Here is a 144,179-nt window from a genome sequence, read left to right as displayed (position 1 = left end):
CATTCTTTATCTGCGCAATCTCTCCCTCCCGGCACTACAACGCCCAGCGCAACCTCCATCTTCCTACACTGCCCTGGAGCTAGCTCTACCTGTGGAGAGCCACACCATCCCTGCTGCCGTAACACCTGTTCCAGAGGACTGCTCCGCAGCAGCGGCACCCCTCAGCCGCATTCCACAGGTAGTGTCACGAATAATCCCAAAAACCCCATATAAAAGTATCCCCCTTTGCACTGACCGCCCTGGGTCATGGACCGGGCCAGCCACCGTGATACTCCCCCCTACTGGCATGCGCAGGGGCCCGGCTGCCGAGTACCCCATGGCCCTGGGGGCGCGTCACTATTCTACCTTCTATATTATATAGGTTTTCTCTTTAAAGGAAACCTGTCAGGTCCCCCATTTCCCCAGAACCACCAGTAGTTGTGTCTACCTACCTAACAGTCCCTTTATTACATTGGACACATAAACATATCTTTAGAAAAAGTATTTCTAAAGTCTGTTTATGATATGTAAATTAACCCTTTGACTTGTCAATAGTGCGTTAGTTTCTGCAGACTAGTCGGCCCACTTAGCATGCTATCACACCTCTGTGTGCACCTGTGTGAAAAGGTGCAAGCTAAGAGAGCCACCTCCATATGTAGCTAACAAATTAAAGCTGCACTCTGTATGCTTTGGTATGTAAATATGGAATATATGAAATTGGAATTTCATTGTGACCCTAGAAAAAAAGTTTAAATGAAGATACTTAGCGCATAAATTGGCCAATTCATTCGGGCCTGACAGCCATCAACAAGGGGACCTTCTTTGCTGGAAACCTAACCTAATATGACACCTCTCCTGGGCTGATAGCCTACAATTATATGAGTAGATAGGATCGAGCCGAGATTAAAACAGCCATAGATTGTTGGGTGTAGTGCTTGTAAGGTGCCAGAGGGCAGTAGCCATGGTTGAGCTGCTGTTCCATAACGCCTTGACACTTTACAGGAAAATCGTGTCCGAGTCCTAATATGCTGTCTAATGCAGGGTGCATTATACTCACTTCCAATCCACATCTTCAGGAACAGCTGCACACACATCAAGAGATATCCAGTTTGTTTCAATATTCAAAAGTTTACTTCACTTTACTTACATCAGATTGTAACACACATTACTGAACAGTTCAAGTACATCAGATTGTAACACACATTACCTCCGGTTCCTGTATCATTAATACAGTACAATTTCTGCTTCACTTTTGGTTCCGCCTGGATCATCCCTACGCTTACTGGTTCCTTCAGGCCCAGGGATTTCCCATTTGGCCCCACAGTATTGTCGAGATCCACTGACTTTCCTACACAGGGTTCCACGCCCATCTTCCTCTGTACGGAGAAGATTAAGGTTCTCTCCATAGCACCTGTTTTGAGCCTTAGGCTCTGGACATTGCAGGAATGTCCACAGGGTGTTTTGCAAGGTCTCATACTCCAACTACAAATGTACTCCTCTAGCTGTCAGCCCACTGCTCCTTGAACTTGACCTTGTCACTCTCACCAACAAACTCTCTCACTAACCACCTAAAACAGGAAGTGGTTCCCTTTTTAGTTGCAATAAGCCCCTCCAAATTTGGGCTAGTCCAAAACATTAACTGTATCTTGCCCTAATGAACCTACAGTACATACACAGAAGCACCATTATTTAAACACTATGCATTAGTTCATATTACACTCCTAAAACCACATGACATAGTTTACCCTTCACATATCGCAATACACGTACAAAAACGCATGATACTGTTCACTTTATGCGATTGTTGTCTTCAGGGGCAGGAACATAACAGTACATTCCAGACCCTTACATGCTCAGTCAGAAAGCCTGTGTATGGTAGTTTCATGTTTGAAGCAGTAGTGGATGGTGAGATATGGAGGCTGAAAGTCAAAAGTTCAAAACATTGTACGCTTCTGCTTGTCAGTGTACATAGCACAAATGATCAGACAATCGCAGCTTAAAGTCCCCTAAGGGAACTATTAAATACAATAAAAAGTGTGAAAAGTTTTTAAATATTTGAAAAAAAAAAAAAATCACACGTTTAAATCACCCCCCTTTTGCCCCACTGAAAATCAAAAATAAAAAAAAATGTTAAATACACACATTTGGTAGCGTTCCGTTTAGATCAAAATATAAAATAAATTAATCTGATCGGTAAACAGCGTAACAAAAAAAAATTCAAAACACTAGAATTATGGGGTTTTTTGCAACCGCAACATTGCAAGAAAATTCAATAAGTGATGATAAAAACACTGTATCTACCCCAATATGGTATCACTAAAAATGTCAGCTTGAGGCAAAAAAATAAGTCCTCACACAGTCCCATATCCCAAAAAATGATAACGCAACGGGTATCGGAAATGGCGACAAAAGCAAAAAAAATGTTCATACACATTTCTGAATTTTTTTCACCACTTAGAGGGAACCTGTCACGTCCTAGCTACCCTCTAGACTGCCCCCATAGGGTTATTAGTGATGCAATGTGTTTTCATGAAAACTGGTGCAGCTATAATGATTTTGTAACATTTAATATACTTAGATCCTACCTGTGTTTTCAGTCATAGAGACGTGCTTGTCACATTCAGTCATGGGCGGGCACAGCATTCACTCACTTCTGGCACCGCCCATGTATTTGAATCCTGCTCCCGGCAAGCACTGATATTGTGGGGCACAGGCGCACTTGTATGTGTCCGGCCGCCTGCGCAGTGAGGCTGTGTGATTACCAGCTTCACAGTGCATGCTCAGGGAACATAGCACGTCAAAGCGCATGCGCAGTGCAGCTGCAAACTACACAGCTTTACTGCGCATGTGCTATGACGTGCTATGTTCCCTGTGCATGCACCGTGAAGCTAGTAATCACACATCCTTGCTGCTCAGGTGGCTGGACATATACAAGTGCGTCGGCGCCTGAGGTTGCTTTATTATTTTACTTTTATTGCAGGTGACAATGGCTTCAGGTTGAATGGGCATGATGGTAAGTAGGGTTTAATTTAGAACATTAACATCTTATAGACATCTTATAGACGCCTCTCCATTGCTAACCTGGGCTTGATGTCATCTGGCATTATAAGCTGACATCAATCCCAGCCCTATAACCCCACTCGTCACTACTACAGGGCAGTGGGCAGAGGGAGGCTAAGTGCTAGAATTGGTGCATCCTATGGATGCGCCATTTCTGGGGCGGCTGAGAGCTCCTGTTTCTAGCCTCGGAGGGGGCCAATATTCATGGCCCCTTTCCAGACAAGTAATATCAGCCCCCCAGCTGTCTAATAGCCTTTGCTAGCAGTTAAAATAGGGGGACCCCATGTCATTTTTTGGGGGGGTCTCCCATTTTAATAGCCAGTAAATGCTAAGCTGGGGGCTGATATTAGTAGCCTGGGAAGCTCCGTGGGTATTACCCCCTTTCCAGGCTTTAAACATCTGCCCAAGCTGTCTGCTTAACCTCTGCTAGAATATAAAATTACGGGGACCCCAAGCCAATTTTTTTTTTTATTTCTTTTATTTAACAATAAATTACATGCACAGAATATATATATATATATATATATATATATATATATATATATATCACTCACATACTTATATATATGTATCTATTAATCTGTGTATATATAAATATGCACATATATATATATATATATATATATATATATATATATACAGTGCCTACAAGTAGTATTCAACCCCCTGCAGATTTAGCTGGTTTGATAAGATGCAAATAAGTTAGAGCCTTCAAACTGCAAACGAGAGTAGGTTTTATGAACAGAAGCATAAATCTTACAAACCAAAAAGTTATGTTGCTCAGTTGAATTTTATTAAATTTTAAACATAAAAGTGTGGGTCAATTATTATACAACCCCTATGTTTAATATTTTGTGGAATAACCCTTGTTTGCAATTACAGCTAATAATCGTCTTTTATAAGACCTGATCAGGCCGGCACAGGTCTGTGGAGTTATCTTGGCCCACTCCTCCATGCAGATCTTCTCCAAGTTATCTAGGTTCTTTGGGTGTCTCATGTGGACTTTATTCTTGAGCTCCTTCCACAAGTTTTCAATTGGGTTAAGGTCAGGAGACTGACTAGGCCACTCCAACACCTTGACTTTTTCCCTATTGAACCAGGCCTTGGTTTTCTTGGCTGTGTGCTTTGGGTCGTTGTCTTGTTGGAAGATGAAATTACGACCCATCTTAAGATCCTTGATGGAGGAGCGGAGGTTCTTGGCCAAAATCTCCAGGTAGGCCGTGCTATCCATGTTCCCATGGATGCGGACCAGATGGCCAGGCCCCTTGGCAGAGAAACAGCCCCACACCATGATGCTTCCACCACCATGCTTGACTGTAGGGATGGTATTCTTGGGGTCGTATGCAGTGCCATCCAGTCTCCAAACGTCACGTGTGTGGTTGGCACCAAAGATCTCGATCTTGGTCTCATCAGACCATAGAACCTTGAACCAGTCTGTCTCAGAGTCCTCCAAGTGATCATGAGCAAACTGTAGACGAGCCTTGACATGACGCTTTGAAAGTAAAGGTACCTTACGGGCTCGTCTGGAACGGAGACCATTGCGGTGGAGTACGTTACTTATGGTATTGACTGAAACCAATGTCCCCACTGCCATGAGATCTTCCCGGAGCTCCTTCCTTGTTGTCCTTGGGTTAGCCTTGACTCTTCGGACAAGCCTGGCCTCGGCACGGCAGGACACTTTCAAAGGCTGTCCTGGCCGTGGAAGGCTAACAGTAGTTCCATAAGCCTTCCACTTACGGATGATGCTCCCAACAGTGGAGACAGGTAGGCCCAACGCCTTGGAAAGGGTTTTGTACCCCTTGCCAGCCTTGTGACCCTCCACGATCTTGTCTCTGATGGCCTTGGAATGCTCCTTTGTCTTTCCCATGTTGACCATGTCTGAGTGCTGTTCACAAGTTTGGGGAGGGTCTTAAATAGTCAGAAAAGGCTGGCAAAAGAGATCTTTAATCCACACATGTGAAGCTCATTATTCTTGGTGCCTGAACTACTTCTTAATACTTTTGGGGGACCAAACAGAATTCTTGTGGTTTGAGGGGTTGAATAATAAATGACACTCTGAATTAACTTTTAACGTTTAAAAAAAAAAAAAAAAGAAAAAACAAAAACAAAATTTGCTGCAGTGCATTTCCCACTTCCAGGCTGATCTACAGTACAAATGTCACAATGCCAAGTTAATTCCGCATGTGTCAACCAGCTAAATCTGCAGGGGGTTGAATACTACTTGTAGGCACTGTATATATATATATACACTGTGTGCCGAATTATTAGGCAAATGCATATTTTGATCACTTCGATACTTTTCATACATGTTGTCCTACTCCAAGCTGCATAGGCTTGAGAGCTAACTCCCAATTAAGTAAATCTGGTGATGTGCATCTCTGTAATGAGGAGGGGTGTTGACTAATGACTAGTGTTGAGCCACCCCCGTAGTGTTCGGGTTCGGTTCGGTTCGTCGAACACCGGGATGTTCGAGGAACTGTTCGTCGAACTGTTCGTCGAACACCTTAGAACACCATCGAACACCGTTAAAACCAATGGCAGGCAAACAAAAACACATAGAAACACATAGAAAACACCTGCAAAGGTGTCCAAAAGCTGACAAACTGCTCAGAAGACACTCTCTTTAAAAAAGCCGGCCGGCAAATTCAGCAGCGGCATACACCGGTACCCGACAATTTAGACAAGAAGGAATAGAGCATCACACATAGATTAGATAGATAGAAACATGTCAGTCACACATATAAGAAGCACAGTGACAGTGTTGGTTACTGCACTTGTCATTTAGTGTAAAGGATTTATTAAAAAAAATATTAGTGTTTTCATGCACCGTCTCTTTAAAAAAGCCGGCCGGCAATTCAGCATCTGTACCCGACAATTTAGAACAGAAAGAATAGAGCTTCACACATAGATTAGATAGATAGAAACATGTCAGTCACATATATAATAAGTACAGTGATAGTGTTGCTTACTGTACTTGTCATTTAGTGTAAAGGATTTATTTAAAAAAATAATAGTGTTTTCATGCACTGTCTCTTTAAAAAAGCCGGCCGGCAATTCAGCAGCGGTACCCGACAATTTAGAACAGAAAGATAGAGCATCACACATAGATTAGATAGATAGAAACATGTCAGTCACATATATATGAAGTACAGTGATAGTGTTGGTTACTGTACTTGTCATTTAGTATTAAAATAAAGGATTTATTATTAAAAAAAATTGGCGTGGGGTTCCCCTTAATTTTAGGCTCTAGCGGAGGTTAAGCAGACGGCTGGGGCAGATGTTTGAAGCCTGGGAAGGGGGTAATACCCACGGAGCTTCCCAGGCTACTAATATCAGCCCCCAGCTGAATACATAGCCTTTACTAGCTATTAAAATGGGGGACCCCCCAAAAAAAATGACGTGGGGTCCCCCCTAATTTAATAGCTAGCAAAGGCTAGGCAGACAGCTGGGGGCTGATATTAATAGCCCAGGAAGGGAGCCATGAATATTGGCCCCCTCCCAGGCTAGAAACACCAGCCGTCAGCCGCCCCAGAAATGGCGCATTCATAGGATGCGCCAATTCTGGCACTTAGCCTCGCTCTTCCACGCTGCCCTGGTGCGGTGGCATGGGGTAATAGGGTTGGGGTTGATGTCAGCTTATAATGCCAGCTGACATCAAGCCCAGGTTAGTAATGGAGAGGCGTCTATAAGACACCCCCATTACTAACCCCATAGTCAAAGTTAAAAAAAACACAAACACCCAGAATAAAGTCCTTTAATTGAAATAAAGACACAATCCTTTATTGTTCTAAATTAAACCATACTTACCATCACGCCCATTCCAGCTGAAGCCAACGATCTCCTGCAATAAAAGAAAAATAATAAAGCAACCTCATCCTTACCTTTCCATGGTTCCCACGACAGCTTCAGCTCTGCTACATCGAGATGACAGGCTGGACCGCAGCAGAACGCTGCCATCCAGCCTGTCATCCCGCAGACACTGAGAAGCACAGGCTTGCTTGCGCTGCTCAGCGTCTCTCTGTGACGACATCCAGATGAGCCGAGTTCATGTCCAATGAACTCGGCTCACCTCATGCACGTCACTGACAGCGTGGGAAAATTCTCACGCTGAAGCGCTGATTGCAGGAGAATTTTCCCACGCTGTCAGTGACGTGCAGGAGGTGAGCTGAGTTCATTGGACATGAGCTCACCTCATGCACATCACTGACAGCGTGGGAGAATTCTCCTGCACTCAGCACTTCAGCGTGAGAATTTTCCCACGCTGTCAGTGACGTGCATGAGGTGAGCCGAGTTCATTGGACATGACCTCGGCTCATCTGGATGCCGTCACAGCGAGACAGTGAGGAGCGCAAGCATGCCTGCGCTTCTCAGTGTCTGCGGGATGACAGACTGGATGGCAGCGTTCTGCTGCGGTCCAGCCAGTCATCTCGATGTAGCAGAGCTGAAGCTGTCGTGGGAACCATGGAAAGGTAAGGATGAGGTTGGTTTATTATTTTTCTTTTATTGCAGGAGATCGTTGGCTTTAGCTGGAATGGGTGTGATGGTAAGTATGGTTTAATTTAGAACAATAAAGAATTGTGTCTTTATTTCAATTAAAGGACTTTATTCTGGGTGTTGTGTTTTTTTTAAATACTTTACTAGAAATTCATGGCGGTCATGTCTAATACTGGCGTGACCCCATGAATTTTTTGCTTGGGGCCAGCTGATAATACCAAGCTGGCCCTAACCCCTTTATTACCCAGTGAGCCACCGCACCAGGGCCCTGGATGAGTTGGGTACAGCGCCAGAAGATGGCGCTTCTATGAACGCGCCATTTTCCGGGGTGGCTGCGGACTGCAATTTGTAGCGGGGGGGGGGGCCCAGAAAGCTTGGGCCTCCCTGCGCTGCAGATTCCAGCCCCCAGCTGCCTAGTTGTACCTGGCTGGACACAAAAATAGGGCGAAGCCCCACGTATTTTTTTTTTTAATTATTTCATGAAATTCATGAAATAATTAAGAAAAAAAGGCCTTCCCTATATTGTTGTGTCCGGCCAGGTACAAATAGGCAGCTGGTGGTTGGGGGCAGCCCGTTCCTGCCTGCTGTACCTGGCTGGACACAAATATAGTGCGAAGCCCCACTTCAATTTTTTTTAATTATTTCATGAAATTCATGAAATAATTAAGAAAAAAAGGGCTTCCCTATATTGTTGTGTCCGGCCAGGTACAAATAGGCAGCTGGTGGATGGGGGCAGCCCGTTCCTGCCTGCTGTACCTGGCTGGACACAAATATAGTGCGAAGCCCCACTTCAATTTTTTTAAATTATTTCAGGAAATTCATGAAATAATTTAAAAAAAATTGACGTGGGGCTTCGCACTATATTTGTGTCCAGCCAGGTACAGCAGGCAGGAACGGGCTGCCCCCAACCACCAGCTGCCTATTTGTACCTGGCCGGACACAACAATATAGGGAAGCCCTTTTTTTCTTAATTATTTCATGAAATAATTTAAAGAAAATTGACGTGGGGCTTCGCCCTGTTTTTGTGTCCAGCCAGGTACAACTAGGCAGCTGGGGGCTGGAATCCGCAGCGCAGGGAGGCCCAAGCTTTCTGGGCCACCCCCGCTGCAAATTGCAGTCCGCAGCCACCCCGGAAAATGGCGCGTTCATAGAAGCGCCATCTTCTGGCGCTGTACCCAACTCATCCAGGGCCCTGATGCGGTGGCTCACTGGGTAATAAAGGGGTTAGGGCCAGCTTGGCATTATCAGCTGGCCCTAAGCCTGAAATTCATGGGGTCACGCCAATATTAGACATGACCACCATTAATTTCTAGTAAAGTATTTAAAAAAAACACAACACCCAGAAAAAAGTCCTTTAATTGAAATAAACACACAATTGTTTACTGTTCTAAATTAAACCATACTTACCATCACGCCCATTCCAGCTGAAGCCAACGATCTCCTGAAATAAAAGAAAAATAATAAAGCAACATCATCCTTACCTTTCCATGGTTCCCATGACAGCTTCAGCTCTGCTGCATCGAGATGACAGGCTGGACCGCAGCAGAACGCTGCCATCCAGCCTGTCATCCCGCAGACACTGAGAAGCGCAGGCTTGCTTGCGCTCCACAGTGTCTCTCTGTGAGGGCATCCAGATGAGCCGAGTTAATGTCCAATGAACTCGGCTCACCTCATGCACGTCACTGACAGCGTGGGAAAATTCTCCTGCACTCAGCGCTTCAGCGTGGGAGAATTCTCACACTGAAGCGCTGAGTGCAGGAGAATTCTCCCACGCTGTCAGTGACGTGCAGGAGGTGAGCTGAGTTCATTGGACATGAGCTCACCTTATGCACGTCACTGACAGCGTGGGAAAATTCTCCTGCACTCAGCGCTTCAGCGTGGGAGAATTCTCACGCTGAAGCGCTGAGTGCAGGAGAATTCTCCCACGCTTTCAGTGACGTGCAGGAGGTGAGCTGAGTTCATTGGACATGAGCTCACCTTATGCACGTCACTGACAGCGTGGGAGAATTCTCCTGCACTCACCGCTTCAGCGTGAGAATTTTCCCCTAGGTGCTTCACAAATTGATTTGTAAAAATTAAAAAGTATTTTTTTTTCCACTTACTCATTTTTACGAATCAATTTGTGAAGCACCTGAGGGTTTCAAGTGCTCACTATGCATCTAGATAGGTGCCTTGGGGGGTCTAGTCTCCAAAATGGGGTCACTTGCGGGGTAGCTCCAATGTTTAGGCACACAGGGGCTCTCCAAACGCAACATGGTGTCCACTAACAATTTGAGCCGATTTTCCATTCAATTTGTTAGCGGACACCATGTCGCGTTTGGAGAGCCCCTGTGTGCCTAAACTGTGGAAACCCCCCACAAGTGACCCCATTTTGGAAACTAGACCCCTCAAGGATTTTATCGAGTCCCTGCCCCGCATGTTTCACGGTTATTAGACACCCAAAAAAAAACATGCGGGGATCGCTCGTGCATGGCAGGCAATCCCCGCAAAGTTTTTTTGGCCGCGATGCATATGGGGCGGAGACTCGAGCATGTCACTCAAATACCCACGATACTCAATGCATACCAGAGCACTCGATGCAAACTCAAGTAGCGAGCACTTGCGCTCAACACTAGTTGCCATATCGTCATCTTTTTTTCATACTTTTGAAAAAAATCCCAACCCCAGCCCTAACCTTAGCACAACCCTAACCCTAGCACAACCCTAACCCGAGAGTACATTTTTTACGCCGTTCCTCATGTGGTATAAGTGATTAGACGACTTTATTCTTCGGGTCGGTGCGATTACAGTGATACCAGAATCATATGGGGTTTTTATGATTGACAGCTGTCACACACTAAAAGACGCATTTTTTATAAAATCTAGTTTTTGCATCGCCATATTTTGAGAGCTATAATTTCTCCATATTTTGGCAAACAGAGTCATATGATGGCTTGTTTTTTGCGGGATGAGTTGGCGTTTTTATTGGTCTCATTTTCAGGCACGTGACATTTTTTGATCGCTTTCTATTCCGATTTTTGGGAGGCAGAATAAACAAAAAACAACAATTCAGGAATTGTTATTTTTTTTTTTTTTATATTCTGTTCCGCGTGTGGTAAAATTGATAAGGTAGCTTTATTCTTTGGGTCAGTACGTTTACATCGGTACCACATTTATATCGTTTTTCTATGTTTTGGCACTTTTACACACTAAAAGCTATTTTATAGAAAAAAATTTTTTTTGCATCACTTTATTCTGAGAGCTATAACTTTTTGATTTTTCAGATGATAGAGCGGTTTGGTGGCTTGTTTTTTGCGGGACAAGATGACATTTTCAGTGGTACCATTTTTATTTATATTCGTCTTTTTGATCGCGCGTTATTCCATTTTTTGTTGGCTGTATGATGATAAAGCATTGTTTTTTGCTTTGTTTTTTATGTATTTTTTTACCGTGTTCACTGAAGGGGTTAACTAGTGGGACAGTTTTATAGGTCAGGTCGTTCCGGATGCGGCGATACCAAATATGTGTACTTCTATTGTATGTTTGCTTTTTTTTCATAATAATATTTATTGATGGGTACATTATATTTTTATTTTTGGTGGATTATTATTTTTTTTTTTTTTAATATTTTTACAATGTTTTTTTTTCTTTTTTTTTCACTTTCTGAGAGTTTTTACACTTTTTTACTTTGTCCCACTCTGGGACTTTAACTTTTTTTATTCTGATCGCCTGCACAGCATAGGGATGGAGCACCATCCCTGTGCCATGCAGGCAGTCAGCGCTGCACAGTGAGAACATTGTTTAGTCATGCACTGCGCATGACCAAACAATGTTCCTGCTGCCTGGTGACCCGGATGTTGTCATGATGACATCGGGTCATCATGGCAACACCCGGGAAGCCGCGGCAGACAGCTCTGGAGGCCGGAAGAGGAGGTGAGTATACCGATCACCTCCCCATGCCACCGCAATGCTGCGATCGACTTCGATCGCAGAATTGCGGGGGTTAATGTGCCGGGAGCGGTGCGGGACCGCTCCCTGCACATAGTACCGGGTGTCAGCTGTGACAATCAGCTGACACCCGGAGGCGATCGTGCCCACACAGCCTGTGTGCGTGCGCGATCGCGATGACGTACTAATACGGGTCACGCTCTTAAAGCCCAGGGCACAGACACGTATTAATACGTCATGGGCTGTAAAGGGGTTAATCCAATGATGGTGTGCTCAGTGACTTTTTTCTATCCAGCGCCGATCGGATTGCGATCAGGCTGAAAAAAAGGCGCAAACTGCTGTGATTGCATGCTGCATTCGGATCGCACTCACCCTTATAAGCCTATGGGTGCGTGTGAAACATCGCACTGCACTCGGATAACACTCGAGTGCAGTGCGATTCCCGCCGATGCCAGCAACAGAGGAAATGGAGAAATTAATTTCTCCATCCCCTCCGCAGCTGTGCTGCGATCCTCTCTGTGCAAGAATATAGAAGCACGGAGCACTGACATTCGGCTCCCACTCTACTGCGAGCGGGAGCCGAATGTCATTAGCATATCTCATCCGATGCTCTCGCATCAGATGTGATTCGCTAGTGGGACCCCGGCCTTAATGTTGATGATTATGGCTTACAGCCAATAAAAACACAAAAATCATTATCTCAGTAAATTACAATAATTAACAAAAAACACTTGCAAAGGCTTCCTAAGCGTTTAAAAATGTCCCATAGTCTGTTTTAGTGGGTTCCACAATCATGCAGAAGACTGCTGACTTGACAGATGTCCAGAAGGCAGTCATTTACACACTCCACAAGGTCCCAGAGTTCCAATTTTCATTTGGAAATCAAGGTCCCAGAGTCTGGAGGAAGAGTGGAGAGGCACACAATCCAAATGTTACACCAGGTGTGAGTGCAACACAGAGAGTCACACCAGGCGTGAGTGCAACATAGAGGGGAAAAGGAAAAGGAGCCCAGACACTAGGGAAAGGGGGAAGCGGTGACCTCCTAATCTGGACTAGCGTCACCCTGTCTCCCCGTGATGTCCCTATACAGCCTCCGCAGCTGTCTCTGATCACGTGCCTTGCCTTATTATCCCTGACATAAGGCTATAGCTGGGGGTGTAAGGAGATGAGCACTAGTCAAACTCCACTAGCACTCTAAAAACAAAAGGGGAAGACAACACAGGGGGGTAACAACTTAGCTTTAGAAGAACACCAACAGGGCACACGGCATCAAGACTCCAGAGAGGACGTGATGCTGCTTCAGCCAAGTTCCAAGTAGAAATGAGTGGAACCAGTGACGCCCACCTAGACATACCAGGTATATATACACCCAGACTAAAGGGAGGTAGTCGCTGGATTCTAAACACAGCCTTTTATCTAGGCATCTGTCTGCATTGCCAAACGTGGAGATCTCCTGCAAACCACCGCAGGGCGAAAAGCCTCCGGACACTCAGGACCGGGTTTATCAGGAAAAGAGGTGTGAAAAGAGCAAACCAATCTGGGAGCGTTCACTTCTGATGCTGAAACCCACGGATTCTCCTCCGGACCATAGCCTTTCCAGTGCCCCAAGTATTGCAGAGAACGACGTTGGAGACGAGAATCTCCTATCCTCGAAATCTCGAACTCCAAATTACCATTAACCATTCCTGGGGGCGGTGGTAGAGGTGAGGGCTCAAGAGGCTCTATGTACCCTTTGAGTAAGGACCTGTGGAACACTTTGTGAACCTTAAGGCCCCAAGGAAGTTCAAGACGAAATGCTGCTGGGTTAATGACGACGGTTATTTTACGGGACCAATAAACATAGGTCCCAGCTTCCAAGAAGGAACTTTTAATCTTATATTCCTGGTAGACAACCACACAAAGTCATTCACATTTCAGGTCCGGACCTGGCAAGCGTTTTCTGTCAGCCATACGTTTATACCTGTCTCCCATGATCTTTAAATTCCTCAGGAACTCCTAAAGCTCCTCCCCCACTAAAGGTACCAAACTGTGGATGATAACCGTATGCACCGAAAAACGGTGACCTGCCAGTGGATTCTTGACGATGATTATTGATGGCAAATTCTGCCAGCGGTAAGTAGGAAGCCCAATCCTCCTGATTTTCGGAGACAAAACACCTGAGGTATGTCTCCAAGTTCTGATTGACCCGCTCGGTCTGACCATTCGACTGAGGGTGGAAGGCAGAGGAAAAGGACAGCTGCACCCCCAGTCGAGAACAGAATGCCTTCCAGAACTTGGAAACAAACTGGGTCCCCCGATCAAACACCATATCAGAGGGAACCCCGTGAAGCTTCACAATCTCATTTATGAACACATGAGCAAGTGTCTTAGCATTGGGAAGTGCAGGTAAAGTGACAAAGTGAACCATTTTACTGAACCTATCTACTACTACCAAAACCACCGGGTGTACGAAACCTTAGAACGCACGCAAACACTACAAGCAACTACGTGTTCAATTACATCCCGATGCAACCCCGGCCACCTAAAATAACGAGAGAGGAGGTCCGCCGTTGCCTTACCACCTGGATGCCAAGCAAGCACAGAGTTATGATGTTCATTGATTACTTTACAGCGCAGATCAGGTGGTACAAATAACTTTCCTGAAGGGCAGGAGGCAGGGGCGTCCCCCTGAGCCTCCAGTACCTCAACCTCCAGTTCAGAAAAAAGAGCCGAAATAACTACCCCTTTCTGTAATATCGGGCAGGTTGCTCATGGCCACCAACACCAGGAAAGCTCCGGGACAAAACATCAGCCTTGACGGTTTTGACCCTTGGATGAAAAGTGACAAAAAAATTGAACCTAGTAAAAAACAGGGACCATCTGGCTTGCGTAGGGTTGAGTCGTTTAGCTGACTGGAGATATGAGAGGTTCTTATGGTCAGTAATAATAGTAATAGGATGGACAGCCCCCTCCAGTCAGTGTCGCCATTCCTCGAATGCCAATTTGATCGCCAAAAGTTCCCTATTACCCACATCATAATTTCTCTCAGCCGAAGACAATTTTTTAGAAAAGAGGGCGCATGGACACCATTTACCAGGGGACGAACCCTGAGACAACATATCCCCAACCCCGACATCCGAAGCATTGACCTCCACAATAAAGGGTTGAGAAACATCAGGTTGACTGAGAATAGGTCCAGTGGCAAAATGATTCTTTAAGGAAGAAAAAGCCTGGAGGGAAGCCTCCGACCAGTTGGAAAAATCAGACACTTCTTAGTCATGTCAGTAAGGGGTTTCACTACCACCGAGTAATTTTCGATGAATTTCCTGCAAAAATTAGTCAAGGACTGCACGGATCTTCTGCAAATCCATTCGAAAACCTGAAGATGACAACAAGTACCCCAAAAACTGCACCTCCTGAACAGCAAAAACACACTTTTCTAGTTTTTCATAACGCTTGTTATCCCTTAATATCTGGAGCACTTGTTTAACATGCCCCTGATGGGTCTCAAAATAAGGTGAATAAACCAAAATATCATCCAGATAGACCACCATAAATCTCCCCACCAAATGAGGAAAAATGTAATTTATGAAATGCTGGAATACTGCAGGTGTATTGGTCAAACCAAAAGGCATAACCAGACTCTCAAAATGACCTTCCAGGGTATTGAACGCTGTCTTCCATTCGTCCCCCTCTCTAATTCTAACCAGATTGTAGGCTCCCCTTAAATCCAACTTGGAGAATACCTTAGCTCCCACAACCTGGCTGAACAAATCAGGAATCAGAGGAAGAGGGTATGGATCATGGATGGTAATTTGATTTAAAGGGGTATTCCCATCTCCAAGATCCTATCCCAAAATGTAGTAGGTACAATAATATTAGCAAATACCTCCAATTAGAAATGTAGTATAGTTTTTTGGATTCACTATGTCTCTTTCCTCTTGTGCAGGCATTGCAGGACCTTAGGTATCCATGGTTACGACCACTAGCTAACTAGCTGTCACTGTATCAGTGGTCATAACCATGGATACCTAAGGTCCTGCATTGCCCTGCACATGAGGAAAGAGACATTGCAAATCAGAGAAACTATACTACATTTCTAGTTGGAGGTATTTGTTAATATTATTATTATTACACCTACTGCATATTGGGATAGGATCTTGGAGATGGGAATACCCCTTTAGATCCCGGAAATCTAAACAGAGACATAGACCGCCATTTTTTTTCTTCACAAAGAAGAACCCTGCCGCCACGGGTGAAGATGAGGGTCTGATATGTCCCTTCTCCAGACCTTCCGCAATGAAAACCTTCATGGCTTGTCTCTCAGGGCCAGAAAGATTATATAGTCTGGACTTTGGTAGTTTAGTTTCGGGGTCAGGATAATAGGACAGTCATAAGCACGATGATGAGGCAAATCCTGACACCCCTTTTCAGAAAAAATGTCCACAAAACCAGACAGAAAAGTAGGCAGCATCCCCGTAGAGACAGCAGCAATAGAAACCTTCAGACAGTTCTCATGGCAGTAATCTCCCCATTCAGAAATCTCCCCATTCAGTAAACTTGCCGTCTTGCCAATCTACTAACGAATTATGTTTAACAAGCCAGGGGATACCTAAAACAATCGGAGTAGGGAGATTTTCCAAAACATAGCAATGGATGATTTCACAATGAACTGACCACACCCTCAGTTTTACATTATGTACAATCTGAGTAAATGCTTTCTGTGCAAGTGGCGCCGAGTCAATGGCAAAGATGGGAATAGGTTCAGCTAAAGCACAGCAAGCAAGACCATGAGTTTTCACAAACTCAGCATCAACCATGCTGACCCCGTCTCCACGGTCAACAAACAGAAATTTTTTCGGTTTTGCTCTCTAGCACCACCTCTGTTGTCAGGACAAAGTGGGAACTGCAGTTTGGCCACAAATGCACCCCTTGTTTATCCAACTCCAGACTACCGATAGTTAAACGAGTCTCCTTTTGTTTTGAAATTGAAGGACAGGTCCCAACAAAGTGTCCCTTTTTCCCACAGGAAAAACATATGCCTCTTTTCTTGTGAATCTCCAGGGAGATGTATGATGTAGAGACACCCCCTGACTGCATAGGTTCCTCCACCTCCCCCAGTACTGGTTCATCCCCATACCGCTCCCTTGGCAAAGGTACACAACCCCGACAAGAAGGCCACGGAGAAGAATGTTGCACTCGTCTATCCCGAAGGTGCCTATACAGATGTATGGCCAAAGACATGGCAGCCTCCAAGGGATATCATATACAGCCAAAGCATCTTTTAACCTCTCAGTAAGCCCCTCACAAAATTGACTTTTAAGGACTGAGTCATTCCATTTGGAATCCGTTGCCCATCTACGGAATTCCGAACTGTACGTTTCCACTGACCGAATCCCCTGCTGAAGGCGACATAGCTTAGACTTAGCCAAAGCGACTCAGTCAGGGTCATCATAGATGAGGGCAAGAGCTCCAAAAACCCTCCACAGACTGGAGACAAACTGAGTCCTGAGGTAACGAAAACGCCTATGACTGAGGATCGCCCTGCAGTAGAGAGATCACAATACCAACCCGTTGCTCCTCATTACCGGAGGAGTAGGGACGAAGTTTGAAGTACAATTTGCATGCTTCCTTAAACACAAAAAAATTGTCCCTACCTCCTGAAAACCTGTCCAGGAGGGCAACCTTGGGTTCAGACTGGACAGGTCTACCAGCAGAAACCCCTACATTGGTGGCCTGTAACCGGTGATACTGCTGCTGAACCCCACAGCAGAGGTTATTCACCTCCAGAGACAGACAGCGGATCTGCTGTCTGAGCTCTGCAACTGATCCCATGCTAAAGGGAGTAAGGAAAAAAAAAGGTGCACGCCCAACACACAAAGAAAAAAAAAAAAAACTGTCAATCTTGTGTTGTTTTTCTTTTTTTTCTTTCCAAAACGTGCTCGGCCGGTTATAATGTCACGCCAGGTGTGAGTGCAACACAGAGACTCAAACCAGGTGTGAGTGCAACACAGAGGGTAAAGAGAAAGAGAGCCCAGACACTTGGGAAAGGGGGAAGCGGTGACCTCCTAATCTGGATTAGCATCACCCTGTCTCCCCCTGACGTCCCTATACAGCCTCCGCAGCTGTCGCCGATCACGTGCCTCGCCTTACTATCCCTGACATAAGGCTATAGCTGGGGGTGGAAGGAGATGAGCACTAGTCAAACTCCGCTAGCACTCTAAAGACAAAAGGGGAAAACAACACAGGGGAATAACAACTTAGCTTTAGAAGAACACCAACAGGGCACATGGCATCAAGACACCAGAGAGGACGTGATGTTGCTCCAGCCAAGTTCCAAGTAGAAATAAGTATAACCAGCGACACCCACCTAGACACACCAGGTATATATACACCCAGACTAAAGGGAGGTAGTCCCTGGGTCCTAAACACAGCCTCCTATCTAGGCAGCTGTCTGCATTGCCAAACGTGGAGATCTCCTGCATACCACCACAGGGGGACTGTCTGTCACCTCTGACACACCCGTGACAACAAGCTGCTTGAGGTCTAGTGTGAAGTTTCCACAATCCATGACGGTTTGGGGAGCCATGTTTTATCCACACCAAAGTCAGCGCAGCCGTCTATCAGGAAATTTTAGAGCACTTCATGATTCAATCTGCCGACAAGCTTTTTGGAGATGGAAATTTAATTCTCCAGCAAGATCTTGCATTTGTCCACACTGCCAAAAGTACCAATGCCTGGTTTAAAAACAACAGTATCACTGTGCTTGATTGACCAGCAAACTCGCCTGACCTTAACCCCTTAGAGAATCTATGGGGTGTTGTCAAGAGGAAGATGGGAGACACCAGACCCAACAATGCAGAAAAGCTGAAGGCTGCTATCAAAGCAACCTGGCTTCAATAACACCTCAGCAGTGCCACAGGCTGATCGCCTCCATGCCACATTGCCACATTGATGCAGTAATTGATGCAAAAGGAGTCCTGACCAAGTATTGAGTGCATCTACTGAACATACATTTCAGTAGGCCAACATTTCAGATTTTAAAAACATTTTTCAAGCTGTTGTTATAAAGTATTCTAATTTACTGAGATAATGACTTTTGTGTTTTCATTGACTGTAAGCCATAATCATCAAGATAAACAGAAATAAACACTTGAAATAGATCACTCTATTTGTAATGACTCTATATAATATAAGAGTTTCACTTTTTGTATTGAAGAGCTGAAATAAATTAATGCCCCGTCTCATGCTGCACATAACACATCTGCATCTCTGGCTGAAATGGGCATAAAAGGGGACAAACTTATGGTGTGGCACCCATGCTCCCCTGACCTCAACCCCATTGAGAACCTCTGGAGCATCATCAAAAGGAGTGTCTATGATGGCGGGAGGCAGTTCACATCTAAGCAACAGCTCTGGGAGGGTATTCTGTCCTCATGCAAAACAATTAAAGCAGAAACCATCCAAAACCTGACAAATTCAATGGACGAGAGAGTTCAGAAGCTCCTTTCGAACAAGGGGTCCTATGTGCAAATGTAACATCACCTAGAATAAAGTTTTGAGTTGAAAACTGTTTGATTTCAGGTCGTAATAACCTGCTAATGCTTATAATTTTAAAAATGACCATTTTTTTTGTTCTTTATTAAAATTAAAAGGTTGAAAACTCTGCTGTGCATAATAATTTGGAACATGCATTTTGAGTGCAGTTTGAGTTTTTGATTTTTTTAAAAATATACTGTTATCATAGGCAGTTTGTACAAAAACCTTTCAATTGTACTCTAATAGTTATTTTACTGGAAAATTACAATGACTGCAATTCATATAGGTAATTTGGGAAAATCTGAGAAAATATTATTTGCATAATAATTTGGAACACAGTGTATACACGACCCATATATATATATATTTATATATGTAGTGAAGAATATTGCCATAGAAAAATGTGTAAAAGCCTTAGACAATTCCCCTATGCAAAAGCCCATGTTAAAATCACATTGCAATCTCATTGCAATGGGATTGCATATGGATGCTAGGTGAGAAAATCGCATAGCACTCGCATGAAAATTGCATGACACTCGCATGGCACTCGTCCGTTTTTTCGGTCCAGATATCAGAGCATTTTTTTCACACATATGGGTACAAGCCCTAAAACTGATTGCTATATAAAGTAAGAAGATTGTTTTTCTCTGAAACACCCCTTCATGGAATCCTGTACAATTGACTAATATGCCTATCCTTCTTCCTGCCACCTGCTAGTACTGTTATATTAATCATGGTTGGCATTTTCGGTTTTTTTTCATGAAACTTTTTTTTCGTTTAAATATTTGAGACACATGACAAACTGAAAAATTGAAACTAAATCCAATTGCAGTATATAGGATGGGGAACATCTTTTTAAAAATATAAAATAGTTCATAAAACTAGGAAGAATATTATAAAAGCAATATTTCAAATAACAAGGATGTCACAAAGCCACACACTGGTGGGAGGAAAATGATTGGAAATTAGGAAATGATCATTCTTTTGATTGTCTGTGTACCTAATAAAAGAAAAAAACATATGCAGAGATCAGAACTGTAACCATGACAAAGTTGTTAAATGGGATAAGATCAACCACCGCTATCTATGGCAGTATCCAGCTGGGAGAAATGGACAAATTATATAGCATCATTTCCTTAGTTAAAGAGCTGCTTTCTCATCCATAAAATGTATTTTATACCTCAGCAAACATATTTCATTCCTCATTAATTAAATTCTTCAATGGGATACAGTATCATAACAGACAGCTACTGAAACGCATATTAAAATTATCAGATTGTATTTCCACCAGCGAAAAGCACAAGTCATCAGTAGTGTTGTTCCACCATCGACAGCAGTCAATCCAGATTAATCAATCAAGTAAACATATTCTACAGGAGAAACATTAGAAAATGTCAGTGTTTTTTAAAATGAAATTATAAAAATCTGAGTGTCATTGCCCACTATGAATATTTTGTTGGAAAATCCACATGAAAGATTCCATTTTTAGTGACTTTTATAGCCCAAATAAAAGCAGAAGCAGAAAATGCAGGAGCCATCTTGTGATGAATCTGTGTAGTGATAATTAGTGATGAGCGAGCACTAAAATGCTCAGGTACTCGAGTCGATCAAATTGGAATGCTCGAGTGCTCGATCGAGAGCAACAAGCCCAATGTAAGTCTATGGGAAACTCGAGCATTTTTCAGGCGGCTCCCCCTGCGGTCTGCAGAGGGCCTAAAAATTGCCCAAATCGATGAAAACAGTGCTCAAATGACATGGGAACAGCATGGGGAAGACCCATGGAAGCATCTCTGACTCGCAGGTCACTGCTGTCAACAATGTTGTCAGAGTATTACACCACTTTTACGGACTCACAATAAAACATACAAAAACGAAACCAAAATGGATTTTCCTGGGAAAAATGTTAAGGAATATCCTTTACAAGGTAATGACTTGTATATAAGGCAAAATAAATATACAAAAACTAAAATGCTCCTCCATCCCTTAGGCTATGTTCACACGTAGCATTTTTGATGTGTTTTTGAACTTTTGCATTGCTTTCAACAGTGAAAAATACATTCATCGGTAAATGTCATTTTGACATTTTACTACATTTACTGGCCATGTGGTGTGTGAGACATTATCCTGTTTACTTTATGAAGGAGCGACTCTGAAAGTCACAAAGCCTTTTTTTATAGGGCCATCAGGCAGCCCTTACTATTCTTAAAGGGCCAGCAGTCGGCTATGGTTTGTTGTTCGCATTATTAACGAGTGGGTCTCCTATACTGTTATTGCGTATATACCAAAAATTTGGATGCACCTCAACACCCCTTTGAAGAGACATAGAGGAGGGCCACAGTAAAAAAAGAAGTTCCCATTATAAAGGAGTGGGTCTCTTTATAGTGGTAATGCCGATGCAGTGACTGCAAGGGCTGGCTGAATTTGTGAAATACACCAATACTAATTTAAAGACACATAGAGTTGGGCCTCAGTAACGACACGTTCCCAATAGAAAGGAGCGGTTCTGGTATACAGTTATAGGGTATGCAGTGAGTACAATGGCTGCCAAAATTTGGGAAAAACCCCAATACCAATTTAAAGACACATAGAGGTTGGCCTCAGTATTGACATATTCCCATTAAAAAGGAGCAGTTCTGCAATACAGTTATAAGGTATGCAGTGAGTACAACAGCTGCCAAAATTTAGGAAAAACTCCAATAACAATTTAAAGACACATAGAAGTGGGCCTCAGTAATGACATGTTCCCATTAGAAAGTAGCGCGTCTCCCATACTATTCTTGCCTTTCAGTGAATGCGACAGCTGCCAAAAATTTGGAGGCACTCCAATGCCCCTTGCAAGAGACGTAGAGGAGGGTGTCAAGAAAAAAATGTTTCCATTATTAGGAAGTGGGTCTCCCATACTGTTTGCCTATGCAGTGAATGCAATGGCTGCCCAAAATTTGTAGGCACTCCAATGCCCCTTGCAAGAGATGTAGATATGGTGATATGGTAGATGCGGTGGTGGAGTAGGAGAATGAGGAGAAGGAGGAGAACAAGAGCAAATAGACAAAATCAGGAAGCGTATACCCATGTCTGGGTGTGAAGAGGTGCATGGGAATATACCTCCCAAAAAAAAGACAGTGGATTTGAGTTTATGTTACGCTACTAATCATTCGGTGGTGTTGAGAAGTCTAGCCCAGTCCAGCCCTTGTTCATTTTAATAAGAGTCAGCCTGTCAGCATTTTCAGTTGACAGGCGGATGCGCCTATTGATTATAATTCCCCCTACAGCACTAAAAACCTGCTCTGACAAAACACTAGCAGAAGGGCAGGCCAGGACCTCCAAGGCATAGAGAGCCAGTTCATTGCATGTGTCCACCTTGGATACCCAATAATTATAAAGCACAGAGGAATCACGGAGGACGTTGGTACGGTCAGAAAAGTACTCATTCAGCATCTTTTCAAACTTTTCCCTCCTTGTGAGACTACCCCGCGCATCTACCCCAGAACTTGGACAGTGTTCCCCTGCCTCTGCTGGACTGAATTTGTGTCTCTCTCGTCTGTACTCCTTGGTTGTTCAACGAACTATGACCTCTGCCGCCAGTATTTTCAGATGGAATTTTTTTAATAATTCCGCAACAAGGGCAACAAGGGCCTTCTGATACTGCCCCATTTTAGCAGGAATAAGAGATAGAAAGTTCTCCTTGTGGCGTGGGTCTAAAAGTGTCACCAAACAGTAATGACTGGCACCCAAAATTTGGGGAACGCGAGGGTCACGGGAAAGGTACCGTAGCATAAACTCAGCCATGTGTGCCAGACTGCTAACAGGCAAGACTTCCGTGTCCCCACCAAGAAGACGACTGACTATGCTCTCCTCCTCATCCTCCTCCTTCTCCCTCTCCTCAGGCCATCCACACTGAACAGACGGTATGACAGTTTTGCGGGTAGTAACATCTATAGTGCAGGAAATTAGCTCCAGTTCTTCCTCCTCCTCTTCCTCATTCTCACCCAATCCACATTGGGATGAGATGAGGATGGGCGGAATCTAATCACCCTGTATGGGTGCTCCATCTCATCATGCTCCGTCTGCAATGCCTCCTTTTTAATTGTGAGCAGCAAGCATTTCAGAAGACAAAGAACCAGGATGGTGACGGTTAATTATGGCGTCATCGTTGCTCACCATCTTGGTGGAGTCCTCAAAGTTTTGGAGGATGGTACAGATGTCTGACATCCAAGCCAATTCCTGAGGTCTTATGTGTGGAGGTTGACCTGAATATCGATGGCGCTGTTGATGCTGGTAGTCAACAACTGCCCTCTGCTCCTCACAATTCCTTCCCAACATCTGCAACGTTGAGTTCCAAAGCATGGGGACATCGCACACCAGTCGGTGAGCTGGAAAATGCAAATGCTGCTGAAGCACGGCAAGCGTGGCGGAAGCTGTAGCTGACTTTCTAAAATGGGCACACACGCTGAGTACTTTGACAAGCAGATCAGGGTAGGTTTTGAGAAACAGCTGAACCACGAGACTAAGTACATGGGCCAGGCATGGTACGTGTGAGAGCTCAACTCGCTTCAGAGCCGCCACCAGGTTCCGGCCATTGTCACACATGACCATGCCCTTCTGTAGGTTCAGCGGTGTCAGCCACAGATCTGTCTGCTCTTTCAGAGCTGTCCACAAATCTTCAGCGGTGTGCGGTTTGTCACCTAAGCATATTATCTTCAGCACAGCCTGTTGCCGCTTGGCCGAGGCAGTGTTGCAGTTCTTCCAGCATTTGGCTGATGTGGTCATTTCGGTATATGGAGACTGAAGAGGAGGAGGAGGAGTAGGTAAAGGAGCTGTAGAATGTGGCGACAACCCTGATTGACCCAGGGCTTGCAATCCTCGGTGTTAGGAGGACGTGTTTCTTCTCAAGGTTTGACTGGGCCCCGGCTTCCACTATATTAACCCAGTGTGCCGTCAGCGAGATGTAACATCCCTGCCCACAAGCACTTGTCCACGAGTCCATGGTTAGGTGGACTTTCCCAGTAACTGCATTATTGAGAGCACGGCTAATGTTGTGGGACACGTGCTTGTGTAATGCAGGGACGGCACACCGGGAGAAATAATGGTGGCTGGGGACCAAGTACCAAGTGACGGCCACCGCTATTAGGTTGCGGAAAGCTTCCATCTCCACAAGCCTAAAAGGCAACATTTTGAGTGCAAGCATTTTCGAAATGTGTGAATTTAGTCGTGTGGCCTGTGGAGAGTTGGCTGCGTATTTGCACTTGCGTTCCAAGGACTGGGGTAGGGACAACTGAACGCTGTGCTGGGACAAGGACGTGAACGTGGTTGCTGATCGTGCTAGTTGAGAGTGTGCAATGACTGGTGCAGGGCGGGAGGCATGTTTGCCTGCGCCATGGACAGGGGATTGGTATCGCATAACAGCTGTAGAAGCAGTGGTGTGACCCGCAGATACTGTTTCTTGACCCTGGCGTTCAGCCCACCTAGTCGGGTGCTTTGCTGTCATGTGCCTGATCATGCTGGTGGTGGTCAGACTGGTAGTTTTGCTAACCCTGCTGATGCTGGCCTGGCAGATGGTGCAAATGGCCTCTCTGGGTTATCTACAGAGTCTTTAAAAAAGAACCAGACTCGGGAAGACCTAATAGTTGTTCCCGCCTTGTGTCTGCGGCCACCACACTGCTTCTTCCTGTCTGTTGTGGTGCTACACCTGTGTGCTGCTGTCCTCACTCTACATGTCCCCCTGCCAGGTTGACTCAGTGAGTATATCGTCCACCACCTCATCTTCCACTTCCGCACCCTGGTCCTCTTCCTGACTGTCTGGCAATTGTGTCTCATCTTCATCCACCTTTTGCAACAGTAACTGCACTTTCCCACCGTTGCCTTCGTGTGACCGTGGCTGCTCAAATATTTTTGCATCGCTACACGTGTTCTCCTCTTGCCCCGCTTGAAGCTTGCAGGGTGAGAGGCCTATATCGATAAATGAAAAAGTGAACTGCTCTTCGGAGTGTCCAAGTGTGGGGTCAGCGGTCTCCGGGCACTTGGCATGGTGGGAGGAAGGAGGATAATGGTGAGGAATATGCGGTCCAGACTCACGGCTACTGAGAGTTGACCGTGTGGAAGACAGAGTGGTGGTGGTGGCAGCAAAGTGACTGGAAGAATTATCTGCTATTCAACCAACAACCTTTTGACACTGCTCTGGGTTCAAGAGTGGTGTTCTGCAGTTCCCAAGATGCGGGTGTCAATTTCAGCTTGCCCACGGCCTCGGCCTCTGCATGCACCATCACGTCCATTTTCCCGTCCCTTGCCATGTGCCTTGCTTGTTTTAAATGGAGGACAATATTTTCCACGTTCACTACAAAAGGCTGAATTTGGACCGCAGTTATATGTGATACGTCTGACGGATAACCACGGTTTTAAATAGCGGGCTTGTAGTTTACTATTCTTCAAAGCGAGCATGTGTGAATAGCTTCACTGACACACTGCAACAAATTGTAAATGAAGGCCAATATTTTCCACGTTCACTCCAAATTTTTGGATTTTTATCGCTGTAATAAGGAAAAGATCTGGCTGTATTCTGCAGTGTTAACAATCAAATGGAGCAGAAAAATGGTGTACTCTGGATTCCTTTTTAAGCAAATAATCAGGATTAAGATAAAAAAAAATTAGCCCTGGACCCTGATATCCGGGGCTATGTCTACAGATATATGTAACAGCAGCAGCCAACAGAACGTGCAATGGACTCTCTTGTGCTGTATACACTGCCACAAACCCTGCCTGCCTAACTCCTGCTATTACCACTGAATATATGCAGCTGGATTAGTCCTCAGAAGGACTGTTAGCTCAGATGGATATATAGATATGTTGTGGAATACTTACACTAACTAATAAACAAGCAAATCTCTCCCTGACTCAGCAGCAGCTCTCCCTACTCTGCCTGTTTCCAGTGTTGACTGTGAATAGACCCGATGACGCTATGCGGCCAGCCAATCACTGTAATGCCCACAACCAACATGGCTACGGCATTACAGTGCGTGGCAAACAATCCCTGCATGTTCATTGGCTCTCTAAAGAGTGCGAAACATGCAGGGAGGGGACCCGAGCTCCCACCCGAGCAAGCCGGAAATACTCACTGAGCTTGTCGAGCACCGTGATACTCGGGCAAGTACCGAGCAGTGGCGAGCAAGTTCGCTCATCACTAGTGATAATACATTAAAAATCATAGCTTAAAGGATAAGGAGAGACAGCCATAAAACACTGAAGAAACTGTAAATATAGGGTGTGATTCATTAATACTGATGTTATGCATGCTAGCGTTCATTGCTAATCTTGTTGTAGTACGATGCACCTAATACATTAAGAGATGCAAACACTTAAGGAACTATTCACATCTCATAACTGGCATGCATCATGGGCTGAAGTAAATTTCTGTACTAAGTAATGATACTAAATTGTAGTAACTTTTCATAAATTTCATGCCTCGTCCCCCTCGTACTCTGTGTAGTGTTCTCAATAGCAGAACAGTATACAGGGTGGGCCATTTATATGGCTACGCCTAAATAAAATGGGAATGGTTGGTGATTAGTGTTGAGCGAGCACTAAAATGCTCGGGTGCTCAAAGCTCGGGCCGAGCTCACTGTGATACTCGGGTGCTCGACCCGAGCAACGAGCCCAATGTTAGTCTATGGGAGACCCGAACATTTTTGCGGCGGCTCCCCCGGCAGTCTGTAGACAGCCTAAAAAGTGCCCAAAACGATAGTGACAGTGCTCAAATGACATGGGGACAGCATGGGGATCGCCCCTGGAAGCATTTCTGACCCCCAGGTCACTGCTGTCAACAATGTGGTCAGAGGTATTAAGCCACTTTTACAGGCTCACAATAAAACGTTCAAAAACGAAAGTGAAAGTGCTTTCCTGTGAAATATGTTAACCCCTTAACGACCATGGGTCTTTCTGTTTTTGTGTTTTCCTTTTTTGCTCCCCTTCTTCCCAGAGCCAGAACTTTTTTAATTTTCGTTCAATATGGCCATGTGAGGGCTTATTTTTTGCGAGACGAGTTGTACTTTTAAACACCATCACTGGTTTTACCATATCGCGTGCTGGAAAATGGGAAAAAAATTCCAAGTGCAGTGAAACTGCAAAAAAAATGCAATTCCACAGTTGTTTTTTGGGTCCTTTTTTTACCACGTTCACAGATTGCTAAAACTGACCTGCCATCATTATTTTCCAGGTCGTTATGAGTTCATAGACACCAAACATGTATAGGTTCTTTTTTATTTAAGTGGTGAAAAAAAAATCCAAAGCTTGCTAAAAAAACAAACAAAAAAATGACGCCATTTTCCGAGACCCTTAGCTTCTCCATTTTTCTGGATCTGGGGCCACGTGAGGGCTTATTTTTTGCGTGCCGGGCTGACGTTTTTATTGATACCATTTTGGGGTAGATCCGATGTTTCGATCGCCCGTTATTGCATTTTATTGCAAAGTTGTAGCGACCCAAAAAACTTAATTCTGGCGTTTAAAATTTTTTTCTCGTTACGCCGTTTACTGATTGTATTAATTCTTCTTTTATATTGATAGATCGGGCGATTCTGAACGCGGTGATACCAAATATTTGTATGTGTTTTTTTTTTTATATATATATATTTTATTTTGAATGGGGCGAAAGGGGGTGACTTAAACTTTTATATATTTTTTATTTTTTTAAAAACTTTTTTTTACACTTTCTGCTTGCTTCTATAGTCTCCAGAGGAGACTAGAAGCAGCAGTTGTCTGATTGCTTCTACTGCATTCAAGCGATGAGCAGATCACTTGTATGCAGGAGAAATGCTCACTTGCTATGAGCGCTGACCACTAGGTGGCGCTCATAGCAATTGAGACATGACAACCACAGGCGTCTGCTGCAGACCCTGAGTTGTCATGCCCACCCATTGGTGACCCGCGATCACGTGACGGGGTCACTGATGGGCGGGGCTTAGGACTCCCGGAAGCGTGAGTTAAATGCCACTGTCAGAGATTTAACATATTAACAGCCGCGGGTGGATTGCGATTCCAATAATCAGCTGACATGTGCTCGCTTCAGTGCGGGCTCACCGCCGGAGCCCCCGCTGAACCGGCCTTCCCGACCTGGTGCGTACTATTACTGACCAGGTCGGAAAGGGGTTAAGGAACATCCTTTCCAGGGTAAAGACTTGTGTATAAGGTAAAATAAATAACCAAAAACAAAAATACTCCTCCACACCTTGGGCTATGTTCAGAAGTAGCATTTTTTATGCGTTTTTGCACGTTTGTATTGCTTTCAACCGTGACAAATGCATTCACCGGGAAATGTCATTTTAACATTTTACAACCTTATCTGGCCATGTGCTGTGTGACACATGCATACAGTGCTGAAAAGACAAGGGATCAGCATGGGGAAGACCCCTGGAAGCATCTCTGACCCCCAGGTCACTGTCTAAAAGTGTGCCCATCAGAAGTGATCCTTGCTGCATCAGAAGATGCAGACTTGCAACTATCCCCGTGCAAGTCCTTGTCCCAGGGCAGTGTTCAATTGTACCTCCCCCATTCCTTGCAATGCAAGTGAAAATATGCAGCCAACCACCCACCCACCCGCAGGCTGCAATACCATACTGCTAGCTTTCACTTGAAATGGGGCCTTTTAGTTTGGAGGAGGCCGAAGCTGGCCACTACCTCATGGACGCTTCGGCAGCGAGGTATCCATACTCTGTCCCCAGCCGCCCGGCGACCGGGTGTCCACGCTCGGTCCCCAGCCGCCAGGTGGCGGCCAGGTGTCCATACTCGGTCCCCAGCCGCCCTGATTTCTCCTGTCACCTTCCCCCACACTTTTCTTAGCCTGGCCTGCTTTAGGGCAGCATTGGACGAGCCCACCAGAGAACCAGACTCCTCCGGTGGGCCCTGGCTTCTCCATCAGGGGAGTTGAGAGTGCTTAGGTGAAGAGCATGATGATGATGATAGAAGTTAGCATCTGCTTTGTTTTCTTGGAATGCAAGCGCATGTATGTTGTAGCGGCTAGGCCAGAGGTGGTCCGCATTTTGGCGCATATCCTACCTCCTCCGAGGATTGCTGGATGTTTTCCTGCTACTATCCCAGTTCTATGACTCCCGTTAAAACAAAGCTTCAGGTGATAAATGATGGATGAGGTGGTGGCAAAGGAGAAAGAGCAGGAGGAACAGGGACCATTCACATCAATATCAGGCCAGTCAACCAGATATGTCTTGTAGGATATGTTTCTGTAACAAAAGGAGCAGTTCAGCTACACAGTTATAGGGCATACAGTGAGTGCAATGCATTCCAAAAATTTCGAGCCACTCCAATGCCCCTTGGAAATGACATGGAGGTCAGAGGGCGTTAAATAAACCTTTTTTTCGATTTATAGCAACTGGATCTCCCGTGCACTGTTGGCCTAAGCAGTGAATGGAAGGCTTTCCAAAAATTATGAGGAACTGCAATGCCCCTTACAAGTAGAGATGAGCGTTGTTCGACTCGAACTGTTCGCCAATCTCAAATTCGAGCTGTTTTGGGCGGTGTTCGAGCCGTTCAGCGAACACGAACGATTTGAGAAAAATTCGGCTGTTCGAGGTTATGTTCGATAACTGTTCGTGCACCAAAATCATAACTGGATTTTTTCTCAGTAATGATGAAAATTAATGTTAATACGCAGTTTGAGTGTACAGCGGGGTGGGGGAGGGGCAGGGGATGGATCTCTGCAGGAATAATGAAGATCTCCATTTTTTTTTCTCTTTCCCGCATTTACAGTGGGGAGGTGCAATCTGTCAGCCTATCAGCAGCGTACACACGGAGCGAAGTGCTTTTTTTCACACAAGCAAGAGCATGTGTCATTGGCAGTGTATGTCACATGTCCTTGCCCTATAAGACCAAGCCATTTTCCCCGTCGCCACCATTTTCTCACTGCTGCAGCTGCGTGTTAGACGGCACCGCTGTTGCTGTGTGCGCTATACCTTGTTAATTTCAAGCCAATTTTCGCACAAATCTACAGATAGCTTGGGAGTAGGGAATAGTTGTGATTGCAGTCCTTTTAAGGACTAGGTTACAGCATTTCCTACGACTTTTATCAGGCAGGTCTGTGCTCTTAAATAGATAGATTGTGGGAGTAAAGACTAATTGTAATTGCAGTCCTTTTCAGGACTAGGTTACATCAGTTCCTATCAGTTTTTGCCAGGCAGGTCTGTGCCAGTGCTGTGCAAGTTTTTTTCACAGCATTTGGCTGAATCTAGCAAAGCTAATCCTTTTTGGCCTATTGCAGAGTGTGTTAGTCAGTGGAGTAGCCTATCTGTGTTGCAAGATATACCACCTGTGTATAGGATACCAATTTTTTTACCGCACCTAGTGAAGTAAAATCTTTTGGGCATAGCATTATTCTATTAGTCCATCTATACTGAGTTCCATCAGGTTGCAAATTGAATATAATTTTCTTCTGCATCTAGCTCTGAAAAAATATTTGGCCTTCTAGCAGTGTGTGGAACTTTCTCTATTAGTCAATCTATACTGACCTCCATCAGGTTGCAAATTAAAAATATTTTTTTGTCTGCATCTAGCTCTGAAAAAATATTTGGCCTTCTAGCAGTGTGTGGGACTTTCTCTATTAGTCCATCTATACTGACCTCCATCAGGTTGCAAATTAAAAATAATTTATATCTGCATCTAGCTCTGAAAAATATTTGGCCTTCTAGCAGTGTGTGGGACATTCTCTATTAGTCCATCTATACTGACCTCCATCAGGTTGCAAATTAAAAATAATTTTTTGTCTGCATCTAGCTCTGAAAAAATATTTGGCCTTCTAGCAGTGTGTGGGACTCTCTCTATTAGTCCATCTATACTGACCTCCATCAGGTTGCAAACTGAATATATTTTTTTTCTGCATCTACCTCTGAAAAAATATTGGGCTTCTAGCTGTGTGTGGGACTTGTTCTATTAATCCATCTATACAGACCTCCATCAGGTTGCAACCTGAATATAATTTTTTTCTGCATCTACCTCTGAAAAAATATTTGGGCTTCTAGCTGTGTGTGGGACTTGTTCTATTAATCCATCTATACAGACCTCAATCAGGTTGCAAACTGAATATAATTTTTTTCTGCATCTAGCTCTGAAAAAATATTTGGCCTTCTAGCAGTGTGTGGGACTTTCTCTATTAGTCCATCTATACTGACCTCCATCAGGTTGCAAATTAAAAATAATTTTTATCTGCATCTAGCTCTGAAAAAATATTTGGCCTTCTAGCAGTGTGTGGGACTTTCTCTATTAGTCCATCTATACTGACCTCCATCAGGTTGCAAATTCAAAATATTTTTTTGTCTGCATCTAGCTCTGAAAAAATATTTTGCCTTCTAGCAGTGTGTGGGACTTTCTCTATTAGTCCATCTATACTGACCTCCATCTGGCTGCAAATTAAAAATAATTTTTATCTGCATCTAGCTCTGAAAAAATATTTGGCCTTCTAGCAGTGTGTGGGACTTTCTCTATTAGTCCATCTATACTGACCTCCATCAGGTTGCAAACTGAATATATTTTTTTTCTGCATCTACCTCTGAAAAAATATTGGGCTTCTAGCTGTGTGTGGGACTTGTTCTATTAGTCCATCTATACTGACCTCCATCAGGTTGCAAACTGAATATAATTTTTTTCGGCATTTACCTCTGAAAAAATATTTGGGCTTCTAGCTGTGTGTGGGACTTGTTCTATTAGTCCATCTATACTGACCTCCATCAGGTTGCAAACTGAATATAATTTTTTTCTGCATCTAGCTCTGAAAAAATATTTGGCCTTCTAGCAGTGTGTGGGACTTTCTCTATTAGTCCATCTATACTGACCTCCATCAGGCTGCAAATTAAAAGTAATTTTTATCTGCATCTACCTCTGAAAAAATATTTGGCCTTCTAGCTGTGTGTGGGACTTGTTCTATTAGTCCATCTATACTGACCTCCAACAGGTTGCAAACTGAATATAATTTTTTTCTGCATCTAGCTCTGAAAAAATATTTGGCCTTCTAGCAGTGTGTGGGACTTTCTCTATTAGTCCATCTATACTGACCTCCATCAGGTTGCAAATTAAAAATAATTTATATCTGCATCTAGCTCTGAAAAAATATTTGGCCTTCTAGCAGTGTGTGGGACTTTCTCTATTAGTCCATCTATACTGACCTCCATCAGGTTGCAAACTGAATATATTTTTTTTCTGCATCTACCTCTGAAAAAATATTTGGGCTTCTAGCTGTGTGTAGGACTTGTTCTATTAGTCCATCTATACTGACCTCCATCAGGTTGCAAACTGAATACAATTTTTTTCTGCATCTACCTCTGAAAAAATATTTGGGCTTCTAGCTGTGTGTGGGACTTGTTCTATTAGACCATCTATACTGACCTCCATCAGGTTGCAAATTGAATATAATTTTTTTCTGCATCTAACCCAGCCAATAGTTTTGGCCTAATACCACAGTTTGGCCACTCAGCTCTGCTCGGTTCCCATGCATTGTTTTTTTGTGCAAACAACTCCAGAGTTGTGAATTAGTTAACCACCAAAATGAGTGGAAAAAGGCCTGCTGCTGGTGGAAAGGGGAATAGGCGTGTTGGGAAGGGGAAAAAAGGTTGTGTCCGTGGGGTACGTGTTAAAGCAACAGTAACATCTGCAGAAGAAAGACCATCTTCCAGCCAAACTAAAATGTCTACTTCTTTTAGCGGACAATGTGATAAGATCCCTTTCTTACGGCCACGCCAATCGCTACAAATTCCAGATGAGGCACAAAAACAGCAGGTGCATGAACCGGCACATGGACATGAAGCATAAGTTGCAGTGGGAAGCGCAGTGTGCTACAATGCGGCCTAGCCGGCCGGGCCAACCACCGTCTGCCATATCTTGTGCATCCGCGGCCTCTTCATCCTCTGTGACTGGGGGGACAGCAGTCACACCTGTTTTGGGGCGCAGACCTGCCACCTCTTTACCCGCAACAGCCAGCGTGATTGGCAGGTCATCATTTTCTTTGGAGGTGGTAACACCAGCTGGTGTTGAGCGCTGTCCGACATCGATAGCACCACCTTTGGATCAAGGCAACCTAACATGTCCGCCTGCATCTTCCTCACAGACCGGCAGTTTGCCGGGGACACCCTTATCAACCCCGTCTAAGCACAATAGCCAACCCTCGGTCCCTCAGATGTGGACAAGTAAAAGACCATTTCCTCCTAGCCATGAGAAAGCTAAGAGGTTGAATTTCACCATCTGCAAGCTCTTGGCTACAGAAATGCTGCCTTTCCGCCTGGTGGACACAGAGGATTTTCGAGACCTTATGTCCGTCGCAGTGCCCCAGTACCAGATGCCCAGTCGGCACTACTTCTCAAAGAAAGGTGTGCCTGCGCTCCACCAGCATGTCGCACACAACATCACCGCTTCTTTGAGAAACTCTGTGTGTGACAGGGTGCATTTCACCACAGACACTTGGACGAGTCGGCATGGACAGGGGCGTTACATGTCGCTGACTGGGCACTGGGTAACTATGGTGACAGCAGGACAAGGGGCTGCTGTCCAAGTCTTGCCGTCCCCACGAGTTGTGCGTCAATCCTCTTTATGTCAAAGTTCCTCCACTGCTTCTGCCTCCTCAACCTCCTCTTGGTCTTCCACCTGCACCCAAAGCCTGTCTGGTCATGCCACAAGCTTTCTAACTGCGCAGAAGGGATCCTGCACACCTCCTTACTATGCTGGCAGTAGGGCTCAACGTCATCAGGCGGTTTTTACTTTGAAATGTCTGGGAAATGTGAGTCACACAGCTGAGGAGTTGTGGTCCGCTCTGGAGAACCAGTTTCATGAATGGTTGTCTCCACTGGACCTGAAACCAGGGAAGGCCGTGTGCGACAATGCTGCAAACCTGGGTGCGGCCCTTCGCCGGGGCAATGTCACACACGTGCCTTGTATGGCTCACGTGTTGAACCTGGTTGTCCAGCAATTTTTAGCCCACTATCCCAGACTAGATGGCCTTCTGCAGAGGGCACGGTCGCTGTGTGCTCACTTCCGCCGTTCGCATCCCGCAGCTCAGCGACTTACATCTCTACAGAAGTCGTTGGGCCTGCCACTTCACCGGCTAAAATGCGATGTGCCTACCCGGTGGAATTCAACTCTGCACATGTTGCAGCGACTGTGGCAGCACCGACAAGCCCTGGTGCAATACGTTCTGACGTATAGCCTGGGCCAACGAGATCCAGAGGTGGGGCAAATCACGCTGGAGGAGTCGTCTCAGATCAGGGACCTATGCACCCTTCTGCACAGTTTTGAAATGGCGACGAAGATGTTTAGTGCTGACGATGCCATTATCAGCATGACTATTCCGGTGATTTACATGCTGGAGCACATGTTAAACAGAATTCGGAGTCAGGTGGTGGCACAAGAGGAGTTGGAGTAAGTAGAGGAGGAGGAGTTGTATGCGGAAGGGCTAACATCTGCAAGGTCCAGACGGTCGGCAGCACCAAGGCGGCAGGCATGTGAGGGTGGGGGAGATGGTTTTACCAGGGCGCATGGTAGCAGCCAAACTAGTGAGGAAGGTGCAGGAGCCCAGGAAGAAGTGGACGACGAACTGATGGAAGACTCATCAGATGAGGGAGACCTTGATCACATTTCTGTTGTGCGAGGTTGGGGGGAGAGGACAGAGGAAGGAAGCATGATTGTTACCTCGCCACCAACACAACAGGGACTTGGTGCTCCTGGATGCGCAACACACATGAGTGCCTTCTTGCTGCACTACCTGCAACATGACCCTCGAATTGTGAGAATTATAAATAATCCTGACTACTGGGTTGCCACACTGTTAGATCCCCGGTACAAAAGTAAATTTGCAGAAATTATTCCTGCCATAGAAAGGGATGCACGCATGCAGGAGTATCAGCAGAGACTGTTGCAGAATCTTACATGTGCTTTTCCACAAAACACCAGTGGTGCACGTAGTGAATCTCACAGTTCCAACTTGCCAACCGTGGGACCGTCAAGTGTTCAGCACTCAAACCGTAACAGAACCACAGTGTCTGCTGGTAACATCAATTTTGCGGAATCATTTCACCACTTTTTTAGCCCATCCTTTGCAAGGCCACAGGAGACAAGAAGTCTGACACATAGTCAACGCCTAGAGACGATGGTACAGGAGTATCTCCAAGTAAACATTGAAGCCATGACTGTGTCACTGGACCCTTGCTCTTTTTGGGCTTCCAATCTGGATAAATGGCCGGAGCTAGCCATTACGCCTTGGAGATCTTGTCATGCCCCGCAGCCAGCGTTCTGTCTGAACGTGTGTTCAGGGCTGCTGGTGGTGTGCTGACAGATAAGCGCATGCGGCTCTCCTCTGATAATGTAGACAGACTCACGTTCATAAAGATGAACAAATCATGGATCCAAAACGACTTTTCTACCCCTGTGTCATCCTGGGGAGAGTAAAAGCTTGATGATTGGTTAAAATCACCCTACCAACCGTTTTAAGCTTTCAAATTACTAATCATGTTTATCTGTATCTTGGCTGGAAAATAATTTGGGCTTTGTAGCAGTGTGCAGCACTGATTCTATTAGGCCATCTATAATAAGCTCCACCAGATTTAAAATTACTAATCATGTTTATCTGTATCTTGGCTGGAAAATAATTTGGGCTTTGTAGCAGTGTGCAGCACTGATTCTATTAGGCCATCTATACTAAGCTCCACCAGATTTAAAATTAATAATAATTTTTAGCTGCATCTAGCCCGGAAAATAATTTTGGGGCTCCGAGATGCGCAAGACACATCAGTGCCTTCTTGCTGCACTACCTGCAACATGACCCTCATATTGTCAGAATTCGAAGTAATCATGACTACTGGGTTGCCACACTCTTAGATCCCCCAAACTTTTCGATCAACCTTTTCATTTTAATAAAGACCAAAAAAATGGTCATTTTTGAAATTATAAGCATTAGCAGGTTATTAGAAACTGAAATAAAACAGTTTTCAACTCAAAACTTTATTCTAGGTGTTGTTACATTTTCACATAGGACCCCTTGTTCGAAAGGAGCTTCTGAACTCTCTCGTCCATTGAATTTGTCAGGTTTTGGATGGTTTCTGCTTCAATTGTTTTGCATGAGGACAGAATACCCTCCCAGAGCTGTTGCTTAGATGTGAACTGCCTCCCGCCATCATAGACACTCCTTTTGATGATGCTCCAGAGGTTCTGAATGGGGTAGAGGTCAGGGGAGCATGGGGGTCACACCATAAGTTTGACCCCTTTTATGCTCATATCAGCCAGAGATGCAGATGTTTTATGTGCAGCATGAGATGGTGCATTATCATGCAAAAAAATGATCTTGCTGTGAAATACACGGTTCTTCTTCTTGAACCATGGCAGGAAGTGCTGTTTGAGAAAATCCACATACATTATGGAGTTCATCTTTAGCGCCTTCAGGGTTCCTAAAAGGGCCGACAATCTCTCTCCCCATGATTCCAGCCCAAAACATTACTCCACCTCCTCCTTGTTGGCGCTGTAGCCGTGTTTGCGTGGGGTGTCCAGCCATCCTCCACTCCATCCATCTGGACCATCGAGCGCTGCACGACACTCATCCGTGAACAAAACAGTTTTGAAATCAGTCTTCATGTAATGTTTGGCCCACTGGAGCCGTTTCTGCTTGTGTGAAGTGGATAGAGGAGGTCGACAGGATGGCGTATGCACAGCTGCAAACCTCTGAAGGACCCTGCATCTTGTTGTTCGGGGGACGTTGGAGGCACCAGCAGCTTCAAAAACTTGTCTGCTGCTATGACAAGGCTTTTTTGCCGCTGCTCTTTTAACCTCACGTAATTGCCTGTAGGAAAGAGTCCTCAATTTGCCCTTATCAGCACGCACACGTGTGTACTGTGAATCAGCTACATACTTCTTGATTGCCAAGACACTTCATCCTGATCATCGCACAATGTTGATTGTAGTCATGCCTTGACCTAAACACTCCACAAATTGTTGCTTCTCAGCAGCCGACACATCCTTTTTCTTTCCCATTTTGGCAGAAAATGTAGGCTGCTTAATAATGTGAGACAGCCTTCTTAAGTAGTCTTGCCTTTCATTGGACACACCTGCCAAACTAATTAGCACAGGTGTCTGCAATTGCTTACAGTGATATAAAGAGCCCTGACACACATCACCATCAATGAGTTTAACTGACAAACAAACAAATTCTTCCCTTATCACTCCTAAACACTTTTTGCATAATAATTTGGAACACAGTGTACATGTGCTTTTCCACAAAACACCAGTGGTTCACGTAGTGAATCTTACAGTTCTAACTTGCCAACCGTGGTCTGTATGGAGTTGTTCAATAAAGGGCCCAAAATTAAGATAACATAGATGGGAGAGGTCTCTATGAATAGGAATTCCTAAGTATTTGATACCCTGTGAGGGCCAGGCAAAGGGAAAGTTGGACTGGATGGAATCCTATATGGATTTGGGGAGGGAGACATCGAGGGCCTCAGACTTCGCTGCATTGATTTTAAAATTTGACCATGTAACAAAGTGATCTATTTCAGCCATAACAGCATGGATGGATATATGTGATTGAGTGATATATACTAGGACATCATCAGCAAATAGAGAGCACTTGTACTCGGTGCCTCCCACCTCAATCCACCTAATATTGGGGTTATGGCGAATTGATGAGAGCAGGTGCTCCATCACTAGGATGTATAAGAGAGGGGACAGAGGACATCCCTGCCTTGTCCCATTGGTGATTGTGAAAGGTGATGAAAATGTTCTGACGCACCCCCTGGGCCTTGGGACACCCGGAGCCGGACCCTTTTTGGTGGATGCTGGTGGTTGTAGTCTTCGTGGCGGCGACCCGGTTCCGTGGCTCAGGGTGGTCAAACCAGTGGCGGAACTATTTATGTGGTTTTGATGTTTAAATGTCCGACTACGCCACCCGTGGATTGCGGTCAGAGTGAACCGCCGCTGCAGGGCAGACCGCTGAGGCTGGTGTTGTGGGTGCAGCAGAGCGTAGCATAACTCCCCACGGGAGGAGAATAGCCTCAGGGCAGTGTATGCGGAGGATGGGGGTGATGGTGCAGGGCAGCAGCAGTAACGACACGGAGTCAGTGATGCAGTCCAGGGCCTTTACTCACAGTTCTTATTATCCAGACCACGTCTGCAGGTAACGGCTGCCCACGTCGTACTGTGCTCACCAGGTGAGGGGCTCAGACAACTCCCAGATAACTTTGTAGCGCTTCACAGGACCCCCTTTGTGTGTCCTTTGTCTGGCCTTTCTTACCAACGCTTCTGTCCGGCTGCCTCGGGCCTCCTCTTGGTAAACTTGGCACCAGTTTCCCTGACCCTATGTGGTGCCTTCCTAGCGGGTGTAGCGAAGGGCTGCGCCACATAAAATGTCACAGCCTCCGGTTTCTAGCTGAGGGTCGTTTCCCGCCTCCACTAGTTTCAGGGACCGGTCTCCCCCTTTGGCCTGACCCCTCTACGCAGGTGGATTCGGGTGTGCGGTGGCGACTCGCCCGTCCGCAACCCTGGGATCCCTTCGTTCCTCGTTCCTGGAGCCTTCTCCGCTCCTCTTCCTTCCTTCTCCCTCTTCCAGGCCTGGGCCTGTGTTAGTAGGCCCGCCTCCGGAGCAGAGCTCATGCAGAGCCCCTGCTCCCTGTCACTTCTGCTCAGACTTCTCTGCACTGAACTAATATGGTGCCCACCTTTTATACTCCCTTATCAATGCACCCAGGAACTGCTTCCTCCCTGCTCCTGCACTACAGGGTTCCCCTTCCTCAGTGTTCCCTCCCGCCACTCCAGCCAGTGTCAGTGACTGTCGTGCCCATCTCAGGGGCATATTTGTCGCCCTGCCCCACAGCAATGTGGTGTAATGCATGCAGGTGTCGGGGTCCTGATCCACACTCCATCCTTACCTGAGAGTGAGATATCACACCTCTGGGTGAGGTGCAATACCTCTGTAGCAACCGAGCACTCAGGGTGCTACAGTTCCATTTATCTTCAGCCTAGGTGACGTATTGTGATACAGGGCCGTGATTTTGGCAATAAAAGGGTCCCCTAGACCCCTACCCCAAGCTTTTTAAGAGAATCATATATGGCGTGCCAGGAGACTCTATGGAATGCTTTCTCAGCATCCAACGAGAGTATCTAATTACAAATTTTTAACTGCATCTAGCCCAGGAAATACTTTGTGCCTAGTAGCAGTGTCTGCTAGTCAGCGGATTATCCCGGCTGTTAAGCAAGCTACACCACCTGTAGTTTGGACACTTAATTTTTTCAAAGGAAATGCTTCGGGACCACGGGATACTCAGTGAAGAGCATCAGGAGGCACCCCAAGGCATAGGGGCTGGGACTGGCAGTAGGATGCCTTGCGGTGGACAGCCGAGCTCGATCCTTATAAAAGCTTTTTAACTGCAGCAGCTTTAGTGGACGCTACTGGAGCTGGAATTACGCGGCTGCTGGCATGAGACTTGCCCTCCAATAGATCCTTGTAAATGGATTTAAAGTGTATTCATTCAAATTAGAGAGACAATTTAAATTAAAAAGCTTAGAGCTGCCTCCACCACAAGGGGGCTCGCTCGACCCACCAGCGGACAGGCACCAGTATTGGGAGAGGGGGGCTGGCCGTCAGGGTTCACCGCGGCTCTGGCACAAACCAGGCGACACGGAGGTGGCACGGGCAGGAGCGGACTGAACGTGTCGGCTTCTCACTTTTTGGATTTTAGAAGGGCATGACATGCCTATATCTGTGTCTCCCCCTCCTTTTACTCCTCCACCTCTTTTCTTTTCGCATGACTATATGTACTTGTCACTTTTCCATGTGTTAGTTGTGTCTTCTGAGCAGTTTGTCAGCTTTTGGACACCTTTGAAGGTGTTTTCTATGTGTTTCTATGTGTTTTTGTTTGCCTGCCATTGGTTTTAACGGTGTTCGAAGGTGTTCGACGAACAGTTCGACGAACAGTTCGGCGAACACACGGGTGTTCGACGAACCGAACCGAACTCGAACACTACGGGGATGGCTCAACACTACTTACAAGAGCCATGTGTGGCACCCCAGGGGTCTGGTCACCACAGTAATAGAGATATTACGTCGGAGAGCAAGTGGGAGGTTTCCTGGTCAGGATCCCTTAAACATGCAACATCCTCCTGCCCCAGTCCTGGGAGGGGAGAAGTCTGTCCTTATAAACTGGATCTGGGGTGGGGTTGAGTGAGTCAGAGAACAGTCAGAGTCAGAGTGAGAGCAAGGGAAAGTAACAGCAAGGAGCTCTGTAGGAGCTAGAGCTAAAGACCAGGGGCTGGAAGCTGAGCAGAGCTCGCCCTGGCAGAAGACAATAGGAACCAGACACAGGAGTCCGAAGCTGTGAGTACTTATATATCCAGCAGCAGAAACCAGCCGGCAGGGGATTTCAGGTCCTCTGGCCATAGAAGCCCGGAGGCTCAGTCACAAGCAAGGGACCAGCACCACCGTCGTGGAGTGGAGGCTAACATAAGGCCCCAAGTCACCAGCCATACGGCTGAGCACTACACGGTACACTCAGGGACGTGGGCTACTTCTACCCGCTTACAGCAAGGTAGCCAGGAAGAGTGCAGACAGACGGGGAGGCCTACAACTCCACCAGGCCAGGGGAACTCCTGCTTGCTCACAGACTGACCAGGCTTCTTATGCTAGCCAGTACTCCCGGGAGGGTCTACCTTATAATCATCAGTAAAGACCCTGAACTGCACTGCAAAGACTCTGAGTCGTTCCTGCTGTGCTCGTGCACCATCACCCCCATCATCCACACTCACTGCCCTGAGGCTATACTCCTCCCGAGGGGAGCTATCCCATTCTATGCTGCGCACACAACAGCAGCCTCAGCGGTCTGCCTCGCAGCGGTGGTACTCCCTGACCGCAATCCACGGGTGGCGCAGTCGGACAATTAACCTCAAAACCTAAGAAAGACTGCCACTGGTTTGACCAGCCTGAGCCACGGGACTGGGTCACCGCTACGGAGACTACAGACTCCAGAGACCCGGCACCGGGTATCCCACACACGTGTACACATGGCCCAGGGGGCGCGTCACATGCAGTACAGCATATTACAAACATAAGTCCCATTATTGGGGAGTGGGTGTCCCATAGTATTTGCTTATGCCTTGCAAGCAAAAGCTGCCAAAAATTAGGACGGAGCAACTTGCAATGCCCCTTACAAGAGCCATGCAGTACAGCATATTACAAACATAAGTTCCATTATTGGGGAGTGGGTCTCCCATAGTATTTGCTTATTCTTTCCCAGCAAAAGCTGCCAATAATTAGGACGGAGCAACTTGCAATGACCCTTACAAGAGCCATGCAGTACAGCATATTACAAACATAAGTCCCATTATTGGGGAGTTGGTGTCCCATAGTATTTGCTTATGCCTTGCAAGCAAAAGCTGCCAAAAATTAGGACGGAGCAACTTGCAATGCCCCTTACAAGAGCCATGCAGTACAGCATATTACAAACATAAGTCCCATTATTGGGGAGTGGGTCTCCCATAGTATTTGCTTATGCTTTCCCAGCAAAAGCTGCCAAAAATTAGGACGGAGCAACTTCAATGACCCTTACAAGAGCCATGCAGTACAGCATATTACAAACATAAGTCCCATTATTGGGGAGTGTGTGTCCCATAGTATTTGCTTATGCCTTGCAAGCAAAAGCTGCCAAAAATCAGGACGGAGCAACTTGCAATGCCCCTTACAAGAGCCATGTAGTACAGCATATTACAAACATAAGTCCCATTATTGGGGAGTGGGTCTCCCATAGTATTTGCTTATGCTTTCCCAGCAAAAGCTGCCAAAAATTAGGACGGAGCAACTTGCAATGCCCCTTACAAGAGCCATGCAGTACAGCATATTACAAACATAAGTCCCATTATAGGGGAGTGGGTCTCCCATAGTATTTGCTTATGCTTTCCCAGCAAAAGCTGCCAAAAATTAGGACGGAGCAACTTGCAATGCCCCTTACAAGAGCCATGCAGTACAGCATATTACAAACATAAGTCCCATTATTGGGGAGTGGGTGTCCCATAGTATTTGCTTATGCCTTGCAAGCAAAAGCTGCCAGAAGTTAGGACGGAGCAACTTGCAATGCCCCTTACAAGAGCCATGCAGTACAGCATATTACAAACATAAGTCCCATTATTGGGGAGTGGGTCTCCCATAGTATTTGCTTATGCCTTGCAAGCAAAAGCTGCCAAAGATTAGGACGGAGCAACTTGCAATGCCCCTTACAAGAGCCATGCAGTACAGCATATTACAAACATAAGTCCCATTATTGGGGAGTGGGTCTCCCATAGTATTTGCTTATGCTTTCCCAGTAAAAGCTGCCAAAAATTAGGACAGAGCAACTTGCAATGCCCCTTACAAGAGCCATGCAGTACAGCATATTACAAACATAAGTCCCATTATTGGGGAGTGGGTGTCCCATGGTATTTGCTTATGCTTTCCCAGCAAAAGCTGCCAAAAATTAGGACGGAGCAACTTGCAATGCCCCTTACAAGAGCCATGCAGTACAGCATAGTACAAACATAAGTCCCATTATTGGGGAGCGGGTCTCCAATTGTATTTGTTTATGCTTTCCCTGCAAAAGCTGCCAAAAATTAGGACGGAGCAACTTGCAATGCCCCTTACAAGAGCCATGCAGTACAGCATATTACAAACATAAGTCCCATTATTGGGGAGTGGGTGTCCCATGGTATTTGCTTATGCTTTCCCAGCAAAAGCTGCCAAAAATTAGGACGGAGGAACTTGCAAAGCTGGCACCCTGGTGGTATAGTGGTCGTGGAGGCTGAGGATAAGGAGAAGAAGATTAAACAGCCGAAACGAGGAAGCGTATACCCATGTGTGGGTGTGAAGCGGTGCATGTGAATACACCTCCCGAAATAACACAATGGATTTGACTTTATGTTACTCTGCTGTCTTTTGGTGGTGATGAGAAGTCTGGCCCAATCCAGCCCTTGTTCATTTTGATAAGGGTCAGCTTGTCAGCATTGTCAGTTGACAGGCGAGTGCGCTTATCAGTTATAATTCCCCCAACGGCACTAAAAACATGCTCCGATAGCACGCTAGCAGCAGGGCAGGCCAGGACCTCCAAGGCGTACAGAGCGAGTTCATTCCAAGTGTCCAGCTTGGATACCCAATAATTAAAAGGCACAGAGGAATCACGGAGGACGCTGGTACGATCGGCAAGGTACTCCCTCACCATCTTTTGAAACTTTCCACTCCTTACATAGTTACATAGTTACATAGTTTATAAGGCCGAAAAAAGACAAGCGTCCATCCAGTTCAGCCTATTTCTTGTGCACTGCAGCTATTCCGCAGCGTTGATCCAGGGGAAGGCAAAAAAAAAAACATGCGGTATAGACCAATTAACATCATTGAAGAAAAAATTCACTTCCCGACACCAATCTGGATTAATTAACTATCACTAAGCATAAGATGTAATTTTATTGTTCTCAAGAAAGGCGTCCAGGCCTCTCTTGAACTCATTAAGTGAGTTGGACATCACCACTTCCTCTCCCAGAGAGTTCCAGAGTCTCATGGCTCTGACCGTAAAGAATCCCCTTCTATGCTGGTGCAGGAACCTCCTTTCCTCCAGACGCATAGTGTGCCCCCTCATCTTTGTCACCATCCTTGGTATAAACAGGTCATGGGAGAGATCTCTGTACTGCCCCCTGATGTATTTATACATGTTTATGAGGTCTCCCCTAAGCCTTCTCTTTTCCAACGTAAATAGGCCTAATTTTGACATCCTCTCTGGGTATTCTAGTCCCTCCATTCCCTTTATTACCTTAGTCGCCCTCCTTTGTACCCTCTCTAGCTCCAATATGTCTTTCCTGAGCACCGGAGCCCAGAACTGTGCACAATATTCTAAGTGCGACCTTACCAGCGCTTTATACAGAGGAAGAACAATGTTCTCATCATATGCCCCTATTCCTCTTCTGATGCATGCCATGACTCTATTTGCCTTCGCAGCTGCTGCCTGACACTGGGCACTCCAATTTAATTTGCTATTAACCAAGACGCCCAGGTCCTTCTCCATGTCAGATTTCCCCAACGTTTTCCCTTTTAATAAGTATGGGTGACTGCTGTTTTTCTTTCCCATGTGCATGACCTTACATTTATCAGCATTGAACCCCATTTGCCATTTTTTGGCCCAACTCCCCAATTTATCTAAATCCTCCTGTAGCTGTGCCCTATCCTCATCTGTATTAACTACTTTACAAAGTTTAGTATCATCTGCAAATATTGCTATTTTACTATGCAACCCTTCCACTAGATCATTAATAAATATATTAAATAATATAGGGCCCAAGACAGACCCTTGAGGCACCCCGCTAGTAACCCTGACACACCCTGAGCTTACTCCATTGATAACCACCCTCTGCTTTCTATCACTCAGCCAGCTATTTACCCACTTGCACACATTATCCCCCAGACCAAGCATTCTCATTTTATATACCAACCTTTTGTGTGGCACGGTATCAAACGCTTTGGAGAAGTCAAGGTATACAACATCCACTGACTCTCCCCGGTCCAGCTGTGAGCTCACCTCCTCGTAGAAGGCAATCAGGTTTGTTTGGCAGGAGCGATCTCTCATGAATCCATGTTGATATGGAGTTAGACAGTTATTATCATTAAGATATTCTACAATAGCATCTCTAAGAAATCCTTCAAACAATTTACTCACAACAGACGTTAAGCTGACTGGTCTATAGTTCCCAAGGTCACTTTTAGACCCCTTTTTGAATATTGGTACCACATTTGCTTGGCGCCAGTCTAGTGGGACAGTCCCTGTCCATAAAGAGTGCTTGAATATAAGATACAGCGTTCTGTCAATCACATTACTTAATTCTTTTAGTACCCGGGGGTGTATGCCATCTGGGCCTGGTGACTTGTCTATTTTGATATTATTTAGGCGTTTCTGAACTTCCTCCTGGGTTAGGTGGGTGATATTTAGCAGAGGGTTTACTTTATCACTTTGCATTTCCTCCGATAAATTGTTTTCTTTTGTGAAAACAGTGGAGAAGAAGCTATTGAGTAGGTTTGCTTTACCCTCATCGCCCTCTATGATTTTACCCAGGTTATTTTTCAATGGGCCAACGCCATCAGTTTTAATCCTTTTACTGTTTATATAGTTACAAGAACAGTTTGGGATTCGTTTTACTTTCCTTGGCAATTAGTCTCTCTGTCTCCTCTTTTGCTATTCTTATTTGTTTCTTACAGATTTAGTTTTTTTCCCTATAAGATATTAGCGCTTCCTCACTGCCTTCTTGTTTAAGTTTACCGAAAGCCCTTTTTTTGTTTTTCATTGCCCTCTTGACTTCCTTATTTAGCCACATTGGCTTCCTCCTATTCCTAGCCCTTTTATTCCCATAAGGTATGTACCTTCTACAGTGACTATGTAGGACTGTTTTGAAAATTTCCCATTTTCTATCCGTGCTCCTATTACTGAAGATACTATCCCAGTTTATAAGGTGAAGGGCATCTCTTAGCTGATCAAACTTTGCCCTCCTGAAGTTCAGTGTTTTTGTGACTCCCTTGCTGGGCACCCTACTGAAGCACATGTGGAATTGTATAATGTTGTGGTCACTATTTCCCAGGTGCCCCCCGACTCCTTGTGAGAGTACCCCGCGCATCAGGGCCTGTAAGCTGGGCGGGTGTCAGAAAACTGTCCCAGAACGTTGACAGTGTTCCCCTGCCTCTGCTGGATTGGAGTTGCATCTCTCTCGCCTGTACGCCTTGGTTGGGCAATGAACTGTGACCTCTGCCGCTAGCGTGTTCAGATGGGAATTTTTTTAAGAGTTCTGCAGCAAGGGCCTTCTGGTATTGCCCCATTTTTGTAGACCTCTCCACCTCAGGAATAAGAGAGTGAAAGTTCTCCTTGTAGCGGGGGTCTACAAGTGTCACCAACCAGTAATGACTGTCACCCAACATTTTCACAACGCGAGGGTCACGGTTAAGGCAGCGTAACATAAAGTCAGCCATGCGTGCCAGACTGGTAACGGGCAAGATGACGCCTGACCATGCTCTCTTCCTCCTCCTCCTCCTCTTCCTCCTCCCCCCTGTCCTCAGGCCACCCACGTTGAACCGACGGTATGACACTTGTACAGGTACTACCGTCTACAACGCATGATAGCAGCTCCTGTTCTTCCTCCTCCTCCTCCTCCTCCTCTCCCTCATTGTCCCCCAATGCACATTGGGATGAGATGAGGCTGGGCTGTGTGTAATCACCCGCTACGGCTTCTTGATCCATCTCATCATACTCTGGCTGCAATGCCTCCTCTTTAATTCTCTGCAGAGAGCGTTGCAAAAGACAGACAAGTGGGATGCTGACACTAATGATGGCGTCATCGCCACTCACCATCTTGGTGGCCTCCTCAAAGTTTGTCAGGATGGTACATATGTCAGACATCCAGGTCCACTCCTGAGGTCTTATGTGTGGAGTCTGACCTGAATATCGACGGCCTTGTTGCAGCTGGTACTCCACAACTGCTCTCTTCTGCTCACAAATCCTTTGCAACATGTGGAGGGTAGAGTTCCAACGTGTGGGGACATCACACACCAGTCGGTGTGCCGGAAGCTGCAAACGCTGCTGCAACACAGCAAGGGCGGCGGAAGCTGTAGCCGACTTGCGAAAATGAGCTGACAGGCGGCGTACTTTCACGAGCAGATCTGGCAACTCGGGGTACGATTTAAGAAACCGCTGAACCACGAGGTTAAGCACATGAGCCAGGCATGGTACGTGTGTAATCTCACCTTGCCTCTGAGCCGCCACCAGGTGACGGCCATTGTCACACACGACCATGCCGGGATGTAGGTTCAGCGGTCTCAGCCACAGATCTGCCTGCTCTTTCACAGCTGTCCACAACTCACAAGCAGTGTGAGGTTTATCACCTAAGCTTATGAGTTTCAGCACAGCCTGTTGCCGCTTGGCGGAGGCAGTACTGCAATGCTTCCAGCTTGTAACTGATGTGGTGATATCTGAGATGGAGGCTGAACATGAGGAGGAGGAGGAGAAGGAGGATGCGCAGGAGCTGTACACTGTGGGGGCAACTCTGACTGACATAGGGCCCGCAATCCTCGGTGTGGGGAGGATGTGTTCCTTCCCAAGGTCCGACTGGGTCCCGGCTTCCACTATGTTTACCCAGTGTGCCGTCAGAGAGATGTACCGTCCCTGGCCACAAGCACTTGTCCACGTGTCCGTTGTCAGGTGGACTCTCCCAGTAACTGCGTTGTTGAGGGCACGGCAGTTGCTTTGGGACACGTGCTTGTGTAGTGCGGGGATGGCACACTGGGCAAAATAGTGTCGGCTGGGGACCGAGTACCGAGGGACGGCCACCGCCATAAGATTGCGGAAGGATTCCGTCTCCACCAGCCTAAAAGGCAGCATTTCCAATGTAAGCAGTCGTGAAATGTGCGAATTTAGGACTGTGGCCTGTGGGGCGTTAGCTGCGAATTTCCGCTTTCGTTCAAAGGTCTGGGATATGGACAATTGAACGCTGCGGTGGGACGTGGACGTGGACGTTGATGCTGTTTCTTGAGAAACTGCCATAACAAGTGAAAACTGAGAGGAGGGGGCATCTTTACATGCAGTATGGACAGGGGATTGCCTTGCACACACAACAGGGGGTTCTATTGCACGCACAACAGTGGAAGAAGCAGTGGTGACACCCGCTGACACTGGTCGTGGACCCTGGGTTTCGCCCCACAAAGTCAGGTGCTTTGCTGCCATGTGCCTGATCATGCTGGTGGTGGTCAGGCTGGTAGTTTTGTCACCCCTGCTGATGCTGGCATGGCAGGTGGAACATATGGCCTTTTTGGGGTTATCAGCAGAGTCTTTAAAAAAATTCCAGACTCTGGAAGACCTACCGCTTGTACTGGCAATGTCCCTCGTGTTGGTGTTACGGGGAATGGTTGCTTGCCTTCTGTCTGTGGCCACCACACTGCTTCTTCCTGCCTGTTGGGGTACTCTGCCTCCCTCCCCCTGTGTGCTGCTGGCCTCACTCTGCATGTCCTCCTTCCACGTTGGGTCAGTTACTAGATCATCCACCACCTCCTCCTCTTCCACTTGCACACCACGATCCTCCTCCTCACTTCCTGGCAATTGTATCTCGTCATCGTCTTCCTCTTGTGACAGATTGCCAACGTCGACTTCCTGTGGCCGTGGCTGTTCAAATATTTGGGCATCGCAACATGGGATCTCCTCTTCCACCACTTCAAGCGTATCAGGCGAGGGGCCCAAATATGGAAATGGACCAGTGAACAGCTGTTCAGAGTGTCCAAGTGTGGGATCACTTGCTGTCTGACGACACTCGGCATGGTGGGAGGAAGGAGCATCAGGGTGAGGAGGAGTATGCAGTCGAGACTCACGGCTACTAAGAGTTGACCGTGTGGAAGACAGACCGGAGGTGGTGGTGCCCAGGTAACTGGAAGTATTGTCTGCTATCCAATTAATAACCTGTTCACACTGATCAGTTCTCAATACTGGTGTTGTTCTGTGCTTCCCTAGTAATTCAGTCAAGAAGTGGGAGCGAGAAGATGTGGCTGTTGGTTGTGGCACATTTTCACCTTGGCCACGGCCCCGTCCTCTGCACGAACCATCACCAGAACGTCCACTTCCACGTCCCTTGCCACGCGCCTTGCCCATTGTAAATGAAGTAAAATAGCTTACACTTGCACTATCAATGGAAAAAGGGTAATAAAGAGTAGATTAGAACCGTGGAAGAGGAAAACCACAGTTATTGTTTACTGGGGTATACCACACTTTTTTAAATAGAGATATTTGCGGCTGAACAGTGAGCGACACACTCAAACTGCTTTTTTTTTAGATACCAAAGGCCCAAAACTGGATAGTACAGCGATTTGACCCATGGAACTGCGAAACCACACTGGGATGTCGGGCCTACACAAGACTATTTTCAACAGATATATTTTTGTGTCACAACAGTCAGGAGACACTACTGTTTTTCTTTACGGAAAAAACTACCAAAACCTGAATAACAGAGATTTTTTACCGTGGAACATCAAAACCACAGTTATAATTTACTGGTGTATTCCAGGCTTTTTAAAATATATATATATTTGCGGCTGAACAGTGAGCGACACACTCAAACTGTTTTTTTTAGATACAAATGGCCCAAAAGTGGATAATACAGAGGTTTGTACCTTGGAACTGCAAAACCACACTTGTATTTCTCGGGCCTACACCAGACTATTTTCAACAGATATATTTGTGTCTGAAAAATCAGGGAGACACTATTTTTTTTTTTTTTACAGCAAAAAATGCAAAAAGCAGGATAATAGAGATTTTTTACCGTGGAACATCAAAAGCACACTTCTGTCTCTCTGGCCTACACCAGACATTTTTCAACAGATATATTTGTGTCTGAAAAATTAGGGAGACACTATTATTATTTTTATACAGCAAAAAATGCCAAAAACAGGATAATAGAGATGTTTTACCGTGGAACATCAAAACCACAGTAATAATTTACTGGTGTATACCAGGCTTTTTAAAATATATATATATTTGCGGCTGAACAGTGAGCGACACACTCAAACTGTTTTTTTTAGATACAAATGGCCCAAAAGTGGATAATACAGAGGTTTGTACCGTGGAACTGCAAAACCACACTTGTATTTCTCGGGCCTACACCAGACTATTTTCTACAGATATATTTGTGTCTGAAAAATCAGGGAGACACAATTTTTTTTTTTTTTACAGCAAAAAATGCAAAAAGCAGGATAATAGAGATTTTTTACCGTGGAACAGCAAAAGCACACTTCTGTCTCTCTGGCCTACACCAGACTAATTTCAACAGATATATTTGTGTCTGAAAAATCAGGGAGACACTATTTTTTTTTTTTTTTACAGCAAAAAATGCAAAAAGCAGGATAATAGAGATTTTTTTACCGTGGAACAGCAAAAGCACACTTCTGTCTCTCTGGCCTACACCAGACTATTTTCAACAGATATATTTGTGTCTGAAAAATCAGGGAGACACTATTTTTTTTTTTTTTTACAGCAAAAAATGCAAAAAGCAGGATAATAGAGATTTTTTACCGTGGAACAGCAAAAGCACACTTCTGTCTCTATGGCCTACACCAGACTATTTTCAACAGATATATTTGTGTCTGAAAAATCAGGGAGACACTATTATTATTTTTATACAGCAAAAAATGCCAAAAACAGGATAATAGAGATGTTTTACCGTGGAACATCAAAACCACAGTAATAATTTACTGGTGTATACCAGGCTTTTTAAAATATATATATATTTGCGGCTGAACAGTGAGCGACACACTCAAACTGTTTTTTTTAGATACAAATGGCCCAAAAGTGGATAATACAGAGGTTTGTACCGTGGAACTGCAAAACCACACTTGTATTTCTCGGGCCTACACCAGACTATTTTCTACAGATATATTTGTGTCTGAAAAATCAGGGAGACACATTTTTTTTTTTTTTTACAGCAAAAAATGCAAAAAGCAGGATAATAGAGATTTTTTACCGTGGAACAGCAAAAGCACACTTCTGTCTCTCTGGCCTACACCAGACTAATTTCAACAGATATATTTGTGTCTGAAAAATCAGGGAGACACTATTTTTTTTTTTTTTTACAGCAAAAAATGCAAAAAGCAGGATAATAGAGATTTTTTACCGTGGAACAGCAAAAGCACACTTCTGTCTCTCTGGCCTACACCAGACTATTTTCAACAGATATATTTGTGTCTGAAAAATCAGGGAGACACTATTTTTTTTTTTTTTTTACAGCAAAAAATGCAAAAAGCAGGATAATAGAGATTTTTTACCGTGGAACAGCAAAAGCACTCTTCTGTCTCTATGGCCTACACCAGACTATTTTCAACAGATATATTTGTGTCTGAAAAATCAGGGAGACACTATTATTATTTTTATACAGCAAAAAATGCCAAAAACAGGATAATAGAGATGTTTTACCGTGGAACATCAAAACCACAGTAATAATTTACTGGTGTATACCAGGCTTTTTAAAATATATATATATTTGCGGCTGAACAGTGAGCGACACACTCAAACTGTTTTTTTTAGATACAAATGGCCCAAAAGTGGATAATACAGAGGTTTGTACCGTGGAACTGCAAAACCACACTTGTATTTTGTCGGGCCTACACCAGACTATTTTCAACAGATATATTTGTGTCTGAAAAATCAGGGAGACACTATTTTTTTTTTTTTTACAGCAAAAAATGCAAAAAGCAGGATAATAGAGATTTTTTACCGTGGAACAGCAAAAGCACACTTCTGTCTCTCTGGCCTACACCAGACTATTTTCAACAGATATATTTGTGTCTGAAAAATCAGGGAGACACTATTATTATTTTTATACAGCAAAAAATGCCAAAAACAGGATAATAGAGATGTTTTACCGTGGAACATCAAAACCACAGTAATAATTTACTGGTGTACACCAGGCTTTTTAAAATATATATATATTTGCGGCTGAACAGTGAGCGACACACTCAAACTGTTTTTTTTAGATACAAATGACCCAAAAGTGGATAATACAGAGGTTTGTACCGTGGAACTGCAAAACCACACTTGTATTTCTGATACCTACACCAGACTATTTTCAACAGATATATTTGTGTCTGAAAAATCAGGGAGACACAATTTTTTTTTTTTACAGCAAAAAATGCAAAAAGCAGGATAATAGAGATTTTTTACCGTGGAACAGCAAAAGCACACTTCTGTCTCTCTGGCCTACACCAGACTATTTTCAACAGATATGTTTGTGTCTGAAAAATCAGGGAGACACTATTATTATTTTTATACAGCAAAAAATGCCAAAAACAGGATAATAGAGATGTTTTACCGTGGAACATCAAAACCACAGTAATAATTTACTGGTGTATACCAGGCTTTTTAAAATATATATATATTTGCGGCTGAATAGTGAGCGACACACTCAAACTGTTTTTTTTAGATACAAATGGCCCATAGAACTGCAAAACCACACTTCTATTTCTCTGGCCTACACCAGACTATTTTCAACAGATATATTTGTGTCTGAAAAATCAGAGGCACACTTTTTTTTTGGGGGGGGGGGGGGCACCAAAAGGTTAATAAGATGCGTATTTGTACATTGTGAAGGAGGAAAAAAAAGAGGATTTAGATTAAAAAAAAGGATTTTTCCTGGCCCCCGGGACCTGGAGCTAAGTCCAGCAATTTCAGCAACAGGAGCAGCACACAGGACTGTAATGCAGCGTTTGCTGGTATAACCACTGCGTCTCCTATACAGCCTGCCTGCCTGCCTGCCTGATATACCTGGGATGGATAATAGTCCTGAGAAGGACTGTTTGTTTGATCTGGCAGCCTTTACAGACCCTACACTAACTATTTTGCAGGATATATCTCTCCCTAAATCAGCAGCGCAGTCCCTACACTGTCTGATCCGGAGCGACTGTGTCCAAGATGGCGGCGCCCGGTTTTAAATACTCGAGGTGAAGCTGTGCGGCCAGCCAATCACTGTAATGCCCACAAACAACATGGCTGCGGCATTACAGTGACTGTCTGGCAATCCCTGCATGTTCATTGGCTCTGTAAAGAGCGCCAAACATGCAGGGCGGAGACCCGAGCTCCCGCCCGAGTAACCCGGAAATGCTCGGTGCTCACCGAATATCCCGAGTAGCGTGATGCTCGGGCGAGTACCGAGCAGTGTCGAGCATGTTCGCTCAACACTATTGGTGATATCAACTTCCTGTTTCTTGCACATTAGTATATGGGAAGGGGAAAACTTTTCCAGATGGGTGATCACCATGGCGGCCATTTTGTAGTTGGCCATTTTGTATGCAACTTTATTTTTTTCAATGGGAAGAGGGTCATATGACACATCAAACTTATTGAGAATTTCATAAGAAAAACAATGGTGTGCTTGGCTTTAACGTAACTTTATTCTTTCATGAGTTATTTACAAGTTTCTCTTTGTTTACAGCCATTGACATGTCGCACAGGTTAACACGTGAGGAGCTGATAGAAATTGTGTTGATGTCTGGTGAACGCAGTACCCGGGTCATTGCAGCAGATTTCAATGCAAGACACCCTACGAGACCACCCATCTCCCATGCTACAGTTAGCAAACTGCTTGCCAAATTTCGTGAAACAGGTTCAGTGTTGGATTTGCCAAAATGTGGACGCAACAAAACTGTCACTAATGAAGAAACATCAGTGGCTGTCCTAGCTTCATTCAGCAAGAGCCCACAGCGTAGCACTCACCGCATGTCACTGGAGAGTGGCATCAGTTGAACATCCCTTCGGCGGATATTAACTACTCACAAATGGCACCCTTACAAAATCCAGATGCTGCAGCATCTCAACGAGGATGACCCAGATCGGCGCACTGAATTAGCGAAACAAAAATTGGAACAGGACCCTCAGTTTACACAGAACATTATCTTCAGTGATGAGGCAAACTTTTTTGTGAATGGTGAAGTTAACAAACAAAACCACCGCTATTTGTCTGACATTAACCCACAGTGGATAGATCACTCCTAGACTGTTAGAACCCAAAAATTGATGGTATGGTTTATGGGGTACAAAGATAGTAGGGCCATTCTTCATCAATGGAAACCTCAATGCCACTGGATATCTGAAATTGCTACATGATGATGTGTTGCCCTCTTTATGCACTGAAGATGGCACGTTCCCTGAGATTTTCCAACAAGATGGTGCACCACCACATTATGGGTGTCAAGTCCGAGCATTCCTACATGAACAGTTTCCTGGAAAGTGTATTGGTCGTCGTGGGCCAGTTGAATGGCCACCAAGGTCTCCTGATCTGACCCCCTTAGGCTTTTATCTTTGGGGTCATCTGAAGGCAGTTGTCTATGCTGTGAAGATACAAGATGTTAAACATCTGAAACAACGGATACTGGAAGCCTGTGCTAGCATTTCTTCTGCGGTGTAGCTATCAGTTTGTCAAGAGTGGGAGAAGAGGGTTGCATAGACAATCCAACACAATGGGAAGCACTTTGAACACATTTTATAGGTGCTCATAAACTTGTAAATAACTCATGAAAGAATAAAGTTACATTAAAACCAAGCACGCCATTGTTTTTCTTTTGAAATTCTCAATAAGTTTGATGTATCACATGACCCTCTTACCATTGAAAAAAGTAAAGTTGGATCCAAAATGGCTGACTTCAAAATGGCCACCATGGTCACCCCCTATCTGGAAAAGTTTCCCCCCTCCTATATACTAATGTGCCACAAACAGGAAGTTGATATCACCAACCATTCCCATTTTATTTAGGTGTATCCATATAAATCGCCCACCCTGTAGATGTAGAATACATGGACAAGCTGCAATTGTGTGGCTGTCTATTGGCAGGAAGTAGAGTGCAGGAGCTTAGTGCTTAGCTGTTTTGAAAGGGAGGAAGCTGTGACTTTTAACACAAGAATTTTCCCTTTTTTGGCTATGTGCGCATGATCTGAATTTGAAGCAGAAATTTCCTGAGCGTTTCACCATCTCCTTGGCAGGAAAAACGCTGCAGAAAAACCGCCGTGATTTTGATGCATTTTTTATGCATTTTTGATGCGGTTTTTGTACATCAATGAATGATTTTTTGAGCTGAATAAAGTAAATAAAGATATTTGGTGGGACATTGCTTAAACCCTTGGATTAACTTCAGAACTGGGGTGTGTATATTGGTTAATTTAAATGATTAAAGATTGTGTCTGTTGTATTTCAAATAAAGTGTTTGCTCTGTGTCTGTGTTTATTTAACTCTTTACTTTAGTTTAATTAGGTTTGGTCATGAAAAGGTTTGATTGACACCTTGTCATAACCAAACAAAATAGCTAAGTGTCAGCTATTCCCATTCACCCAATCTTCATTAGCATTTCTATTCATGTAATTTATGTGGCGGTTGTGTGCTTTTAGCCTGGGAAGGTGCCATTTGTAAACATGGTCCCTGGCCATTATTAACAGCTCACAGCTGTCTCTTTAGCCGCTACAACCCCATGAACAGCAACAAGCAGCACTTTGGATGCAGCTTATTTTTTGCTGCATACAAATCGTGGTGTTCTAATGCCAAAGTTTTGTTATCGGTACATGTGAATCCAAAGTATATAATGACACTTCAATCAGTCAAAATCTGCAGCGGAGACTAACGTGTCTGCTACAGAAATTGACATGCTGCGGGTGAGTTTTGGCACTTGGTCACGGTCAGGAGCTGCTGCAGGTTTGAAGCTGCGTGTTTATACAGCATTAAACCCGCAGCGTCCAGATGGTATAGTATAGTGGATGGGATCTCTAGAAATCCCATGTCCACTATGCATGCATCAGAGGCTGTTGATCACTGACATGCGGCATGTCTTTTAGGACAAAATCATGTCAAATTCAAATGCATGTCAAATTCTCTTTCGGAGTCACTAGTCTCTGCAACAGAAATTGTCAACGATGACAAAGGCGGAAGAGAGGTCAAGAAGCATGAGCAGAGAGTGGTCACCATTACGTTTCGCTGTCAGAAGGTCATTGGTTACTTTGATGAGTGCAGTTTCTGTAGAATGTAGGGGGCGGAAGCAGGACTGTAGGGGGCGGAAGCCGGACTGTGATGGGTCTAGAAGAGAGTGAGTGGAGAGGTAACTGGTAAGGCAGGAGTAGACCAGGTGCTCCAAGAGTTTAGAGATGAAGGGAAAATTAGAGACTGGTCTGTAGTTGTTTGTGCAGGAAGGGTCAATAGAGGGCTTTTTAAATAATGGAGTAATTATGGAGTGTTTGAAGGAGGAGGGGAAGATACCAGAAGAGAGGGAGAGGTTGAAAATTTTAGTTAGGTGAGTAGTGACGACTGAAGAAAGAGACTGGAGTAGATGTGAGTAAATGGTCAAGGAACTGGGTGGGTGAGCCTGGGGGACGGTATACGACCGCTACTCTGAGGGAGAGGGGATGGAAGAGCCTGATAGTGTGGACCTCAAAAGAAGGGAATGAGAGTGATTGTACTGGGGGAATAACCTGGAAGGTGCAATGTGGGGACAGGAGTATGCCAACCCCACCACCAAGTCTGTTCGCAGGTCTCGAGAAATGGGAAAAATGCTGGCCGCCATGAGAAATAGCAGCAGAGGAGACAGTGTCAGAATCCTGGATCCAGGTTTCAGTGAGGGCCAGCAGGTTGAGAGAGTTGGTCAGAAAGTAATTGTGCAGGAAAGGAAGCTTGTTGCATACAGACCGTGGATTCCACAGTGCGCAATTGAAGGAGGGAGATGAAGGAGTACAGCTGATGTTAATAAGGTTAGCAGGGTTTCGATGTGAGGTAAGGGAGAGGTTGAGGTTGGTGGCAAGCGTTTTTGCAGCATTATCGAGGTGGAAAAATCGCAGCGAAAACGCATCAAAAATGCTTTGTGTGCACATAGCCTTTGGGAGTAGTTTATTTTTCTTCCAGTGCCAGGTAAGCTTTTCAATAGTAGCACAATACAGTGGACAATCAGGAGATGTGTGGCAGCAGCAGAACAATATGGGACATGATGGAATGGCAGGAGATGTCCAGGCCAGCATTGTAAGCACCAGCAGTAGCACAAGCAGAATATAGAATGTAATATAAAGCCATAAGGCCCTATCAGTGTAGGGGCAACAGCATTGGCAGCAGCAAAACAGTGTAGAACGAAATGGACAGACAGGCATATGATATGGCTAATCTAATTATTGGCATCAAACATTGATGAATGAAAATCTTTACTGATTCAGGCCTTTTTCATTTTCACAAAAGTAAGGTTTTCCACACTTGTGGAGAGCAATTTGATATGCTTGGGTGTGGCAGCCATGCTGAATAAAATCTCTGACTGTACACTGCAACTTGGAAAAAATAGTGCACCAAAAGTAAACAAGGCCACTACCACTGGTCCAATCTGCTGACTCAGAAGTCCATTGGGTTTGGGAATAGGTTATCTGCCGGAGAAAGGACACAGTCCAGGTATGAATAAGCCTTGTTATTCGGGAAGTGCGTCTGTTTCCTGATATGCTTTAGGTTGGCTCAGCGTCTGATAAAATATCTGGATCATCATGTCATATATAATGGTTGTCTTGGAACATGAAGGAGCATTAACTCTGCAGGGAGCAGAGATGGGTTGCTTGGTCAGACATGTGGTCAGCATGTATATCCTCCACATGAAGTGGATGCAACGTTCTGCCCTGTTCTTGGTTGATAGATGTCCATTGTAGAAGATGTGGCAGAGGTATAAGAGGTGGATGACCACCAGCGAAGGTGTCACCACCTGTCATTTTTGTGATCGTCCATCACCATCATTCAAGATATTGACACAGATGTGTGCTGTGACTGGCAGTGATTGTAAGTCAACAGTGTAGTGACTAGTGCAGTGAGCATTCTATTTTCTCCTGCACATGTGTGTACAGGGTGAGCACCTCTTCTTAGAATCATAATGGCAGCTATGGGCTAAGTGCACGCCAGCATTGCCCATAAAGCAATGGAATCCACTAAGTGGAACAGCAGGAACTGTACTTAGCCAGGTGGGGGCTTTGCTGGCACACAAGCAGAAGATTGGTCAAATATACAGTTAGGTCCATATATACTTGGACAGAGACAACATTTTTCTAATTTTCGTTCTAGACATACCACAATGAATTTTAAACAAAACAATTCAGCTGCAGTTGAAGTTCAGGCTTTCATCTTTTAATTGAGGGTATCCACATTAAAATTGGATGAAGGGTTTAGGAGTTTCAGCTCCTTAACATGTGCCATCCTGTTTTTAAAGGGACCAAAAGTAATTGGACAATTGACTCCAAGGCTATTTCATGGCCAGGTGTGGGCAATCCCTTCGTTATGTCATTCTCAATTAAGTAGATAAAAGGCCTGGAGTTGATTTGAAGTGTGGTGCTTGCATTTGGAAGGTTTTGCTGTGAAGTAAACATGCGGTCAAAGGAGCTCTCCATGCAGGTGAAACAAGCCATCCTTAAGCTGCAAAAACAGAAAAAACCCATCCGAGAAATAGCTACAATATTAGGAGTGGCAAAATCTACCGTTTGGTACATCCTGAGAAAGAAAGAAAGCACTGGTGAACTCATCAATGCAAGAAGACCTGGGCGCCCACGGAAGACAACAGTGGTGGATGATCGCAGAATAATCTCCATGGTGAAGAGAAACCCCTTTACGACAGCCAACCAAGTGAACACCACTCTCCAGGATGTATGCGTATCAATATCCAAATGTACCATAAAGAGAAGACTGCATGAAAGTAACTACAGAGGGTTCACTGCACGGTGCAAGCCACTCATAAACATCAAGAAGAAAAAGGCTAGACTGGACTTTGCTAAAAAACATCTAAAAAAGCCAGCACAGTTCTGGAAGAACATTCTATGGACAGATGAAACCAAGATCAGCCTCTACCAGAATGATGGAAAAAGAAAAGTGTGGCGAAGACGTGGTACAGCTCATGATCCAAAGCATAGCACATCATCTGTAAAACACGGCGGAGGCAGTGTGATGGCGTGGCTGCCAGTGGCACTGGGTCACTAGTGTTTATTGATGATGTGACCCAGGACAGAAGCAGCTGAATGAATTCTGATGTATTCAGAGCAATACTGTGTGCTCAGATCCATCCAAATGCAGCCAAATTGATTGCTCGTCGTTTCATACTACAGATGGACAATGACCCAAAACATAAAGCCAAAGCAACCAAGGAGTTTATTAAAGCAAAGAAGTGGAATATTCTTGAATGGCCAAGTCAGTCACTTGACTGGGGCTCGCGTGACGTCGGTATGTCACGTTGGTGCTGCAGCCAATCAGCAGCCTTTAATAAGCTGCTATACTCGCATTTCTTTCCGATGAAGTTGACATCCGGAAAATGTGAGAGCTCCTGTTCCTCTGTGACCACATCGAGATGTCAGTTACGAACGAGGGAAGTGAGAGTGAAGTGACCCATTACCTGGTGCCGATGTCCCTGTAATGGCACCAATACCACAGGTGAGTACAGGCTGTTTTTATTTTACATTGGGGAATATAGAAATTGAGAAGGGGTGGTTCAAGTAGTAGTCAGTCCCTTTGATTTATCTTATTAAGTACTTAACATTGCAAAGTGTTTGGAAAATAAGCAATTTAACAATTAATCTCTTATTAAAAATTCTCCGTGTCCTCAAGAACAGAGGAATTTTTAATTCTTTAGTGTACAACTCGTTGCCCACCTTACTAGCCAGTTCATAGACAAGAAGCATGTGCTTCCAAGCTGTATGTTTTACAGCTTGTAAACACTGCTCTAAAGGAAGGATCGCTGTATACAGCCAACCTCAGTGCCCTGCACTTCTTGTATACTGCAGAGGCAAAGCTGCATCTGCTAGCATTATGTAAAAGTTACAGTTTGGTTCAATGGCTGAGTCATGCCAAGGCCAGAATTTCAATCTTCAGGAGAGCACTGCACCCAGCAAACAGACTTGTGACTGCAGACTTGTGAATCCTCAAACCTGTAGTGCTTGCGCTGTCAGGATTCTCTGGAGCTGGGAGCAGACTATCACTGCAAATGCCAACTTGACATGTGCTGACTAGACACTGCCGGCTTTGCTCAATACAAGTGTATTGGGCGAGGCCAGACACGTCTAGTCAGAATGTGTCCAGAAGTATGCAAATCGCATACTTGTTGGCACATGGCTGCCCACTCCCGACCCCGGCGAATCCTGACAGCGTGCACTGTGCACACAGCGGACTCACAAGTCTATAGTCACATAGAATGATGGCAGACTTGTACCCCAAGCCTGGATGAACCCTTTAAAAATGTTCATATTTTTAGACATATATGGAGACATTAGATTGTTTTTATCATAATGACTGTAATGTGACATATAATTGTCTGCTTCTGTTAGTAGATATGAGATATATTTCAAAAATTCACATATTTAAATTAATTTGCATTGAGAGCACACAAATGAAGACTGAATATGTTTTATGCATACATAGTTTGCTTGCTAATTGAAATATTCCCCATTATCTGACAGCATTCTTTTTTATTTATTTATTTTTATTCTAATAAAGGAATTTATCCAAGGTCATACTCATGAATGTTTTATGAATTGCAAGTTACAAGCTTTTAACGGCCTCAAACTCCTTTTACACTAACTTGATGCAGTTTTTAAATCCAACTCTTGGGTTGTGTATGGAGGAAAAAAATCAGGACTTAAAAAATAAATAAAATAATGCATAAAAATGTACTAACTGTATGAAATCAGCCTAAATAATTATTGCGGGGGGAAAAGTGTATTCTAAATTGTTTGTGCTGCATTGTCAAATAGAGTAGACACCCCAGGGTGCCACCATTAAATAATTTAGGCAGTCGTCTGTATACAGTATCAGCAATGTCAGATTAGGGATAAAATGTACATATATTATTTTACCCCATAATTTTAATACTGTATTAAAAGTAAAGTTGTATGGCTTATATGTTGTATGTTTTTTGTATGGATTTATATGGGGCTTTCCCGATTGGGTTATTGATATAAATATATCCCTCCCAAGTCTAAATTTTTGTTCCCCTCATTCTGTATATCTCACATAGACTCGTGCCACTTCTTTCATGGGAGCCAGATGTAGACTTATTCCGCTGAAGTTAAGACATCTTACCAGCACACTGTCATCAGAGCGCTGACTACCAGCAGCCCAGGTTTTACCTCACCTGTCCCCTGGGGTTCAACCTGCACTTCCACTCGTTCCAAAGGCGTGCAGGCCCATGTGGCAAAGCCAGGTCGGAAGTAGTGGGTACCACCACTTTTCCCTGAGCTTTGGAAGAGACTGGTGATCTTTGGATTTGACTGTCCCGGATTAGCTGCTGGAATATTATTGTACTAGGACAGGGATGTCAAACTCAAATGCACAGAGGGACAACATTAAAAACTGAGACAAAGTCGCAGGCCAACCTTGATATTTATTAAAAAAAAGTCTACAATTGAGTCTTTCCTTGTCATTCTTTTCAAAATAATGGGTCCCATATAGTCATCAATACAGTATAATGAGACTCACATAGTCCTCCATGCAGAATAATGTTCCCCACATAGTCCTCCATGCAGAATAATGGGCCCCACATAGTCTGCCATGCAGAATAATGGGCCCCACATAGTCCTCCATGCAGAATAATGTGCCCCGCATAGTCCTCCATACAGAATAATGTGCCCCACATAGTCCTCCATACAGAATAATGGACCCAACATAGTCCTCCATACAAAAAAAATGGGCGCCGCATAGTCCTCCAAACTGAATAATGGGCCATGAAAAGTCCTCCATACCGAATAATGGGCCCCACATAGTCCTCTATGCAGAATAATGGGCCCCAAATTATCCTCCATACAGTATAATGGACCCCACATTAAATAATAAATATAATACCCCGGTTCCTTGCTGCTCCTGTCTCTGCAGCGTGTTTTCTGCTGCTCTTCAGTTCTGATACAATTGAAGGTGCAATGGCGAGGGTGGGGCGCAGTGCTAGCATCGCGGGTCAAATATAATCGTCCCCAGACATGCATCCCCATCCATACCACCCCCGCTACTGGGATGGGTAACTTATTGGCAGCCATCAGTTGAATTGTTGGGCCCCCTTTTGATCTGGTTATGTTCAGGAAGCATTGACGGAAATATACCTCCGGCATCGTAGTCACCTTGGACCTCGTATCCATTAGACAGCTAATCCTCTGTCAAATTCAGCTCAGCCCATATAGTGTAACTCTCGGAAATGGCGTCTTCGGAGCCTTCAATCCCTTTTACAGAGGGACCTAACTCCCTGACTGCGGGGCTCTTTAGTTTATCGGCTGTCCCCGCTGCTGGCTTCCTCAGGTGGGGCATTTCCTCGACATGTGTCCCATTCCTCCACAAGTCCAGTCCTCCATTCTGCGCTTGTCTGGTTGGTGTTGAGGTCTGTACTGATCATTTCCGGGAGGGGTCACCCTCTCTCAAGCTACTCTTCATACCCTCATATGGATTTAGAGTCTGCAGTAGCTGTAGAAGTTTTTCTCATGCTCAACAGCCCCTCTAATTTCCCACATCTCCTGTCGTAATACGCTGGCGCAGTCGAGTTCAACATTGATCACCCTGAGGTGGTTGATTCATGGCCTCAGACCATACCCATCACAGTTAGGGTCTCTTGTTCTAGCACTCTGACCTCAGCTCCGACCTCAAGGAAGCTCATATTGGGATTGTAGCGCATACATTCTTTCAGGGCCTGTCTCAGGTAGGTGTCTCTTAGGCCGGCAACCAGTTGGTCCATTAATGCTTCATCTAGGGTGTCTAGTCCCCTAGACTCACCTCCAGTCTTCTTAGTGATCTGAGCAGTTACTTCTTTCAGAGCATTCACATATTGGGCAGCTGTCTCTCATCCTCTGAACCCAATGGAAGAGGCAAATGGGCAGATTGCCTAAATCAGTCGTATCTCCATGTATGTACTCTAGAATCTTGAGCACTTAATCTACAGTATCACTATCTCTTGGCTGTGTGAACATGACCATCTGTCAGGCCTCTCTGTCCAAGGTCAGTAAGGCTATCTCTGCCTATAGGGCAGTCCTCATAGGGTGCATTCTTAACATACTGTTTAGTTGTTTATCCAGATCCACATCAGTAAATTGTCACCCATAAACTTTGGTATGCTGCTGAGCATAGCTCCTAGAGAGGCTGCTCCCTGTGGTCTCAGTTACCAACTGATCTGCCATCTCTGCGCTCAAGCGTTGCATCCAGCCGACTACACCAAACGTAAACAGGTACTTGGATGTAATAGAGGACACAGGGGTAACTTTACCAATAAATATTGATTTGATTAACACAAATATAAGTGGTGTTTACGGCGCAATGTATAGAGTAAAACAAAAGGTGGAAGCACCGTAAGTTATTGTACAATAGAATACAGCAATTTGTCTATACAAAATATCAATATAATTCTAATTACACACTAATTATTCTATTATTTCTATTATTACAAATAGACAAAATATTTTCGTTAGTGATGTCTTGTTCCTAATACCTTAACCAGTGGTGCATCACTGTCACTATTGTGAACGTTACCACCATCTCTCTTTCACGCTCTAGGCAAAACGAGCCATAATATACAGTAGTCCCTAACGGAAACCTATGATGCCACGCCGTTAGGCCACAAGTCCCTTATCAATGAGTCACTTTGCACACCCATTACACTGTAAACTTTCATCCACTGGAGCACAGCCACGGTCCCCTGTGTACAGTACGTCTAAACCGAAAGTCACAGGTAACACCAACATCCCTCTTCAACAGCCTTGCTCTCCTGGCTCTGGCTCTGCTCCCTCAGCTTGGATCTCTTAGCTCTGGTCTCTTGTCTCCGGTTCTGGCTACCCAGCTCTTGTCACTCATCCCAGATTCTGGTTACTTGACCCTTCACTCGGGTCTGGTCACTCAACTCCACCCTCAGTTCTGGTCACTTGATTCTTCACTAGCGTCTGGTTCCTCACTCAGATCTGGTTGTTCGTAATGGCGGCTATAAGGTAACTCCACTGCACCACACGTCCGTCGTGCTACAGGTCCAGGCGCTTCCCCTTCATTGCCCTTCTAGGCATTTTATAATTACTAACTTCACCACAGCTATGACCTGACCTGGTGTCTCCTCCAATCTCTTCACAATGAAAACATGCACTTCACTCTTCAGTTCCTGCTGAAGCAGTTCCTGCTACTTTCTTTTGTCCGATAACATTTGACCAGTAGATGGCGGTGCCTGCATGCCAACACTCTATTAGGACTCAAGCTGTGTAAATCTCTCATTTGTCCATCTCCTTACACTGTGTCTTTAGTCCTGAGTTTTGGGAAATGTTTTTTAGATTTCACAGGAACCATTCCTTCCTTATCTCTCCAAACAAAATTCATGCATGGAATCATAATTTGGCTTTGTGCATACGGCTCAATATATTTAGCATCCAATTGTATATTTGGCATCAAATTGTATGTTATCATCACGCACTACTACATCTTATGTACAAGGGTAAGATAATGTATAAAAACAAGATTGTAACTTTGCGGATATTTTGTAGAACACTCGTCTGCTGTATAAATTGAAGTCTGGATGGTGAAGGTTATACATTGCAGCACAATACCTAATTACTAAGAATTATCCACTTCACATAATGGTATGTAATCAGAGGTATCTATTCACATATCCCTTTCTGTAAACATCTTGAAGATACTTTTTGGTTCACAGCTGTTTTCCAATCATAAAGGCCAAGTGAAGAAGTGATGACAAGACTTGTACTTTTCGCACTATTACAAGTCATTTTGTCAAATGGCTATCTTACTGTTCCAAGACTAGAGGAAATATTGATGTAATAAGTCCTGCTTACCTACTGAATCTATTTAAAAGCATCCCCTATTTGTTTTTCTCTGTATGACTGCAATCTAATTACTGCAACCAACATGTACCTAGTATTGTGTGACTCATGCTATATATCAAGTAGTCAACTAGAACTGATTCTACCATTTTAGTGCCTTGGGTGAAATTGTTGCCCCTTGCTTTCCAACACTGTCTCATTTTCCACTTTATTTCACTTTGCTTTATTTTTACATTTCTTTCAGTTAGATATTAGTAGTTATATCAGAACAGATTGCCGTGATTGAGATGCAGTGGAGACTGACAGCTGCATTGAGTATTCATATTGTATCTTGCAGGTTAGGTACATTATTTTTTGTGGTCGGCTTGTACACATTTATACAGAAAAAATAAAAAGAAATTCATGAATTTGCCCAAAAGTGACTTATCAAATTGAAAATAAAGTCTTATCTTCAGTACAGTATAAATGCGTTAGATGTTCTGATGAAGTAAATCAGAGTTTAATTGTATAATTATTAGTGATGATCGAGCATGCTCGTTGCTCGAGATTTTCCACAAGTAACCTGTGTGGGTTAACTGCACACAAATATATGGACTGTACTACAAGTTTATCTTTTTGCTTTGTTATTTTGCCAAGTAAGGCTGTATTTATTTTCTGGAGTGCAGAGCTTTATACTATTAAAGGGATTGTCAAGTATAGTGTTGAGCCACCCCCGTAGTGTTCGGGTTCGGTTCGTCGAACACCGGGATGTTCATGGAACTGTTCGTCGAACACCTTAGAACACTGTCGAACACCGTTGAACACCGTTAAAACCAATGGCAGGCAACTAAAAACACATATAAAACACCTTCAAAGGTGTCCAAAAGCTGACAAACTTCTCAGAAGACCTTCTCTTTAAAAAAGCCGGCCGGCAATTCAGCATCAGTACCCAACAATTTAGAACAGAAAGAATAGAGCATCACACATAGATTAGACAGATAGAAACATGTCAGTCACATATATAAGAAGTGCAGTGACAGTGTTGGTTACTGTACTTGTCATTTAGTGTTAAAGGATTTATTAAAAAAAATAATAGTGTTTTCATGCACCGTCTCTTTAAAAAAGCCGGCCGGCAATTCAGCATCGGTACTCGACAATTTAGAACAGAAAGAATAGAGCATCACACATAGATTAGATACAGTTAGGTCCATATATATTTGGACAGAGACAACATTTTTCTAATTTTGGTTCTAGACATTACCACAATGAATTTTAAACAAAACAATTCAGATGCAGCTGAAGTTCAGACTTTAAGCTTTAATTTGATGGTATCCACATTAAAATTGGATGAAGGGTTTAGGAGTTTCAGCTCCTTAACATGTGCCACCCTGTTTTTAAAGGGACCAAAAGTAATTGGACAATTGACTCCAAGGCTATTTCATGGACAGTTGTGGGCAATCCCTTCATTATGTCATTCTCAATTAAGTAGATAAAAGGCCTGGAGTTGATTTGAAGTGTGGTGCTTGCATTTGGAAGGTTTTGCTGTGAAGTAAACATGCGGTCAAAGGAGCTCTCCATGCAGGTGAAACAAGCCATCCTTAAGCTGCAAAAACAGAAAAAACCCATTAGAGAAATTGCTACAATATTAGAAGTGGCAAAATCTACAGTCTGGTACATCCTGAGAAAGAAAGAAAGCACTGGTGAACTCATCAATGCAAAAAGACCTGGGCGACCACGGAAGACAACAGTGGTGGATTATTATTATTATTGTTATTATTATTATTATTATTATTTATTATTATAGCGCCATTTATTCCATGGCAATTTACAGTTGAAGAAGGTGTATACTTAGAAGAACAATTACAATAATCTTGAACACAATGTGACGGCGACAGGTACAGGAGGAGCGAGGACCCTGCCCGCGAGGGCTCACAGTCTACAAGTGATGGGTGAGGATACAGTAGGTGAGGGTAGAGCTGGTCGTGCAGCACTATTTGTGGAGTGATGGTTACTGCAGGCTGTAGGCTTGTCAGAAGAGGTGGGTCTTCAGGCTCTTTTTGAAGGTTTCCACGGTCGACGAGAGTCTGATGTGTTGGGCTAGAGAGTTCCGGAGTAGAGGGGAAGCACGGGAGAAATCTTGTATGCTATTGTGGCAGGAGGAGATTAGAGGGGAGTAGAGAAGGAGATCTTGTGAGGATCGGAGGTTGCGTGCGGGTATGTAGCGGGAGACTAGGTCAGAGATATATGGAGGAGACAGGTTGTGAATGGCTTTGTATGTCATGGTTAGGGTTTTGAACTGGAGTCTCTGGGCAATGGCGAGCCAGTGAAGAGATTGACATAGAGGAGAGGTCGGGGAAAAGCGGGGGGACAGGTGGATTAGTCGGGCAGCAGAGTTTAGGATGGATTGGAGGGGTGCGAGAGTGTTGGAAGGGAGGCCACAGAGCAGGAGGTTGCAGTAGTCAAGGTGGGAGATGATGAGGGCGCGCACTAGTGTTTTTGCAGATTCATGATTGAGGAATGTGCGGATCCGGGAGATATTTTGAGTTGGAGTCGGCAGGAAGTGGAAAGGGCTTGGATATGTGGTTTGAATGAGAGTTCAGAGTCCAGGGTTACCCCAAGGCAGCGAGCTTGATGGACTGGGGAGAGTGGGCAGCCATTGACTATGATGGATAGGTCAGTTGGGGGGGTTGAATGATATGGTGGAAAGATGATGAATTCTGTTTTGTCCATGTTACGTTTTAGAAATCTAGCAGAGAAAAAGGATGAAATAGTAGACAGACATTGTGGGATTTTGGTTAGTAAGGAGATGATATCAGGTCCAGAGAGGTAGATCTGTGTGTCGTCAGCATAGAGGTGATAATGAAAGCCATGAGACTCTATGAGCTGTCCCAGGCCTAAGGTGTAGATGGAGAAGAGCAGGGGTCCTAGAACTGAACCTTGGGGGACACCGACAGATAGGGGGTGAGATGAGGAGGTGGTCTGTGAGTGAGAGACACTGAATGTCTTGTCTGTTAGATATGAGGAGATCCAGGATAGGGCCAAGTCTGTGATGCCGAGAGATGAGAGAGTTTTTAGTAAGAGGGAATGGTCCACTGTGTCGAAGGCAGAGGACAGGTTTAGGAGGAGGAGGACAGAATAGTGTCGCTTAGATTTGGCAATTAGCAGGTCGTTGGTAACTTTGGTCAGTGCAGTTTCAGTAGAATGGTGCGGTCGGAAACCAGATTGTAGGCAGTCGAAGAGGGAGCAGGAGGAGAGGTGGGAGGACAGCTCAGAATGGACTTGTTGTTCCAGTAGTTTTGAGGCATAGGGGAGAAGTGATATGGGGCGATAACTAGACAGAGAGGATGGGTCAAGGGAGGGCTTTGTGAGCATGGGTGTGATTGAGGCATCTCCAGGAGGTAGGCATATCAATATCCAAATCAACCATAAAGAGAAGACTGCATGAAAGTAAATACAGAGGGTTCACTGCACGGTGCAAGCCCCTCATAAGCATCAAGAATAAAAAGGCTAGACTGGACTTTGCTAAAAAACATCTAAAAAAGCCAGCACAGATCTGGAAGAACATTCTTTGGACAGATGAAACCAAGATCAACCTCTACCAGAATGATGGAAAGAGAAAAGTATGGTGAAGGCGTGGTACAGCTCATGATCCAAAGCATACCACATCATCTGTAAAACACGGCGGAGGCAGTGTGATAGCTTGGGCATGCATGGCTGCCAGTGGCACTGGGTCACTAGTGTTTATTGATGATGTGACACAGGACAGAAGCAGCCGAATGAATTCTGATGTATTCAGAGCAATACTGTGTGCTCAGATCCAGCCAAATGCAGCCAAACTGATTGGTCGTCGTTTCGTGCTACAGATGGACAATGACCCAAAACATAAAGCCAAAGCAACCCAGGAGTTTATTAAAGCAAAGAAGTGGAATATTCTTGAATGGCCAAGTCAGTCACCTGATCTCAACCCAATTGAGCATGCATTTCACTTGTTAAAGACTAAACTTCAGACAGAAAGGCCCAAAAACAAACAGCCACTGAAAACCACCGCAATGAAGGCCTAGCAGAGCATCAAAAAGGAGGAAACACAGCGTCTGGTGATGTCCATGAGTTCATTACTTCAGGCAGTCATTGCCAACATAGGGTTTTTAACCAAGTACTAGAAATGAACATTTTATTTACAATTATTTAATCTGTCCAATTACTTTTGGTCCCTTTAAAAACAGGGTGGCACATGTTAAGGAGCTGAAACTCCTAAACCCTTCATCCAATTTTAATGTGGATACCCTCAAATGAAAGCTGAAAGTCTGAACTTCTTCTGCATCTGAATTGTTCTATTTAAAATTCATTGTGGTAATGTCTAGAAGCAAAATTAGAACAATGTTGTCTCTGTCCAAATATACAGTAAAGACCAAAAGTTTGGACACACCTTCTCATTTAAAGATTTTTCTGTATTTTCATGACTATGAAAATTGTACATTCACACTGAAGGCATCAAAACTATGAATTAACACATGTGGAATTATATACTTTACAAAAAAGTGTGAAACAACTGAAAATATGTCTTATATTCTAGGTTCTTCAAAGTAGCCTCCTTTTGCTTTGATGACTGCTTTGCACACTCTTGGCATTCTCTTGATGAGCTTCAAGAGGTAATCACCGGAAATGTTTTTCACTTCACAGGTGTGCCCTGTCAGGTTTAATAAGTGGGATTTCTTGCCTTATAAATGGGGTTGGGACCATCAGTTGTGTTGTGCAGAAAGTCTGGTGGATACACAGCTGATAGTCCTACTGAATAGACTGTTAGAATTTGTATTATGGCAAGAAAAAAGAAGCTAAATAAAGAAAAACTGGTGGCCATCATTACTTTATGAAATGAAGGTCGGTCAGTCCGAAAAATTGAGAAAACTTTGAAAGTGTCCCCAAGTGCTGTTGCAAAAACCATCAAGCGCTACAAAGAAACTGGCTCACATGAGGACCGCCGCAGGAAAGGAAGACCAAGAGTCACCTCTGCTTCTGAGGATAAGTTTATCTGAGTCACCAGCCTCAGAAATCGCAGGTTAACAGCAGCTCAGATTAGAGACCAGGTCAATGCCACACAGAGTTCTAGCAGCAGACACATCTCTACAACAACTGTTAAGAAGAGACTTTGTGCAGCAGGCCTTCATGGTAAAATAGCTGCTAGGAAACCACTGCTAAGGACAGGCAACAAGCAGAAGAGACTTGTTTGGGCTAAAGAACACAAGGAATGGACATTAGACCAGTGGAAATCTGTGCTTTGGTCTGGTGAGTCCAAATTTGAAATCTTTGGTTCCAACCACCGTGTCTTTGTGCGATGCAGAAAAGATGAACAGATGGACTCTACATACCTGGTTCCCACCGTGAAGCATGGAGGAGGAGGTGTGATGGTGTGGGGGTGCTTTGCTGGTGACACTGTTGGGGATTTATTCAAAATTGAAGGCATACTGAACCAGCATGGCTACCACAGCATCTTGCAGCGGCATGCTATTCCATCCGGTTTGCATTTAGTTGGACCATCATTTATTTTTCAACAGGACAATGACCCCAAACACACCTCCAGGCTGTGTAAGGGCTATTTGACCAAGTAGGAGAGTGATGGGGTGCTACGCCACATGACCTGGCCTCCACAGTCACCAGACCTGAACCCAATCGCGATGGTTTGGGGTGAGCTGGACCGCAGAGTGAAGGCAAAAGGGCCAACAAGTGCTAAGCATCTCTGGAAACTCATTCAAGATTGTTGGAAGACCATTTCCGGTGACTTCCTCTTGAAGCTCATCAAGAGAATGCCAAGAGTGTGCAAAGCAGTCATCAAAGCAAAAGGTGGCTACTTTGAAGAACCTAGAATATAAGACATATTTTCAGTTGTTTCACAGTTTTTTGTTAACTATATAATTCCACATGTGTTAATTCATAGTTTTGATGCCTTCAGTGTGAATGTACAATTTTCATAGTCATGAAAATACAGAAAAAACTTTAAATGAGAATGTGTGTCCAAACTTTTGGTCTGTACTGTATACGGACCTAACTGTAGATAGAAACATATCAGTCACATATATAATAAGTACAGTGATAGTGTTGATTACTGTACTTGTCATTTGGTGTTAAAATAAAGGATTTATTAAAAAAAAAATTGGCGTGGGGTTCCCCGTAATTTTAGTCCTGAATGAAGACCGTTGCCCGCGGAGCTGCGGCCTACCTGTTGAAGAAGGTAGGCTCGGTTTCACTATGGGGGCGCAACAATGTCCGACGACCAGCAAGCCGCAGGAGCACCGGTTAACGCTCCTTATGCCCAATCTGCGCCTGGCGCGACACAGACCGGAGAGGCCGCTCCACCAGCAAGGGTCGTAACTCCGTTGATCCCTATGGCCCTGCCGTATATCCCTGCAGCAAAGTGGTTCCCCCAGTATAATGGTAAACCGGACACACTGTCTGGATTCAAGAGGAAAATATGCGGCATACTGGATATGTATTCTATGACTGGCAAGCAGAGAGCCGCTGTAGTGTTAGGACAATTGACTGGTGCCGCTGAGCGAGAAGTTGAAACCTGGCCAGCCGCCGACCAAGAATCAGTGTCCATCATCTTTAAAAGATTGCAAACAGCGTTTGAAAACTGCACTGAGACAGATCTCTGGATGAGGTTCTACCAGTGTGTCCAGAAACCTGAAGACAGTATCCGGGACTATGCCTGGCATTTGCAGGAGGCCCTGCAGGCCCTGAAACAGGTTAATCCAGCCAGCATCCATGAGGAAAATAAAATGCTGATGGAACAGTTCATCTGGGGGTTGAAGTCCCAGGAGGAGAGAAGAACTGTACGGTGGTGGGCCTTAGACCATCCAGATGCCACCTTTGACACCCTTAAGGACATGGCTATAAAGGGCCTGCAGCCCCTGGAAACCACAGACAATGCTATCCAGCGTTACCAGGGTGGGGCCACCCCAGTGCCTGCAGCATCCACCGCTCCTTCACTAACGACCGAAACAAGGATGCAAACAGTGCCCCCTATTGAGCTGGACAGCCTACGCTCTGAAGTGCGCCAGCTAAGTAAAACCCAGGCCACTGTTATGAGCACCCTGCAGCTACAGACGGAGCCTGAGCCACTAGGAAGGATCCTGCTGGCCGAAAGCCCTGAGAATGTCCCCTGGATGAGAAGAAGGAGGACAACGCCACCCCGTAGGAGGACAACGCCACCCTGTGAGAGGACCCACGACCAACGTCGCCCTCCAGGAGAATTCATCTGCTATCGCTGCAAGAAAGCAGGCCACACCATGCAGACCTGCCCTTTAAAATAGGAAACCCTGGGGCCAAGGGCCGACACCCAGGAGTACACCATCCAGGCCCATCAAACTGGTAGCGCCGGTTCGTAGGAGGAAGACCTTTCCTGTCCATTGTGCTGGACGGCATCGCAACACCTGCCCTGCTGGACACAGGATCTCAGGTAACCATCATGCCTGATGTCCTCTACAAAAGGTTCTGGTCCATAGACGAACTTCACCCGCCAGACCCAAACCTTTCCGTGTATGCCTCTAATGGCCTCCCCCTTAACTTAGTCGGGGTTAAGGATGTGGCAGTAAAGGTGGGAAGAGTGGAACTGAAGGACCAGGGACTAATTGTAGTAGAGACTAATCCTGATGATACAGACTTGTATATGGTACTTGGCACAAATATTGTTAGTAACTGTTTGGGAGAAGTGTTGTTCTTACTTCAAAAGATGGCTGACACAGCCAGACCAGGGCAGAGGAGGGTGCTCCAGAAAGAGATCCGAGCCCTTATATACCAGCAAAAGGTAAAGCTATCAGGTGATGAAATTGGAAATGTACGGGTGACAGACCCGATACCCATTGTGATTCCCCCAATGAGTGAAATGCTGATTTGGTGTAGAGCAGCAATAGATTCCCAAAGAACGGAGCTACCAGGTTGTAGTAGAGATCCTTAGCTCGGAGCATAGACCTACACTCTTGACTGTCAGAGGGGTAGTGGATGTACGCAATGGGAGGGTGCCCGTTCGCCTCCTAAACTATGGGGAGGACGAGGTTAGATTACGCTACTGTTGCCAAACTGTACACAGTAGATAACAACTGCATACACACGGCGGAGTCCTTAACCTTACCAGACGGAGTGAAGGATAATGACCTGGGAACCCAGGTGAAGGATTGGTGTCAACAGCTCCATGTTGGAATAGACACCACTCCTGCCCATCATAAACAGGGTGTACACCGGGTGGTTCTGGAATACGAGCAGGTATTCAGTAAACACCCACTTGACTTTGGGAGGATTAAAGGGGTACAACACCATATACCCACAGGTTACCATCCACCCATCAAGGAACGTTACAGGCCCATACCACCAGCACACTACCAGAAGGCGAAGGAGATGTTGCACGACATGAAGAAGGCAGGGGTAGTAAGCGATAGCTGTAGTCCCTGGGCAGCTCCCCTGGTCCTAGTCTGGAAAAAGGATGTAAGCATGAGAATGTGTGTAGATTACAGACAGGTAAATCGCATAACACACAAAGATGCATACCCTTTGCCCCGTATAGAGGAATCCCTGGCTGCATTAAAGTCTGCAAATTACTTCTCCACCCTTGACCTCACTAGTGGGTACTGGCAAGTAGCTGTTGCTGAGGATGATCGGGAGAAGACGGCCTTTACTACCCCGATGGGACTCTGCGAGTTCAACAGTATGCCGTTCGGACTCTGCAACGCCCCCGGAACATTCCAGAGATTGATGGAGTGCTGCCTGGGTCACCGCAACTTCGAGACTGTACTGCTATACCTGGATGACGTGATAGTGTACTCCAAAATGTACGAGGACCATTTGAAGCACCTGGCTGAGTTATTTGAGTCGCTGTCCCGTTATGGGATGAAGCTGAAGCCCTCCAAGTGCCACCTGCTCAAGCGAAAAGTCCAGAAGGAGTAGCACCAGACCCGGAGAAGGTCACTGCCATCCAGAAATGGCCGGAGCCAAAGAGCCTCAAGGAGGTACGTCAGTTCCTGGGACTAGTCGGGTATTACCAGAGGTTTGTGAAGGATTATACCAAGAAAGCGGCGCCTTTGCAAGATCTCCTGGTAGGACAGTCCGGGAGAGGCAGAAACCCCCCGTTCCAGTGGGGTAAGGAGCAAGCTGAATCCTTTGAGGTGCTCAAGGAGATCCTGACCGGCGAAGAGATCCTAGCCTACCCTGACTACAGCCAACGGTTCCTGCTGTACACTGATGCCAGCAATGAGGGATTAGGAGCTGTGTTAAGTCAGAAGCAGAATGGCAGAGAGAAGATGATCGCCTATGCAAGCCGGAAGCTCCGCCCGACCGAGAGGAACCCAGAGAACTATAGCAGCTTCAAGTTGGAGTTCCTGGCCCTGGTCTGGGCCATCACCGAGCTGTTCAAGCACTACCTAGCCTCCAGTAAGTTCACTGCCTACACTGTTAATAACCCCTTGACTCATCTTGAAACAGCCAAGTTAGGAGCCATGGAACAACGATGGATGGCTCGGCTGTCAAACTACCAGTTCACCATTAAGTATCGGGCAGGCCTCAAGTATGCCAACGTCGATGCCCTGCAGTCGGACACTGAAGAAGAAGTGGATGACCTGGAGGAGATTGAGCTACCTGCCTTCCACCGTAATGGAATGGTCCATGAGCACCGAGCCTCCAGGAGGCATCGCGGTAAGACGTTAAACCCTTTGCCTCACCACAGCTGGAAGGAGACCCAGGACAGTGACCCGGTTGTCAGCCGTATCAAAGAACTGATAACCCAGGAAGGTTCCTCCCTGAAGAAGGACGCGTTTCCACAAGCCAAGCAGCTGTGGAATGAGAGAAGCCGGCTGTTTATCTATAGAGAGAAGCTGTGCCGAATGTACGTCAACCCTAGGACCCATGAGATGGTATGGCAGATCGTAGTGCCTAGGATGGACATTCAGATGGTGTTGGAGGCCTACCACGATCAAGCAGGGCACTTTGGCTGGAAGAAGCTAGAAACCCTGCTGAAAGGTCGGTTTTACTGGGTTGGAATGCGCAGTTCCATAGAGAGATGGTACCAGGATTGTGGACCCTTTAGCCTCAGATGAAAAGACTACAGCAGCCAAAAGGAACCCCTGAAACCCATCAAGACAACTTGACCCTTGGAGATCGTGGCCCTGGCCCTGAATATCCAGCAGGTCTGGATATTCCTATGCCCTGACCATGGTGGATCACTACTCCCGGTTCCTGGTGGTCGCCCCCGTCAAGGATCTGACGGCAGAAACTGCGACGAAGAAGTTTCAGGGGTACTTCTTCAGGCCCCATGGATACCTGGAGCAGGTGCTGACAGATCAAGGCCCTGCCTTTGAAGCCAAATTGTTCAAGGAGTTCTGCCATCTGTACGGGTGTAAGAAGATCCGGACTACACCGTACCACCCCCAAACCAATGGGTTATGTGAAAAGATGAATAACATCGTCATCGACCTATTGAAGACCTTACCGCTAGAAGAAAGAAACCAGTGGCCAGACAAGCTCCCTGATCTGGTAGATCTGTACAACCACATACCTGTGAGTTCCACCAATTGTACTCCAGCATATCTCATGCGACCAAGACCCGGAAAGTTGCCCATGGACCTGGAGCTTGGTGTAGTAGAACCCGAAGCAGATATGTCCACTGAGGATTGGGATACGATTCGACAGGAGCTGTACAGGAGAGTACAGGCCTGTGTCGAAGACAGTCTGAACAGGGTAAGAGACAAGCAGGAAGCACAGTACAACAAGAGTGCGCCAGCAGAAACCTTAGCACCTGGAGAAGTTGTGCTAAAGAGAAAAAGAAGAAACCACAAACTTGATAACCAGTGGGAGAGGGAACCCTACACTGTGTTAAATTCAAGATTTGATAACAGGAAGACTTGTTTAATTACCAAGGACGGGGGGAGAACGACTGCAACAGTATCTAGGGACCATCTGAAGTTGTGTCCAGGTCTGCTAAAGCCCCAAGAAGAAGTGCCTCTCATCGTACCGGAGGAGCCTAAAGAAGCAGTGTTACACACTGAATTAGGAGATTTCCCGGCAGATTGGCCTCAGCTAGGTGGAGCAGTAATAATACCTGTGATGCATTTCTACCAACAGCCAGAAGACCCTCCACAGCAAGTAGGACCTGTAAGTACCCCAGAAGAGCCTGCTCAGGAAGAATCCCCAGAAGAAGGATCACCGGTAGAAGCAGAGCCAGAAGGCCCAGCCAATGGTACACTTGCCAGCCCCATAGAGAGGTTAAGACAGTTCTACAATTTACCCACACATAGATCTGATAGGGTAGCGGACAATGCAAACACGGACATCAACAACACCCCATTACTACGTAGTTCAACACGCAGTACAAAAGGCCAGGTCCCTGTCAGGTAAGGAGTAAGTTAAAAATACCTGTAGTATAAATAGTTGCCCCTGGGGTATGTTATTCTTGTGTGATTTTCATGTATTTTATTATTAATGTGTTTTGGCATACAATGGACAATTTATATGAACATTAATTACCCGTAAGGGTATATATAAAGGACTCAGTGGCTGAGGACTGTGAGCAGCCCAAAAACTCTTATGTATGTAGTTGCACTCCCTGGAGTGCCCCTTAGTTGACCACGGAACAAAAACCCGTTTGGCGTGGCGGAAGACGTGGTCCAGCACCTGGATCACCTATGCCCTGTAGCCACGCCCAGGCCCTACATTGAGGGTTTTAAGGCGGGACCCTCATGTGCCTCATGTTCTTTCACCTTTGTGAGATGGACACCATTAACTTGTAAGACTCTGAGGACGCTCTATATTTGTATATATTTATTATGTTTTTACACCTGTAACGTTCAAGAAAGTGCCTCCCATAAAGGGAAGAAATGTTATTGTTAACCTGTTTTGCAAAAATGCTTCAGTCCAGGAGTACTGAGTTTTACTAGGGGGGAATGTGGTGCCCTGCTGCGCATTGGTGCCACAGAACCCAGAAGGGTGCATGGATGGACTTCTCCACAAGAGGCCCTCACACATTCACACACCTCCACCCTACCACCTCAGACCAGCAGAGGGAGCCTGTTAGGGATATATAAAGGGAGGGTGGAGCTAGGCAGCTCAGATTAGTTCCTGCTTAGACACAGAGAGGAACACGGCTCAGAGTGAGCAGAGAGCGTGCCGACACTCAGAGAGCGGTGAAGACGCAGCACCCCAGCTGCCAAGTAGTGAGGGCCCTGAGTGTGGTCGACGGCGAGGAGAAGAGGAGAAAAGGAGAGTGGAACTTAGGGGGAAGAGGAGCATAGTAAGCTCACCCGGATATATATACCGGACACCGGGTCCATGCCTACAGGGACTCTCTACACCCAGTAGGAACCACCTGAACCCCTGGAGAACTACAGGTCCCAGGTCCACCTAATGCTAATGGTAGTACCAGGGATAGGAGTCACAGAGGTCCCTGTGTCCAGGGAGAGTGATCTCCAAAGAGAAGGCCCTACCACCAGGTCAGCAGGTGCAGACAGAGACTGTAACCAAGCTAGACCCAGCTCCAGGCAGGCCAGAAACCAAGAGAATAAAGCAATGGATCAGGAGGCCCTATACCCGCTCACTGGGGTGAGTCCAGAAGTGCGCCCTTCACCTGGAGTACCCTGGACCATGCCTGCAGCATCACCAGTAAAGGTACTGAATCTTACCCCTGTGTGAGTGTCCATCCTTCCTCCGGGACCGACTTGCCGTCTCTTCCCTGCACCACCATCCAGTACATCCCCTACACTGCCCTGAGGCCTGCTCCACCTGTGGGGAGCTGTCCCATCATTTGCTGCCCTAACATCTGCCTCAGAGGACTGTTGCAGCGCTGGTGATCCTCACCAGACACCACAGGTGGCGTCATAAATAATTCCAAAAACCCCAGATAATAGAAGTTTCCCCATTTCACTGACCGCCCTGGGTCACGGACCGGGCCAGCCACCATGATATCCCCCGGCAACCAGAGGCCCGGCTGCCGAGTACCCAACGGCCCTGGGGGCGCGTCAAATGTAGCAGAGCTGGAGTCGTCCTGGGAACCATGGAAAGGTAAGGATGAGAATGGTTTATTATTTTACTTTTATTGCAGAAGACATTGGCTTCAGCTGGAATGGGCGTGATGGTAAGTATGGTTTAATTTAGAACAATAAAAATTGTGTGTTTATTTCAATTAAAAAACTTTATTCTGGGTGTTTGTGTTTTTTTTAACTTTGACTATGAGGTTAGTAATGGGGGTGTCTTATAGACGCCTCTCCATTACTAACCTGGGCTTGATGTCAGCTGGCATTATAAGCTGACATCAACCCCAACCCTATTACCCCACTGCCACTGCTACAGGGCAGTGGGAAGAGCGAGGCTAAGTGCCAGAGGATGCGCCATTTCTGGGGCGGCTGACGGCTGGTGTTTCTAGCCTGGGAGGGTGCCAATATTCATGGCACCCTTCATGGACTATTAATATCAGCCCCCAGCTGTCTGACTAGCCTTTTCTAGCTATTAAAATAAGGGTGACCCCACGTCACTTTATTTTTGGGGTCCCCCATTTTAATAGCTAGTAAAGGCTTTGTATTCAACTGGGGGCTGATATTAGTAGCCTGGGAAGCTCCATGGGTATTATCATCTTCCCAGGCTTCAAACATCTGCCACAGCCGTCTGCTTAACCTCCGCTAGAGACTAAAATTATGGGGAACCCCACGCCAATTTTTTTTTTTTTAATAAATCCTTTATTTTAACACTAAATGACAAGTACAGTAATCAACACTATCACTGTACTTATAATATATGTGACTGACATGTTTCTATCTATCTAATATATGTGTGATGCTCTATTCTTTCTGTTCTAAATTGTCGGGTACCAATGCTGAATTTGCCTGCCGGCTTTTTTAAAGAGACGGTGCATGAAAACACTATTATTTTTTTAATAAATCCTTTAACACTAAATGACAAGTACAGTAGCCAACACTGTCACTGTACTTCTTATATATGTGACTGACATGTTTCTATCTATCTAATCTATGTGTGATGCTCTATTCTTTCTGTTCTAAATTGTCGGGTACCGGTGTATGCCGCTGCTGAATTGCCGGCTTTTCATGTTTCACTGTGAGCACTGTTCCCATCGATTTGGGCAACCTCTGTAATGCCACAACTAGAGATGAGCGTTGTTCTACTCGAACTGTTCGCCAATCTCAAATTCGAGCTGTTTTGGGCGGTGTTCGAGCCGGTCGGCGAACACGAACAATTTGAGAAAAATTCGGCTGTTCGAGGTTATGTTCGATAACTGTTCGTGCACCAAAATCATAACTGGATTTTTTCTCAGTAATGATGAAAATTAATGTTAATACGCAGTTTGAGTGTACAGCGGGGCGGGGGGAGGGGCAGGGGATGGATCTCTGCAGGAACAATGAAGATCTCCATTTTTTTTTCTCTTTCCCGCATTTGCAGTGGGGAGGTGCAATCTGTCAGCCTATCAGCAGCGCACACACGGAGCGAAGTGCTTTTTTTCACACAAGCAAGGGCATGTGTGATTGGCAGTGTATGTCACATGTCCTTGCCCTATAAGACCAAGCCATTTTCCCCGTCGCCACCATTTTCTCACTGCTGCAGCTGCGTGTTAGACGGCACCGCTGTTGCTGTGTGCGCTATACCTTGTTAATTTCAAGCCAATTTTCACACAAATATACAGATAGCTTGGGAGTAGGGAATAGTTGTGATTGCAGTCCTTTTAAGGACTAGGTTACAGCATTTCCTACGACTTTTATCAGGCAGGTCTGTGCTCTTAAATAGATAGATTGTGGGAGTAAAGACTAATTGTAATTGGAGTCCTTTTCAGGACTAGGTTACATCAGTTCCTATCAGTTTTTGCCAGGCAGGTCTGTGCCAGTGCTGTGCAAGTTTTTTTCACAGCATTTGGCTGAATCTAGCAAAGCTAATCCTTTTTGGCCTATTGCAGAGTGTGTTAGTCAGTGGAGTAGCCTATCTGTGTTGCAAGATATACCACCTGTGTATAGAATACCAATTTTTTTACTGCACCTAGTGAAGTAAAATCTTTTGGGCATAGCATCATTCTATTAGTCCATCTATACTGACCTCCATCAGGTTGCAAACTGAATATAATTTTTTTCTGCATCTAGCTCTGAAAAAATATTTGGGCTTCTAGCAGTGTGTGGGACTTGGTCTATTAGTCCATCTATACTGACCTCCATCAGGTTGCAAATTAAAAATAATTTTTTTCTTCATTTAGCTCTGAAGAAATATTTGGGCTTCTAGCAGTGTGTGGGACTTGTTCTATTAGTCCTTCTATACTGACCTCCAGCAGGTTGCAAATTGAATATAATTTTTTTCTGCATCTAGCTCTGAAAAAATATTTGGGCTTCTAGCGGTGTGTGGGACTTGGTCTATTAGTCCATCTATACTGACCTCCATCAGGTTGCAAATTAAAAATAATTTTTTTCTGCATCTAGCTCTGAAAAAATATTTGGGCTTCTAGCAGTGTGTGGGACTTGGTCTATTAGTCCATCTATACTGACCTCCATCAGGTTGCAAATTAAAAATAATTTTTTTCTTCATTTATCTCTGAAAAAATATTTGGGCTTCTAGCAGCGTGTGGGACTTGTTCTATTAGTCCATCTATACTGACCTCCATCAGGTTGCAAATTAAAAATAATTTTTTTCTGCATCTAGCTCTGAAAAAATATTTGGGCTTCTAACAGTGTGTGGGACTTGGTCTATTAGTCCATCTATACTGACCTCCATCAGGTTGCAAATTAAAAATAATTTTTTTCTGCATCTAGCTCTGAAAAAATATTTGGGCTTCTAGCAGTGTGTGGGACTTGGTCTATTAGTCCATCTATACTGACCTCCATCAGGTTGCAAATTGAATAAAAAAAATTTCTGCATCTAGCTCTGAAAAAATATTTGGGCTTCTAGCGGTGTGTGGGACTTGGTCTATTAGTCCATCTATACTGACCTCCATCAGGTTGCAAATTAAAAATAATTTTTTTCTGCATCTAGCTCTGAAAAAATATTTGGGCTTCTAGCAGTGTGTGGGACTTGGTCTATTAGTCCATCTATACTGACCTCCATCAGGTTGCAAATTAAAAATAATTTTTTTCTTCATTTAGCTCTGAAAAAATATTTGGGCTTCTAGCAGTGTGTGGGACTTGTTCTATTAGTCCTTCTATACTGACGTCCAGCAGGTTGCAAATTGAATATAATTTTTTTCTGCATCTAGCTCTGAAAAAATATTTGGGCTTCTAGCGGTGTGTGGGACTTGGTCTATTAGTCCATCTATACTGACCTCCATCAGGATGCAAATTAAAAATAATTTTTTTCTGCATCTAGCTCTGGAAAAATATTTGGGCTTCTAGCAGTGTGTGGGACTTGGTCTATTAGTCCATCTATACTGACCTCCATCAGGTTGCAGATTAAAAATAATTTTTTTCTGCATCTAGCTCTGAAAAAATATTTGGGCTTCTAGCAGTGTGTGGGACTTGGTCTATTAGTCCATCTATACTGACCTCCATCAGGTTGCAAATTGAATAAAAAAATTTTCTGCATCTAGCTCTGAAAAAATATTTGGGCTTCTAGCGGTGTGTGGGACTTGGTCTATTAGTCCATCTATACTGACCTCCATCAGGTTGCAAATTAAAAATAATTTTTTTCTGCATCTAACCCAGCCAATAGTTTTGGCCTAATACCACAGTTTGGCCACTCAGCTCTGCTCGGTTACCATCCATTGTTTTTTTGTGCAAACAACTCCAGAGTTGTGAATTAGTTAACCACCAAAATGAGTGGAAAAAGGCCTGCTGCTGGTGGAAAGGGGAATAGGCGTGTTGGGAAGGGGAAAAAAGGTTGTGTCCGTGGGGTAGGTGCAGAAGAAAGACCATCTTCCAGCCAAACTAAAATGTCTACTTCTTTTAGCGGACAATGTGATAAGATCCCTTTCTTACGGCCACGCCAATCGCTACAAATTCCAGATGAGGCACAAAAACAGCAGGTGCTTCAACGGATATCAAGTGCTCCTTTAAGTGGGCTCTCCTCCACATCAACTTCAACATCACAAATACTCCAGTCCTCAAAGGTGTCACCCAAATCGCACTTGCTTCCTCACAGCTCCCAAATCTCCAGCTGCCCGTCTGAGTATGAGGTAGAACAGATGGTTGAGTCTGCAGAGCTGTTTACTCATACTATAGCCTGGGAATCAGAGGTCGACTCCAGCGCTTCTGTGAATCCAGACGAGGAAATGATCTGCACTGATGCCCAGAATCTTTATGAGTCGGATCCAGGACCAGACGCAGAAGGTTCTGACCATAATGTAGAGCCTCATTCCCAAACTGTAACTCCTGTTGGTGGAGACAATGAGGAAGACGATGATAAGACTCAAATACCTGATTGGAGCAACAACTTTAGTTTTTTGTCAGGGCAGGAACAGGTTGGCTCTGAGGACGACGGGTGTGATAACGCACAGGGTGATGATGATGAGGTCGGAGATCCCACTTACTGTCAACCCACAGTCAGCCAAGAGATGAGGTCAGCAGAGGAGGTGGAGGAAGATGCTAGTGACGACGAGGTCAGGTTGCGCCTTCCTGGACAGAGACGTAGTACTGGAAGCACATCAACAACTGCATCCTCAAACACAACTCTGCCTCTCACCACAAGTCGTGGTGGCTCTTCAGGTCGCATGGGTGCTAAGCCTTGCATAGCCTGGGCATTTTTTCAGATCGATAAAGATGACCCAACTCGTGTTATCTGTAACATTTGTCAGCAAAAGCTAAGTAGAGGCCAAAAAATACATAGTTTGAGTACTTCATGCATGAACCGGCACATGGACATGAAGCATAAGTTGCAGTGGGAAGCTCAGTGTGCTACAATGCGGTCTAGCCGGCCGGGCCAACCACCGTCTGCCATATCTTGTGCATCCGCGGCCTCTTCATCCTCTGTGACTGGGGGGACAGCAGTCACACCTGTTTTGGGGCGCAGACCTGCCACCTCTTTACCCGCAACAGCCAGCGTGATTGGCAGGTCATCATTTTCTTTGGAGGTGGTAACACCAGCTGGTCTTGAGCGCTGTCCGACATCGATAGCACCACCTTTGGATCAAGGCAACCTAACATGTCCGCCTGCATCTTCCTCACAGACCGGCAGTTTGCCGGGGACACCCTTATCAACCCCGTCTAAGCACAATAGCCAGCCCTCGGTCCCTCAGATGTGGACAAGTAAAAGACCATTTCCTCCTAGCCATGAGAAAGCTAAGAGGTTGAATTTCACCATCTGCAAGCTCTTGGCTACAGAAATGCTGCCTTTCCGCCTGGTGGACACAAAGGATTTTCGAGACCTTATGTCCGTCGCAGTGCCCCAGTACCAGATGTCCAGTCGGCACTACTTCTCAAAGAAAGGTGTGCCTGCGCTCCACCAGCATGTCGCACACAACATCACCGCTTCTTTGAGAAACTGTGTGTGACAGGGTGCATTTCACCACAGACACTTGGACGAGTAGGCATGGACAGGGGCGTTACATGTCGCTGACTGGGCACTGGGTAACTATGGTGACAGCAGGACAAGGGGCTGCTGTCCAAGTCTTGCCGTCCCCACGACTTGTGCGTCAATCCTCTTTATGTCATTTTTCCTCCACTGCTTCTGCCTCCTCAACCTCCTCTCGGTCTTCCACCTGCACCCAAAGCCTGTCTGGTCATGCCACAAGCTTTCTAACTGCGCAGAAGGGATCCTGCACACTTCCTTACTATGCTGGCAGTAGGGCTCAACGTCATCAGGCGGTTTTTACATTGAAATGTCTGGGAAATGTGAGTCACACAGCTGAGGAGTTGTGGTCAGCTCTGGAGAACCAATTTCATGAATGGTTGTCTCCACTGGACCTGAAACCAGGGAAGGCCGTGTGCGACAATGCTGCAAACCTGGGTGCGGCCCTTCACCGGGGCAATGTCACACACGTGCCTTGTATGGCTCACGTGTTGAACCTGGTTGTCCAGCAATTTTTAGCCCACTATCCCAGACTAGATGGCCTTCTGCAGAGGGCACGGTCGCTGTGTGCTCACTTCCGCCGTTCGCATCCCGCAGCTCAGCGACTTACATCTCTACAGAAGTCGTTGGGCCTGCCACTTCACCGGCTAAAATGCGATGTGCCTACCCGGTGGAATTCAACTCTGCACATGTTGCAGCGACTGTGGCAGCACCGACAAGCCCTGGTGCAATACGTTCTGACGTATAGCCTGGGCCAACGAGATTCAGAGGTGGGGCAAATCACGCTGGAGGAGTGGTCTCAGATCAGGGACCTATGCACCCTTCTGCACAGTTTTGAAATGGCGACGAAGATGTTTAGTGCTGACGATGCCATTATCAGCATGACTATTCCGGTGATTTACATGCTGGAGCACCTGTTAAACAGAATTCGGAGTCAGGTGGTGGCACAAGAGGAGGTGGAGGAAGTAGAGGAGGAGGAGTTGTATGCGGAAGGGCTAACATCTGCAAGGTCCAGACGGTCGGCAGCACCAAGGCGGCAGGCATGTGAGGGTGGGGGAGATGATTTTACCAGGGCGCATGGTAGCAGCCAAACTAGTGAGGAAGGTGCAGGAGCCCAGGAAGAAGTGGAGGACGAACTGATGGAAGACTCATCAGATGAGGGAGACCTTGATCACATTTCTGTTGTGCGAGGTTCGGGGGAGAGGACAGAGGAAGGAAGCATGATTGCTACCTCGCCACCAACACAACAGGGACTTGGTGCTCCTGGATGCGCAACACACATGAGTGCCTTCTTGCTGCACTACCTGCAACATGACCCTCGAATTGTGAGAATTAGAAATAATCCTGACTACTGGGTTGCCACACTGTTAGATCCCCGGTACAAAAGTAAATTTGCAGAAATTATTCCTGCCATAGAAAGGGATGCACGCATGCAGGAGTATCAGCAGAGACTGTTGCAGAATCTTACATGTGCTTTTCCACAAAATACCAGTGGTGCACGTAGTGAATCTCACAGTTCCAACTTGCCAACCGTGGGACCGTCAAGTGTTCAGCACTCAAACCGTAACAGAACCACAGTATCTGCTGGTAACATCAATTTTGCGGAATCATTTCACCACTTTTTTAGCCCATCCTTTGCAAGGCCACAGGAGACAAGAAGTCTGACACATAGTCAACGCCTAGAGACGATGGTACAGGAGTATCTCCAAGTAAACATTGAAGCCACGACTGTGTCACTGGACCCTTGCTCTTTTTGGGCTTCCAATCTGGATAAATGGCCGGAGCTAGCCACTTACGCCTTGGAGATCTTGTCATGCCCCGCAGCCAGCGTTCTGTCTGAACGTGTGTTCAACGCTGCTGGTGGTGTGCTGACAGATAAGCGCACGCGGCTCTCCACTGATAATGTAGACAGACTCACGTTCATAAAGATGAACAAATCATGGATCCGAAACGACTTTTCTACCCCTGTGTCATCCTGGGGAGAGTAAAAGCTTGATGATTGGTTAAAATCACCCTACCAACCGTTTTAAGCTTTCAAATTACTAATCATGTTTATCTGTATCTTGACTGGAAAATAATTTGGGCTTTGTAGCAGTGTGCAGCACTGATCCTATTAGGCCATCTATAATAAGCTTCACCAGATTTAAAATTAAAAATAATTTTTAGCTGCATCTAGCCCGGAAAATAATTTTGGGGCTCCGAGATGCGCAAGACACATAAGTGCCTTCTTGCTGCACTACCTGCAGCATGACCCTCATATTGTCAGAATTCGAAGTAATCATGACTACTGGGTTGCCACATTCTTAGATCCCCCAAACTTTTCGATCAACCTTTTCATTTTAATAAAGACCAAAAAAATGGTCATTTTTGAAATTATAAGCATTAGCAGGTTGTTAGAAACTGAAATCAAACAGTTTTCAACTCAAAACTTTATTCTAGGTGATGTTACATTTTCACATAGGACCCCTTGTTCGAAAGGAGCTTCTGAACTCTCTCGTCCATTGAATTTGTCAGGTTTTGGATGGTTTCTGCTTCAATTGTTTTGCATGAGGACAGAATACCCTCCCAGAGCTGTTGCTTAGATGTGAACTGCCTCCCGCCATCATAGACACTCCTTTTAATGATGCTCCAAAGGTTCTGAATGGGGTAGAGGTCAGGGGAGCATGGGGGTCACACCATAAGTTTGTCCCCTTTTATGCCCATATCAGCCAGAGATGCAGATGTTTTATGTGCAGCATGAGATGGTGCATTATCATGCAGAAAAATGATCTTGCTGTGAAATACACGGTTCTTCTTCTTGAACCATGGCAGGAAGTGCTGTTTGAGAAAATCCACATACATTATGGAGTTCATCTTTAGCGCCTTCAGGGATCCTAAAGGGGCCGACAATCTCTCTCCCCATGATTCCAGCCCAAAACATTACTCCACCTCCTCCTTGTTGGCGCTGTAGCCGTGTTTGCGTGGGGTGTCCATCAACCAGCCATCCTCCACTCCATTCATCTGGACCATCGAGCGCTGCACGGCACTCATCCGTGAACAAAACAGTTTTGAAATCAGTCTTCATGTAATGTTTGGCCCACTGGAGCCGTTTCTGCTTGTGTGAAGTGGATAGAGGTGGTCGACAGGATGGCATATGCACAGCTGCAAACCTCTGAAGGACCCTGCATCTTGTTGTTCGGGGGACGTTGGAGGCACAAGCAGCTTCAAAAACTTGTCTGCTGCTATGACAAGGCTTTTTTGCCGCTGCTGTTTCAACCTGACGTAATTGCCTGTAGGAAAGAGTCCTCAATTTGCCCTTATCAGCACGCACACGTGTGTACTGTGAATCAGCTACATACTTCTTGATTGCCAAGACACTTCATCCTGATCATCGCACAATGTTGATTGTAGTCATGCCTTGACCTAAACACTCCACAATTTGTTGCTTCTCAGCAGCCGACACATCCTTTTTCTTTCCCATTTTGGCAGAAAATGTAGGCTGCTTAATAATGTGAGAGAGCCTTCTTAAGTAGTCTTGCCTTTCATTGGACACACCTGCCAAACTAATTAGCACAGGTGTCTGCAATTGCTTACAGTGATATAAAGAGCCCTGACACACATCACCATCAATGAGTTTAACTGACAAACAAACAAATTCTTCCCTTATCACTCCTAAACACTTTTTGCATAATAATTTGGAACGCGGTGTACATGTGCTTTTCCACAAAACACCAGTGGTTCACGTAGTGAATCTTACAGTTCTAACTTGCCAACCGTGGGCTGTATGGAATTGTTCAATAAAGGGCCCAAAATTAAGATAACATAGATGGGAGAGGTCTCTATGAATAGGAATTCCTAAGTATTTGATACCCTGTGAGGGCCAGGCAAAGGGAAAGTTGGACTGGATGGAATCCTATATGGATTTAGGGAGGGAGACATCGAGGGCCTCAGACTTCGCTGCATTGATTTTAAAATTTTACCATGTAACAAAGTGATCTATTTCAGCCATAACAGCAGGGATGGATATATGTGATTGAGTGATATATACTAGGACATCATCAGCAAATAGAGAGCACTTGTACTCGGTGCCTCCCACCTCAATCCACCTAATATTGGGGTTATGGCGAATTGATGAGAGCAGGTGCTCCGTCACTAGGATGTATAAGAGAGGGGACAGAGGACATCCCTGCCTTGTCCCATTGGTGATTGTGAAAGGTGATGAAAATGTTCTGACGCACCCCCTGGGCCTTGGGACACCCGGAGCCGGACCCTTTTTGGTGGATGCTGGTGGTTGTAGTCTTCGTGGCGGCGATCCGGTTCCGTGGCTCAGGGCGGTCAAACCAGTGGCGGAACTATTTATGTGGTTTTGATGTTTAAATGTCCGACTACGCCACCCGTGGATTGCGGTCAGAGTGAACCGCCGCTACAGGGCAGACCGCTAAGGCTGGTGTTGTGGGTGCAGCAGAGCGTAGCATAACTTCCCACGGGAGGAGTATAGCCTCAGGGCAGTGTATGCGGAGGATGGGGGTGATGGTGCAGGGCAGCAGCAGTAACGACACGGAGTCAGTGATGCAGTTCAGGGCCTTTACTCACAGTTCTTATTATCCAGACCACGTCTGCAGGTAACGGCTGCCCACGTCGTACTGTGCTCACCAGGTGAGGGGCTCAGACAACTCCCAGATAACTTTGGAGCGCTTCACAGGACCCCCTTTGTGTGTCCTTTGTCTGGCCTTTCTTACCAACACTTCTGTCCGGCTGCCTCGGGCCTCCTCTTGGTAAACTTGGCGCCAGTTTCCCTGACCCTATGTGGTGCCTTCCTAGCGGGTGGAGCAAGGGGCTGCGCCACATAAAATGTCAGAGCCTCCGGTTTCTAGCTGAGGGTCGTTTCCTGCCTCCACTAGTTCGGGGACCGGTCTCCCCCTTTGGCCTGACCCCTCCACGCAGGTGGATTCGGGCGTGCGGTGGCGACTCGCCCGTCCGCACCCCTGGGATCCCTTCATTCCTCGTTCCTGGAGCCTTCTCCGCTCCTCTTCCTTCCTTCTCCCTCTTGCAGGCCTGGGCCTCTGTTACTAGGCCCGCCTCCGGAGCAGAGCTCATGCAGAGCCCCTGCTCCCTGCCACTTCTGCTCAGACTTCTCTGCACTGAACTAAGATGGTGCCCACCTTTTATACTCCCTTCTCAATGCACCCAGGAACTGCTTCCTCCCTGCTCCTGCACTGCAGGGTTCCCCTTCCTCAGTGTTCCCTCCCCCCACTCCAGCCAGGGACAGGGACTGTCGTGCCCATCTCAGGGGCATATTGGTCGCCCTGCCCCACGGCAATGTGGTGTAATGCATGCAGGTGTTGGGTCCTGATCCACACTCCATCCTTATCTGAGAGTGAGATATCACACCTCTGGGTGAGGTGCAATACGTCTGTAGCAACCGAGCCCTCGGTGCTACAGTTCCATTTATCTTCAGCCTAGGTGACGTATTGTGATACAGGGCCGTGATTTTGGCTATAAAAGGGTCCCCTAGACCCCTACCCCAAGCTTTTTAAGAGAATCATATATGGCGTGCCAGGAGACTCTATGGAATGCTTTCTCAGCATCCAACGAGAGTATCTAATTACAAATTTTTAACTGCATCTAGCCCAGGAAATACTTTGTGCCTAGTAGCAGTGTCTGCTAGTCAGCGGATTATCCCGGCTGTTAAGCAAGCTACACCACCTGTAGTTTGGACACTTAATTTTTTCAAAGGAAATGCTTCGGGACCACGGGATACTTAGTGAAGAGCATCAGGAGGCACCCCAAGGCATAGGGGCTGGGACTGGCACTAGGATGCCTTGCGGTGGACAGCCGAGCTCGATCCTTATAAAAGCTTTTTAACTGCAGCAGCTTTAGTGGACGCTACTGGAGCTGGAATTACGCGGCTGCTGGCATGAGACTTGCCCTCCAATAGATCCTTGTAAATGGATTTAAAGTGTATTCATTCAAATTAGAGGGACAATTTAAATTAAAAAGCTTAGAGCTGCCTCCACCACAGGGGGGCTCTCTCGACCCACCAGCGGACAGGCACCAGTATTGGGAGAGGGGGGCTGGCCGTCAGGGTTCACCGCGGCTCTGGCACAAACCCGGCGACACGGAGGTGGCACGGGCAGGAGCGGACTGGCCGTCTCGGCTTCTCACTTTTTGGATTTTAGAAGGGCATGACATGCCTATATCTGTGTCTCCCCCTCCTTTTACTCCTCCACCTCTTTTCTTTTCGCATGACTATATGTACTTGTCACTTTTCCATGTGTTAGTTGTGTCTTCTGAGCAGTTTGTCAGCTTTTGGACACCTTTGAAGGTGTTTTCTATGTGTTTCTATGTGTTTTTGTTTGCCTGCCATTGGTTTTAACGGTGTTCGAAGGTGTTCGACGAACAGTTCGACGAACAGTTCGGCGAACACACGGGTGTTCGACGAACCGAACCGAACTCGAACACTACGGGGGTGGCTCAACACTAGCCACAACCACCATGGCTGTGACATTACAGTGAGTGGCAGACAATCCCTGCATGATTTGAAAAAATCCAGTTATGCTTTTGGTGCGCAAACTGTTATCGAGCATAATCTCGAACAGCCGAATTTTTTGCAAATCGTTCGCGTTCGTCGAAACGACTCGAACACCGCCCAAAACAGCTCGAATTTGAGATTGGCGAACAGTTCTAGTCAAACACCGCTCATCTCTAGTCCAGTACTTTATATTACCCCACCAATGTATCTCCCCGGGGCCCATAAGGATTTTTGTAATTTGCTTACAATGCAGATAATGTCTGCTAGCGGAGCTATCACTGGCAGCTCACAGGCTTCATGTGACCCCCAGCTGCAGCCGGCGCTGACATCCGCTGACGTCACGACAAGTGCTGGTAGCAGCCAGGGGCCTCTGTCTTCTGCGTTCCATGGTGGATGCCAGGCTGTAGGCGGGGTTATCCCCCTCGTCACACCCGGCATCTACCGCGCGCTCTGCCTCTCCCCATTCATTGGGAAAGCGCGCGGTGGATGCTGGGTGTGATGCGAGGGGTAACCCCGCCCACAACCCAGAAGCCACTGCGGGCACCCCATCGCTGAGTCACACCTCACTTGTCATGACGTCAGCGTGGGGTCACGTGATGCCTGTGAGTGGCCAAGGATAGCGCTGCTCACAGGCAGTATCTGCAACGTAAGCTAATTACAAAAATCCTTAGTGGCCCCGGTGGATACATTGGGGGGTAATATAAAATACTGAACAACCCCTTTAATAAAGCCTGCAAAGAAAACCTGGGTTCCTGAGTCTACTTCCGGAAGTGGCCGAGCGTGTCGTCCTACCACAGTTGGTGTGAGAGTGCTGGCAAGATTCCAGGAACACGTTTACCTGCCACAGAGACAAGTGGATGTCCTGGGTGAAGGCCGCCAGCCTGCCAGAGAAGTCCAGCAGCATGGAGGAGCTCATTAAGCACCTGGTGCAGAGCCAACAACAGATGCACCAGCAGCTCTTGCAGAGCCAGCAGAGCTAGCAGCAGCATCAGGAGACAACCAAATTGTTGATGCAACAGATCCAGTTGCAGCAAAAGTTGCAGCAGCAGCACGAGCAGGAGTAACTAAAGCTCCAGCAAGAGGCGCAACAGCAGATACAGCTTCTGGCGGACGCCATCCAGGGCAGAGTAACCACCCCACCCCATGGCCAACTGATGACTCCCACGTCAGGAAGGCGGTAAAACGGGCCATGCAGAAGATGACCCCCGGGTAAGATGTAGAAGCCTTTCTGACAGTCTTTGAGAGGGTGGCTGATCGGGAGAGACTCCCACCAGAACAGTGGGCAGAGGTTCTGGCACCATATTTGTTGGGTGAACCCCAAAAGGCATATTACGACTTGGCACTGCTGGATGCCAAGGAATACGACAAGCTAAAGACAGAGATCCTAGCATGCCTGGGAGTGAATATGGCGGTGAGAGCCCAATGAGCCTACCACTGGGCGTATGCCAGCGACAAACCCCCTCGCTCGCAGATGTTTGACCTACTACATCTCGTTCAGAAGTTGTTGCAGCCAGAGTCCTCCACTCTGGCCCACATGGTTGAGCGGGTGGTAATTGATAGATTCGTGCACTCCCTTCCCAAGTCGGTACAGACTTGGGTTGCCCAGGGCCATCCCCAGAACGCAGATGACTTCATCGGCCTGGTAGAGAGGTATCAGGTGGTTGAGAAATCCCTCGGGAAACTGGATATAATCACTTCTCCGTACTAGGATACCCAAAAGGGGGTGGGTTCACCACGGAAGGGGTCTAGAGCCACCACTGGGGGGCGTCCCACTCCCACTGAAGGTGCCACAAGAACTGTTGTTAAAGATATAGTCTGTTGGCGTTGACACAACCCTGGACATGTAGCCACCCGGTGTCATATGTCCCCTGAACCCATGGACTGCAGCCTAGGAAGATGGGGTTCCTATTATGCTTATCCAGCCTGCAGTGCAGACTGTCGACCTGGCGAGGGGCCGCAGGCATGTGCCATATCCATTAATGGAGTAAAGGTGCTGGGACTGTTGGACTCTGGGAGTCTGGTGACCTCTATCAGAGCTACCCTTCGCCACCAGTTGATCCCTTTCAAAACTGTGGGCATTTGGTGCATCCATGTCGACTCCAAGGACTATCCCGCAGTGACAGTGGGAGCAGACTGTGGTGCCCAGTTCTACGAGGTTGGGGTGGTTAAGGAACTGATACATCCCGTCATACTGGGACGCGATTTTTCTTTATTTTGGGACTTGTGGGAGAAGGGAACCAGACTAAGTAACATGGAGAAAAGCCAGGTCCCTGGAGAAGCACCCCTGACGAAGTCTCAAGTGGATGAGTTCCCACTGTACGCCCTTGCCAGCGATGAGGGTGAGACGGTGACCGAGGAGGCCGACCTCCCTGAGTTAGATGTGTCTGGGAAAACTTTGGGACTGCACAAGTTTAGGACCTGACCTTAAAGGGGGTGTTTGACCAGGTTACTGTATGTAATGGGGTTGCCCAAGAGCCCGGGGCCAATACCAGGTTTCCCCACTTTGCAGTTCAGGGGAAGTTGCTATATTGGGTGGCTAAACTAAGGGGTGGTGAGACAGTGGAACAGCTGTTAGTGTCAGGACCATACCGACGGAGAGTACTGGATATGGCACACTCACATATTCTGGGGGGACACCTAGGGGTGGAAAAAAACTCAGGAGAGAATAGTGAGGAGGTTTTATTGTCCAGGATGTTACCGGGAGATCTTAAACTATTGTAGGTCCTGCCCCATCTGCCAGATAACCGTGTCCACCTCCCATTTCCGTAGCCCCTTAGTTCCCTTACCTGTGATAGAAGTACACTTTGGAGGATTGCCATGGACCTTGTGGGCCCCTTAGTTATATCGGCCCGGGGCCACCAATATATTTTGGTCATCATGGACTATGCGACCCAGTACCCTGAAGCGGTACCCTTAAGGAACTCGTCCAGTAGGAGCATAGCTTGGAAACTTGTCCACATCTTTGCCAGGATCGGCCTGCCAAAGGAAATCCTGATGGACCAAGGAACACCATTCATGAGCAAGGTGATGAAGGAGCTGTGCAAAGTGCTTCGAATTACCCAGCTGCGAACCTCCGTTTACCATCTGCAGACCAATGGCCTGGTGGAGCGCTTTAATAAAGACTCTGAAAACAATACTCAAAAAGGTCGTAGAGAAGCATGGTCGAGACTGGGACTACCTGCTTCCATTTCTACTGTTTTCCGCCAGGGACGTTCCCCAAGCCTCCACTGGCTTCTCTCCGTTTGAGCTTCTGTATGGCCGGCATCCAAGGGGTCTCCTAGATATCGCCACGGAAACCTGGGAGGCCGAGGTCACACCCCACCGGAGTATCATCGAACATGTCACCCAGTTACAGGAGAGATGGCCATAGTGATGCCCATCATGAAGGAACATCTCCTCCGGGTGCAGGAAGCCGCCCAGGCGAGGGTGTATAACCGGTTGGCAAGGCTGAGACAGTTCCAGCCTGGGGATCGCGTTCTGGTTCTCATTCCCACTGTCGAAAGTAAATTCTTGGCCAAGTGACAAGGCCCGTATGAGGTGGTTGAGAAACTCAGTGAAGTGAACTACCGAGTCCACCAGCCTGGCCGAAGAAAGCTGCACCAAGTATACCATGTGAACTTGCTCAAGCCGTGGCCGGACCGGGAACCGGTGGAAACTCCTTGCCTGGGAGCCACTCCTGAAGGCAAAGTTTAAGACGTCACTATAGCAGAGACTCTATCGCCTGCCCAGAAGCAACAATGTCGAGAACTACTACAGCGAAATCGTGAGTTGTTCTCAGAGTTGCTGGGGCATACTTAGGTGGTAGAGCATGACGTACTTACAGATCCACATTTAAGAGTGAATCTGAAGCTGTACCGGATTCCGGAAGCACGCCGGAAGGTGATCTCCAACGACGTAAAGAGGATGCTAGACCTCGGGGTAATAGAGGAGTCAAAGAGTGGGTGGTCGAGCCCAATCGTCCTCGTGCCAAAACCCAATGGAGAATGGAGGTTTTTTAATGACTACCGCCGGCTGAATGAGGTATCCAAGTGTGATGCGTACCCAATGTGTCGATGAACTCATCCAGAGGCTTGGACCGGTGAGGTACATCACCACTCTCAACCTGATGAAGGGCTACTGGCAGATCCCCATGTCCCAGACAGCCAAGGAGAAGACGGCTTTTTTGACACCTGATGGGTGTTTTCAATATACTCGGATGCAGTTCGGACTACAGGGGGCCCCAGCCACCTTCCAGAGGGCTCTGGATCGGATCCTAGCCCCATATAAGAAGTATGCCGAAGCCTATCTTGACGACATTGTAGTCTTTAGCCCAGACTGGGCTAGTCATCTACCTAAGCTACAGGCTGTTCTGGATGCTCTAAGGAAGGCGGGATTTACTATAAATCCGAAAAAATGTGCCGTTGGATAAAAGGAAGCCAAGTACTTGGGCTATGTCGTCGGTAGAGGTGAAATAAAGTCACAAGTTAATAAATTGGAGGCAATCCAGACCTGGCCGAAACCGCTCTCCAAGAAGCAACTGAGAGCGTTCCTGGGAATGGTGGGATATTACCGGCGGTTTATCCCAAATTTTGTCATGATGGCCGCACCACTGGCGGATTTCCTAAACGGCACCAGATCAGCCATGGCGAAGTGGACAGAGGAAACTGAGACCGTGTTTCAACTGTTGAAGTCAACACTGTGTAAACAGCTGGTCCTGGTCACACCAGACTTCAAGAAAGAATTTGTGGTCCAGACAGACGTTTCAGAGGTTGGTTTAGGAGCCGTACTCTATCAAGAGATAAATGGGGAAGAGCATCTCATTCTCTATCTGAGCCAGAAGCTTTCATCCTGTGAGAAAAACTACGCAATAGTAGAAAAAGAGTGTTTAGCCATAAAGTGGGCCGTAGATACACTAAGATACTACCTGCTAGGCCGGAAGTTTAGGTTGGTGTCAGACCATGCCCCGTTGAGATGGTTGAGGGAAAAGAGGGGTAAAAACGTCAGGGTAACTAGATGGTTCCTAGCTCTTCAGGACTTCAACTTTCAAATAGAGCATAGGCCCGCAAAGTTACACAGGAACGTTGATGCTTTTTCTAGAATTCCCTGTCTGGTATTGGAAGGTGCCCAAACCCCCGGCTTTGGGCACAGGGGGGGAATATGTGACAGAGTCACTGGAAAGATTTATGAGGGGAGGTATGTGTCGCACAGGTTGCTAGCCTGTGTGAACTGAAACCAATAGACTTTCTTCCAGCATGTTATATGCTGGTGGGTTAACTTACTTAAAAGGGTGTGGTTTTAGGGGAATGACTTGGTGATGGGCGAGACATCATTCCCCATACCTCCACCTCCTGTTTTTTTTTCTCTTGTGTTTGGAGAGGCAAGGTCTCCAGACCGGACAGCCATAGCTCAGGAGGGAGCTGAAGGCTGGACATAACCTGTGTGGGTCAACTGCACACACATATATGGACTGTGTTACAAGTTTACCTTTTTGTTTTGTTGTTTTGCCAAGTAAGGCTATGCTTATTTGCTGGAGTGCAGAGCTTTATGCTATTAATAAAGTCTGCAAAGAAAACCTGGGTTCCTGAGTCTATTTCCGGAAGTGGCTGAGCATGTCGTCCTGCCACACTTGCTATAAGTGCACCACGTAGAGCGCCAGATAAATGTGATCCAAAATGTTATGTAAAATGTTCCTAACAAAAGCTTTAAATCAATCAACAAAAAAAGCAAATCCCCACTCAGCTCCGTCATCTGTTACCGGAAATATAGGGGGCTTCCACTTCCACATTATGGGTAGCACAAAGGTTCTAGAAAAGTGAAATGTCTTCTTGCCTCCCAAAACAAATTCAGCAAATTCTGTACTCCCAAAGCCAAATGCCCCCTCCCTTATGAGCTTCACAGTGTGCCTAAACCGCAGTTAGCGTCCACATGTTTGCCATTCCTGTAGCTATAAGAGCCCACCTAATTTACATGTTAGTGTCTGCAGATGTATGAGCTAGGCATAACGTACTAGTTATTACAACGTACTAGTCACTACAACGTACTGGTCACTACATCAGCAGTTTTCAATTTTCACTTATTAACATCCACTGCTGCTTGTTTCTGGAAAAGACCCATGTAGTTAAAATCATCACTACAACTGTAGATAAATTCACAAAAGGGGATAATTTTCAAAATGGGGTCACCTGAGGGGGGATTCTGGGATTCTGCTATTCTATGCCTTGGGGCTCTGTATGTGGAGTCTGCATACTATTTTAGGAAAATCTGGGCTCCAGGAGTCAAATAGTGCTCCATACCTCCTGTGTGTTGCCATATGGCTAACCATTAATGTACAGCCACGTATGGGGTATTTCTACATTCAGCAGAAATTGTGGGACACATTTTGTTGCCATTTTTACCCATTTCCCAATGTGAAAATGTAAAATCTGGTGCTAAAATAAAAATTTTAGGGGTAAAAATGTAATTATTCTTTCTTCGCTGCCCAATATTATACAATTCTTGGAACCACCTATGGTGTCAATATGATCATTGCACCCCTAGATGAATTGATTGAGATGTGTAGTTTGTAAAATGGGGTCTGTTATGGGGGGTCTGCTGTTTTGGCATCTCAGGGGCTCTGCCAAAGTGACATGACACCATCAAATCAGACCAGCAAAAGCTGAACTCCAATATGGTGCTTCTTCCCTTCTGAGCTTTGCACTGTGCCTCAAAAGTAGTTTTAGACCACATATGGAGTATCAGCATAGACAGGAGAAATTGCACAACAAATTTTGGGGTCCATTTTCTCCGCTATCCTTGTGAAATTAAAAAATTGGAGTTAAAACAACATTTTTTGAGGGGAAAATATATTATCTCTTCGTTTGCCATTACAAAAACCTTCTTAAATCTGTCTCACTCTTGGACTAAGCAGCTACCTCCCTCCTGCTCTAATTGACACCCAGACCTGGGTGTTTAAATACTTCCTGTTTGCCACAGAGAGGTGCCGGGGATATGCCCTTGTTCTCTGGTGAAGGCTTGGAGCTGTTGCAGTCTGCTTACTTCCTCTTTGGTGCTTGGAGGACGTTAGGAGTAATCTTTCTGAAGTCAGCTCAAGCTAAGCTACTTTTCCCCGTGTTTGTCTCCTTTGTTGTCTTTAGTTGTTAGTGGAGACTGACTAGTGCTCACTCCCCTTCCCTATCCAGGGCCAAGCGCTAGGGAAATACAAGGTTTAGGTTGGTGTGCAGCGATTGGTGAGGAACCAATCTAAGGATGATAGGGGGGACAGGGTGATATCAGAACAGCCTAGGGGGTCTCCACTCACCCTTTCCATAGAGTCTGGGCTACCTTCCCCTCTTCCCTTCATGTTGCACTTAGCATTTCCCACACCTTGCATGACACCAAGGCTCCGGGGGCCCATGGCCAAATTGTCCTCATTATGTGCGGTTGGCAGGGAGTGATCTTGCAGCACCTCTGCTGAAAATAGCAGCGGTGTGGCAGATTCCAATCCACATCTTCCTGCCCTGCGCTTTCTCCCTGACACAGGCACGCGGCTTGATGACATCAACATGCCGTGCCCACTTGTGTCAGAGAGAAAGTTGCCGGCAAGGAGAATGCTGCCATATCATTTTGATGGTTATTTATGGTGTAGTAAAATGGAGGTCGGTTGAATCTGCAAAGAAGTGAATTACAAAATAATACACTGTATATATTTTGGTGAATGAGGATTTGTGTTTGGAGTGCGTAGATTAAATTCTCTCATATCTTTTTGAACTTAAATATTTTACTCTATGCAGACATCTTTATGTGAGAAATTCAGCCACTTCCACAATTACTTTAGGTTCTCATGATATTAATTAAAATACCAAAAGCAGTTCTTTATATAAGAAAAATCTAACCAGAAGCACCATAGATGTTCAATATATTTATTTGTGCATATAAGTTGTTAATAATATGCAAAGATGAAAAAAGAAAGTCTGTATATACAGTCACTTTCTATAGCAAGAAGCAGATGTTGATGATTCCGCACCTCAGGCCTTTGGTTGCACTTCTGCTGTTTCTGGACATCCAGGTCTAGATCACACATGACGGAGAGGAGAAGAGCAGGAATGTGTGACATGTGATCTGTGTAGTTGGAGTTTTACTGGATTCTTACAGCATTGCGATCAACCATACGGCCTTCTGTCTGACCAGGGCCAGGTAGATGGAGCAGCCGCTTCTTCTCTCTGTCCATGGCCAGGTAGTAGAAGGAGCATCCGCTTCCTTCTGTCGCTACATGGCCAAGTATGAGAAGGAGCAGCTGCTTCCACTTCTCTTTACTTCACCAAGCTTAAGAAGGAGCAGCCGCTACCTTATGTTTGTCCATATCCAGTGGAGAAGGAACAGCCGCTGCCTTCTCTCTATCCATATCCGGTAGTCGTCTCCTTACCACCACATTGTAGATGAGTCGTCCAGATGGTGACATAGCAACTATGGCTGAAAGAAGTCCTTCAATTCCAGCCTTCAATTACTTGTTATGTTGATCCAGAGGAAGGCAAAAAATAACCCCGAGGACTCGTTGTTGGATTATCCTCATATCAGGGGAAAAAATTTCCTTCCTGACCCCAAATATGGCAATCGGAATAAATCCCTGGATGTTTGGTCCTCTAATCTACGTGGCTGTTATGTGGTGGAAGCTCGGTAGGTTTGTCACAGTTCGGTAAATGAGTAAGTCCAGTTAAGTTGTCTCATCCGATTAATGGAAAGCTTCATTCCTAGATGTTACTGGAATGGGGCTGATTTATATCAGTCTAATCCTCATGCAAGAAGAGAAATATATTCATAATTAAGAAAGTGAAGCGATTCTGCACTATCATAAAGTCTGGAAGGAAATTACAATGTTGAGGCTTGCACATTTAAAAAATAGTTTGTGAACCACAGGGATGCTCAGATTAATACACCCCAGACTGGGGAAACAATTGCTGTCCAAAAATAGAGAAAAGCGGCACTCACCATTTAAAATTATTTCTTTATTAATGTCCTGTAAAACATATTGGCTGGTCTGTCTGACCAGCTGCACCTGCTCCTTCTCTCTCTCCCTGACGATATATTTTAAAGGACATTTAGAAAGAAGTAATTTTATATAGTGAGTTCCGATTTGGGGTGAGTGCCGCTTTTCTCCATTCTAAGATGAGAAATGTACACGTCTGAGAATCGGCTCCTCACATATATAATGTGTACCGGGGGGATATTATGATAAGGTGTATGGTGGGTATGTGTGCTACTGGGCAGTGATAACACTATGGATGTTCCTATGTGCTTTACTTACATCATCGCCCCATCGGAATGGTGGGTCGGCTTCGCTGGACTCCACGTCGATCCAGTATATGGGGTAGAAGAATGGGTGCTCTCGGATGAATGATGATATAGCATGCCGAGCAGCTGGATATTTGCAGAGAAGCTGGAAAATGAGAGAGACCATTAATCATTCTATTGTGTATTTTTACTGACCCGTTATTACACAATGTCTATGGACTGTCCGCATGATATGTTCTAGCTTTCCTTATAGTCCCTCATCATCCTTCTTTTTCTGATTCTACTTACCCCTTCTAGGATGTCAAGGGCATCGTTGGGCATCCAGTCTGGAATATGTGGGATGTCCTCCTGCAGAGACCGGTGGTATTCCTCCAGTGTGCCATTGCCATAGAAGGCTATCCCCCCACAAACATCATGTACAGGATGACACCAAATGAAAAGGAATCTGCCAGATGACTGAAGCCTTCTCCATCCATTATCTGTGGGAACACAATATAGGAATTGAGGCGAATATACCGAAGAGGGGATTTACACACAGAGGCCATAAAGACTGGTCTGTAATTAGATATGAACAGGATACTCAGACTCTTAGTCCTACTATCGCCATCAATCACACAGGGATGTTCCTTACCTCGGGTGCGATGTAACCCTGAGTGCCAACTTGTTGTTCAAATAGGTCATCCTCACCCATATTCATGACTGATAAGCCAAAGTCAGAGATTTTTATATGTCCCATGTCATCAATGAGGATGTTCTGAGGCTTCAGGTCACTGCAGGGAGAAAGAGCAGATACTGACTGTGAGGATAATTCATGAAAAGAACTTTCCACAATAGATATGTAAGGAGACAACAGAGATTTATGAAGATGAACTGATAACCAATGTATTACGCCATGTTCATGGAGGAACTGGAGTCCGCAAACCATTTCTGTTTCAAAGAGTCTGTGGCGTAGAAAGTAGAAGATGGATCAGTGGTTACATACACTCTAGGACTACAAAATACAGGCAGCGGATTATTAGGATTCGGCTGATAGAAATTTACCTTGATGTTTCCATATCAAATGAATTAGATGGAGCCAGGTGGTGGAACAGATCTCCTCAAGCCATATACTCCATGGCTAATACATATTCTATTGGTGTTTCCATGAACCCCCTCAGAGATGTTAAGAAGTGGCAGCCGGTGGCCATACATAGGATGTCTAACTCTATAGAGATTGTGTCCTCATGAATATGACTCTTGTCCATCATTTTAATGGCCAGCTGTTCTTCTCTGACTGGATCTGATGTCAAGAGGACCTAGAGAAAAATCACAGGAGATCAGATCAAACTCCCATCCATTATAGGGATCTGTGTAATGGATCACTGGTTTATCCCAATCATCATTACATATGAAGATCCTGTAATGAATATGTATATCCTGCTGTGTATCTGGTGCAGGATACATTGTGGAGCACGGAGGAGGAGAAATTCACACTTACCTTTCCAAAGCCTCCCTCTCCAAGATCTTTGAGGAATTCAAGGCTGCAAAGGTCAATAGGATTTTCCATTTAACCAGTTCTCTCTGGGGTAAAAGAAGGGATATGACATCAGCATTAGCAAGGTCTTATGCTGGCATGTCTACTATGCCAGAGGGCATCATAAGGCTTCCACCTGCTGAGATGATACAAGATTTGTTAATCTCTTTGAGAACACATAATGGAAATGTTTGTCATGTTGAGCAGTAAGTGTACGGAGTGGGTTCAGGCACTGAGCCTGTATTTTTCCAGGCTGATACTGGCTGTATTACATAGCTGCCACCTGCCTATAACAGCAGCGACTGAAGCACACTTCGATTATAGCAGTTTAACCATTTCAATGCTGACAGTGGTATTTAAATTAAGCAATTGCCGATTTGCGCACCAGCACCCATTAGCCCCTACCAGGACACAATAGCAAGAGGTTAATTGGTTATAATGGCTATCTGGGCCTGCTGAAAGCCCCATTCTTTTGCTTTCGTCTTCCTGTTAAGACCAGCCTGGTTTAATTTCTTATGAAAGCATTAATATAGCCATATACAGTGATACAGTTCCATGACAGTATATAGCACAAGCGATCAGAAAATCACAGGTTCAAGTCTTGTAGGGAGACCAAAAATGAAATAAATAAATAAAAATGTAAAACCAAAAAAATAATTTAAAAAATATAATTTGAATGACCCTACTTTCCCAATGAATAATAATAAAAATAAGCATAACTGGGATCACAGCATTAGTATAGTCACATTTTTAAATACAAAAATATAAAAATAATTATCCCAAACAGTAAATACTAAAATGAGAAAAAAAAAATTGAAACATCAAAATTGGGTTTTTTAGAGGCGCCATATTTATCTAAAAATTGCAATAAAAAGATATCACAATGTCCTGTCTATCCAAGAAATGTATCATTAAAAGCTACAGCTTCATACACAATAAAGATGTCCTTACACTGCGCCATCGAGGTATCAAAATCAAAATGTTACAATGTATCAGAATATGAGGACACAAATCAATTTTTTTCTTAATTAAATTTCTAATTTTCATTCACGACTTAAGTAAACAGAAAACCTCTGCATGTTCAGCATTACCACGATTGTCACTGACATGGAGAATCACTTCATGAGGTCATTCTTACCACACAATGAACACAATCAAAAAACAATGTCGGAATCCCTTTTTTTTCCCCACAATTTTACCACACTTAGATTTATTTTCCCTGTTTTCTAAAACATTGAATGACAAAATAAATAGTGCCGTTCAAAGCTACAACTCGGCCAACTAAAAAAAACACCCCACATACTGCTATACTGGAAGACAAATGACGCGCCCCCTGGGCCATGTGTGCAAGTGTGTGGGATACCCGGAGCCGGGTCTCTGGGGGTTGTAGTCTCCGTGGCGGTGACCCGGTCGCGTGGCTCAGGGTGGTCAAACCAGTGGCAGTCTTTATAGGGTTTTTGTGGCTTAATGTCCGACTACGACTCCCGTGGATTGCGGTCAGGGTGTACCGCCGCTGCGAGGCAGTCCGCTGAGGCTGGTGTGGTGTGCGCAGCTAAAGATGGGTTAACTCCCCACGGGAAGAGTATGGCCTCAGGGCAGGGAATGTGGATGATGGGAGTGATGGTGCGCGGGCGTCCCCGTACTAGTAGTGCTGTATGCGGTGAGAAAGCAGGAACGAGTCTTTGCAGTGCAGTTCAGGGTCTTTACTGATGATATTAAGGCAGACCCTCCCGGGAGTACTGGCTAGCATAAGGGGCCTGGTCAGTCTGCGAGCAAGCAGGAGTTCCCCTGGCCAGGTGGAGTTGTAGGCCTCCTGGTCTATCTGCACTCTTCCTGGCTACCTTGCTGTAAGCGAGTGGAAGTGTAATGCGGGTGCAGTAATGCAACGCACAGAGACACAAGGCGAGAACAGTCAGAGATGTTTGTAAACAGTTTTATACAACAGGTATACTGAAACAAGGGATTAGCAACAAGGGTAATGAACAGTGGTTTGAAATATCAGAAAAATACAAAATTTCTCAAAGTAAGGCGCAGTCTCTTAAAATAAGGCGCAGTCTCTTAAAGTAAGGTGATGCCCTCAAGCATGAGAGACACCACACAAGTTCTTTAACCGTGAATTTGGCCCTAGAGGGGGTCACCGGTTATTCCCGCTAGGCCGTGAGTCTCTTTCCGGATGAATTCAATTAAATCACGTTGTGCTACTTTATCCCCAACCGTTCCCCTCCCAACCTGAGTACTTAAACGCAATTGTGGGTGAGCAGTGGAAGTGACGGCCCTGCTCACGTTAGCAGCTCCTCTCTGCTTGCCCGTTGGAGGCAGTCTCTCGAGCCTTGGATAGGGGGGGTCCAGGCCTCGTATGACGGCAGCCAACGTCGGGTCCCGCGAACTCACTCAGCACCGCGATCAGGTTCCTAGTATCCTCAGCAGGCACAGCACTCGGGTCACAACTGTGAGGGATCTGGAGCTCTTTTACCGGTGCCCGGCTGGAGCACCTCTCAGGCCTCTGGATTTGGCCTGTCACGCGGGGTTTCTCCGGACGCAGGTAGCACGTCTGCTCCTCTCTGCTGCTTGGCGCCAAAGACCCCTCAGGTTTGGCGCGCTGGCCTCTTATCTCTCTCAACTCCTTCCTGGAAGTCACCTGATCGGGTCCAGCGTCTGAATCTGCCCTCCCTGCTACTTCCCTTGTATATTTTGGTTCCGCTTGACTGTCTCTGGCCAGTAGATGGCAGTCTCACTCCATCCTTGAAACGTCATGTTGAAGTTCTTTTACAAGCTTTCTTGCTCGTTCTACATTCCTCCCTCCTTTTTGCTCGCCAGTCCTCGGGCGAGTGGACTCCTCGCAGAATTGATGTCTCCTTCCAGGCAGTGCAAGCTCAGACAGGAGTTGGGCACACTCCTGCGTTTTCTGTTGGATTCGAGAGCAGATAAACTGTTCCTGATCATACCGGTTAGGAGGAATTCCGGCATTAGCCCGCTCAGTTCTGCGGGGCTCTTCTTGCGGAAGAGACTCCGGGAGATCCGAGGAATCAACTACTGGGGTTTGCAAATCTTTTCCTGACTCATTCTGACTTCCACTCGGGAGGGGCACCAACGGTTCTGATGGGCCCAACTGCATTGTGGCCCACCCTTCTTCATCCCCCAATGTTCCTGTATGTGGCACTTCAGCCAACACGTCTGAAGGCCCAGCCCCGTTACAGACTTCTGCTTCAGAGGAGCAAGGTCGCAACATATTACGGTGCAACACCCTGGATGTCGCGGCGTCATCCCCTTCGGGCCTAACCTCGTAGACGGGGTTGTCTGGGTGAACCTTCTTCATGACCCGATATGGTATTGCCTCCCAACGATGGTCCAGCTTACTCTCAAATCGTTTAGCCCTCACCAGCACTCGGTCTCCCGGCTGAAGCGATCAACCTGTGGTCGGGGGCCGAACTGCATGCTCTACTTCCTGAAACTTCTGAGCAACCAGTCTTCTCACGGTATGGAGTCGACGCTGGTGTTCTCGAATCCAGGTACTTGGGCTACTGCCCGGACTGGGGTCTTCTGAGTCTAGCTCCAGTTCGGTGATTTCTCGGCCACTTCTTCCAAACAGCAACATGTAGGGGGTGTAGCCGGTGGTTGCATGAACTCGATTATTATACACCCACACCAGCTCGGACATGAATTCGGGCCACTTCATCTTTTTGTCCGCTTCCAGTGTTCGCAACATTTGCATCAGGGTTCGGTTAAAGCGCTCGCATGCACCGTTCCCTTGCGGGTGGTAGGGCGTTGTCCGGGAACGGTCGATCCCATAGATGCGGTATAGCTCATCCATCACTCGTCCTTGGAAGCAGGCCCCTTGGTCAGAATGTATTCGCGTCGGGCACCCATAAATCCGGATGAAATCTTGACAGATGGCCTTGGCTGCGTCTTCTGCCGTCTGATCTTTAGTGGGCGTCACTACTGCAAACTTGGTGAAGTGGTCAGTCATGACTAAACAGTGTCCATAACCGTTGTATGAAGTTCCTACCATCAAGTAGTCAATCATCAAGACTTCCAAGGGGGCAGAAGTTCGGATGGTCTGAATGGGAGCTCTTTGCTCCGGGGGCTTGTTCAACTCACACTGGCGACATGTTCGGCAGACCCCCTCTACTTCTTGTCGCAGTTGAGGCCAATACACCAGCCGTTGCAACCACCGGAAGGTCTTTTCTACTCCTAAGTGAGCACCTCTTCTATGAGCTTCTTGGGCTAGCCGTGTTACTAGCGCTCCAGGAACTACCACTTGCCAGGTAACATCAAACTCTCGAGGCAGCTGGATTCTTCGGCATAGCAAGCCGTCCTTCAGGAGGAGCCTCTCCCACTTGCCTAGGATTTGTAGGGTAGTTGGAAGTGAAGCGGCTCTGGTTTCCTGGTTGGGTCTCTGATTAAGGGCGACCCATTCTCTCAACTTTGCTAGCTCCGGGTCGGATTGCTGCAGATGTATCCATTCGTCTCTTGAACGGCCCAGAATCTGAGCGGGCCTCGGCTCCTCTCAGGTCTCTTTGGCGTCGACCACAGCAGCGGCGAACTGGCTGAAATCCGGGATCTCGTCGCCTTCGAGCTCCTCATCTCTGTCCTTCTTCGGCCCCGCCTGAGTGACCCGGGACAGGGTATCTGCATGTGTGTTCAGGGCCTTGGACCGATAGGCGATTTTATACTGGAATTTGGACATCCTTGCAACCCACCGCTGTTCTAACGCGCCCAGTTTGGCGTTCTCCAAGTGGGCCAAAGGGTTGTTATCTGTCCACACTTGCACTTCTGACCCTGACAGGTACTCAGCAAATTTCTCGGTCATGGCCCTCACCAGTGCCAGTAGCTCCAGATTAAACTAACTGTAGTTATCCGGATTCTTCTCCGTATCTCGGAGTGACCTGCTGGCATACGCGATCACTCGCTCTTTCCCTCCTTGTACTTGAGCCAGCACTGCTCCCAGCCCATGCAAGCTTCCATCAGTATAAAAAAGAGGAGGAAAGCTCAGCATATCATTGCAAAAAAAGGATCTTTATTAAACATATGTAAAGAGGTAAGTATTAAGACCAGACAAATTGTAGGTAAAAGGTAACTGAGTAGGAGCATACTAGTACTCCAATATATGCACTAATAGGACAGAGGTTATAGCCCTTGGTAAAATTGCACACTAGCCCAAGATAGAACATAAAGCATAAATAGTGGAAGCCATAAATGTGCTATATATAATACAAGCATTCCACTTATGTCAAGTAAAAGGGTACTCTTAATGTGGCAGAGCAAGATATTACCATATATCAAGGGGGCGCACCAACATTTACCAAATATCAGGGCAAAATTTATAAAGAGGAGTATGTTACCTGTAGAAGAATCTCCCAGTCACGGTGGAAAGGAGGGGGAGAGAAGAAAGGGTGGTGGTAACACAGAGCCTGACGCGCGTTTCGCAGTAAAACCGCTTTCTCAAGGGCGGGTAATGGATGTATGGCGCCCCCAAGGCATATATATATGTCCATATCCCTTTGATATTAATGAAACTAGATGCAGTTGTGATGCGGGACGCGCACCCGGAAGAGGCCAGCTAAACCGGGGGCGTGTCCCGCATGTCACATGATGTGAGATGAAACTGATAATGGCGCATGTGCGCGGGCAAGAGGGGCGCGCCGCGCGCGACCCCGCCGTCAAGCCGCTACTGCGCACGCACGAACCAAAAAGGTTTGCGCAAGCGCAGAGAGGCATAAAGACGGCCAGGCGAGCGCGCGACGCAATCCCCCACACCACACACGCACGCGCACATCACGTCAGTGAATAGTACCGCCAAACTACAGGTATGAGAAGGAAAAAACGGGAACAAAGAGCAACCATGGAAAAATATGACAACACAACAATACAGGGATATATAACAGTAATAGTGCAGATGCTACTACTAAAATAATATAGATCAGCCATGTTCAGCAGCATCATCCCGGCAAAGATGTGTAGTCTGATTCGCAGTGCTCTCACAAGGACTTATTTCCCATAATAAATGCAGACATAGAGTTCGCCAAATCGAATAAGATTGGGGGAGCAGCCAAAACTATATACTCCTAAAACCAAAAACACAAATAGAAAGGCCACAATTAAAATGAGTTAAAACAATAAAATAGATAACTAACCTCCCAATGTATACATATATGAGGAGATTATATAACCCCAAATCAGAGATGCAGGGATTGTGGCTATAAGAATGGAGAGAAGCTCAGAGATTCATTCAAGCCGTAAGGGGTTATAGTGTTTAATCGTACGATCCATTGAGACTCTTTCTGAGCCAATAGCTTTTTAGCATTGCCACCCCGTATCCCCATGTATATTGAGTCAATACCACGTACCATGAAAGAACGGGGATTACAGTTATGTTTCAATTTAAAATGCCGTGGTATTGTTTTTAACTGAGCTAAATCGCTCACCGAGGTGGCTGCTGCAATGTCACGAATGTGCTCACGTGTGCGGACCCGTAATTCCCTTGTGGTTAAACCAACATAGATCATGGGGCAGCTACACGTGGCATAGTAGATAATGTTGGATGCACCACAGGAGATGTGGTGTCTGATGTCAAATGTTCTGTGGCCATCAGCTGAGCAAAAGCTGGTGCACCGCAAAACATTTGGACAGGCCACACAGTGTCCACATTTGTAGTTACCTCTAATAGGGCCACCAGTGCCAAAGGGTCGTATTACCGGTGCAACATAGTGGCTCTTTGTCAATATATCACCAAGATTCCGGCACCTCCTTGGTGTCATTGATGGAAAAGACCCCAGGTGTCCCCTCAGGGAGGGCTCCACCATCAAGATACTCGAATGTTTTTGGAGGACGGCTCTCATGCTATCCCATTCGTTAATTGATTTTAATTGTGGCCTTTCTATTTGTGTTTTTGGTTTTAGGAGTATATAGTTTTGGCTGCTCCCCCAATCTTATTCGATTTGGCGAACTCTATGTCTGCATTTATTATGGGAAATAAGTCCTTGTGAGAGCACTACGAATCAGACTACACATCTTTGCCGGGATGATGCTGCTGAACATGGCTGATCTATATTATTTTAGTAGTAGCATCTGCACTATTACTGTTATATATCCCTGTATTGTTGTGTTGTCATATTTTTCCGTGGTTGCTCTTTGTTCCCGTTTTTTCCTTCTCATACCTGTAGTTTGGCGGTACTATTCACTGACGTGATGTGCGCGTGCGTGTGTGGTGTGGGGGATTGCGTCGCGCGCTCGCCTGGCCGTCTTTATGCCTCTCTGCGCTTGCGCGAACCTTTTTGGTCCACGAATGCGCAGTAGCGGCTTGACGGCCGGGTCGCGCGCGGCGCGCCCCTCTCGCCCGCGCCGTTATCAGTTTCATCTCACGTCATGTGACTTGCGGGACACGCCCCGGGTTTAGCTGGCCACTTCCGGGTGCGCGTCCCTCATCACAGCTGCATCTAGTTTCATTAATATCAAAGGGATATGGACATATATATATGCCTTGGGGGCGCCATACATCCATTACCCGCCCTTGAGAAAGCGGTTTTACTGCAAAACGCGCGTCGGGCTCCGTGTTACCACCACCCTTTCTTCTCTCCCCCTCCTTTCCACCGTGACTGGGAGATTCTTCTACAGGTAACATACTCCTCTTTATAAATTTTGCCATGATATTTGGTAAATGTTGGTGCGCCCCCTTGATATATGGTAATATCTTGCTCTGCCACATTAAGAGTACCCTTTTACTTGACATAAGTGGAATGCTTGTATTATATATAGCACATTTATGGCTTCCACTATTTATGTTTTATGTTCTATCTTGGGCTAGTGTGCAATTTAACCAAGGGCTATAACCTCTGTCCTTTTAGTGCATATATTGGAGTACTTGTATGTTGCTACTCAGTTACCTTTTACCTACAATTTGTCTGGTCTTAATACTTACCTCTTTACATATGTTTAATAAAGATACTTTTTTGCAATGATATGCTGAGCTTTCCTCCTCTTTTTTATATGATGTTACCCGCCCACTCTTTTGTAGCTATATGTGGCTTTTTTCTGTATTATTAAAGCTTCCATCAGTGTACAACATGAAAGGCTGCGAAAAGTCAGCGTAGGCCAGAATCGGGGCATCTATTAGCAACATTTTCAATGCTCAGAATGCCTCTTCTTGTCGTGGGCCCCACTGAATGGGCTGCCGCTTGGCTCCCCCGTCTGTTCCTCTCAGCAATTCATTGAGCGGGATCGCAATCTTAGCGAAGTCTTTAATGAATCTGCGGTAGTATCCAGCAAGCCCCAGGAATGCCCTTAGTCCCCTTAGATTGGCGGGCGTGGGCCACTTCTGCACGGAAGCTACTTTCTCCGCAGTGGGGTGCACCCCTGCACTGGACACAGTGTGCCCCAGATATTCAATTTCTCGTTTGAAGAGACGACACTTACGAGGCTTAATTTTCAGGCCGTGCCTTTGTAGCCGTTCTAACACTTGTTCCAATTGGCGGAGATGATCCTCAAACGTTGCGGAATAGATAATTATATCGTCCAGATATATTAAAGTGGCATCAAAGTTGAGGTCCCCCAAGCATCTCTCCATCAGCCGTTGGAAGGTTCCTGGCGCATTTGTTAGTCCGAACGGCATTCGATTGAACTCAAACAGGCCCATAGGGAGAACAAAAGCTGTCTTCGGACGATCCTTCTCAGCTACGGGGACCTGCCAATAGCCACTGGCCAGGTCGAGGGAGGAGAAGAATTTGGCACTCCCTAGTGCAGATAGAGACTTTTCGATTCGGGGGAGTGGATAGGAGTCCCGTACTGTGCAGGCATTCAGCTTTCGATAGTCTACGCAGAATCTCAGGGTACCGTCCTTCTTTCGGACCAGCACGATCAGAGCCGCCCAGGGGCTCTGGCTTTGACGGATCACACCGTTCCGCAACATGTGGGCCAACAGCTCTTTCACCTCCTGGTACATTTGAGGCGGGATCTGCCGATATCTCTCTCGGATGGGAGCAGTATTTCCGGTGGGTATTTCATGCTGAATGTCCCGAGTGCACCCGAAATCATCTTCATGCTGTGCAAACACTCCCTGATATCGCTGTAGAAGTTGTTCGATCTGCCTTACTTGCCCAGCAGAAAACTCAGTCAGGTTAGCTTCCATTTCTTCCAGGAGGTGGCGTCCAGCCAACGGTTCTCTTCCATGTTCCTGGCTATTGAGGGACACCTCTAGGGTCCATGGTTTTCCTTCCACAGGTGCCAGCCCTATAGCGTCAGCTCTAGTAAGGGCCTCCGGCATTACGCACACTCGCGACACCTCTTGTCGGGGCAACAACTGTAAACTGGTGCCACTTAAATTAATGCAGCGCACGGGTACTCGACCGTGCCACACGGTGGCCAGAGTTCGAGCAATCAGGAGTCCAGAGGGCACTTCTTCTCCCTCCATTGGTTCAACTTGAATGTCCACGCCCTCTAAGGACACATGTGCCAGCACCGGCAAACTGAGTACAGTCTGTCCCACCGGCAGTGTCATTGCAGCTTCAGGCGGTATCGATACCTTACCAAGGTACTGGGAGGTAGTGGGCAACTTTTGAATCTGACTGACCCGCACGAGGTGCTGGAACACTCTCTTGTTAGCTGGGTCTCGAGTGGCGCGGGTCCAGTTGTTTTTGCTACAGCCCTCAGCCAGGAACTGTCCGACTTCTTTCATCACATTCATGCCCAGGGTTTCAATGGGCCCATCGCCTCCGGGCCCAGTGGTCAGTACGATCCCTTTTCGACCAAGGTCCTTTCCACATGCCTGCATGGACATCCATACTACTCCCGCTACTGGGATAGGTAGTTGATTAGCTGCCACCAGTTTGACAGTGGGTTCCCGGCAGGAACGAGCGACTTCAGGAAAGTGACTTTGGAAGTACGTCTCCGGCATAGTGGTCACTTGAGACCCGGTGTCCATCAAACAGCGGATCCGCTGCCCATTGAATTCAGCCCAGATAATGGGCCTCTCGGAAACAATGTCTTCAGAGCTCCCTCTTCTACTCTCTGAAGCTCGAGACCCCACGGTATGCTCCACAACCGTGGGGCATTTTAGTTTAACGGCTGTCCCCTCCTCCTCCTTTCTCGGTTGGGACAGTCTTTGGAGATATGCCCCCTACCTCTGCAGGTCCAGCACTCTGGTCCTCGTTCTGCCGATAGGTCGGGTACATGTCGTGCTGGGGCCGGATAGGAACGTCTTTCTCTTTCTGGTCTCCGTCCACGTTGAGCAGTACGGTCCGTCGGCAAGGGGGCAGTAGGAGTCTTCCTAATAGAATTCAGCTCACCCCAAATGTCTCGAATTTCCTGACGTATTTCCCGTACCCAATCAGGCTCTTGGTTGGTGAATCCAGGAGCAATTGCCTCATGACTTCTAACTGTGGCTTTGAGAACAGGAACTTCTCTCTCCAGGACTCTAGCTTCAGCCCCTACCTCCAGGAAGCCCATATCAGGGCTCAATCGCAGCCGCTCCTTCAGGATCTGCCTCAGGGAAGGGTCTTTCAAGCCAGCAATCAGTTGGTCACGCAACACCTCATCCAATGGTCCCAGTCCTTGGTTAGTGATATGGGCCGTCACTTCCTGTAATGCATTAACATACTGATTTACTGTCTCATTTTCCCCTTGGACCCGCTGAAACAACCGTAAGCGCAAGTGTCCCAAATCTGTAGTGTCACCGTGCATGTCCTCTAGAATTTTTATCACTTTATCCACGGTTTCACGGTACCCAGGCGGGCGGTACATCACAGTATGTCGGGCCTCTCCATCAAGGGTTAGGAGGGCCAGCTCCGCCTGGGCTAGAGGGTCAAGGGGATACATACGTAGCATACTTCTCAGTCTTTCTGCCAAGTCCCAAAGTGACATGCCATCCCCTGTAAACTTGGGAAGATGGCTGAGCATAGCCCCCAGGGGTATATGGCTCCGGCTGGACCCAGCCACAGACTGATCCACCATCTCTGCGTCTGAAAGTTGCATCCTGCCGACTACGCCAAATGTAATGCAGGTGCCGGAATGCAACGCACAGAGACACAAGGCGAGAACAGTCAGAGATATTTGTAAACAGTTTTATACAACAGGTATACTGAAACAAGGGATTAGCAACAAGGGTAATGAACAGTGGTTTGAAATATCAGAAAAATACGAAATTTCTCAAAGTAAGGTGCAGTCTCTTAAAATAAGGCGCAGTCTCTTAAAGTAAGGTGATGCCCTCAAGCATGAGAGACACCACACAAGTTCTTTAAACGTGAATTTGGCCCTAGCGGGGGTCACCGGTTATTCCCGCTAGGCCGTGAGTCTCTTTCCGGATGAATTCAATTAAATCACGTTGTGCTACTTTAGCCCCAACCGTTCCCCTCCCAACCTGAGTACATAAACGTATGCAGCTCCTCTCTGCTTGGCCGTTGGAGGCAGTCTCTCGAGCCTTGGATAGGGGGGGTCCAGGCCTCGTCTGACGGCGGCTGACGTCGGGTTCCGCGATCTCACTCAGCACCGCGATCAGGTTCCTAGTATCCTCAGCAGGCACAGCACTCGGGTCACAACTGTGAGGGATCCGGAGCTCTTTTACCGGTGCCCGGCTGGAGCACCTCTCAGGCCTCTGGATTTGGCCTGTCACGCGGGGTTTCTCCGGACGCAGGGAGCACGTCTGCTCCTCTCTGCTGCTTGGCGCCAAAGACCCCTCAGGTTTGGCGCGCTGGCCTCTTATCTCTCTCAACTCCTTCCTGGAAGTCATTTGATCGGGTCCAGTGTCTGAATCTGCCCTCCCTGCAACTTCCCTTGTATATTTTGGTTCCACTTGACTGTCTCTGGCCAGTAGATGGCAGTCTCGCTCCATCCTTGAAACGTCATGTTGAAGTTCTTTTACAAGCTTTCTTGCTCGTTCTACAGAAGTAGCCCACGTCCCTGAGTATACCGTGTGGTGCTCACCCATATGGCTGGTGACTTGGGGCCTTCTGATAGCCTCCACTCCTCGATGGCTGTGCTGGTCCCTTCCTTGTGACTGAGCCTAAGGGGTTCTATGGCCAGAGAACCTGGAATCCCCTGCCGGCTGTGTTCTGCTGCTGGACTTGAAGATCCTTGCAGCCTCGGACTCCGGTGTCCGGTATTTAGATTCTTCTGCCAGGGCGAGCTCTGCTCAGCTCCAGCCCCTGGTCTCAGTTCCTGCTCCTACAGAGCTCCTGCTGTTTCTTTCCCTGTGTCTGCTTGTTCTGTCTAACCCCGCCCCAGACCCAGTTTATATAGGGCAGATTCCTCCCCTCCCAGGTCTGGGCAGGAGGTGTTGCATGCTTAAGGGCTCCTGACCAGGAAACCTCCCACTTGCTCTCAGACGTAATATTTCTATTACTGTGGTAACCAGACCCCTGGGTTGCCACATTCCCCCCTAGTAAATTTTAGTACTCCGGGACTAAACACATTTTTAAGAAAACACAAGTACAGTACAGGGTATAAACAATAATACAACAACATATGAACAAGAAGCTTTAGTCTTTAGAGGTCACGGCGTGTCCGTAACCGGGTGTCCATGTCACCCAACAAGGTGAAGTCTTGGAACAGGGAAGGGGACATGTCCAAAGCAAACCCCAAACGTTGGCCCTGGGCGTGGCTGCAAGGCTGAGGCTAGCTTCTTTGGGCCACAAGGAGGCAACGCCAGACAGGTTTTTCTCTTCCGCGGCCATCTTCGCAAGAGACACCAAGGTACAACTATCTACAATGTAGTTCCGGTTACTCAGCGTCCATAACCTGTCAGTCCAAATAAACCTGCAGGGTAACTAGAGAAACATAATTAGTAACCAGGTAACAAAAACATAAACCTTTTTCAACATTGGCAATTTACAAGCAAATTCACATAATATTTTAGATTCTCCAGCGAGCAGGCATCTGTCCTCTAGTGCTCCTGGTGGACCTATGTAACCCACTATCTGGCTCTGCACTACAGGGTGTAGGAGGTGTTACGGGTAGGTCTGGCAGCTTTCTGCGTACTCTTTGGCTTACTAGAGGCACGGCAGGCTCACTACTAGAAGAGGGTTGATTCTCCTGGGCTGCTGGTATGGATTCTTCTGCCTCCTGGGCCGGCTGCTCTTCTGACACTACCTGTTCTTCAGTAGGCCCTTGAGGGGCTGGCTGGAGAAAGGTGAGGACGGGTACCACGACTGCGCTGTTGATTTGAGTCCAGGACTTGGGAAAGTCTCCGAGTACGGTACTGATCATTTCTTCCCTTTCCTCTGCGGCTTGAGGGTTCTCTTGATCTTCCTCAGTGCTTTGCAGCTGCTCAGGACACTTTTTCAGTTGGTCTCTGGAGACAATGGCTGTGGTTTCTCCTCCATCCTTACTGATTATGCAGACTTTTGGATTATCATGGCTTGAGGGCAGTACTGTGTACGGGTCCTTCTCCCACTGGTCGTCCAACTTGTGGAGCCACCTCTTTCTCTTCAAGACCTGCTCTCCAGGTACCAGGGGAACAGCGGGAGCATGCTGGTTATAAGTCTTCTCTTGCCTTTCTCTTGCTTGAGACAGACTTCGCTCGACGCTCTCCTGTACATTCCGATACTGCTGCTGCCATTCTGTATCCCAGTCTGCCTCTGGCGAGGTGTCCTCAGGTGTCAGGACTCCCATATCCAGGTCAATAGGCAGCTTACCAGGTCTTGCTTTCATTAGGTAAGCCGGGGTACAGTTGGTGGAACCTACGGGGATGTGATTATACAAGTCCACCAGATCAGGCAGTTTTTCAGGCCACAGACTGCGTTCTTCCAGGGGCAATGTTTTTAGCAAGTCTATCACCATCTGGTTCATTTTCTCACATAGTCCGTTAGTCTGAGGGTGATAGGGCGTTGTTCTTATCTTCCTGCAGCCATACAGATTGCAGAACTCTTGGAAGACCTCCGCTTCGAATGCTGGTCCTTGGTCCATCAGCACTTGCTCCGGATACCCGTGTGGACGGCAGAAGTGCTGCTGGAAGGCTCTAGCTGCTGTTTGAGCCGTTAAGTCCTTGACAGGGACCACCACCAGGAACCGGGAGTAGTGATCTACGATGGTCAGGACGTAGACGTACCCAGATTTGCTTGGAGCCAGTTTCACATGGTCCAGGGCTACCAGTTCCAGTGGCTGTCTGGTGATGATGGGCTGCAGGGGAGTCTTCTGGCTGGCGCGGTCCTTCCTTCTTAGGTTGCACGGGCCACAGTCTCTACACCACCTCTCGATGGCTCCTCTCATGCCTACCCAGTAGAACCATCCACGCAACAGGAACTCCAGTTTCTTCCATCCGAAGTGTTCTGCTCCGTCATGGTATGCCTCCAGAACAATAGCCGCGTCTCGTCTTGGGACCACTACCTGCCAGGTCAGCTCATGTGTTCTAGAGTTGACCATTCTCCGGCACAGCTTCTCCTTGTAAAGAAACAGTCTACTTTTCTCCTTCCACAGTTGCTTGGTCTCCTCCGGAGCGTCTGGGTCAAGACGGGCATCAGCCTGTGTCAGCATTTCCTTCACCAGACGGACTGCGGGATCACTGTCTTGTGTCTCCGCTCAGCTGTAGTGGGGTAAGGGATTGAACATGGCAGAGCGCCTGTCCCTTACACGGTGGGAATACAGGGTAATCCCATGATGGTGGAACGCAGGGAGTTCGACTTCTTCCAGTTCTTCTGGATCTTCCCCTACGTCCGGTAAGTTTGGCATTCTGGACAGGGCATCCGCGTTGGCATTTGAGCGTCCCGCCCGGTATTTGATGGTGAATTCATAGTTGGACAGGCGGGCCATCCATCTCTGCTCCAGGGCACCAAGTCTTGCAGTGTCCAGGTGTGTCAACGGGTTGCTATCCGTGTACACGGTGAACTTGGAAGAGGCAAGGTAATGCTTGAAATGTTCGGTCACTGCCCACACCACAGCCAGGAACTCTAGCTTGAATGAGCTATAATTTTCACGGTTTCTCTCTTTGGGCCTTAGTTTTCGGCTGGCGTAAGCGATTACCCGTTCTTTCCCCTGCTGGATCTGGGACAGTACGGCTCCTAGCCCGATGTTGCTCGCGTCCGTGTGGAGGATAAAGGGCTGGCTGTAGTCAGGGTACGCCAGGATTTCATCCCCCGTGAGGGCCATCTTCAGCTGGCGGAAGGACTCCTCTTCCAGCTTTTCCCACCTGAAGGGCGGCTTCTGGTTTTTGGCCTTCCTGGATTGACCTATCAGGAGGTCCTGCATAGGAGCTGCCATTTTGGTGAAACCGGGAATGAATCTTTGGTAGTAGCCTACCAACCCAAGAAACTGCCGCACTTCCTTTATGCTGGAGGGTCTTGGCCAGTCTTTAATCACGGTGATCTTATCGGGATCGGGAGCCACTCCGTCAGCACTCACCACGTGTCCCAGGTACTGCACCTTTGGTTTCAGCAGGTGACACTTGGATGGTTTCACCTTTAGGCCGTAGCTTGCCAGGGCATCAAACACTTCTGCCAGGTGTTTCAAATGGTCCTCGTAGGTTTTGGAATAAACGATGACATCATCCAGGTATAACAGGACCGTCTCGAAATTCCGGTGTCCCAGACAGTATTCCATCAACCGCTGGAAGGTTCCTGGTGCGTTGCAGAGCCCGAACGGCATACAGTTGAATTCATTGAGACCCATCGAGGTGGTGAATGCAGTCTTCTCCTTGTCTGCCTCTGCTACAGGAACCTGCCAGTACCCGCTAGTAAGATCCAAAGTGGAGAAGAAGTTAGCAGATTTTAATGCAGCTAAAGATTCTTCTATTCTAGGTAACGGGTACGCATCTTTTTGTGTGATACGGTTGACCTTTCTGTAGTCTACACACATTCTCATTGTGTTGTCCTTCTTTTTCACTAGAACTACTGGAGCTGCCCAGGGGCTACAGCTGTCCCTGATTACCCCAGCCTCCTTCATGTCCCGCAACATCCCCTTTGCATGCTGATAGTGTGCAGGGGGTACAGGTCGGTATCTTTCCTTTATGGGTGGATGGTCTCCTGTGGGGATGTGATGTTCTACCCCTTTTACTCGCCCGAAGTCTAGCGGGTGTTTACTAAAGACTCTTTCGTACTCCTGAACCACCCGGTAGACTCCCTGCTTTTGGTGTGAGGGAGTGGAGTCAGTACCCAAATGCAGTTGCTGACACCAGTCCTCCATTTGTTTCTTAGAGCCGTTACCTTCCTCTGGTTGAGATGGAGGCAAGGGTTCTACGGCCTTTACAGAATTTTGGTTTATGGTGAACAATTTGGCTAGCGTGGCATACCGGGGCAGGTGTACTTCTCTCTCCCCGATATTTACGATGCAGACAGGTACCCTCCCATGGCGTACATCGACCACTCCCCATGCTGTCAAAATGGTGGGCCTACTGTCTGAGTAGATGGGCTCTACCATTGCTTGGTAGTCTCTACCTCTTAGACCAATAGCTGCCCGGCACCAGATCATCATCTCACTTTTCGGGGGCATGGCAATAGGGAACGGGTCACACATTCTCATGCTACCAATCTCACCACCAGATAATTCCACCTGTTGCCGTTTCATCAGTGCCCGGATCTCTTTTTGGAGGACACGCGACTCACCTGAGTATTGGGGCAGCCAGGCCGCTCCGGGGATGTAAGGCATTGTAAATGGCATTACTGCGGCAGTGGCCGCGCTGGTGGTAGAGGGTCCCTCCGTGTCCGTCATCTTCCTCCCCCTTAGTTAAGTGTGGCCTACCTTCCGACGATCCTCTTTTGTAGGCCGCGGCTCCGCTGGTGCTGCTCCGGACGAGGACCTGGTGACATCAGCGTCGCTCTCTCTCCCTTCCAGGACCTTGCGCAGCGTCGGTGCGTGGGGCGGAGCTTCGGGTCTCGCGCGCTTTCGGCGTCCACGCCCCTCTTCTTCCCGCACGGCGTCCCGAAGATGGCGTCCGATGGCGGGAAAACGACTGCGGATGGCGGGAGTCGGCTGAAGATGGCGGGAAACGGCTCCGGATGGCGGGAACCTTCACCACGGCAGTTATGACAATCTTTTGAAGGCACGCAGTACCCGGTGGTTGCGGGTACGAAATCCTGCCGACTACGCCAAAGTTGATGCGCCCCCTAGGCCGTGTGTGCAAGTGTGTGGGATACCCGGAGCCGGGTCTCTGGGGGTTGTAGTGTCCGTGGCGCCGACCCGGTCCCGTGGCTCAGGGTGGTCAAACCAGTGGCATTCTTTATAGGGTTTTTGTGGCTTAATGTCCGACTACGCCACCCGTGGATTGCGGTCAGGGTGTACCGCCGCTGCGAGGCAGTCCGCTGAGGCTGGTGTGGTGTGCGCAGCTAAAGATGGGTTAACTCCCCACGGGAAGAGGATGGCCTCAGGGCAGGGAATGTGGAAGATGGGAGTGATGGTGCGCGGGCGTCCCCGTACTAGTAGTGCTGTATGCGGTGAGAAAGCAGGAACGACTCAGAGTCTTTGCAGTGCAGTTCAGGGTCTTTACTGATGATATTAAGGCAGACCCTCCCGGGAGTACTGGCTAGCATAAGGGGCCTGGTCAGTCTGCGAGCAAGCAGGAGTTCCCCTGGCCAGGTGGAGTTGTAGGCCTCCCCGTCTATCTGCACTCTTCCTGGCTTCCTTGCTGTAAGCGAGTGGAAGTAGCCCACATCCCTGAGTATACCGTGTGGTGCTCACCCGTATGGCTGGTGACTTGGGGCCTTCTGAGAGCCTCCGCTCCTCGATGGCGGTGCTGGTCCCTTCCTTGTGACTGAGCCTCCGGGCTTCTATGGCCAGAGGACCTGGAATCCCCTGCCGGCTGGGTTCTGCTGCTGGACTTGAAGATCCTTGCAGCCTCGGACTCCAGTGTCCGGTATTTAGATTCTTCTGCCAGGGCGATGTCTGCTCAGCTCCAGCCCCTGGTCTCAGTTCCTGCTCCTACAGAGCTCCTGCTGTTTCTTTCCCTGTGTCTGCTTGTTCTGTCTAACCCCACCCCAGACCCAGTTTATATAGGGCAGATTCCTCCCCTCCCAGGTCTGGGCAGGAGGTGTTGCATGCTTAAGGGCTCCTGACCAGGAAACCTCCCACTTGCTTTCAGACGTAATATTTCTATTACTGTGGTAACCAGACCCCTGGGGTGCCACACAAATAATAATAAAAAAAAAAGTTATGGCTTTTCCACGAAGGGAGGAAAAAAATTGTGCATTTAATAGAGATTGGATGATTCATAGCAGGGTGACTATCAGGCATTTATATTGTTTTAGGATTATATACCAAGAGTATATTGGGTTAAGTAGCCTGCCCCTCATGGGGACAAATATGTGTCCGTTGCTTTGCCGTTTCTGACATGCGCATTTCAATATTTTAAACGCCGGAATATGGCGTCTACCATGTGCTAATATTTGGGGTGAGCTTGTTTATATTCATTGAATACTCCTGTTCCTTGTATGTAATTAACTGTACTGTAGTAATGTATTAATGGATCATGTCTGCAATCATCCAATACTCTTGCTTTGTTTTTAAATATGTACTTGTCACGATAGTATATTTTTATACTGAATATATTTTGCACAGCACGGGTTAGCACTTTACTAAGACTATGAATTTATTAATTGATGTATGTATATACAATACAGACCAAAACTTTGGACACACCTTCTCATTTAAATATTTTTCTGTATTTTCATGACTATGAAAATTGTACATTCACACTGAAGGCATCAAAACTATGAATTAACACATGTGGAATTATATACTTAACAAAAAACTGTGAAGCAGCTGAAAATATGTCTTATATTCTAGGTTCTTCAAAGTAGCCACCTTTTGCTTTGAAGACTGCTTTGCACACTCTTAGCATTCTCTTGATGAGCTTCAAGAGGTAGTCACCAGAAATGGTCTTCCAACAATCTTGAAGGAGTTCCCAGAGATGCTTAGCACTTGTTGGCCCCTTTGCCTTCACTCTGCGGTCCAGCTCAAGTCTCTTATGCTTGTTGCCTGTCCTTAGCAGTGGTTTCCTAGCAGCTATTTTACTATGAAGTCTCCTCTTAACAGTTGTTGTAGAGATGTGTTTGCTGCTAGAACTCTGTGTGCCATTGACCTGCTCTCTAATCTGAGCTACTGTTAACCTGCGATTTCTGAGGCTGGTGACTCGGATAAACTTATCCTCAGAAGCAGAGGTGACTCTTGGTCTTCCTTTCCTGGGGCGGTCCTCATGTGAGACAGTTTCTTTGTAGAGCTTGATGGTTTTTGCAGCTGCATTTGGGGACACTTTCAAAGTTTGCCCAATTTTTTGGACTGACTGACCTTAATTTCTTAAAGTAATGATGGCCACTCGTTTTTCTTTACTTAGCTGTTTTTTTCTTGCCATAATACAAATTTTAACAGTCTATTCAGTAGGACTATCAGCTGTGTATCAACCTGACTTCTGCACAACACAACTGATGGTCCCAATCCCATTTATAATGCAAGAAATCCCACTTATTAAACCTGACAGGGCACACCTGTGAAGTGAAAACCATATTCGGTGACTACCTCTTGAAGCTCATCAAGAGAATGCCAAGAGTGTGCAAAGCAGTCATCAAAGCAAAAGGTGGCTACTTCGAAGAACCTAGAATATAAGACATATTTTCAGTTGTTTCACACTTTTTTGTTAAGTATATAATTCCACATGTGTTAATTCATAGTTTTGATGCCTTCAGTGTGAATGTACAATTTTCAAAGTCATGAAAATGCAGAAAAATCTTTAAATGAGGGGTGTGTGTCCAAACTTTTGGTCTGTACTGTATATATACCTTACCTGGACACTTTGCACTTTGCTTGAGAAAGGCTCACACAATAGAGCCGAAACGTTGCCTTAGCCCTAATGGGTGAATAAAACCACATTTTTTGAAGGCGTGCTGTCCGTTTCTACTTTGTTTTTAGGTAGATCGATAGATAGATACATAGAAAGATACATAGATAGATATAAAGGTATGAGCCTTTCTCAAGCATCAACAAAGTGAACCTTATATAGTAAAACAATTACAAATAGTGTTAACAATAATTATACAAATAGAAGCATATAACATAATGGAGATACGATATACAAGCAGTGTATAGTAATTCAAGTATATACCATCAAGTTAAAGTACATTATAGTGCCTGTGCTGTGAAGATAACATACAAAATACATAAAATAGAGTAATTATTATTTAAGAACAGCTGTATATGATTGATCACTTAATGACTCACCCCATACAATTAGTCATAAAAAGCGCCAACATCGGCGTCCTGCTGTGTATAATGCACATGTCGAAAAAAGAAAGGAAGCGGAAAACCAACACTTCGCTAATGCGCGAGCATGCTATGAAGCTTCCCAGCGCTATCTTGGTAAGGGATAAACCTTAGAATCGTTGGCGCATGCGCAAAAGAGTGCACACAATATAGCGCTATTGTATCACCTACAAAGATGCCGGTGTGGCGCCCCTGAGGGTTCAGTCGCCACAGAGGTACTGCACCTCACCCAGAGGTGTGGTGTCTCTCTTCTCTCAGGTAAGAAGGGAGTGCTGCACAGAACCCCAAACACCTGCATCCAACACTACACTGCTCCAGGCCGGCTGGAGGGGCAACATGCAGAGCGCAGCTGCTGAGCCCTGACCCTGGCTGGAGTGAGGGGAACCCAAAGGTAGGAGAAACCAGTAGTGGGTGTGGGTGGAGGAAGTTGTTAGAGGGAGCACTTTGGCAGGAGTATAAGATAGGGAAGCCATCTTAGGGTGGTGGTCAGATAGTTCTGGAGAGCAGTTCAGAAGAACAGCTCGGGACAGTTCAGAAGAACAGTCCGGGAGCAGAGTCTCATTAGGAGCTCTGCTCCACAAGAAGGGCCAGCTCTGGAGGCCCAGGAGGGGAGCAGGGAGTAAGCTCCGTTCTAGGAAAGGATCACAAGGGGTACGGCGCGTGCAGGACGGCACCCATACTCCCCGCATCTGTCAGAAGACAGAGGGATCGTTGCCGCATTCTAGTCCCTTGAGGGTCAAGCAAGTCTGTGTAACTCCGACGGACAGGAGGGACTCTAGAGTACCCGAACAGGATTGAGAGCGGGCAGCGCAGAGCAGGAGGGAGAAAGATCAGTGTGTAGACGGTCAAAATAGGAACACGAGAAAGTTGAGTTCTGCCAGGTATTCCCAAGCTGCCTGAGGAAGGATTGAACCCCTGCCTGGTGAACGCAGAGCGACGCGGGAGGCCTTCAGCTGTACAGTGCGCCTGTGGACTGTCTTAAGAACTGTGAGTAAAATCTCGGATGACTGCACTGCACTGCCTCCGTCTATTCTTTCATCGGCGCCACTGCTCCCTCTGCACTACAACGCCCAGCGCAACCCGCGCTCTCTCACTTCACTGCCCTGAGGCTTGCTCCACCTGTGGGGAGCTGTCCCATCACAAGCTGCCCTAACATCCGCCTCAGAGGACGGTTGCAGCGCAGGTGATCCTCACCAGACACCACAGGTGGCGTCACGAATAGTGTTGAGCCACCCCCGTAGTGTTCGAGTTCGGTTCGGTTCGTCGAACACCCGTGTGTTCGCCGAACTGTTCGTCGAACTGTTCGTTGAACACCTTCGAACACCGTTAAAACCAATGGCAGGCAAACAAAAACACATAGAAACACATAGAAAACACCTTCAAAGGTGTCCAAAAGCTGACAAACTGCTCAGAAGACACAACTAACACATGGAAAAGTGACAAGTACATATAGTCATGTGAAAAGAAAAGAGGTGGAGAAGTAAAAGGAGGGGGAGACACAGATATAGGCATGTCATGCCCTTCTAAAATCCAAAAAGTGAGAAGCCGACACGTTCAGTCCGCTCCTGCCCGTGCCACCTCCGCGTCGCCGGATTTGTGCCAGAGCCGCGGTGAACGCTGACGGCCAGCCCCCCTCTCCCAATACTGGTGCCTGTCCGCTGGTGGGTCGAGCGAGCCCCCCTGTGGTGGAGGCAGCTCTAAGCTTTTTAATTTAAATTGTCTCTCTAATTTGAATGAATACACTTTAAATCCATTTACAAGGATCTATTGGAGGGCAAGTCTCATGCCAGCAGCCGCGTAATTCCAACTCCAGTAGCGTCCACTAAAGCTGCTGCAGTTAAAAAGCTTTTATAAGGATCGAGCTCGGCTGTCCACCGCAAGGCATCCTACTGCCAGTCCCAGCCCCTATGCCTTGGGGTGCCTCCTGATGCTCTTCACTGAGTATCCCGTGGTCCCGAAGCATTTCCTTTGAAAAAATTAAGTGTCCAAACTACAGGTGGTGTAGCTTGCTTAACAGCCGGGATAATCCGCTGACTAGCAGACACTGCTACTAGGCACAAAGTATTTCCTGGGCTAGATGCAGTTAAAAATTTGTAATTAGATACTCTCGTTGGATGCTGAGAAAGCATTCCATAGAGTCTCCTGGCACGCCATATATGATTCTCTTAAAAAGCTTGGGGTAGGGGTCTAGGGGACCCTTTTATAGCCAAAATCACGGCCCTGTATCGCAATACGTCACCTAGGCTGAAGATAAATGGAACTGTAGCACCCTGAGGGCTCGGTTGCTACAGAGGTATTGCACCTCACCCAGAGGTGTGATATCTCACTCTCAGGTAAGGATGTAGTGTGGATCAGGACCCGACACCTGCATGCATTACACCACATTGCCGTGGGACAGGGCGACCAATATGCCCCTGAGATGGGCACGACAGTCCCTGTCCCTGGCTGGAGTGGGGGGAGGGAACACTGAGGAAGGGGAACCCTGTAGTGCAGGAGCAGGGAGGAAGCAGTTCCTGGGTGCATTGAGAAGGGAGTATAAAAGGTGGGCACCATCTTAGTTCAGTGCAGAGAAGTCTGAGCAGAAGTGGCAGGGAGCAGGGGCTCTGCATGAGCTCTGCTCCGGAGGCGGGCCTAGTAACAGAGGCCCAGGCCTGGAAGAGGGAGAAGGAAGGAAGAGGAGCGGAGAAGGCTCCAGGAACGAGGAACGAAGGGATCCCAGGGGTGCGGACGGGCGAGTCGCCACCGCACGCCCGAATCCACCTGCGTGGAGGGGTCAGGCCAAAGGGGGAGACCGGTCCCCGAAACTAGTGGAGGCAGGAAACGACCCTCAGCTAGAAACAGGAGGCTGTGACATTTTATGTGGCGCAGCCCCTCGCTACACCCGCTAGGAAGGCACCACATAGGGTCAGGGAAACTGGCGCCAAGTTTACCAAGAGGAGGCCCGAGGCAGCCGGACAGAAGGGTTGGTAAGAAAGGCCAGACAAAGGACACACAAAGGGGGTCCTGTGAAGCGCTCCAAAGTTATCTGGGAGTTGTCTGAGCCCCTCACCTGGTGAGCACAGTACGACGTGGGCAGCTGTTACCTGCAGACGTGGTCTGGATAATAAGAACTGTGAGTAAAGGCCCTGGACTGCATCACTGACTCCGTGTCGTTACTGCTGCTGCCCTGCACCATCACCCCCATCCTCCGCATACACTGCCCTGAGGCTATACTCCTCCCGTGGGGAGTTATGCTATGCTCTGCTGCACCCACAACACCAGCCTCAGCGGTCTGCCCTGGAGCGGCGGTTCACTCTGACCACAATCCACGGGTGGCGTAGTCGGACATTTAAACATCAAAACCACATAAATAGTTCCGCCACTGGTTTGACCGCCCTGAGCCACGGAACCGGGTCGCCGCCACAGAGACTACAACCACCAGCATCCACCAAAAAGGGTCCGGCTCCGGGTGTCCCAAGGCCCAGGGGGCGCGTCAGAACATTTTCATCACCTTTCACAATCACCAATGGGACAAGGCAGGGATGTTCTCTGTCCCCTCTCTTATACATCCTAGTGACGGAGCACCTGCTCTCATCAATTCGCCATAACCCCAATATTAGGTGGATTGAGGTGCGAGGCACCGAGTACAAGTGCTCTCTATTTGCTGATGATGTCCTAGTATATATCACTCAATCACATATATCCATCCATGCTGTTATGGCTGAAATAGATCACTTTGTTACATGGTCAAATTTTAAAATCAATGCAGCGAAGTCTGAGGCCCTCGATGTCTCCCTCCCCAAATCCATATAGGATTCCATCCAGTCCAACTTTCCCTTTGCCTGGCCCTCACAGGGTATCAAATACTTAGGAATTCCTATTCATAGAGACCTCTCCCATCTATGTTATCTTAATTTTGGGCCCTTTATTGAACAACTCCATACAGACCACGGTTGGCAAGTTAGAACTTTAAGATTCACTAGGTGAACCACTGGTGTTTTGTGGAAAAGCACATGTACACTGTGTTCCAAATTATTATGCAAAAAGTGTTTAGGAGTGATAAGGGAAGAATTTGTTTGTTTGTCACTTAAACTCATTGATGGTGATGTGTGTCAGGGCTCTTTATATCACTGTAAGCAATTGCAGACACCTGTGCTAATTAGTTTGGCAGGTGTGTCCAATGAAAGGCAAGACTACTTAAGAAGGCTGTCTCACATTATTAAGCAGCCTACATTTTCTGCCAAAATGGGAAAGAAAAAGGATGTGTCGGCTGCTGAGAAGCAACAAATTGTGGAGTGTTTAGGTCAAGGCATGACTACAATCAACATTGTGCGATGATCAGGATGAAGTGTCTTGGCAATCAAGAAGTATGTAGCTGATTCACAGTATACACGTGTGCGTGCTGATAAGGGCAAATTGAGGACTCTTTCCTACAGGCAATTACGTCAGGTTGAAAGAGCAGCGGCAAAAAAGCCTTGTCATAGCAGCAGACAAGTTTTTGAAGCTGCTGGTGCCTCCAACGTCCCCCGAACAACAAGATGCAGGGTCCTTCAGAGGTTTGCAGCTGTGCATACGCCATCCTGTCGACCTCCTCTATCCACTTCACACAAGCAGAAACGGCTCCAGTGGGCCAAACATTACATGAAGACTGATTTCAAAACTGTTTTGTTCACGGATGAGTGCCGTGCAGCGCTCGATGGTCCAGATGGATGGAGTGGAGGATGGCTGGTTGATGGACACCCCACGCAAACACGGCTACAGCGCCAACAAGGAGGAGGTGGAGTAATGTTTTGGGCTGGAATCATGGGGAGAGAGATTGTCGGCCCCTTTAGGATCCCTGAAGGCGCTAAAGATGAACTCCATAATGTATGTGGATTTTCACAAACTGCACTTCCTGCCATGGTTCAAGAAGAAGAACCGTGTATTTCACAGAAAGATCATTTTTTTGCATGATAATGCACCATCTCATGCTGCACATAAAACATCTGCATCTCTGGCTGATATGGGCATAAAAGGGGACAAACTTATGGTGTGACCCCCATGCTCCCCTGACCTCTACCCCATTCAGAACCTTTGGAGCATCATTAAAAGGAGTGTCTATGATGGCGGGAGGCAGTTCACATCTAAGCAACAGCTCTGGGAGGGTATTCTGTCCTCATGCAAAACAATTGAAGCAGAAACCATCCAAAACCTGACAAATTCAATGGACGAGAGAGTTCAGAAGCTCCTTTCGAACAAGGGGTCCTATGTGAAAATGTAACATCACCTAGAATAAAGTTTTGAGTTGAAAACTATTTGATTTCAGTTTCTAACAACCTGCTATTGCTTATAATTTCAAAAATGACCATTTTTTTGGTCTTTATTAAAATGAAAAGGTTGATAGAAAAGTTTGGGGGATCTAAGAGTGTGGCAACCCAGTAGTCATGATTACTTCGAATTCTGACAATATGAGGGTCATGCTGCAGGTAGTGCAGCAAGAAGGCACTTATGTGTCTTGCGCATCTCGGAGCCCCAAAATTATTTTCCGGGCTAGATGCAGCTAAAAATTATTATTAATTTTAAATCTGGTGAAGCTTTAGTATAGATGGCCTAATAGGATCAGTGCTGCACACTGCTACAAAGCCTAAATTATTTTCCAGTCAAGATACAGATAAACATGATTAGTAATTTTAAATCTGGTGGAGCTTATTATAGATGGCCTAATAGAATCAGTGCTGCACACTGCTACAAAGCCCAAATTATTTTCCAGCCAAGATACAGATAAACATGATTAGTAATTTGAAAGCTTAAAACGGTTGGTAGGGTGATTTTAACCAATCATCAAGCTTTTACTCTCCCCAGGATGACACAGGGGTAGAAAAGTCGTTTCGGATCCATGATTTGTTCATCTTTATGAACGTGAGTCTGTCTACATTATCAGTGGAGAGCCGCGTGCGCTTATCTGTCAGCACACCACCAGCAGCGCTGAACACACGTTCAGACAGAACGCTGGCTGCGGGGCATGACAAGATCTCCAAGGCGTAAGTGGCTAGCTCCGGCCATTTATCCAGATTGGAAGCCCAAAAAGAGCAAGGGTCCAGTGACACAGTCATGGCTTCAATGTTTACTTGGAGATACTCCTGTACCATCGTCTCTAGGCGTTGACTATGTGTCAGACTTCTTGTCTCCTGTGGCCTTGCAAAGGATGGGCTAAAAAAGTGGTGAAATGATTCCGCAAAATTGATGTTACCAGCAGATACTGTGGTTCTGTTACGGTTTGAGTGCTGAACACTTGACGGTCCCACGGTTGGCAAGTTGGAACAGTGAGATTCACTACGTGCACCATTGGTATTTTGTGGAAAAGCACATGTAAGATTCTGCAACAGTCTCTGCTGATACTCCTGCATGCGTGCATCCCTTTCTATGGCAGGAATAATTTCTGCAAATTTACTTTTGTACCGGGGATCTAACAGTGTGGCAACCCAGTAGTCAGGATTATTTCTAATTCTCACAATTCGAGGGTCATGTTGCAGGTAGTGCAGCAAGAAGGCACTCATGTGAGTTGCGCATCCAGGAGCACCAAGTCCCTGTTGTGTTGGTGGCGAGGTAACAATCATGCTTCCTTCCTCTGTCCTCTCCCCCCAACCTCGCACAACAGAAATGTGATCAAGGTCTCCCTCATCTGATGAGTCTTCCATCAGTTCGTCCTCCACTTCTTCCTGGGCTCCTGCACCTTCCTCACTAGTTTGGCTGCTACCATGCACCCTGGTAAAACCATTTCCCCCACCCTCACATGCCTGCCGCCTTGGTGCTGCCGACCGTCTGGACCTTGCAGATGTTAGCCCTTCCGCATACAACTCCTCCTCCTCTACTTCCTCCACCTCCTCTTGTGCCACCACCTGACTCCGAATTCTGTTTAACATGTGCTCCAGCATGTATATCACCGGAATAGTCATGCTGATAATGGCATCGTCAGCACTAAACATCTTCGTCGCCATTTCAAAACTGTGCAGAAGGGTGCATAGGTCCCTGATCTGAGACCACTCCTCCAGCGTGATTTGCCCCACTTCTGGATCTCGTTGGCCCAGGCTATACGTCAGAACGTATTGCACCAGGGCTTGTCGGTGCTGCCACAGTCGCTGCAACATGTGCAGAGTTGAATTCCACCGGGTAGGCACATCGCATTTTAGCCGGTGAAGTGGCAGGCCCAACGACTTCTGTAGAGATGAAAGTCGCTGAGCTGCGGGATGCGAACGGCGGAAGTGAGCACACAGCGACCGTGCCCTCTGCAGAAGGCCATCTAGTCTGGGATAGTGGGCTAAAAATTGCTGGACAACCAGGTTCAACACGTGAGCCATACAAGGCACGTGTGTGACATTGCCCCGGCGAAGGGCCGCACCCAGGTTTGCAGCATTGTCGCACACGGCCTTCCCTGGTTTCAGGTCCAGTGGAGACAACCATTCATGAAATTGGTTCTCCAGAGCTGACCACAATTCCTCAGCTGTGTGACTCACATTTCCCAGACATTTCAATGTAAAAACCGCCTGATGACGTTGAGCCCTACTGCCAGCATAGTAAGGAGGTGTGCAGGATCCCTTCTGCGCAGTTAGAAAGCTTGTGGCATGACCAGACAGGCTTTGGGTGCAGGTGGAAGACCGAGAGGAGGTTGAGGAGGCAGAAGCAGTGGAGGAACTTTGACATAAAGAGGAATGACGCACAACTCGTGGGGACGGCAAGACTTGGACAGCAGCCCCTTGTCCTGCTGTCACCATAGTTACCCAGTGCCCAGTCAGCGACATGTAACGCCCCTGTCCATGCCTACTCGTCCAAGTGTCTGTGGTGAAATGCACCCTGTCACACACAGAGTTTCTCAAAGAAGCGGTGATGTTGTGTGCGACATGCTGGTGGAGCGCAGGCACACCTTTCTTTGAGAAGTAGTGCCGACTGGGCATCTGGTACTGGGGTACTGCGACGGACATAAGGTCTCGAAAATCCTTTGTGTCCACCAGGCGGAAAGGCAGCATTTCTGTAGCCAAGAGCTTGCAGATGGTGAAATTCGACCTCTTAGCTTTCTCATGGCTAGGAGGAAAGGGTCTTTTACTTGTCCACATCTGAGGGACCGAGGGCTGGCTATTGTGCTTAGACGGGGTTGATAAGGGTGTCCCCGGCAAACTGCCGGTCTGTGAGGAAGATGCAGGCAGACATGTTAGGTTGCCTTGATCCAAAGGTGGTGCTATCGATGTCGGACAGCACTCAACACCAGCTGGTGTTACCACCTCCAAAGAAAATAATGACCTGCCAATCACGCTGGCTGTTGCGGGTAAAGAGGTGGCAGGTCTGCGCCCCAAAACAGGTGTGACTGCTGTCCCCCCAGTCACAGAGGATGAAGAGGCCGCGGATGCACAAGATATGGCAGACGGTGGTTGGACCGGCCGGCTAGGCCGCATTGTAGCACACTGAGCTTCCCACTGCAACTTATGCTTCATTTCCATGTGCCGGTTCATGCATGAAGTACTCAAACTATGTATTTTTTGGCCTCTACTTAGCTTTTGCTGACAAATGTTACAGATAACACGAGTTGGGTCATCTTTATCGATCTGAAAAAATGCCCAGGCTATGCAAGGCTTAGCACCCATGCGACCTGAAGAGCCACCACGACTTGTGGTGAGAGGCAGAGTTGTGTTTGAGGATGCAGTTGTTGACGTGCTTCCAGTACTACGTCTCTGTCCAGGAAGGCGCAACCTGACCTCGTCGTCACTAGCATCTTCCTCCACCTCCTCTGCTGACCTCATCTCTTGGCTGACTGTGGGTTGACAGTAAGTGGGATCTCCAACCTCATCATCATCACCCTGTGCGTTATCACACCCGTCGTCCTCAGAGCCAACCTGTTCCTGCCCTGACAAAAAATTAAAGTTGTCGCTCCAATCAGGTATTTGAGTCTTATCATCGTCTTCCTCATTGTCTCCACCAACAGGAGTTACAGTTTGGGAATGAGGGTCTACATTATGGTCAGAACCTTCTGCGTCTGGTCCTGGATCCGACTCATAAAGATTCTGGGCATCAGTGCAGATCATTTCCTCGTCTGGATTCACAGAAGCGCTGGAGTCGACCTCTGATTCCCAGGCTATAGTATGAGTAAACAGCTCTGCAGACTCAACCATCTGTTCTACCTCATACTCAGACGGGCAGCTGGAGATTTGGGAGCTGTGAGGAAGCAAGTGCGATTGGGGTGACACCTTTGAGGACTGGAGTATTTGTGATGTTGAAGTTGATGTGGAGGAGAGCCCACTTAAAGGAGCACTTGATATCCGTTGAAGCACCTGCTGTTTTTGTGCCTCATCTGGAATTTGTAGCGACTGGAGTGGCCGTAAGAAAGGGATCTTATCACATTGTCCGCTAAAAGAAGTAGACATTTTAGTTTGGCTGGAAGATGGTCTTTCTTCTGCAGATGTTACTGTTGCTTTAACACCTACCCCACGGACACAACCTTTTTTCCCCTTCCCAACACGCCTATTCCCCTTTCCACCAGCAGCAGGCCTTTTTCCACTCATTTTGGTGGTTAACTAATTCACAACTCTGGAGTTGTTTGCACAAAAAAACAATGGATGGGAACCGAGCAGAGCTGAGTGGCCAAACTGTGGTATTAGGCCAAAACTATTGGCTGGGTTAGATGTAGAAAAAAATTATATTCAATTTGCAACCTGATGGAGGTCAGTATAGATGGACTAATAGAACAAGTCCCACACACAGCTAGAAGCCCAAATATTTTTTCAGAGGTAGATGCAGAAAATTTTTTATTCAGTTTGCAACCTGATGGAGGTCTGTATAGATGGATTAATAGAACAAGTCCCACACACAGCTACAAGCCCAATATTTTTTCAGAGGTAGATGCAGAAAAAAAATATATTCAGTTTGCAACCTGATAGAGGTCAGTATATATGGACTAATAGAGAAAGTCCCACACACTGCTAGAAGGCCAAATATTTTTTCAGAGCTAGATGCAGACAAAAAATTATTTTGAATTTGCAACCTGATGGAGGTCAGTATAGGTGGACTAATAGAACAAGTCCCACACACTGCTAGAAGGCCAAATATTTTTTCAGAGCTAGATGCAGAAAAAAATTATATTCAGTTTGCAACCTGATGGAGGTCTGTATAGATGGACAAATAGAACAAGTCCCACACACAGCTAGAAGCCCAAATATTTTTTCAGAGGTAGATGCAGATAAAAATTATTTTTAATTTGCAACCTGATGGAGGTCAGTATAGATGGACTAATAGAGAAAGTCCCACACACTGCTAGAAGGCCAAATATTTTTTCAGAGCTAGATGCAGATAAAAATTATTTTTAATTTGCAACCTGATGGAGGTCAGTATAGATGGCTTAATAGAGAAAGTCCCACACACTGCTAGAAGGCCAAATATTTTTTCAGAGCTAGATGCAGAAAAAAATTATATTCAGTTTGCAACCTGATGGAGGTCAGTATAGATGGACTAATAGAGAAAGTCCCACACACTGCTAGAAGGCCACATATTTTTTCAGAGGTAGATGCAGAAAAAAATATATTCAGTTTGCAACCTGATGGAGGTCTGTATAGATGGATTAATAGAACAAGTCCCACACACAGCTAGAAGCCCAATATTTTTTCAGAGGTAGATGCAGAAAAAAATATATTCAGTTTGCAACCTGATGGAGGTCAGTATAGATGGACTAATACAACAAGTCCCACACACAGCTAGAAGCCCAATATTTTTTCAGAGGTAGATGCAGAAAAAAATATATTCAGTTTGCAACCTGATGGAGGTCTGTATAGATGGATTAATAGAACAAGTCCCACACACAGCTAGAAGCCCAATATTTTTTCAGAGGTAGATGCAGAAAAAAATATATTCAGTTTGCAACCTGATGGAGGTCAGTATAGATGGACTAATACAACAAGTCCCACACACAGCTAGAAGCCCAATATTTTTTCAGAGCTAGATGCAGAAAAAAATTATATTCAATTTGCAACCTGATGGAGGTCAGTATAGATGGACTAATAGAATGATGTTATGCCCAAAAGATTTTACTTCACTAGGTGCAGTAAAAAAATTGGTATTCTATACACAGGTGGTATATCTTGCAACACAGATAGGCTACTCCACTGACTAACACACTCTGCAATAGGCCAAAAAGGATTAGCTTTTCTAGATTCAGCCAAATGCTGTGAAAAAAACTTGCACAGCACTGGCACAGACCTGCCTGGCAAAAACTGATAGGAACTGATGTAACCTAGTCCTGAAAAGGACTCCAATTACAATTAGTCTTTACTCCCACAATCTATCTATTTAAGAGCACAGACCTGCCTGATAAAAGTCGTAGGAAATGCTGTAACCTAGTCCTTAAAAGGACTGCAATCACAACTATTCCCTACTCCCAAGCTATCTGTAGATTTGTGCGAAAATTGGCTTGAAATTAACAAGGTATAGCGCACACAGCAACAGCGGTGCCGTCTAACACGCAGCTGCAGCAGTGAGAAAATGGTGGCGACGGGGAAAATGGCTTGGTCTTATAGGGCAACGACATGTGACATACACTGCCAATGACACATGCCCTTGCTTGTGTGAAAAAAAGCACTTCGCTCCGTGTGTGCGCTGCTGATAGGCTGACAGATTGCACCTCCCCACTGTAAATGCGGGAAAGAGAAAAAAAAAATGGAGATCTTCATTGTTCCTGCAGAGATCCATCCCCTGCCCCTCCCCCCACCCCGCTGTACACTCAAACTGCGTATTAACATTAATTTTCATCATTACTGAGAAAAAATCCAGTTATGATTTTGGTGCACGAACAGTTATCGAACATAACCTCGAACAGCCGAATTTTTCTCAAATTGTTCGTGTTCGCCGAACGGCTCGAACACCGCCCAAAACAGCTCGAATTTGAGATTGGCGAACAGTTCGAGTAGAACAACGCTCATCTCTAGTCACGAACTTTCTAAAAATAACCCCCTTTTTGCACTGACCGCCCTGGGTCACAGACCGCGCCAGCCACCATGATAATTCCCCAACCGGCATCCAGAGGCCCGGCTGCCGAGTACCCCATGGCCCTGGGGGCGCGTCACTGGGAAAGCAGCCTAATTGCATACAGCAATCCTTCAAACTTCACCAGCTTCATAAGTTATTGGAAAAAAGGGGTTTTATTTTATTTTTGACTGTACATTTAATCTATGTGCATTCTAATAAAAGACAATTCTTATTTTCTTCCTATCCCAAAATATATAATGCTTAATATTCAGCTTAGAACATAATCTAATGTTAAACATAAATGATCACCCCCCATTAGCAGGGGTTGGTATCTTGTAAACTCAGAGCTTAAGGGGAGATATGTATCATTGTAGGCAGGGTCGGACTGGGACACCAGAGTACCGGAAGATTCACTGGTGGGCCCCGGGACTTGTGCTGTGAATTGTTGCTGGCGCAGCCAGCTTTATCAGCTCCCCACTCTTCCCAGAGTTGGACAACCCAGGAGATTACTGATTAACACTGATTAACCCAACCTTCTGCTGCAGCACACTCTGGTGCTGACAGGAACACAGTTGTTCCGATTAGCTGTCATCTTGCTACTGCTCATCTCCAATGCTGATTACTCCAGGAGAGCAGTGCAGTTGCTAAGACTAACACTGATTGGTTGTCTCCTCAGCAGCATGGGAGACTAGATTCTGATGCCGGTTTACAACACCTACAAACTTACCTTGATAAAGGCCACATACGGGCCGAAACGTTGGCTTAATCTGAATTTCTGTAAATACAAGTTAATATATAAACTTCCATTTTACTTGCATCTTGGAGTGCCGAAGTTCATTCTCAATTTAATGTGACTTCGTGTCATACTTCTGAGCACCCTCTCAAGTATAGTTGAGCGACACTTATTATCCATTATACTGATTGGTTGTACAGCAGCCAATCAGTGTTAGTTTTGACTGTACGCTCTGTCTATTGGCTGTACAGCACAGCTCAGGCAAGCAGCTGTGCTGTGATTGGTGAAGCATCTGCCTCCTCCTTTGGTCACTCACCGGCTGCCAATTATGAATAACAGAGGGAAACCCACTGCTACCCGCTGCGTCACTCACTGCGACAAGCTACAGTAAGTAACATGATTGAGGGCCCCTTCCCAGCCAGAGCAATGTCAGTAGAGGTGACATAGTATGGCAGTGGGCCCTCAGTGAGGAGTGTCTGAGGGCCCCCCTGTCGCACCAATACGAGGATTGCTTGGTGAAGCAACAGAAGGATTTGCGGTGCAGCACCACTAATCAGGGCCAGAGGAAAAAGAACCACTTAGAAAGAGCTGGAGCACGACCACATACCTCCCAACTTTTGAAGAACAGAAAGAAGGACAGATTATGTAACAAATTTTGGCCACTCCCCTGGCCACACCCCAATCCATGCACATTTACCATTATCTTTCTCCCCTGGCCGAGTTGTCAGAGGGGCGCTGGTAGTTAGGGAAATTCAGCAGACGGCCAAGACTGCAGGGCATGGGCTCAAATCCGGCACTGTCCGCTGTATCTGGGAGAGTTAGGACTAGAGATGAGCGGATCGATTCACTGGTCTACAGTCCAGCGTCCAGATGACCTGGACAGGAGAAAGTAAATCTCTTATCTTCCGGGGCTTTGTGACTTCATCTGTGCATCCTGCTCATCTCTTGTTGGGACCTGTAGATTATTTTTTGTTCCCTTATTCACAGTCGGAGCCGCCAGAACTTTCTCATCATTATGTAGCTTCACTATATGACATCCGTCTTTCTTGTGTCTGTAAGGCCGTGTTCACACGTTGTAGAAATACTGTGCTTTTTGTTTTCAGCAGATGTCTGCACCAAACTCCATAACAATCTCTTCCCCCTTATTTGATGCGTTTCTGGAGCAGATGTGAAGCCGCGTTTTTATGGTGTTTTTTATAGTACAGCAAATCTTTGAGTTTGCACTTAATGAAGTATCTGTATTTTTTTTAGGCTCCACACGGAAGCGTCTGAAGACGCTGCTGAACTCTGCGGTAGTGATGAGCGAGCGTGTGTTGGTAACACTTTCGGCGAGCACGCTTAGCATTTATGTTACTGCCTCCGCGGCTGCATGTGTCACGGCATCCTGCATGTGTCATAGCTGTCTAAGAGCCGGGACACATGCAGCCGCAGCGGCTCAAACGTAGATGCCAAACACGCCGAAAATACTCGGCGAACACCCGAGCGTGCTTGCCGAAAGGGTTAACAATACACACTTGCTCATCACTACTCGGTGGTTTTGGTGCATTTTCTCTCTATAGGCTTCTTCTGAAAAAAAACACATAGAGAAAAAAATGCCCCTGCATTTTTAAGTGCAGAATCAAAGCTTTTCTGTGCTATTTAAAGCATTAAAAACTCTGCTTCATATCTGCCCCAAAATCGCATCAAATAAGCGGGAAAAGGCATAAAAGAAATGCAGCAAACATGCAATAATCAGAGAAGATTGTTACTGCGCTGTCTAGTGCGAAAACCTGCAGAAAAAAAGTAGCAAAAAGAACTCAGCATGTACGCTACGTGTGAACACGACCTCAGCATTACCGTTTTATTACATTTTTTATGGGTTTAATAAAAAAAAATGCCAATCACGCCATTTTTTTACACCATTTATCGATCCCCGTAAATAATCTGATCGATGTGTTCTGCAGGTCAAGTAGACAAAATTCTAGCAATGGGTTCCTTTGAGCTGGTGGCTCAGCAGGTTAAGTGTCTATGTCAGCAATGTTGTAAAGTTGTGGGTTCAAGAACAGGGACTCCCAAAAAAAAAAATTGTAATTGTTCACAAATTTACTACTTTTATTTAAAGGATCAAAAAAATCATTTTCTTCTGCTTAGTATACAGGCACCATAAAAATACATTGCTATACACAATGTATTTTTATGGAGATGTATACTCTGCTTCTGTACTGTCTGTGCTTCTTGACTCTACAATTCATTGCCTGCATTGTAGAGTCAAGTTAACTAAATTCTCCCATAATCCCCATTGAGGGCTCGCTCAGTGGTTAGAGCTGCAGGCTCTGGCTACTGAGTTCCCAGTTTGAGCCCTGGCAGATGCAATCACAGGAGAAGGAAGAGGTGAGTGTAATATAATTTATTCACTGACCAGTGAGCAAGGAACTATAGAGCAATAAGAGGTGACTATAAGGAGAACCAAGGAGAACAGCTGAGCTGTGACAGGACAGGCCTGCAAAATATGGGATGGTTGGGAGCTATGTGACCATTGTGATAGCAGGATTTACACTATATAATGCTGTTATCTCCTGAGGAGAGGTGGGTGGAGGGGTTGTCAGCTCTACTACATGACACTGAACACAGGTGCTGGGGAAGGAAGAACATGCTGCCTGCAGAGCATCTCCAGACTCATCAGTGTGCAGAGCAGCCTTGAGTATCACATACAGGTGCATCTCACTAAATTAGAATATCATCAAAAAGTTAATTTATTTCAGTTCTTCAATACAAAATGTGAAACGCATACAGTGCTGGCCAAAAGTATTGGCACCCCTGCAATTCTGTCAGATAATACTCAGTTTCTTCCTGAAAATGATTGCAATCACAAATTCTTTGGTATTATTCTCTTCATTTAATTTGCTTGCAAGGAAAAAACGCAAAAGAGAATGAAGCAAAAATCAAATCATTGATCATTTCAGACAAAACTCCAAAAAAGGGCTGGACAAAAGTATTGGCACCCTCAGCCTAATACTTGGTTGCACAACCTTTAGCCAAAATAACTGCGAACAACCGCTTCCGGTAACCATCAATGAGTTTCTTACAATGCTCTGCTGGAATTGTAGACCATTCTTCTTTGGCAAACTGCTCCAGGTCCCTGATATTTGAAGGGTGCCTTCTCCAAACTGCCATTTTGAGATCTCTCCACAGGTGTACTATGGGATTCAGGTCTGGACTCATTGCTGGCCACCTTAGAAGTCTCCAGTGCTTTCTCTAAAACCATTTTCTAGTGCTTTTGGAAGTGTGTTTTGGGTCATTGTCATGCTGGAAGACCCATGACCTCTGTAGGAGACCCAGCTTTCTCACACTGGGACCTACATTGTGCTGCAAAATTTGTTGGTAGTCTTCAGACTTCATAATGCCATGCACACGGTCAAGCAGTCCAGTGCCAGAGGCAGCAAAGCAACCCCAAAACATCAGGGAACCTCCGCCATGTTTGAATGTAGGGACCGTGTTCTTTTCTTTGAATGCCTCTATTTTTTTCCTGTACACTCTATGTTGATGCTTTTTCCCAAAAAGCTCTACTTTTGTCTCATCTGACCAGAGAACATTCTTCCAAAATGTTTTAGGCTTTCTCAGGTAAGTTTTGGCAAACTACAGCCTGGCTTTTTTATGCCTCGGGGTAAGAAGTGGGGTCTTCCTGGGTATCCTACCATACAGTCCCTTATCATTCAGAAGCCAACGGATAGTACGGGTTGACACTGTTGTACCCTCGGACTGCAGGGCAGCTTGAACTTGTTTGGATGTTAGTCGAGGTTCTTTATCCACCATCCGCACAATCTTGCGTTGAAATCTCTCGGCAATTTTTCTTTTCCGTCCACATCTAGGGAGGTTAGCCACAGTGCCATGGGCTTTAAACTTCTTGATGACACTGTAAACGGAAGACACAGGAACATTCAGGTCTTTGGAGATGGACTTGTAGCCTTGAGATTGCTCATGCTTCCTCACAATTTGGTTTCTCAAGTCCTCAGACAGTTCTTTGGTCTTCTTTCTTTTCTCCATGCTCAATGTGGTACACACAAGGACACAGGACAGAGGTTGAGTCAACTTTAATCCATGTTAACTGGCTGCAAGTGTGATTTAGTTATTGCTAAACCTGTTATGTGCCACAGGTAAGTTACAGGTGCTGTTAATTACACGAATTAGAGAAGCATCACATGATTTTTAAAAGGGTGCCAATACTTTTGTCCACCCCCTTTTTTAGGTTTGGTGTGGAATTATATCCAATTTGGCTTTAGGACAATACTTTTTGTGTTTTTTTCATTGAAGACAAATTAAATGAAGAGAATAATACCAAAGAATTTTTGATTGCAATCATTTTCAGGAAGAAACTGAGTATTATCTGACAGAATTGCAGGGGTGCCAATACTTTTGGCCAGCACTGTATATTATATAGAGTCATTACAAACAGAGTGATCTATTTCAAGTGTTTATTTCTGTTAATGTTGATGATTATGGCTTACAGCCAATGGAAACACAAAAGTCATTATCTCAGTAAATTAGAATACTTGTTGGCCTACTGAAATGTATGTTCAGTAAATGCCCTCAATACTTGGTCGGGGCTCCTTTTTCATCAATTACTGCATCAATGTGGAGTGGCATGGAGGCCATCAGTCTGTGGCACTACTGGGGTGTTATGGAAGACCAGGTTGCTGGGTCTGGTGTCTCGCATCTTCCTCTTGACAATACCCCATAGATTCTCTATGGGGTTAAGGTCAGGCGAGTTTGCTGGCCAATCAAGCACAGTGATACTGTTGTTTTTAAACCAGGTATTGGTACTTTTGCATCTCACTAAATTAGAATATCATCAAAAAGTTAATTTATTTCAGTTCTTCAGTCCAAACAGTGAAGCTTATATATTATATAGAGTCATTACAAACAGAGTGATCTATTTGAAATGTTTATTTCTGTTAATGTTGATGATTTTGGCTTACAGCCAATGAAAACACAAGAGTCATTATCTCAGTAAATTAAAATAATTAACAAAAAACACCTGCAAAGGCTTCCTAAGCATTTAAAAAGGTCCCTTTGTTAGGGTGAACACGTTGGTATGTTCACTAGTTGCCTGCTCCTGGCCTAATGGATATGATCAAGTGCATGCAAGAAAGAATAACATCAAATAAACACACAGTCGGATGTAAGCTCTCCTTGATCAGCTATGGCACAGCTCCAAGTGTCTTTATTCAACCCGAACATAGACTTATATAAACTGTAAATAGGGGCTCGGTTAACCCTAGAATGGGAGTAACCAGATGTATTCATTGGTTAGTCCATGGGCAGATCCATGAGGTCATCAGGGGGCATGATCCATGAGGTCATCAGGGGGCATTGTCCATGAGGTCATCAGAGTGGGTTGGTCCATGAGATCATCAGGGGGCGTAGTCCATGCGATGTGTCGCTCTTTGGTTGATAGTCCTTCTATAGAATGCAGCTTCCTCCCAGAACAGAGCATGGTGTGATGAAACAGGAAATGGCAGTCATCTTTTGATCTAAACAACCTTATGTAAGGTGAAATAATACACTTTGTGGGTCTTTTCTCTCAATCTCCTATGTCTTGAAGTTAATTATTTGATCCTATGGCTCTCCTCAACACCTTAGTCTGTTTCAGTAGGCTCCACAATCATGGGGAAGACTGCTGACTTGACAGATGTCCAGAAGGCAGTCATTGACACACTCCACAAGGTCCCAGAGTTCCAATTTTCATTTGGAAATCAAGGTCCAAGAGTCTGGAGGAAGTGTGGAGAGGCACACAATCCAAGCTGCTTGAGGTCTAGTGTGAAGTTTCCACAATCATTGATGGTTTGGGGAGCCATGTCATCTGCTGGTGTAGGTCCACTGTGTTTTATCAAGACTAAAGTCAGCCTAGCTGTCTACCAGGAAATTTTAGAGCACTTTATGCTTCCCTCTGCCGACAAGCTTTTTGGAGACGGAAATGTCATTCTCCAGCAGGACTTGGCACCTGTCCATACTGCCAAAAGTACCAATACTTGGTTTAAAAACAACAGTATCACTGTGCTTGATTGGCCAGCAAACTCACCTGGTATTGTCAAGAGGAAGATGAGAGACACCAGACCCAACAATGCAGACTAGCTGAAGGCTGCTATTAAAGCAACCTGGGCTTCCATAGCACCTCAGCAGTGCCACAGGCTGATTGCCTCCATTGCACGTCACATTGATGCAGCAATTGATGCAAAAGGAGCTCCGACCAAGTATTGAGTGCATTTACTGAACATACATTTCAGTAGGCCAACATTTCGGATTTTAAAAACATTTTTCAAGCTGTTGTTATAAAGAATTCTAATTTACTGAGATAATGACTTTTGTGTTTTCATTGGCTGTACGCCATAATCATCAAAATTAACAGAAATTAACGCTTGAAATAGATCACTCTGTTTGTAATGACTTTATATAATATATGAGTTTCACTTTTTGTATTGAAGAACTGAAATAAATTAACTTTTTGATGATATTCTAATTTAGTGAGATGCACCTGTTCATGCCGATGTGTAGCAAATTTCAAAGACCTCTCTGCTATGCATGTACACCTCTTTTTCCAACAGATAGATAATAGCAGTGCACATAATGTGTGCATAAGCAGAGCTCTGAGGTTCTATCTATATTTCTGAGTATCTGTCCGTATATGTACCTCCAATAGTGATGAGCGAGCGTGCTTGTCACTGCTCGGTACTCATCAGAGCATCTCACTGCTCGAGATGCTCGCCGAATATTTCCAGGATGCTCGGGCGGGAGCTCGGGTCCCCTCCCTGCATGTTTGGCGCTCTTTAGACAGCCAATTAACATGCAGGGATTGCCTTCCACTCACTGTAATGCTATAGCCATGTTGGTTGTAGCATTACAGTCATTGGCTGGCTGCACAGCGTCATCATGTCTATATAAGACCTGGTGACTCTATGCTCGTCACAGTGTACCTCGGAAACAAGCAGAGTATGGAGAGCTGCTGAGCAAGGGATAGAATTGGTGGTTGTTTAGTCTGGTATTTAACAGCTATATATACATCTAAACTAACAGTCCTTCTGAGGACAAATCCAGCTGCATATATTACTGGTGATACCAGGAGTTAGGCAGGGTTTGTGGTCAGTTTATACAGCACAATAGGGTCCATTGCACGTTCTGTGCATGTTCTGTCTGCTGCTGCTGTTACAGATTTCCATAGCCCTACATATAAGGGCTATATTTTTTTTTGCTCTTAAACCTGATTATTTGCTTAAAAAGTAATACAGTACTCAATTTTACTGCTCCATTTGCTTGTTAGCCGAATACAGGCAGATTTTTTTGATTTTATTCACATTGCTGTATTGTGTAAACAGAGAAACTTTTCCATCATCACATGTAATCCCATATTACTGCGGTAATAATACAGACATTTTTTGGGGTGTGCCAAATATTCCACTCCATTTAAAGTCAGCCATCTGTGTTTTGTTGAACCTATTCACACTTGGTCGCAGACCAATACTATGCTACAAGGACACAGCTTAAAACCGTGGTCGTCACACATGATCCCATATTACTGCAGTAATAATACAGACATTTTGTGGAGCGTGCCACATGTTCCACTCCATTTAATGGTAAAGGCGCGTGGCAAAGGACGGGATTGTGATGGTGCACGCAGAGGTCGAGGCCATGGGCAAGATAAAACTGTGCCTGCTGAGAGAGCACAACAAACACCCACATCATGTCGAACTTCCTTCCTGTCCAAATTACCAGGGGGCTGCGGAACATAACTGTTGCAGCCAGAGCAGTGTGAAAAGTTTGTTGGTTGGATAGCAGATAATGCTTCCAGTCAGTTTTCCACCACCACCATGAGTCTGGACCACATATTCCTCAACCTGATCCTCCTTCCTCCCACCATGCCGAGTGCCCGGAGACAACTGATCCCAAAGAAAAGGAAAGAGGAGATCACATGTAGCGATGCCCAAATATTTGAGCAGCCACGCTCACACTAAGGTGACAGTGGGAAAGTGCAATTACTGTCGCAAGAGGTGGATGATGATGAGACACAATTGCCAGAAAGTGAAGAGGAGGACCAGGGTGCGGAACTTGAAGACGAGGTGGTGGACGATGAAGTCACTGACCCAACCTGGCAAGGTAACATGCAGAGTGAGGACAGCAGCACACAGGTGGAGGGAGGCGTACACTACAACAGGCAGGAACAAACAGTGGGGTGACCACAGACACAAGGCGGGCAACTGTTCCCCAGAACACCAACACAATGGAAGTTGCCAGTCCAACTGTTAGGTCTTCAAGAGTCTGGCTCTTTTTTAAAGACTGTTCAGATAACTCCAAAAAGGCCATTTGCAACATGTGCCGGGCCAGCATCAGCAGGGGCAGCAAAACTACTAGTCTGACCACTACCAGCATGCTCAGGCAGATTACAGCAAAGGACCCAACTAGGTGGGCCAAACGCCAGGGTCCTGAAACAGTGTCTGCGGGTGACACCACTGTCTTATCTGCTGTTATGCGTGCACACCAATCCCCTGTCCATGACGCAGGCGAAAATGCCTCCCTTCCTGCACCTGTCATTGCAAACTTGCAACCATCACCATCTATGTCCTTGTCCCAACGCAGAATTCATTTGTCACTACCCCAGTCCTTGGAACGCAAGCGCAAATATGCAGCCAACGCCCCACAGGCCATACTACTAAACTCAAACATTTCTTGAATTTTTGCACTTGAAATGTTTCCTTTTAGGCTCGTGGAGATGGAATCTTTCCACAACCTGATGGCAGCGGCCATCCCTTGGTACTCGGTCCCCAGTCGCCACTACTTCTCCCGGTGTGCCGTCCCCGCATTATACGAGCACGTGTCCCAGAACATTAGCCGTGCTCTCAACAACGCAGTTACTGAGAAGGTCCGCCTAACCACGGACACGTGGACAAGTGCTTGTGGCCAAGGGCGGTACGTCTCGCGGACGGCACACTGGGTTAATATAGTTGAAGCTGGGACCCAGTCGGACCCTGGGATGAAACACGTCCTCCCAACCCCAAGGATTACAAGCCCTGGGTTAATCAGGGTTGCCCCCACATTCTACCCCTCCTGCATCCCATCCTCCTCCTCCTCCTCAGTCTCCATCTCTGAAATGACCACATCAGTCGGAAGCTGGAAGCACTGCAGCACTGCCTCAGCCAAGCGGCAACAGGCTATACTGAAGCTAATATGCTTAGGGGACAAACCGCACACCTATGAAGAGTTGTTGACAGTTGTTAAAGAGCAGGCTGTCACCGCTAAACCTACAGTTAGGCATGGTTGTGTGTGACAATGGCCGGAACCTGGTGGCGGCTCTGAAGCTAGGCAACCTCACATACGTACCATGCCTGGCCCATGTGCTCAACCTAGTGGTTCAGTGGTTTCTCAAAACCTACCCGGAACTGCCTGAGCTGCTTGTCAAAGTACGCCGCCTGTGTGCCCATTTTCGAAAGTCATCTACAGCTTACGTCCCCTCGCCGTGCTTCAGCAGCATTTGCAGCTTCCAGCTCAATGACTGGTATGCGATGTCACCACACATTGGAACTCATAAGCAGCAAAGAAAAAGCACCACATATGTAGATATGCACACCTGTATAATGTAAATTCATACAAAAATTTATTAAGCACAAAAAAGGTGACAGGGAATTAAAAACACTTAAAAACATCAATCAATGGTACTATACATGTGACCACTCATCTGGTCCTGTTGTGCCAAGGAGCCCCGCACAACAAGGGAAAACGCTTCAAGATGGGAGTCTGTATGATGACCGCAGCTTAACAAGGACTGCTGTAAGGAGTTTCCTCCTGCTTCAGCGGTCACATGACCGGGACCGTGTGACCGAAGTGGGCTTTCGACAATGACATCACGGCAAGTCCTGTGGTAAGCTAGTTGTAAATTAAGCAGCTTCCACCACTCTCCACAGGGGAGATTAGCAATCAAGAAGGAAAGAATTGTGGGGTGTTAGGGAAGCACCGAAACGTATCGTGGTGTTAGAGAGCGTATTAAACAATAAAAGGTTTGTGTGTTATAACCTTAATCCCCTCCCTGTCTAGTTGTTCTAGCGCTTCCCTAAAACCGCACAATTCTTTCTTTCTTGATTGCCATTTATTCCATGGCGCTTTACATGTGAGAAAGGGGTATACATAGCAAAAACAATTACAATAATCTTGAACAAAACGTGATGGCGACTGGTACAGGAGGAGAGAGGACCCTGCCCGTGAGGGCTCACAGTCTACAAGGGATGGGTGGGGATACAGTAAGTGAGGGTAGGGCTGGTTGTGCAGCGGTATAGTGGAGCGGTGGTTACTTCAGGTTGCACGCTTGTCAGAAGAGGTGGGTCTTCAGGTTCCTTTTTAAGGTTTCCATGGTAGAAGAGAGTCTGATATGTTGGGGTAGAGAGTTCCAGAGTAGGGGGGATGCATGGAAGAAATCTTGTATGCGATTGTGGGAAGAGGAGATAAGAGGGGAGTAGAGAAGGAGATCTTGTGAGGATCGGAGATTGAGTGCGGGTATGTACCGGGAGACTAGGTCAGAGATACATGGAGGAGACAGGTTGTGAATGGTTTTGTATTCCATGGTTAGGGTTTTGAACTGGAGTCTCTGGGTAATAGGGAGCCAGTGAAGAGATTGACAGAGAGTAGGGGCCGGGGAATAGTGGGGGGACAGGTGGATTAATCGGGCAGCAGAGTTTAGGATAGATTGGAGGGGTGCGAGCGTGTTAGAAGGGAGGCCACAGAGCAGGAGGTTGCAGTAGTCGAGGCGGGAGATGATGAAGGCGTGCACTAGTGTTTTTGCAGATTCATGGTTGAGGAATGAGCGGATTCGGGAGATATTTTTAAGTTGGAGTCGGCTGGAAGTGGAAAGCGCTTGGATATGTGGTTTGAAGGAGAGCTTAGAGTCCAGGGTTACCCCAAGGCTGTGAGCTTGCGGGACTGGGGAGAGTGGACAGCCATTGACGTTGATAGATAGGTCAGTTGGGGGGGCTGAGTGAGATGGCGGAAAGATGATGAATTCTGTTTTATCCATGTTAAGTTTTAGAAATCTAGCAGAGAAGAAGGATGAAATAGCGGATAGACATAGTGGGATTTTGGTTAGTAGTGAGGAGATATCGGGTCCAGAGAGGTAGATCTGTGTGTCACCGGCATAGAGGTGATATTGAAAACCATGAGACTCTATGAGCTGGCTGTCCCAGGCCGAAGGTGTACATGGAGAAGATAAGGGGTCCTAGAACTAAACCTTGGGGAACACCAACAGATAGGGGGCGAGATGAGGAGATGGTGTGTGAGTGGGAGACACTGAATGTTCGGTCTGTTAGGTATGAG

The sequence above is a fragment of the Phyllobates terribilis genome, unplaced genomic scaffold, assembly GCF_046119375.1.
Source record: "Phyllobates terribilis strain yellow unplaced genomic scaffold, ASM4611937v1 Scaffold_9__5_contigs__length_417890890, whole genome shotgun sequence".
In the NCBI taxonomy this organism is placed as follows: Eukaryota; Metazoa; Chordata; class Amphibia; order Anura; family Dendrobatidae; genus Phyllobates; species Phyllobates terribilis.
The sequence above is the reverse complement of the archived record's forward strand: the minus strand, read 5'-3'. Positions refer to the sequence as shown.